At 42.7% G+C, this 144,179-nt stretch overlaps 3 protein-coding genes across 3 annotated transcripts; 2 read left to right on the top strand and 1 right to left on the bottom strand.

The window, feature by feature from the left end:
* The first annotated feature begins 50,689 nt into the window (after positions 1 to 50,689).
* rhoq (ras homolog family member Q) lies at positions 50,690 to 77,560 on the top strand. The gene is made up of 5 exons (XM_068045187.1): positions 50,690 to 51,281; positions 51,551 to 51,609; positions 61,655 to 61,819; positions 74,960 to 75,055; positions 76,273 to 77,560. The coding sequence occupies exons 1-5, from the start codon at positions 51,137 to 51,139 to the stop codon at positions 76,426 to 76,428; spliced, it is 621 nt and encodes a 206-aa protein (XP_067901288.1). The 5' UTR covers positions 50,690 to 51,136; the 3' UTR covers positions 76,429 to 77,560.
* On the bottom strand, positions 76,596 to 124,495 carry pigf (phosphatidylinositol glycan anchor biosynthesis, class F). The gene is made up of 5 exons (XM_068045186.1): positions 124,025 to 124,495; positions 123,836 to 123,927; positions 119,015 to 119,131; positions 96,229 to 96,337; positions 76,596 to 77,012 (listed from the first exon to the last, which is right to left on the bottom strand). Exons 1-5 carry the CDS (start codon positions 124,253 to 124,255, stop codon positions 76,899 to 76,901), a joined length of 663 nt encoding a protein of 220 aa, XP_067901287.1. The 5' UTR covers positions 124,256 to 124,495; the 3' UTR covers positions 76,596 to 76,898.
* A 3,991-nt stretch (positions 124,496 to 128,486) lies between these two features.
* cript (cysteine-rich PDZ-binding protein) lies at positions 128,487 to 139,271 on the top strand. The gene is made up of 5 exons (XM_068045185.1): positions 128,487 to 128,587; positions 129,282 to 129,347; positions 129,452 to 129,506; positions 134,069 to 134,172; positions 138,445 to 139,271. The coding sequence occupies exons 1-5, from the start codon at positions 128,572 to 128,574 to the stop codon at positions 138,507 to 138,509; spliced, it is 306 nt and encodes a 101-aa protein (XP_067901286.1). The 5' UTR covers positions 128,487 to 128,571; the 3' UTR covers positions 138,510 to 139,271.
* Positions 139,272 to 144,179: the final 4,908 nt, after the last annotated feature.

Here is a 144,179-nt window from a genome sequence, read left to right as displayed (position 1 = left end):
ACACACTCACCTTGACTGGGCCTGAATCTAGATTAGAGGGGGAAGCAGTGGGTGAGCAGCACATCATAAGTGAGCAAGAAGAGTACAGTGAGGCAGAGTGAGCTGTGGGTAGTCCCTCAGAGGATGGGGGGACAGACACAGCCATGCTTTGCTGGGCAAAGATGCTGGGCCTTGGGTGTCACGCACAAGGAGAGTTTTTCTGGAGCATCAGAGGCAGATGAGTTTCCAAATGTCAGAGATCCCTGAGTCATTGCGGAGCCATAGGCAGACAATGGAGGAGCCCATGCAGCACATGTGCATCGCCATGACTCAGGGATTTGAGTGCATGAGCTCCTCCACTGAAAGCGTAGTCAACCTCGGAGAACCATATGCGGCACCACTCTGAGTGGATGCAGGAGCAGCGCGCTGATATGCACAAGAAGAGTGAGACTCTGTAGCAAGACCGCTCAGTGTCACTGATGGCATAGAGATGCATGGAGTGGAGGCCATCTGCATCCTACCTGGTGACCACATTGAGCCTGCAAGAGCACCATGAAATGTCTGAGGCAGTCGAGGAGGCTGATAAGGGGCCACCCCTCAGGGGCCACTGATGTCATCCCCCATCGCCATTGCCCCTCCGATTGAGGAACCATCCATACAGCAAGTTCCTGTGACAGAGGCTGCCCCTGCAAGGACGCAGACACAGACACACTCGCAGACACAGACGCAACAACCAGGCACCTCCAAGACGAGGATGGAAGCCACAGGGATTGCAGCCAACTGTAGAGACAACGGAACAGGCTGCCTCCACCTCATCCTCAGCCGCAGTGGGGGGCATTTTGTAGAAGAGGACGTGAATGCATGGCACCAATTTGTTAGTTCCACTTTTTGGGTCACCTGGGTGAAGTTTTCTCTATTTGTATGTTCATTTATTTCTCCTTTAATAATAATATTTGCCTCTGATCTTGAACAGACCTGTGTGTTAGCCATGCTTGATGACAGAAGTGAAATGCAGGTTGGTGGGGGAGGTGAGGTTCCTGGGTCTGGTGCGGCTCTGTGGTCTGTGATGGCGGAGAATGTTGATGGTGCAGATCCCAGTCTCAATGTTTTTGGGTGCCAGTTGGATTCCTCAGATGTGTGTGCTTGCTGGATAATCTCTCTCTATTATGGAAGTTGAGTTACTGAGTCATCTGTCATAGGGACTAAGAAGCGCTCAAGCGAAATGTTGCTGAATCAGCATCGCCCTTGCAGCCAAGCCACCCTGCCAATTGCCCTGATGCCTGGGACTGCCTCAGCGGTCTTCCTCCAATGTCTGCATTTCTTCCTTTGTTCTCCTCTTCCTCATCTTCCTCCTTCCTAGTCTCCTGTGAAGAAGAATGCTGTTCCAGATCCTCATGTTCATCCAGCTCCAGTCCTCTTTGCATAGCCATGTTGTGCATCTTCAAGATGCCAATGATCTGTTCAATGCAGGTTCATGTTACTAGATAGTTCTGACTGTAGCTCCTCTCTCCATCCATGTCTGGGTTTCGAATGAGTATCAAGAGCTACTTCTTCAGGGTATAACCCTTATCCCCCAACAACCACCCACAGAATCTGGATACCGGCCTGAAGAGGTGCGGCACCTGGGACTCTCGCAGGATGAAGGAATCATGACAGCTGCCCAGGAACTGGGTGCAGACCTGCAAGATGCGCTTCCTGTGGTCACAGACCAGCTGGACATTCAATAAGTGGAAGCTTTTTCTGTTCAGGAATCTGAGAGGCTGGTCTGTCAGTGCCTTGATGGCTACGTGGATGCAATCGATGACCCATGGACCTGAGGGAATCCATCAATGGTGTTAAAGCCCAAAGCCCTCTGTGCTTGTGATGGCCCATCTGTTTCAAAATGGATGCAGTTCCCCCGCCCTCTGGAATATGGCATCCTTGACCTGCCTGATGACGTGATGAGCTCCCGACTGCGAGGCGCTAACTTGGTCCGCAGCTGATCCCTGGAATGGTGGTGACCTTGGCGGCTACAGATAGGGGACTGTCATGGGGGAAGCGAGACCTTAGATCATTGTGCACCAGAGCACAAATGCACAAGACCAACCACCTGGACAGGTGCAGTCTCTAACAGCACTGACACTGTCATTTGTAGGTCGCTGACTCTTGGACGATAACGCCTTCTTCCCCCTGCAGCCCCTCACTGTGCTCCTCTGGCCGCCTCCTGACCAGGAAGATGCATTTGCTGAAGTTCTTCCTCGCTACTCTGTCCAATGTCAGACTAGCCTGCTCCCTTGTCACCCCCCTCAGCTGGACTCGTTCTTTAACCAGGGCTTCGCCCACCAACCTCTGCTGCCCAAGTGGTGCCAGCAGCCTCGCATCCCTCTCGGTGGTCCTACCACTCCCTGCTCAAAATGCAATCCTCTCAGTACCAGCAATGGAAACTGTGTGCTACTGGCTGACCAGCTGAGCATTATTCTCTGCTTAAGTCTGTTGATTAGTGCATCCATTATCCCTCATGGCTCCCCGTTGTGTTTATGACAGCTGCACCCTGATGTGTCTCAGACTCTGCGTTTTCCCTGTGCCTCGCAATTGAAAATTTAAAACTGCTCCTCAAAGGCCTCTTAATGAGCTCATCAATGGGCTCAACAACCTGTTAATTGGAGGTGAACGGGTTCCCTGCTCCCCCCTTCCATCCTCCCTGTGAAAATTGCTTCGCGTTCTGGAAGCAGCCGGATCCAGTGCCACCTTCCAGGAATGTGATTTTCAAATCACGCCAGCACCCACTGCTGACCCCATTGGCATTTGAAATTCCAGCCCCAGATGTCTGAAAAATATTATGTGGGTGAAATTCAACTTTGGTGGGGCATAAAATGGGTGATATCGGATAGGTCACCCATTATACACTTAGCCCAATTTTCCTTCCAACTAAAGTCAACGGAAAGGAGGATCAGGGTGGGGTGTATAGTGGGTGACCCATTTATACCACTCATTTTGCACCCTTGCTACAGTTGAATTTCACTTCCATTGAGTTTTAGGGTCAATTGACTGGCTGGCTCACTGTTGGAAGGTTATGGTTTCTCCTAGCGCAGAAAGAATTCTATGTTTCTTTTGAGCTTTTCCAAATTATTTGAACAAAGAAAGAGAATACATTTTTCTGATAATGTTTCAGATTTTATCAACTATTACACTTTTAACTGAGGAAGGCAGCAGAAGTCAGAGACAGCTGGCAAGTCAGAGAGAGAAAGATGCTGGGAATCAGTGGGTCCGGTTTTGTGATTCTGGCAAATATGGCCCAGAAATTTGGTGTATCTACCCCATGTCAAGTGCTGCCCTGATTTTTACTATACAATAGGAGAACTTGACCTATGGCACATTTGGTTTTTAATTGCTGGTTCGCTGGATATTTTATATATCTGATTTATCTCAGAGCAATGCAGAGATGACACAAGTTCTAAGTCAACAACAGGCTTATTTACAGGACTCAAGTCTGTTTATTCCAGAACCTTCTTATATGGTTTCAGTTCCTTAACTCTTAAGCTCCACCCACAGGCTCAAGCAATTAAGAACAGTGAACATTGATCAGTGAACAGACTAACAATCAAACACAAATCATTGAAACCAATGAACGCGACAGGGTGCAAATTCTCTTTCTTCATGAAGGCCAGGAAGTTGTTTTATGGGGCTCTATGTATGTATACATGGCTTCTATGTGCAATTCTTTGCACTCGAGGGAAATTTTGCATTCAGTGAAAGTTGTGTGGTCTGTCCAACCAGTCATAGAGTCATAGACCAGAAGCAGTGGCGGTGGCGAGAGTGGGAACAGGCGAGAGGAGCCAGGATGTAAAGAGCCTAGACCTGAGACCAGAAGTGGCGGCGGTGAGAGCACTCTATTCTGTTCAGTGGACCTGCTTGACCAACGAAAATCAAAGTCTGATGTCACAGGAGAGCTGGTAAGTGATAGGTGGGTATTTCTTCTGTGCCTCTTTTTTGCTTTGGCCAAGTGATTTAAATCAGGAGACGCCATCACAGGTTAGGAAGTTGTTCTAAGGGACACTTAAATAATTAATTTTTTTAATATACTGAAATCCAAATTAATTAATTAAATAGAATATAGATGGCTGGGCAGGCAATGTGTTGCAGCTGTAGTATGTGGGAGCTGGTGGATGTCGGTGCGATCCACGGTGACCTCATCTGCAGCAAGTGTTGGCTGCTCGAGGACCTTCGGCTCAGAGTTGATGAACTGGAGTCTGAGCTGCGACACTGCGACATATCAGGGAGGGGGAGAGTTACCTGGATGCTGTGTTTCAGGAGACAGTCACACCCCTTAGATTAATTACATCCAATTTGGACTGTGGTCAGGGACATGAGGGTGTGACTGTGAGTCAGGCAGGTATGGGGATCCAAAATTTAGCTTTGGAGGAGCCTCAGCCAGTGCCCTTATCCAATAGGTACGAGGTTCTTGCTCCCAGTGTGGACAAGGGCACAGGCTGCAGGGAGGAAGAGCGAACTGACCACAGCACCGTGGTTCAGAGCGCCATTCAAATGGGAAGAGAAAAGAGAAATGTAGTTGTAATAGGGGATAGCATAGTTAGGGGAATAGATACTGTTCTCTGCAGCAAAGATAGGGAGTCCCGAAGTCTGTGTTGCCTACCTGGTGCCAAGGTTATGCACATCTCTTCTGGGCTAGAGAGGAACTTGGTGTGGGAGGGAAAGGATCCAGTTGTCGTGGTCCACGTAAGTGCCAACGACATAGGTAGGGCTAGGAAAGAGGTTCTGCTGAGGGACTATGAGCAGCTCAGGGCTAAATTAAAAAGCAGAACCACAAAGATAATAATCTCTGGATTACTACCTGAGCCACGTGCTAATTGGCAAAGGGTAAATAAGATTAGAGAGGTAAATGCATGGCTCAAAGATTGATGTGGGAGAAATGGGTTTCGATTCATAGGACACTGGCACCAGTACTGGGGAAAGGGAGAGCTATCCATTGGGATGGGCTTCACTTGAACCATGCTGGGATCAGTGTCCTGGCGAATCGTATAACTAGGGTTATAGATAAGGCTTTAAACTAAATAGTGGGGGGTGGGGGGGGGGCAAGGTTCGATTGAAGGGAAGTTTAAAAAGTCGAAAAGTAATGAGAGAGCAGAGGTGCAGGGTAGTGAAGGAACATACATTAATCAGAGTGTGACAGGAAGGGACAGAGAATACAAGCACAAGAGTACAGCAGAAATTAGAACCAGAGTAGGTAAAAATGGTAAGAAGTCAAAGCTTAAGGCTCTTTATCTGAATGCATGTAACATTTGTAACAAGATAGATGAGCTGACGGCACAGATAGAAATAAATGAATATGATTTGATAGCTACCACAGAGACGTGGTTGCAGGATGATCAGGACTGAAAACTTAATGTTCAAGGATATTCGACGTTCCGAAAGAATAGGCAGAAAAGAAAAGGAGATGGGGTAGCTTTGTTATTAAAGGAAGGGGTCAGTGCAGTTGTGAGTAATGATATAGGTGTAATAGATCGTGATGTAGAATCAGTTTGGGTGGAAATAAGGAATAGCAAGAGAAAGAAATCACAGGTGGGAGTGGTCTACAGGCCCCTGAGGAGTTGCCTTTCTGTAGGACAAAATATTAATCAGGAAATAATGGAGGCGTGTAAGAAGGGCACTGCAATTATCATGGGTGATTTTAATCTGCATATAGACTGGACAAATCAAATTGACAAGGGTAGCATGGAAGACGAATTTGTAAAGTGCATCAGGGATTGTTTCTTAGAACAAGACGTTGCAGAACCTACCCTGGAACAGGCTACTTTAGATTTGGTAATGTGTAATGAGGTAGGATTAATAAGAGATCTTGGAGTTAGGGATCCTCTAGGGGGAAGTGATCATAAAATGGTAGAATTTCAAATTCAGTTTGAGGGTGAGCAACTCGGGTCTCAAACCAGTGCCTTCAACTTAAACAAGGGCAATTATAGAGGTATGAAGAAAGAGTTGTCTAAAACGGGCTGGGAAATAGACTACAGGGAATGTCAGTAGAGGAGCAGTGGAAGACCCTTAAGCAGATATTCATAACACTCAGCAAACATTTATTCCGGTCAGAAAGAAGGCCTCGATGAGAACGATGAACCACCCATGGATAACAAAGGAAGTTAAGGAGAGTATCAAACCAAAAACAAAGGCATACAAAGCGGCAAAGGCTAGTGGTAGGCCAGAGTTTAGTTTAGAGATACAGCACTGAAACAGGCCCTTCGGCCCACCGAGTCTGTGCCGACAATCAACCACCCATTCCCAACCCAGAGGATTGGGAATTTTTTAGAAACCAGCAGCGGATGACTAAAAAACTAATAAAGAGGGAGAAAATTGATTATGAGAGTAAATTGGCAACAAATATAAAAACAAACAGTAAGAGCTTCTACAGGTATATAAAAAGGAAGAGAGTAGTTAAAGTAAGTGTGGGACCCTTAGAGGATGAGACTGGGGAATTAATAACAGGGATCAGGGAAATGGCAGATAATTTAAACCAATATTTTGCATTGGTCTTCACGGTGGAGGACAATAATAGATGAGCAAGGTGTAAATGGGAGGGAGGAACTTGTAACAATCTCTATCACAAGAGGAAAAGTGCTGGACAAACTGATGGGTCTAAAGGCAGACAAGTCACCAGGTCCTGATGGCCTGCATCCAAGGGTTTTAAAAGAAGTGGCTGCAGAGATAGTGGAGGCATTGGTCATAATATTCCAAAATTCACTGGATTCCGGTAGGGTATCAGCGGATTGGAAAACTGCTAATGTGATACCCCTATTCAAGAAAGGAGGGAGACAGAAAGCAGGAAACTATAGGCTAGTTAGTTTAACATCTGTCATTGGGAAAATGCAAGAGTCCATGATTAAGGAAGAACTAGCAGGACATTTAGAAAAACAGAAATAATCAAACAGTCAACATGGTTTTATGAAAGGGAAATCATGTTTGACAAATTTGTTAGCGTTCTTTGAGGATATAACAAGCAGAGTGAATAAAGGGGAACCAGTAGATGTAGTGTATTTGGATTTTCAGAAGGCATTCGATAATGTGCCACATAAAAGGTTATTGCATGAAATAAGAGCTCAGGGTATTGGGGGTAATGTGTTGGCATGGATTGAGGATTGGCTAACATACAGAAGGCAGAGAGTCGGAATCAATGGGTCTTTTTCAGGTTGGAAAGCCTTAACTAGTGGGGTGCCACAAGGATCGGTCCTAGGGCCTCAACTATTTACTATCTATATTAATGACTTGGAGGAAGGGACAGAGTAGAGTGTATTCAAATTTGCTGACGATACAAAAATAGGTGTGAAGGCATGTTGTGATGAGGACACAAAGAGTCTGCAAAGGAATATAGATAGGTTAAGTGAGTGGGGGGGGGGGGGGGGGACACCAAACACTTGGCAGATGGAGTTCAATGTGGGACAGTGTGAGGTCATCCACTTTGATAGGAAGAATAAAAATGCATATTATTTATATGGAGAAAGACTACAAAATACTGCAGTACAGAGGGATCTGGGTTTTCTTGTACATGAAACACAAAAAGTTAGCATGCAGGTCCAGCAAGTAATTAGGAAGGCAAATGGAATTTTGGCCTTTATTGCTAGGGGGTTAGAGTTTAAAAATAGGGAAGTCTTGTTACAGCTGTACACCTGGAGTACTGCATACAGTTTTGGTCCCCGTATTTAAGGAAGGATATACTAGCATTGGAGGCGGTTCAGAAAAGGTTCACTGATTCCTAGGATGAAGGGGTTGTCTTATCAAGAATGGCTAAACAGGTTAGGCCTTTATACATTGGACTTTAGAAGAATGAGAGGTGATCTTATTGAAACATATAAGATTTTAAGAGGGCTTGACGGGGTAGATGTTGAGAATATGTTTCCACTGGTGGGGTAATCTCGAACTAGGGGACATAATTACAGAATAAGGTGTCACACATTTAAAACTGCAAACCGAAGGAATTTCTTCTCTCAGAGGGTGGTGAATCTCTGGAATTCTCTACCTCAGAGAATTGTGGAGGCTAAGTCACTAAATGTATTTAAGGAGGAGGTAGATAGATTTTTGAAATCTCGGGGAGTCGAGGGGTATGTGGAGCAGGCCCGAAAGAGAAGATGAGGCCTGGGACAGATCAGCCATGATCTTATTGAATGGCAGGGCAGGCTTGAAGGGCTGAATAACCTACTCCTGCTCCTATTTCTTATGTCTAATAGTTATACAGCACAGAAACAGGCCCTTCAGCCCATCGTGTCTGTGCTGGCCAACAAGCACCTAACCATTCTAATCCCATTTTCCAGCACTTGGCCCGTAACCTTGTATGCTTTGGTATTTCAAGTGCTCATCTAAATACTTCTTAAATGTTGTGAGGGTTCTTGCCTCTACCACTCCTTCAGGCAGTGCGTTCCAGATTCCAACCACCCTCTGGGTGAAAACATTTTTCCACAAATCCCCTCTAAACCTCCTGCCCCTTTCCTTAAATCTATGCCCCCTGGTTATTGATCCCTCCACTAAGGGAAAAAGGTTCTTCCTATCTAACCTATCAATGCCCCTCATAATTTTGTATACCTCAATCAGGTCCCCCTTCAACCTTCTCTGCTCTAAGGAAAACAACCCTAGCCTTTCCAGTCTCTCTTCATAGCTGGAATGCTCCAGCCCAGGCAACATCCTGGTGAATCTCCTCTGCACCCTCTCCAGTGCAATCACATCCTTCCTATAGTGTGGTGCTCAGAACTGTACACAGTACTCCAGCTGTGGCCTAACTAGCATTTTATACAGCTCCATCATAACCTCTCTGGTCTTATATTCTATGCCTCGGCTAATAAAGGCAAGTATCCCATATGCCTTCCTAACCACCTTATCTGCCTGTGCTGCTGCCTTCAGTGATCTATGGACAAGTACACCAAGGTCCCTCTGACCCTCTGTACTTCCTAGGGTCCTACCATCCATTGTATATTCCCTTGTCTTGCTAGTCCTCCCAAAATGCATCACCTTACACTTCTCAGGATTAAATTCCATTTGCCACTGCTCTACCCATCTTAGCAGCCCATCTATATCATCCTGTAATCTAGGCCTTTCCTCCTCACTGTTTATGACACCACCAATTTTCGTGTCATCTGCGAACTTACTGATCATACCTCCCATATTCACATCTAAATCATTAATGTACACTACAAACAGCAAGGGTCTCAGTACCAATCCCTGCGGTGTATCACTGGTCAAAGGCTTCCAACCGCAAAAACAGCCCTCGACCATCACCCTCTGCCTCCCACCACTAAGAAAATTTTGGATCCAATTTGCCAAATTGCCCTGGATCCCATGGGCTCTTACCTTCTTAACCAATCTCCCATATGGGACCTTATCAAAAACTTTACTGAAGTCCATGTAGACTATATCAACTGCTCTACCCTCATCTACACATCTAGTCACTGCCTCTAGTTAGACACGATCTCCCCCTGACAAAGCCATGCTGACTATCCTTGATCAGTCCCTGCCTCTCCAAGTGGAGATTAATCCTGTCCCTCAAAATTTTTTTCAATAGTTTCCCTACCACTGATGTTAGACTTACTGGCGTGTAATTACCTGGTTTATCCCTGCTACCCTTCTTGAATAATGGCACCACATTTGCTGTCCTCCAGTCCTCTGGTCCCTCTTCTGTGACCAGAGAGGATTTGAAAATTTGTGTCAGAGCCCCTGCAATCTCCTCCCTTGCCTTACATAAGAGCCTAGGATATATCTCATCTGGGCCTGAGGATTTATCCACTTTTAAGCCTGCTAAAACAGCTAATACTTCCTCCCTTTCAATGCTAATATGTTCATGTATATCACAATCCCCCTCCCTGATCTCTACACCTACATCGACCTTCTCCATAGTGAACACAGATGAAAAGTAATAATTTCAAATCTCACCTATGTCCTCCAGCTCCACACACAGATTGCCACTTTGGTCCCTAACGGGCCCTACTCTTTCCCTGGTTATCCTCTTGCCCTTAATATACTTATAAAAAGCCTTAGGATTTTCCTTTATCTTACCCGCCAATGTTTTTTCATGCCCCCTCTTAGCTCTCCTAATTACTTTTTTAAGTAACCCTCTACATTTTCTGTACTCCTCTAGTGTCTCCGCTGTTTTCAATGCTCTGAATCTGCCATAAGTCTCCTTTTTTGTCCTTATCCAATCTTCTATATCCCTTGACATCCAGGGTTCCCTGGACTTGTTGGTCCTACCCTTCACCTTAACAGGAACATGTTGTCTCTGAACTCTCACTATTTCCTCTTTGAATGGCTCCCACTGGTCTGATCTAGACTTTCCTACAAGTTGCTGCTCCCAGTCCACTTTGGCCAGATCCTGTTTTATCATATTGAAATCACCCTTCCCCCAATTCAGTACCTTTATTTCCGGTCCCTCTTTGTCCTTTTCCATAATTACCTTAAATCTTACAGAGTTATGGTCACTATCCCCGAAATGTTCCCCCACTGACACTTCTACCACTTGTCTGGCTTCATTCCCTAGGATTAGGTCCAGTACTGCCCCTTCTCTTGTACGGCTTTCTACGTACTGGCTCAAAAAGCTCTCCTGTATGCATTTTAAGAATTCCGCCGCCTTTAAGCCTTTTGCACTAAGACTATCCCAGTTGATATTAGGGAAGTTGAAATCCCCTACTATTATTACCCTGAAGCCTCCTTTCCACAGGATGAGTGATGGCCCTCCTCAGTACAGCATTTGTCACTTCTTTGATACACTTATGCGCTGGTAGACTGCCTGATGTAGAAAGTCTATTCTGGCTTGTTTGGCAAACAGATCAGCCATGATCTTATTGAATGGCAGAGCAGGCTAGAGGGGCCAAATGGTCTACTTCTGCTCCTAATTCGTATGCTCGTATATGTTTGATCCAGGGGCATGGTAGCTCTACACTTTGATAACCTTCACCTACATCAAGAGCCATCCTTAATGTATGGATCAATGGACAGCAGTCAGTACAACTCTGTGGTGGCCTGTTTTGTGAAGTATAAACAGTGAAGACAGGACTTTGATGTGCAGGAACTGTGACTGCAACAGGTGTTGTCAGAACAGCTCAGAGATCATTGCACCTGCGTTGTTAGGCCCCTCACAGATGTATTTTTCGCATGACAATTATGCAGCAAATTTGGAATCTACAATCTATATGCACCCTCACCTCTTTATCCAGTGCCACATGAAAGCCAACAGAAACTGTTCATGTGCAAGATCATGAATGCAAAGTTTCTTTGAAGTAACAGTCATGAATTTTGAAACATTGCTCATATTATTGTTACTGCTCCAAATTAGTCTTGCAATGATTACACGGTGAATTTAGAGACTCATTACAGTGCTTAAGTGGCAATCGTTCTGCAATATAAATGAGATATTAAAGAAAATAATATGGTGGCACTTAACCAGCCGTTGATTGTTCACATCACCCACTGGTGTGAATGAAAACTGAAGGAAACAGTGTTGGCATGGCACCTTGGGTGTAAATGACAACTGAAAAATTATATATGGGATAAGCTGTCAGCAACATTGGATACCTGAAAACAACAATAACTGTCTGATCTGTTTCATGTGTTACGACCGAGACTGTATATTCTAGTTCCACTTCACGGGTCTCAACATATATTTACATTTTTTCCCACTTACCGATACAGTCAATCATAGACTCTATTTTTATCCCAGAATAAAACACCAACCAGGGGCTGGATTCTATAGACATTAGAATCCGTGGCGGGCGGTGGGGGCGGGGGGGCCTGAAGATGGCCCTGGATGAGGCCCGCCACTGAGCTTGACGCTGGCAGGGCCTGACCCAATATTGCTGGCAGTGCGATGGGACGGCAATTTAAATATTTAAATAAATTAAAATACCAGAATTAATTACTCTCCTGTCGCCTCCTAATGTCCCGCCGCCACCTTCACCCATCCGGGGTAACAAGGCGGAACACTTTTGGGGGAGTCGGGGAGGTAAGTTTCTCAGTGCAGGAGGTGGGGGACAGGGTCAAAATAGCGTCATGGGTGTAGGGGATGGTGGGAAGGGTTATAGTTTAACGTTTGTGCAGCTGCGGGGGGTGGGGGGAGGTCAGAAGGTATAAGTAAGTGTTTGTTGGGGGAAAGGGCAAATAATTAAGTTAATTGTGGGAGAGGGGAAAAAGCGATGTATTTATTTCATTTCAATAAATATTTCTTTAAATATTTAAATTTGCTGGTCAGGCTAACAGCCCTTTAAAAATGGCATCAGCTGGGGACAGACAGTCTGCCCCCTCCACATGATCGGGGGTGGCGGCCCACCCTGGCTAGTTAAATGAGCCGCCGCGCTTGGAATCGCAGCGGTTCTTTGGCATGCAGCCCGCCATTGTTTTCACCTGCCGCTGATTTCAGCCTGGTCTTATAGAATTCAGCCGCAGGTTTCCTAAATAAACACCAAAATTATCAGTTTATTATAAAAAAAATCTTAACTAGTAATGCAGTAAAGCATAAACACACAGATTGAACTATTAAAGTTCCCTTTTTACCTTAGCATCTCTCACCCACATACACACATGCATATACATATGCCGGTTAACCGGAAAAATAAGAGATTTTCATTTTAGCGCTCTATTACAAAAAAAACAGACAAAAAAACACTTGGGTTAAACACTTGCTAATTATTGAAGAAGAAACAGAAGATATAGAAAGATGTCCTTTATTTTGTTTTGGCGTCCCAAATACATATAGATGGCCGTCTTTGGGATCTACCTAGCATAGTTATTTTCATGCGACATTGAAGATCAGTTTGGGGAGGCTTCCAGGAAATGCAGCAACAGAGGCTTCAGACACAGGTGTCACAGGAGGAATGCAGCCACAGTTTCAGTGTGCTTCTTACACTTACTTTTCAGCTCCTCAAGAGATGGAAAACTGGCAGGCTTTTTCCAAACTGCAGGAACAGACTGAGTTGGGGTAGTTTGTTCTTCTTGGCAAGTTTTCTCCAACTGTCTTTTCAAACTATTGTCCATATCATAATTCACTGTCCAAAGCAAAACTATAAGCAATGTCACAAGAGACAAACCTCCTGACTGCTATAAATCTTGACCTGTCACTTCTCTGTAAACATCTTCCCCAAGTCAAAAACAACTCCTGTTGGATAATTATTTGAAAACAGGTGCCTTTCAGTAACTGTCTGTTTTCAAAGACAGATCTCTCAGTGACCCTTGTAAAAACCCATCCCTGCAGTCTTTTCAGTTTTCCCAAAATAAACCAATGTCCAGCTCTAAAATACATGACTCTTCAAAAAAATACTTTAAAATATGGAAGCACTCGTAACACATGGAAACACTGAAAGTCTTTCAACAACCAAGTTGATCACCTTGACCTCCAATCTTACGAATGCAAATTTCCATTCAAAATTTTTAATCAAAAAGTAACTATGCAACTAGAACAGAAATACACATTCACATAATAATTAATCAGCTTGTCTTCGGTAAATTTATAAACATAATCAAAGAATATCCATAGACCATTATTCAGCATAAACTGATAAATGAGCATGATTCATTGAGAGACAAATACATGAAATACATTTGGAGGGGCATGAAAGTCAGCGATATATATTTTCTTTAGTTGTCGCACTTATTTTATTATTAGGTACATTTGTTTATTTTCAAGTGCATTTCAAATGTACAATACAGGTCACCTTGCACTATGGCAATACTCCTTTTTGATCGTATGTGAGGATTCTGGCAACTGGGGCACATAACAATCTTTCTGGCAGTGGAAGCTCTTAGCTTCAGTTCCACCAGGTAGTTTGTCCAACATGCATTGTTTAAAAAAAAATTCTCAGGATGTGGGAATCTCTTAGCAAAATAGACGTTACTGCCCATCCCTTGTTGCTTGAATGTTTCAATACAACTGAATGGCATGCTCAGCCACTTCAGGGTTGGTGTGGGACTGGTGTCACATATAGGCCTGACTGATCAAGGATGGCAGATTTCCTTCCCTAAAGGATGTTAGTGAACCAGTTGGGTATTTACGACAATCAAACAGTTTCATGGTCGCCTTTACTGATACTAGCTTTACATTTCCAAATATTTAAAATGGAATTCAAATTGTCAACTGCTATGTCAGGATTATTAGTTCAAAACTCTGGGTTACTAGTCCAAATAACATAACCACTACACTACCTTACCCACTGTAAAGGGAGAGGAACCTCAAACACTAAAAAACAGGCAGTACAACAAATATTATCTGCAGTATTGATTTATCCGGACTGGCTTTGGTAGCATTCACTGGCTGCAGTGATCATGTGCCTTACAAGCTGCTCCCACAATACAATGCAACCCACAAACTTCAACCATCATTTGATTACAAAATATCCGAAGCACGGCAACAAGTGTTGAATTTTATAAGTAGGAGTTAGTTGTCTTCAGCCACCGGATCTGCCCCTACTATTCCAGAGAAGACTCTGAAGTCATCTTATTTCCTGCCTCAACAGGCAGAAAAATTCAAGAAACACAATTAATTTCAACTTGCAGGAACATGTGGGTTTGGGAGTGGGTGAGGGTTAAAAGCCAAAGAAACTGAAAGTGTATTGGGAAGCCGGCTCCAACCCGCTGACTTCCATATTTAACTACAGTGCGTTAGGTTGCATATGAGCAAGCCCCTCAGGAGAGGTGTGTTATCAATTTCAATACATAATCACTCAGTTACAGTGATATTAACATGGCATTTGGGTCCGCAGGTTTCCCGGGCTTCCTGGAACTCACCAGTGAAAGCAAGGCAAGAACACAGTGGCAATTGAGGGGTTGAAGACATGACAGGGAAATATGCCAAAATATACTGAAACCTCACTGCTGCTTTCTTGCCTGATTGTATGAAAGGCTTTGTTAATGCTGCTTGTCCTGAGAGGTTACTTTCACAACTTTAGAGGTTTTCCCGTCTTTGGAGTTCTGATCTATGCATGGGCATCGCTTATGCTGTTTTACTTTGGACTTCAGTTGAAGACCAAGGTGACCAGCAACATCAACAGCAGTATCAGCAGCAAGGGCACTCGCAGGCGGACCAGCAGCCGGAGCAATACCAGCAGGAGTAGCAGTGGGCAGACTACTCACAGACCTGTTACTCTACAGGAAAGGAGATGAGCAAAGAGGTGTAGCTCGCAAGAGGCCATACCTGCAACACAAGGTGTGCAGTGTAGTATAAGGGCCTGAAAGGGTTAATGTTTGAGACAGTGAGAGTAAACCCCTCCCACTGTAGTGACGGCAGTGTAATAGTCACATAGGTATTAGGCTGAGAAGAAGCTAGAAGCAGCGCTGGCTAGACAGGCTTGTGGAGAGTGTAACTAGTTATACCTGTATCGAATAAACAACTCATTCATTAGCCCTACAAAGAACCTGAGACTTCTGTAGACAACACTTGATTTATGCTACAACAACACACCACATACAGGCAGAGGATAAGCTTCCTCGACATGTCGGAACACCAGTGTCTCAAGGGTTCAGGATCTCACATCAGGTGGCAGCAGACTATTTCAACCAGCTGGAACAAGACCTGCTGTCAAGTGGACCTGGTGGCCATGCTTTCCCAGTGGCTGTCAAAGACACCACTGCCTTAAACCTCTTTGCCTCTGGCTCCTTCTGGGCTCTGTGAGAGACATCTGAAGGATCTCACAGTCAGCAGTCCACAAATGAGTGAAGGCCTGTTTGCCAGAGCAGGCAATTATATCGAGTTTACCACCAATGATGTCAGTCAGAGTAAGTGAACATTCAGGTTTGAAGTTCTAGCTAGCTTCCAACAAGTGCAGGGCATCATTGACCCAGGAGTGTTCATCAACTGCAAAGGCTTCCACTCCTTCAATGTGCAGCTGGTGTGCAACCACAAAAAGATGTTTATGCAGGAATGTGAAATTCCAGGGCAGTTGCCATGATGCATTTGTCCTGCAGCAGTCTACCCTCCCTAATCTCTTTGCGCCTCGAAGAAGACTTACTAGCTGGCTGTTCAGAGACAAGGGATACCCTGCTGAAATGTGGCTGAGGACATCTGTGAGGAACCCAAGAATGAGGCCTGGGAATGATATAATGAAAGCCATATGACAGCCAGATGTGTCGTTCAGCCATCAACATGCTGAAGATGCCTCAACAGATCTGAAGAAGCCCTTTTATGCACACTAGCCAGGGTCTCCTGAATGATTGTGGTGTTCTGTGCTCTGCATAATATTGCACAGCAGTGAGGTTAGGGCCAGCCAGAAGAACAGGCGCAGAGCACAGAACCTCTTGAGATGATTCTGACAAGGAGGAGGCAGAACGTGATGCGGCCAAGGTACAAGCAGCAGCCCAGGATGCCCTCATTATTGTGAGGATCAGTTCAGTTCCACCAATCCACCCATTTGACAACAACATGCAAAAGCCACTTTCCCCCACTTCCACCAATACAAAGAAGTCCTGAGAATAACCAAACATCCCTTTCACAGCTCCCCATTGCTTGGTGTCAATTCTTGTCTTACCATTCATCACAAGTGAAAAGATCACTTGCCAGGCAGCAAATGGGCAAAATGGGAAAGTGATGGAAACAAATAATATTTATGTGGCGCAAAAGTTAAAAAGAAACTTAACATTCTAATATTGTGTAACACATCCATGTGCATACCCATGTGCAAGTACAACTCTTTTTTTCTTCCTCATCCTAGCACTTCAACGTGATGCAACCCCTGTACTTCAACAGTGGTAGATACATGCTACTCCGGTCCCTGCTCTGACAGCTGAGATGCTCTTGGCTGCCCATGAGGCCCCTGCTGTACCTGCAGCTCTGCAGACCAGTCTTGGCTGTCAGGCTACGAGCAGCAGGTGGGATACTGACTGGAGCGGCAAGGGGGGCAACAGGTGAGAAGTGCGCTTTGAGCCGATTCACCACTTCCATGTCTCCTTTTACTATCATCCCTCTTTCCTGCACTTTCCAGCTAGAAATGAATTGCAGAGAACTTTGCTGCAGATCAGTGGGGTGATGAACAGCCTAGGCTAGGATATCAGGAATCCTACCAAAAGTGAAATTCATACTTTGCAAGTCATTGGTGAGGACCTGCATGCACTTGTTTGATTGCCAGGTTAGATGCTTCTTGCAGGTGGCCATACTTTCCATGGACGAAGACATCATCGCAATGGCCTGCAACATCATGCCACTCGTGCTGGAGATGGACTCCTCCAGACTCTCTGCAAGCATGCACAGTGTAGCTGGAACTACTGCCAGTACATCGCACATTCTTTGCTGCAGATCCAGAAGTATCCTCCAAGGTTCAGCATCTGTGTTCAGCTGAGCAGAGCTTGGAGGGTCCTGTGCCTTCTGATGCGGACTCTCTGCTGTTGTCCTTGTCTCCCCCCATCTGCTCTTGCTGACGTTTTTTGCATGAGTTTCCAGGCAAAAACTATTTTTCTTACCGGGTCCACTGAAGTGTGAGGATCTGAGCTGGTGCATGGTCTGCATGAGTTCCATGATGGTGTACCCTCAGAGTGAGTGACCTCTTCTGAGGAGTCATTGTCAACCTCCTGCATCATCTCCTGTGGGGTGCTTAAAAACCTTGTGAGAGATTAAAAACATAAATTATAATTGTCAAGTTAAAAATGTTTTAAGTGATCAAGTCAACGTGAGTGAGTGCTGTATGCCATGTGCCTGTCTGATATTTCATTCGATTATCAGATAGCTGGGAGGCCCAAGCACACTGGTACTCTGCTGATCTCCAATGCCTCCTCCGCTGTAGATGTAAATTGTGAGGCTGATGGAAGACCACCCATGGTTCTCTGTCTCTCCCTGGTGTTCTGTACTCTCTCCTACAAGGAGGGGAAAAAAAGACCTGTGAGTGAAACAAAAAAGAAAGACTTGCATTTATATAGTGCTTTTCATGACCACCAGATGACTTAAAGTGCTTTACAGCCAAGGAACTACTTTTGAAGTGTAGTCAGTGTTGTAATGTAGGAAATGCAGCAGCCAATTTTGTGCACAGCAAGCTCCCAATAACAGTAATGTGATAACGACCAGGTAATCTTATTTTTTGATGTTGATTGAGGGATAAATATTGGCCAGGACATTAGGGATATGTCCCCTGCTCTTCTTCAAAGTAATGCCATGGGATCTTTTACATCCACCAGAGCAGGCAGATGGGGCCTTAGTTTAACTTCTTATCCAAAAGACGGCATCTCTGATAGTGCAGCACTCCCTCGGTACTGTACCGGAGTGTTAGCCTTGATTTTTGCATTCTGGTCCTGGAGCGGGCCCTTGTGGCTCAAAGGTGACAGTGCTACCAACTGAGCCACAGATGACACCTGAGAGCAATCACATATGTTGAATGGATGGATGGCTGGAGAGCATTTGTTGAGGATGACAATGAGGGAGAGGCATGATATTGCATTAAGATGAGGGTGAGTCTCAGTAGTGGATGGACAGATGAAAATGTGAGGAAGTGCATAGACAGAGGGATGGGAGCACATGTAAGTTGGTGAGAGGAGTGATGTGCAGGAGTAGGCTTGAGAAGGCAGTTATTGTGATACACACATCAGGAAGTAGTTGAATGTGCAACTATACTCACTTTCCAGCCCTGCCTAGGTCATTAAACCACTTTTGGCATTGAATCCACAAGCATGGCACCACACTCCTGTTGCTGACCACCTCCTCTACCTCCAGCCACAACTTTTTGGTTTCATTGGCAGGCTTCTTCCTCCCTATGGGTCCTTATAGCCCCCTGCATCACATCCAGAAAGGTGTCACTAAAATGAGGCTCAGCCTTTGAATGTGTGCTCTCCATTTTGTCAATTCGTTGCGTTCTATTCCCAACTCCAGAATCCATCAAATTTCATGTTTACAGTGCCCCTTTAAATACTGGAATTGAAATTGACTCATGCGAGTTGTCATCACGCCAGCTCATGCAAATTTGTTGGGAAACCTGGAAACAATGTGGTAATGCAGAGGTCGGGTTAAAAAGCCACTGACAGATATGTTGCACTTACTTCTGGGTTTCCCCCACGGTACTGGGATCCCACCATCCACCATTCCCAGCACATCGGGAACTTAAAATCCAGCCCAATGTTGCCAAAGAGTTAATGGTGCCATTTGCTATGAACATTGTGCACGTTACAGTGTATGAGAGGCAGCACAAAATCTAAAGGTTTTCCCTATGTCAACCAGTTTCATTTTATTCGGGATCAAAGCTATGTGGAGGGACATCTACAGGCAGCTGAGAGCAGTGTTCCCTCTAAGCTTGTGCGGTCGGGTGGTAGTCCAGAACCTACCGCTCAGGGGTCAGACAGATTGTGCACAAGAAACAGTCCCTTTAAGGTACGTGCTTGTGTGGCCACGCAGCAATCTCAAAGGGAGTGTGCAGGGAAACAAATGGGCTGCACACAGTAGAGGTAAATCAGAGGGGACATCGGCTGAGAGCTCAAATTCAGGAGGGTGAGGTCTTTGCAACTAGGATGAATAAACTGACTGACTTTGCAGACTTCCAGATGATGGGATTTTGCTACATACATGCAATAACACAATTTGTGAGGACTTGCTGATTTTGCAGGTAACACAAGTCAGAAGAGGAAGCCTTTGTAGTGCTGGATAGCATCTTTCACTCAGAAAACCTAGACTGGAAATAAATGGTTATCTGCACAGATGACTCATCAGCCAAGTCAGAGACAACAAAGACTACTGCAGTATACATTCAGACTCTGCAAGTTGTGTGGATTCAATGTGTCATATGAGGAAACCTTGGGGAGCAAACACATGGATGAATCTTTGCAGGTTGTTCTTTCACTAATGGAAAAATGATCAATGCCATCAAAACCAAGATCTTCCAGGCACACTGTTTTATAAAACTTGTGAGAATATGGAAGCGGCAGTGATTGGATTGCTCTTTTGGTAGCTTTTGTGGGGCAATATGCTAAGTCTTGTGCTTAATATTTTGTGGCGCAACCTGCACACATTCTTAGTGAATAAGTAGAAGATTGCATCAGCAATGATTCAGTTGTAGTACTTTTGCCTCTGAGTCACAAGGTTCTGGGTTCAATTCCCACTCCAAGGGTTGGATTTTATGCCCCCCCTCACCCCCGAGAAGGGGGGCCCATAGAATTGAGATGGAAGGTGGGGGGCAGAGGGCCCATCACTGCACCATCGCCAAGCGATTTTGTCGGAGGCGGGATAGGCCGATGACGGCCTTCTTGCCCAGAGGCCAGTTGAGGCCCTTAAGTGGGCCACTTAAGGGCCTCTTCCCCCTGCTGCAGCGATTTAACCAGCGGTGGGGGGGGGGGGTGCCTCCACCACGCGGGGAGGGTGCCTTGTAATATGAGGCGTGCTCTCTGCTGTCTTGGGGAGGTGGTGGTCTCTCCTCCATGGGCAATCTGTGGCTCATGGAGGAACCCCGCTAGGAAAACCTCCACCTCCATGGATCCCCCCCCCTCCCCTGGACTTCACGCCCATACCCCCCACCCACCTTGCCAGGGCCTTCCGGACTGGCCCCGGTGACCCTGCCTCACTTACCTGAGATCCAGTGTTCCAGCACTGGGCCTGGGTCCAAAACCTCTGCAGTACTGGCAGTGGCCACCGCTCCCAGTGGTGCTGCTGATACTGCTGAACAGCTGGCTCTCTGATTGGCCGGTAGCTCTTGGAGACAGGATCCCAGTCTTTAAAGGGACAGAAATCCCGGTGCCGGTAGCTTTGCTTCCAGAACAGCGGAGGATTACACTGCGGGGGCTCAAAAAGGCCGAGGGAGGCCGGGGCACAAAATCTAGCCCCAGGACTTGATCACAAAAATCAAGGTTGACACTTCAGGGCAGTACTGAGGGAGTGCTACACTGCCGGAGATGCCATCCTTTGGATGAGATATTAAACTGAGGCCCCGTCTGCCCTCTCAGGTGGATGTAAAAGATCCCATGGCACTATTTTGAGGAACAGCAGGGGAGTTATCCTTGGTGTCCCGGCCAATATCTATCCCTCAATCAACATCACAAAAACAGATTATCTGCTCATTATCACATTATTGTTTGTGGGAGCTTGCTGTATGCAAATTAGGCTAAGGAATGGGTCAATAGAGATGCAGTGGCAAACATTTAAGGGGATGTTTCAGAATACACCGAATAGATACATTTCAACAAGAAAGAAAAATTCCAAGGGGAGGACCCACCATCCGTGGTTATCTAAAACAGTTAAAGATAGTATCAAACTTAAAGAAAAAACAAATAATAACGTAACGATGGGTGGAAAGTCAAACAATTGAACAGAATATTAAAAAAAGCAAAGAATGACTAAAAGATTGATCAGGAAGGAAAAATTAGAGTATGAGAAAAAGCTAGCTAGAAATAAAAAGACAGATAGTCAGGGTTTCTATAGATATTTTAAAAAGAAAGTAACAAAGTGCGTGTTGGTCGTATAGAAAGTGAGTCTGGGAAATTAATAATGGATAATAAGGAGATGGCAGATGAATTGAACAGGCATTTTGCATCAGTCTACACAATACAGGATACAAGTAACATCTCAGAAATAGCTGTTAATCAGGAAATGGAAGGGAGGGAGGAGCTCAAGAAAATTACAATCACCAGGGAAGTAGTTCTGAACAAATTGTTGGAGCTGCAGGCTGACAAGCCCCCAGGTCCTGCTGGACTTCATCCTAGGGTCTTAAAAGAAGTCGTTAGTGAGATAGTTGATGCGTTGGTTTTGATTTTCCAAAATACCCTTTATTCGGGGAAAGTTCCATTAGAGTGGAAAATAGCCAATGTCACTGCTTTATTCAAAAAGGGAGGGAGACAGAAAGCAGGAAACTACAGGCCAATTAGCTTAACATCTGTCTTAGGGAAAATGTTAGAAACTATTATTAAAGATGTTATAGCAGAGCACTTAGAAAAATTCAAGGTAATCAGGCAGAGTCAACATGGCTTTGTGAAAGGGAAATCATGTTTAACCAATTTATTGGAGTTCTTTGAGGAAGTAACATGTGCTATGGATGAAGGGGAACCAGTGGATGTACTGTACTTAGATTTCCAGAAGGCATTTGATAAGGTGCCACATCAAAGGTTATTGCGGAAAATAAAAGATCATGGTGTAGAGGGTAACATATTGGCATAGATAGAAGACTGACTAGCTAACAGGAAACAAAGAGTAGGCATAAATGGGTCATTTTCTGGTTGGCAAGACGTAATGAGTGGTGTGCCACAGGGATCAGTGCTAGGGACTCACCTTTTTACAATTTATATAAATGACTTGGATGAAGGGACCAAAGGTATGATAGCTAAATTTGCTGATGACAGAAAGATAGGTAGGAAAGTAGGTGGTGAAGAGACCATAAGGAGGCTACAAAGGGATATAGATAGGTTAAGTGAGTGGGCAAAGATCTGGCAAATGGAGTATTATGTGTGAAAATGTGAAATTGCCCATTTTGGAAGGAAGAATAAAAAAGAAGCATATTATCTAAATGGTGAGAGATTGCAGAGCTCTGAGGTACAGAAGGATCTGGGTATCCTCGTGCATGAATCACATAAGATTAGTATGCAGGTACAGCACATAATTAGGAAAGCTAATAAAACATTATCATTTATCATAAGGGGAATTGACTACCAAAGTAGGGAGCTTATGCTTCAGTTATACAGGGCATTGCTGAGACCACATCTGGAGTACTGTGTACAGTATTGGTCTCCTTATTTAAGGAATGATATAAATGCATTAGAAGCAGTTCAGAGAAGGTTTACTAGACTTATACCTGGAATGAGCAGGTTGTCTTATGAGGAAAGATTTGACAGGCTAGGCTTGTATCCACTGGAGTTTAGAAGAGTAAGAGGCAACTTGATTGAAATACATAAGATCCTGAGAGGTTTTGATAGGGTGGATGCCAAAAAGATGCTTCCTCTTGTGGGAGAATCTAGAACTCGGGGTCACTGTTTACAAATAAGGGGTCACCCATTTAAGATAGAGATGAGGAGAATTTTTTTCTCTCAGAGGGTTGTGAGTCTTTGGAACTCTCTCAAAAGGCAGTGGAAGCAGAGTCTTTGAATATTTTTAAGGCAGAGGTAGATAGATTCTTGATAAGCAAGGGGGTGAAAGGTTATTGGGGATAGGCAAGAATGTGGAGTAGTCAGTTCAGCCATGAACTTATTGAATGGCGAAGCAGGCTCGAGGGGCCGAGTGGCCTACTCCTGCTCTTAATTCGTACGTTCGTATGTTCATAAATCAGCTGCCATGTTTCCCACATTACCATAATGACTACACTCCAAAAGTACTTCATTGGCTGTTAAGTGCTTTGGGATGTCCGGTAGTTGTGAAAGTGCTATATAAATGCACGTCTTTCTTTCAACAGAACTTTTTCAACTATAGTCTTGGAGCCAATCTCACTAGCAAAAGTATCTATGTGGTGGACATTTTTGACTGCAATATTTTGACACCAATATTATTAATAAAATAGCAGGCTTCAGGAAACAGTTGCTGGCATTCTTCTGTTGATTTTCTACCAACAGACAATATCACTTCATTACCAAACAATTTCCAAAGAACATTGTCCCAGTCACCAGTGAAGACAATTTGCAGTGCATACAGGTACACTGTGAATAAGTCAAAACCTCACTCCCAGTTCTCAATGTTGAGACTGAATTCTCAATACTTTGTCAAAAGTGGATCAAACACATCCTTATTACAGAGCATTCCAGATATTTTCTGATTCTCATTGCAGGCACAATGTATCTGGCGTCAATTATAGAACGATATAGTATAAAAAGGCAAATCAACCTATTGTGCCTGTGCAAACTCTTTAGTGGAGCTACCCAATTAGTCCCACTCCCCTGCTGCTTCCCTATAGCCCTGCAATTTTTTTCCCCTTCAAGTATTTATTCAATTCCTTTTAGAAATTTAATATTGAACTTCTTCCACCACACTTTGAGGCAGTGCATTCCATATCACAACAATTCACTGTGTTAAAAAAAAGTTTCCTCATGTCACCTTTTGCCAATACCTTAAATCTCTGGTTGTCGACCCTTCTGCCACTGGAAAAAGTTTCTCCTTATTTACTCCACCAAAACCATTCATGATTTTGAAAACTTCTATCAAACCTACTGTTAACCTTCTCTGCTCTAAGGAGATAAACCCCAGCTTCTCCAAGTCATCACATAACCCCAGTCCCTCACCGCTGCTGCTATTCTGGTAAATCTTTTTGCACCCTCTCTATGGCTTTGACAGCCTTCCTAAAGTGTGGTGTCCAGAACTGAACACAATACTCCAGTTGAGGCCTGATCAATAATTTGTGAAGGTTTAACATAACTTCCTTGATTCTATTAACAAAACGAAGGTTCCCATTTGTTTTTTAAACAGCTTTCACAACTTGCCTTGCTGCCTTCAAGGATTTATGTGCATACACCTCAGGTATCTCTGTTCCTGCAACCCCTTCAAAACTGTACCATTTATTTTGTATTGCCTCTACTCATTCTTTCTACCCAAATGAATCACTTCTCACTTCTTTGTTTTAAGTTTCATCTGTCATGTGTCTGCTTATTTCACCAGACTGTCTACATCCTCCTGAAGTCTGTTATTCATTGTTTACGACATTTCTGAGTCATGAGCCATCAGCAGACTTTGAAATAATGCCCCATATACCAAGTCCAGGCCATTAATATACATTAGGAAAAGCAGTGGTCCTAATAGTTACCCCTGGGGCACACCACTGCACAATTCCCTCCAGTCTGAAAAACAACTGTTCACTTCTACTTTCTGCTTCGTGCCCCTTAGTCAAATTTGTGTCCACACTGCCGCTGTCCCTTTAATCCTATGAGCTTTAATTTTGCAGACAAGTCTATTATGTGGTACTTTATCAAATGCCTTTTGAAAATCTGTATACGCAACGTCGCCTGCACCACCCAAAAAGGGGGAGCCATCCCAATCATCTCTCACCTGTCTGTAACATGGTGCAGCATGTAATTAGGAAGGTAAGTGGAATGTTGGCTTTTATTGCAAGGGGAATGGATTATAAAAGTAGGGAAGTCTTGCTTCAACTGTACAGGGCATTGATGAGACCACACCTAGAGTACTGCGGACAGTTTTGGTCTCCTTATTTAAGGAGGGATATACTTGCATTGGAGGCAGTTCAGAGAAGTTTCACGAGGATGATTCCTGGGTTGAAGGGGTTTCTTATGAGGAAAGATTAAGCAGGTTGGGCCTATACTCATTGGATTTTAAAAGAATGAGAGATGATCTTATTGAGCCATATAAGATTCTGCGGGGGCTTGACAGGGTAGATGCTGAGAGGATGTTTCCCCCTGCGATGGAATCTAGAACTAGAGGGCATAGTTTCAGAATAAGGGACTGTCCTTAATGGAGTTGGAGGAGGAATTTCTTCTTTCAGAAGGTCGTGAATCTGGAATTTTCTACCCCAGAGAGTGGTGGAGGCTGTCATTGAATATATTCAAGGCTGAGATAGACAGATTCTTGAACTATAAGGGAGTCATGGGTTATGGAGAACCAGCAGGAAAGTGGAGTTGAGGCCAAGATCAGAGCAGCCATGATCTTATTGAATGGTGGAGTGGGCTCCTGCTCCTATTTCTCATGTTCGGTAAGCTAGGATACTTCTCATCCGGGCTGGGTGAGTACTGCTTCTTTGAGTACTGCCAAACTTTTAAGCACCTCCTCTTCATTTTTATCCTACACAATATCACTATTACCTTTTCCTTTACTGCTACATTGGCAGCATCCTCTTCTCTAATGGAGACAGATGCAAAATACTCATTTAGTACCTCAGCCATGCAAACTGCTTCCACAGGAATATCTCTATTTTGTTCCTTAATCGGCCACACCCTTCCTTTGACTACCTTTTTCACTAATAATATGTCTATAAAAAACTTTGGATTCCCTTTTATGCTTGCCATTAATTCATTCTCATGCTCTCTCTTTGCCCTCTGATTTGCATTTTTAGGTCTCCTCAATCTAAAAAAAAGTTTCTCTGTTTGGATAACACATTGAGGTAAATTTTAGTTTGCTGGCTCCTGGGTGTTTGGATCACCTGGACGCAGCAGATAAAGATAAATAGGCTGGGAGGTTGTGCACCAAAAGGGGGCATAGGAAATTTTCCATCTATTTAAATTATTGGCAAGAAAATATGATGGGCTCTTTCACAGTGTCTAATCGACCCTGCCCAATTTTACTTTATTTGCTGTATCTCGATAATCCAATCCATTCAGCTGCAGGAAAACCTTGTATTGTGTTCTGAGACAATCGTGACAAATACTATATAAATAAAAAGTTGTGTATGAATTAAGAAACCACCGTAAGCTGCTTAGGCTCTGAGCTCTGGAATCCACCTCCCCAAACTACATGTCTCTCTTTCTCTCTCTCCTACTTTAAGACATTCCTTAAAATCTACCTTGTTGACTAAGCTCCTGTCCTAATATCTCCTTACTATGAAATTTGTTTGATAACACTCCTGTGAAGTGCCTTGGGGCATATTGTTTGTCAAAGGCACTACATATATGCAAATTGTTATTGTAGGCATGTAATTTAACAATATTTATCAGAAGCCCTTAAATAGATTTTTCTCGTGGACAAAATTTTATGATGGCATTATTGACTGCAATGTTAAGAAAATAAAGAGCCATTGGCCATGAGTATACTATAAGAAAAGGAAATGCTTTTCAAGGCTTCTCTTTTGAGATTAGTTTTTAGGTTCCTTGCCACACAATTTTTTTCACATTTTGTTGGCTCATACTATACTTCACTAGGAAACAATACTAATATTTGGGAAGTGTTCTAAATCCCAACACTGCCATCGTTCAATGGGATGATGACAGAGTCATTCTTTGGTTTTACGCATTAACAGCTACCTAAGGAAGGATATACTTGCCATAGAGGAAGTGCAACAAAGGTTCACCTACTGATTCCAGGGATGGCAGGATTGTCCTATAAGGAGAGATTGAGGAGACTGGGCCTGTATTCTCCAGAGTTTAAAAGAATGAGAGGTGATCTCATTGAAGCATACAAAACTCTTACAGGGCTTGACAGGGTTGATGTAGGAAGGATGTTTCCCCTGACTGGGGGGTCTAGAACAAGGGGATACAGTCTCAGAATAAGAGAACTGAGATGAGGAGGAATTTCTTCCCTCAGAGGGTGATGAATCTGTGGAATTCTTTACCCCAGAGGGCTGTGGAGGCTCAGTCATTGAGTACTCAGGGTGTCGCAGTGGTTAGCACAACAGCCTCACAATTCCAGTGACCTGGGTTCAGTTCTGGGTACTGCCTGTGCAGAGTTTGCAAGTTCTCTGTGTGGGTTTCTACCAGCTGCTCCAGTTTCCTCCCACAGCCAAAGACTTGCAAGTTGATAGGTAAATTGGCCATTGTAAATTGCCCCTAGTGTAGGTAGGTGGTGGGAATATGGGATTAATGTAGAATTAGTATAAATGGATGGCTGTTGGTGTGCCAAAGGGCCTGTTTCAGTGCTGTATCGCTCTATGTTCAAGACAGAGATCGATAGATATCTAGCTAGTAAAGATGTCAAGAGGTATGGGGATAGTAGGGGAAAATGACTTTGAGGTAGAAGATCAGCCATGTTCTAGTTGAATGGCAGAGCAGGCTTGAGGTGCTGAATGGCCTACTCCTGCTGCATTTTCCTATGTTCCAGTGGGATTTAAAGGATTAATCCAGCTGTTTATAACTGAATATGAGCTGGTCACTTACAGTCAACATTGCAGTCAATAATGCCATCATTCATTTTGTCTGTCTGTGTCAACTAAGCAAAGTTGTTATCTCACTTACATGTAGAAGACTAGAATGGTGCCATTTTGCCTTTCTTTAGAACTCACAGAAAGTTATCTTCATTATTTTCTGGATTGCAAAGTTTCTGCTGCTATGAATTATAAACCCTGATTTTGCAATCTCAGCAAATTTGGGCTCATTCCTGTCCAGGGCAAGGAAAAACTTGCTCCAGCAAAGTGGAATGTTATGAAGCTATCCTCCCTCTTCATTTTAATAGATCGCCAGTGCAAGTAAAAAGGGTGCATGGAGTTTGACCAGCAGCATGATTGGTTGCAGCATGGGTAACACAGCAAAGCAACTTTTCTTATAGGGCTGCATTAAAGTGTTTGTGATGTCAAAAGTTGTCATTACTGAAGAAGAACTGTAACAAGCTTCTGTCATAGTGGGCAGAGGTGTGTGCCAGAAACATATGTCCACAAACAGGTCGGTGGGACAACTCCCTTTAAGTGAAGAAAGGAGCTCCTGCTGCTGTAAATATTAAAATTAGAGCACAGGAGGAGCCCATTTAGAGAGTTTCCTTCTGGGACATGTTTGACTGTTAATGTTCTCTGAAGTGGACTGACCATCCAGTTATAAAAGCAATCACTCAATAGTTGACCACTACCAACCTTGCCAACTAGGGATGGGCAATAAATGCCGCATTATCAGTGTTGTCCACAAATATAAAAGGTGCTGTGGAAGCAATTGGAGAAGGTGAATTTGGAGGCTTGCTGGCATCATCCAACAAGTATCTTCCATTTTTTTGTCTGTTATCTTATTCCATTGTTTCCCTTATTTACACTGACAAGCGCAGAGACATACATTGCACAAAAGTAGTATGATGTACAACATGTGCTTATCTCACCTCTCTATGAGGGCAATCCATCTTAAAATTACTGTAAATCATCTTCGTTTTCTATTCCCAAGATGATGCAGTGGCCTCTTGTGGCAGGCAGCATCTAAGCACTTCACAGTGTGTCATGCCACATAATGCTAGTGCAAGTACCAAAATATGATGCTGAAGTCACTGGAAAGTTAGCCTGTGGATATAACGTGTGACTGATCTGGAAATGAAAGTTATCCCTAGTGAGTTTAAGATTAGAGCACCAGGTGAAGTACCCATCACAAACAAGGAGGAGAAAAAGGAGGTAATCAAGAAACAGAAAACTGCTACCGAACGACACAATCCCAGATATTGCACCATGGATTGGTCCATGTTGCGAAGGAATGCCTGAACTGTCCCCTTTGGCAGCAGCTTTCTGCTAATGAACCTTCCTTCAGAGGGAGAGGATCAACGAGAAAAAGGCCTCGAAGACAGATTTTCAGCCTCCACTGAACACCCTGTAAGGGTTTGTCAGAGAATGTATGACAATACACAACCTTTCAGTAGTAATGCAGTGCACCATGCAGCATGTGGCCATTAGTAGAATAGCTCTGGAGAACAAAGGAGCCAAACTCAGAAACAGTTTCGCCCATGACGAAATCTATTAAGACCCGAGAGAATGTGTTGCTACCAGATTTGATAGGCAGAGGGAGCAGCTCAGTCCATGGCAGAAGTCTTCACACTGCTCAGTGATAACCTACAGTTTCCTCTCATGCAGATCATTGGTCATTCTGCAGCGGCACCCAGCATGCCATGTCAGGAGAAAGGACAACTGAGGCAATTTCATTCCAGAATGATGGTACATCTGACTAACTCAAACTGCCCTCTCAAAGGATTTAAAGGAGTGCCAGTTAGCAGACAGGTTCTGGCTGCTACTACCTTCTCAGATGTAGCTCCAGTTGTAGGAAGGCCTTTCTGTTCCCAAATGTCGATCACCACTTCCATCTCTTGATGCTCACCCTGACCAACAGAGCCTGCCACACTTGCTCTTCCCAATTAGAACATTTACATAGAAACATAGAAAATTTACGGCGCAGAAGGAGGCCACTTGGCCCATTGTGTTTGTGTTGGCTGAAACACAGCTATTCAGCCTTATTCCACTTTCCAACTCTTGGTCCATAACCTGTAGGTTATGGCACTTCAAGTACATATCCAAGTATTTTTAAATGTGATGAGGGTTTCTGTCTCTACCACCCTATCAGGCAGTCAGATCCAGACCCTCCCCCCCCCCCCCCCCACCCCACCCCTCTACCCTCTGGATGAAAAAAATTTGCCTTAACTCCTCTCCAATCCTGCTACTAATTACTTTAAATCTTTGTCCCCTTGTTATTGACCTCTCTGCTAATGTAAATAGGTCCTTCTTATCCACTCTATCTAGGCTGCTCATAATTTTATGCAGCCTAATTAAATCTGCCCTCCTCTGTTCCAAAGAAAACAACCCCAGCCTATCCAATCTTTCCTCATTGCTAAAATGCTCCATTCATGGCAACATCCTCATAATTCTCCACTGTACTCTCTCGACTTCGATCATATCCTTCTTGTAATGCAGTGACCAGAACTGTACACAGCAGTTGAGCTGTGGCCTAACTAGTGTTTTATACAATTCTAACATGTAAAGATGTAGCACTAGTTCAGAAAGTAAGAGAAGCACACCATAAAGGGTGACCAACAGGGGAGTATTATGGTAACGATCAGAGGACCTCCATTTGTAAAAATGACATAATGAATTTTGAGCATTTTATTTCTTATTTTTATGGACCATTTTGGTTTGGAAAGACCACATTAGAATGGTAAGCTGCTATAAGATGCCAGATAAAGTACTGTTAATAGAAACGTACAGCATGTACGGCTGTCCATGTCTCCGCTTCAAAGACGTCTGCAAACGTGACATAAAGTCCTGTGACATTGATCACAAGTCGTGGGAGTCAGTTGCCAGCGTTCGCCAGAGCTGGCGGGCAGTCATAAAGGCAGGGCTAAAGTGTGGCGAGTCGAAGAGACTTAGCAGTTGGCAGGAAAAAAGACAGAAGCGCAAGGGGAGAGCCAACTGTGTAACAGCCCCGACAAACAAATTTTTCTGCAGCACCTGTGGAAGAGCCTGTCACTCTAGAATTGGCCTTTATAGCCACTCCAGGCGCTGCTCCACACACCACTGACCACCTCCAGGCGCTTACCCATTGTCTCTCCAGATAAGGAGGCCAAAAAAAAAAGACAGCATGTAGTTTTCTGGGTACATTGCAGGGTTTCATTCATCTGCAATATTTGTGTGGGGACTGGATTGGAAATTAGTGGAATAATTATCAGTTAGTGGATGCTGCATTAATCTTCCTAGATATGCCTCTGATTTTTCTGTTACATGTTTCTCATCCACCTTTTCTGCTGTCGTTGTATCATGACCCTTTCCTTTGTCCAGCTACTGTGTGTTCTTACTCACTCTTCCTTGTATAGTGAAGTTATGCAGGATGCAGCAAACCATGATTATTTGAATACTTTTGCAGGGCTATAGAGGAATATCCCTCCTGAGCAGCCCAAGCAGTGGAAATTCTGCTTTGGTATTGCAACTACAATGCTGTGCTCTACAGTAATTCTGATTGAGCATAATGTAAATATTTGCACGTTAGTGCTGTTTGAAAGTTTCTCAGGGGGGTCATCAGCTAAGGCAGTAGAGGATATCCTTGATCTCTTAGCAGTCATCCATTCAATTTATCTGAGCCTTTAAATAATGTGTTAAATAATGGACTGCTGCAAAATGAGTTCTTCCTTAATAACATGCATTTACATGTTTCTGTGGTTAGACACCACCTGAACAAAGGGTTGCCAACACTGCAGGATTGCCCTGGAGTCTCCGGGAATTGAACATCAATCTCCTTTTTGGGTCTATTCCCTTTCCAATTGGCTGAGAATGCAGTACATCTGGATGATGGACCAATGAAGTGGAAGAACCAACCTGGTGGTAGACATTGTCTTCAGGTCAGCCTGGAACTGATGGAAAAGCTCAGTGATAGTCTGTCTAGTGAAGTGAACCAGTGAAGACAAAATGCCTAGGTAGTAGTGTCAGTGGTCAGAATTGTATGTCCCCCCGCAGCACGGGCTCGTGGTGGGGGGCGGTGGGGGGGAGGTTGTTGTAAAATTGATTGGGAGGCAGGGGGTGCTGTTCCCAATGCCTTCCTGCTCCTGCTGTAAATTTATGAAGGGTGGTGGCAGCGAGAAATGGCCCGCCTGCCCCAGGCCAATCAAGGCCCTTAAGTGGCCAATTGACTGCCACTTAAGGGCCTCCACCCACTGCCGCTGGTATTTTACCAGTGGCTGGCGGGCAGCTGAGGTCCCCCAGGAGGCCACCACATAAAGCCTGGTGGCTTCCTTGTGGGTTGGGGGTGGGGGGGTGCCCTCATGATCGGGCAGCTTATGCCCCACACAGGCCCCTCCACCCATGGCCCAACCACCCCCACTACACAACACTCCCCTCCCAAACGACCCCCTTGCCTTGCCAGGGCATGGCCAATTGTCCCCAGCGAGGCCCCACAAACTTACCTTCACCCTGGGGCTGGCGTCCCTCTTTCTGGTGTGGCTGTGTGCCATTCCAGCAGTGGCCACTGCTCCTGGTGGCGCTGCTGGGACTGACAGCTGCCGGCCCCACTGATTGGCCAGCAGCTCTGGGAGGCGGGATTTCCTGCCTCAGAGGGGTGGAAGTCCTGCCCAAGACTAATTAAAGGCCTGGGGAGCATAAAATCTTGGCGTGGGCTCCCAGGCCTGGATGAGGTGGGCTTGCCCCTGACTTTTTGGCTGGTGGGCGGAGTCTCCTGCCCAACGTACAATTCCGGCCAGGGTGTCTAAATGTGGATCCTGGGATATTGACTGGTATGGACATAATGGACAAAATTTTAATTGCCAAGAGGAATGCGTGTGATGTGTTAAATCCCCTAAAAGCGACATTGAGTCCGAATCCCAACATCATCCCGCCTACTTCCCTGTTTCAACCCTGGTGGGTTTGCAGGCGAACTGGTAAGTAATTGTCATATGCAAATAAGTAATTAACTGCTGTTTTAACCAACCATTCAGGCTTTAACAGCCAGCAGACCTATTTCCTAAGCTGTCAGTAACTTGCCAGGGCCATTCTGGTGAGAGCACAGAGGGGAAAGCTTCTTCAGTGAAACTGACTGGCTGGGAAGCCTTTAGACAGTGAAACTGGAGAGCTCCAGCCATGCACAGGTGAGAGGTTGCTGTTCACAGCACTTCTACTGAGGTGCTTGGCAGGTGATTCCCAACTTCTAGTAAGTCACTTCACCTGTCTTGCACGTCACTCACCTTGATTTGCATTTCCCTGCTGCCAGCCTTCACCATGTCATGGGAGCAGCTTATGCAGCTCTGCCCTGCAGCTCTGATGAGGAACAAGAGGAGCAGCAACACCAACACCAACAGCACCAGCAGCAGCAGGAGCAACACCAGCAGCAGCACCAGCTGCCTTCTCCTTAACCTCCACAGGGCAGAAGGAATGGACACCAAGATTCAGTTCCAAGGAGGTGAGACCCCCAACAAGGATCTACAGGCAGAGGATCAGCTGTCTTGACATGTGTGAGCATAAGTGCCCCAGGAGGCTCAGGCTTTCATGGCAGGTCATTGCTGACATCCACAGCCTCCTGAAACAGGACCTCCTTCCCAGAGGGCCAGGTGGGCACACATTTCCAGTGGCCATTAAAGTGACTGTCACTGGAGGGCCCCCCTCACCACCACTGCTAGTCCCCCGCCCCGGTTCTCTGTCTATCCCTGAAGTTGTGTGCTCTTTTCTCCCGCAAGGAGAGAAAGCAGAGAGTTGTGCATGTGTTAAGTGGCTTGTGTGGATAGGAGGGAAGGACAACATTTTTGGAGGGTGACTGTGAGACATGGGTGTGACATGGCACAAAGATGAGGGTGAGTGTGAGTGTTGGCAAGGGAGGTGTCTGGTGAGCGAGGAACGAGTGGAGCTGCAAGTTGTGTTCTGAGGAGTGCTGTGCAGGAGAATGCTAGGAAAGTCAGAATGTGGGGATTAGCACCAGAAAGTATTACATCACTCACCTTTCCTGTGCTCCTGAGCCCTTGATCCTCAGGGTCCACTGTCTCCAGGTTGGTGGGATCACTTCCTTGGCCTCTTCCATGAACGCCTGCTTGTTTTGAGAAGCTGGCCTCTTCCTACTGTCCTTGGAAAAGGTCATCTTACTGCAGTCCCTCAGATCAGGCAGTAGGACCACCAGAAAAGAGTGAAAGACCCAGGGAGCAGCGTTCCCTGGACTCCTCTACATTCCTGCGGTTGCTGCAGACTCAGAAATCCATGTCCACTTGAGCATTTCTGACCCATGCCAGGGCCCCTTGAATTAGAAACCCTTCCTTTGATAGATTCAGCGAGTCAGCTCTCCCATCTTCTCTGATTGTTCAGGAAGCCTGAAAGCAGGATCCTAATACCCTGGCTCAGTTAAAGAGCTGCGGCAAAACCCACTGCAGATTCCAATGGGTTCCCAACCCACAACAGGTCCTGCCAAGTCCTGTTTAGCCGAAGACTAGCAGTTTAAAATTCTGCCCAGTAATTCAGGTGTCAGTGTATCTGCATTTGGTGTCCTCTAGTGAACTTGTCTTCATCATCTAAATTGTGCAATGCTAGGGAAACCCCACAGGATTCTCATCGTCAGTATTTTATTTTCTGCAATCAAACTGCAGCAGCAACCAACAATATTGTTCTTTGACTTCAAGGGAAAAAAATGTTTTTATGTAAAAATTATGCCCAATACGGTAACAGAACAAAAGCAGAGAAGAAAATACAACTAAACATCAATGCTTGTTGGAGAAAAACCCTATAGCTTCAGTATCAATTTTTGCTGTGGTAACTTAAATTTAACTAACTTCCTTTTGAAAGTGAAAGCAGTTATAATGTTCACCGGGTTACTTTATATGGGTGGCGTGAGCATCAAGTAAAATTTGGCACAAACTGCATAAATAAATGTACATATCACAAGAGGCTGGTAATGGTCACCAGCTCAGCCTGGTCTTGCCTGCCATATCTACTTGCTGTGACATGCGACACCCTGTGCATCTGGTGTGCAGTCAAAGGTGCCAACATTCCAAATTTTGTCTCTCTCCCACTGAAGCTCCATCAGCAGCAGGGGAGTCCTGCAAAGTTCTGATCATAATTCTTCTAATATATTAATAATATGAAAGTGGCAAAGTTCTGTGATCAAAATAGGAAGTGTGGGATAATTCTCCTCCGCGATTCTGCCCAAAATCAGGGAGGATTGTAGCAAGAGAATGATGGTGGGGCACAGGGTCCAAGTACCTGAAGGAGTTCCCTTGGCCCTGCCCCACTTACCACTGCTTCCTGGGGCTGTCTTGGGAAAGGCAACAGTGGGTCTCAGGAGGGAGTGGAAAAGGCCCAGAGGTCCCCCAATGGAGTGAGAGGGCCTGTAGAGAAACTTCTCCCTTCAAGTTGGTCCCTGCACTTTCCTATCTATTGAAGGCCTCAGTCTCGGCCAAGGCTGTCAGTGGGATCCTTGATTCCAGCAACTTTCCTTCACGGTTCCTCACTGCCTATTCTGGTGCTGCAGTGGTAACCCCATTGCTGTACTGTTGGGATTTTCCACCCTTGAACTGGCAGGCTCCCATCAGGATCTCACCAATATACAGGAAGAACCCCAACCCAGATTATGCTAGACAGACCAGAAGTGCCTGAGATTTGATCCCCAGTTTGTGCAGAGTTATTGATCTCAGTTTGGGCTGTGGTAGAGGGTTACATTTAGCCTCAACAGTTCTGTACCTATGGAACTGTAGTCTAGCAAAGAGTCACTTTTTGATGAAAGGAAGAAGGGAGGGGAGAGAACGAGCAGAAAACAGTGTTAAGTGGGGCAGGGCCAAGGGAGCTCCTTCAGGTACTTGTACCCTGTGCCCCACCATCATTCTCTTGCTACAATCCGCCCTGATTTTGGGCAGAATCGTGGAGGAGAATTATCCCACACTTCCTAGTTTTGATCACAGAACTTTGCCACTTTCATATTATTAATTTATTAGAAGAATTATGACCACAACTTTGCAAGACTCCCCTGCTGCTGATGGAGCTTCTGTGGAAGAGAGACAAAACTAAACAAAAAGAAACTAAAACTTACTTTGTAGTAGAATTTCTGCAAGGGTTCCTCCACCTCCACCGGGCGGCACAGTGGCGCAGTGGTTAGCACCGCAGCCTCACAGCTCCAGGGACCCGGGTTCGATTCTGGGTACTGCCTGTGCGGAGTTTGCAAGTTCTCCCTGTGTCTGCGTGGGTTTCCTCCGGGTGCTCCGGTTTCCTCCCACATGCCAAAGACTTGCAGGTTGATAGGTTAATTGGCCATTATAAATTGCCCCTAGTATAGGTAGGTGGTAGGGAAATATATAGGGACAGGTGGGGATGTGATAGGAATATGGGATTAGTGCAGGATTAGTATAAATGGGTGGTTGATGGTCGGCACAGACTCGGTGGGCCGAAGGGCCTGTTTCAGCGCTGTATCTCTAAACTAAACTAAACCTTCCACCATAACATCAGCAAAAGATCAGTGGAAATCCGGCAGAAATAGCATAAATGGCCATTTAGGTCATTTCTCCGAGGTTTCCACTGATTTGCCACTGAAGTTATGACTGGGTTTGGGAGAACCACTGGGGAAATTACTGGCGCTTTATCTTTTGCTATCCCTAAGTGAAGAAGTGATACAGAGGACCTTCCTTGCCATAACTCAGAATAGAAAGACAAAATAGCCATGCATTACTTTTCAGCAAGATGATAATCGATAGTGAGATCTGAAGTGAAGCAAGTGGTAAAAAATGTACATTCCCACCCAGTCACTAAATCAACTTTGTAAAGCAGAAAAACATATTGTAGAGCTATCAATATTACAAGGGTTTCCTGTCTACCAGTGTTCTTGAAGTCTGAATTCTCAGAAGTTTTATTTTATTATTTTTAGTAATCTAACACTTTATATGCTTTAAACTGATGACATCACCTTTAGGTTTACTGTGGGTGTTGCACCTTATGCTCAGATTTCAATATGCCTTCAATTTATAATGTTTATAGAATATTCAGAAATTTGATCAAGTATTATTTTTGGCAAACTTCAGAAATGCTACTGCAGTCGTCAAAGAAGGAAGAATATTGCTGAAAGTGCAACTTGACATAACAGACTACTGCAACCGATTCCAGATTTTTACTTCCACAACCCTACATGGAGGATTACTGCACATGTCAGTTCCTCTTTTTTGGTGATTCACGACATCCTTGAAGCTCTGCTCAATTATTGTATCACACTGAGGTCAATTATCACCATTCTTGAGAAGGAAAGTTAAGATTATTACATTATCTGCTGGCCCTTATTAATGAAGTTTAATTGCATTAGAATTATAGAATCATAGAATGGCTACAGCACAGAAGGAGGCCATTTGGCCCATTTGGCATGCATGCAAGAGCAATTTAGTTAGTTCCACTCCCCTGTCCTTTCCCCATAGCCCTGCAAATTTTTTTTCTTTAGTTGCTTATCTAATTCTTTTTTGAAAGGCATGATTAAATCTGCCTCCACCACACTCTCAGGTAGTCCATTCCAGATCCTAACCACTCACTGTGTAAAAACATTTACCTCACATTGCTGTTGGTTCTTTTGCCAATCATCTTAAATCGGCACTCTCTGGTTCCTGACCCTACCACCAATGGGAAAAGTTTCTCCCGATCTACTCTGTCCAGATCCCTCATGATTTTGAACACCACTATCAAATCTCCTCTCAACTCTCTCATCTCTAAGAAGAATACCCAGCTTCTCCAGTCTATCCATGTAATTGAAGTCCCTCATCCTTGGAACCATTCTCGTAAATCTTTTCTGCACTCTCTCTAAAGCCTTTACATCTTTCCTAAAGTGTGGTTCCTGGAATTGGACACAATACTCCAGTTGAGAGCGAAGCAGTCTTTTATAAAGGTTATTCATAACTTCCTTGCTTTTGCACTCTATGCCTCTATTTATAAAGCCCAGGATATAGTATGCTCTTTAACCACGTTCTCAACTTGCCCTGCCACATTCAATGATTTATGCATATACTCCCAGGTCTCTCTGCTCCTGCATCCTCTTAAGAATTGTACCCTTTTATTGCCTCTTCTCGTTCTTCCTACCAAAATGTTTACTTCACACTTTGCTGCATTTCATCTGCCACGTGTCCGCCCATTCCACCAGCCTGTCTGTGTCCTCTTGAAGTCTATTACTGTCCTACTCACAGCGCACAATACTTCCACAATTCTCAACAGCAGCACCATAGATGAAGACATTGAGAACTGTTCACTGTGTCATAAAAGAATATTTTGATCTTTAACAATTGTTGCTTGCCTTATGCTATGGATAATATATACTGAGGGCAATTCATGGTAATTAACTGTCTATTATCTTCATATTTTGGATGAGAAAGGCCATTTGATTCATGTTGATGTATTTAGAAATCCTTATCACAGCATTTAATTATAAATGATTCCAAGGGCCCTTGTGTATTCTAATGAGGGCACTGACACCTGTTACGGGACCCCTCTGAGAATTTGGCAGCCCTCTAGAAAGAATGGCTGCTGGAAGCTGGTCCCTCTGGGACAACTGCTTCCCAATGACAAAAGTCTTAGGCTCCTTGAGGAATCATCCCAGCCACCCACTGGTCAGCCTCATCTCACTAAGGAGGAGACTAAGAGCTTTTGCAACTAAGGTAGCTGGCACATAGATGTTAAGAAGTAAGTATGGGAAAGTTAAATGAATATTTGGGCATCTTTTAATGAAACTTGTTGTGTAGACACGGCTTGATCACATAGAGTTTTGTGTAAAAATCTATGTATGCTTACAATTTTTGGATTTGGATGAAAGCAGCAGAAATGTAAGAAATAGTCTTAAGACTTTGAAAGGTAGGGACTTTGTGAGGGGGTGGGGGGAAACAAGCAGGTGTTAAACAATATTATTTGGAAAGTCAACTTGTATTTGTTGAGAGTACTGGGCTATAGTTGGGTCTCTTTCCTTGGTTGTCCTGTTCCACATCCTCTCCTTCCTTTGCATCCTTTCCATGCCTTACAGAGTGAGATGATTTCACCATCATCATCTTCATTTTCCAGAGGCAGTGAGCCTTCCTTCTGTTATGCAGATATTATGTAGAACACAGCAAGCTATAATGATACTGGAGACTCTTGGCAGGTTGTATGCCTGGGCTTCATTGAATTTATCTTGCCCTCTAAAACAAGACTCCAGAATATCTACTGATTGCTCAGTGACATTTCTTGTACTGACACGGGCGTCATTTTATCTGTCTGGAGAATTCTTTCTGGCAGCATTAGCCATGATTGTAGATATTGGCCTGATTACTAATCAGCCATCCTGATACATGACTCTGAGTCATGAGGGCTGGTATGGTAGATTGTTATATGAAAAAATGCATTGAAACGGTTTCCTGGGCACTGTGGATTTAGGATAAGTTGATTGGCATTGCGTACTAACTGGACATTAATTGAATGATAACATTTCCTCTTCAGAGAGTTGTCAAATGGGACTTTGAGTGCCATAGTTGCTCCTTGCACCTGTGAGAATCACATACTGTAGAGCTGAACAGCTCTCTCTGTTTCTCTGGTTCCGTTGAGAAGGATAGGAATTGTGCAACCATCTGAATAGACCATCAATTATCTTTTTAATGCAATAGAGAGCTGCTGCCTCTCTGCTGTGGCATATATCATCAGATACTGCCTGGAGGGATCAGATTGCAACAAAATGGATGGCCATAATACTGTTCTCCTTGTGGAAGTGGGCCGCAGGCCTTTAACTTTTAGTTGACAAATCTCCCACTGAGGGGTGAAAGGCAGTCTTCCGAGGCACTGAAAGTCAAAAAAGTTTAAGTAAGACCTTTATCTGGTGAGTGGGTATGTACATGTAGGGAAGAGATATCTTCTGTGATGCTGCACTCTAAAAGCCTTCAATCTATCCCTTCCACCTCTTTCTCTTCATAACGCAAGAACAAAAGAAGGTCTATTGGGAAATTCATGTCCCCGTGCAAAGTGTATTTTCTGCAGATTTGACAGACAGGTCAGTAACAATCCTTACAGACCCCAAAAACCACTAAACAAGTAAAACTGATGTGTAAAACCAGTCTTCAAATGTAGGAATCAAATGAGCTTGACATTGCCATTTCCACCTCAGGAATCCCACTCCTCAGCTCATGTCGATATTTATATAGTGGCAGTAATAATTTGGGGCAGGTTTAGGGCAGAGGCTGGGGAAAATGGATTTGGGGATAAACATGCCACTTGAGGCATTACAGGGAAATGGTGAGTTTTTCAGAGGATAATTCAGGTAATTTTAGTAGTGGATTAAGCTGGGAGTCAGTTTTTAGTCAGTTTTTGCCCCAAATCTGCTCCACAATTGGAGGCAAATCGAAGAATAATCCTGTCCTTTGTGTTCTGATGGGATGAGGTTCAGCTTTGCTATCTCATATATCACTAGATAGAATAGTCAATTCTATAGATAGTTAGATAGAATATTGAGTTAGGATTTTTCAAATCTTTACCGGTATTATTTCATAAATAAGTGCAACCGACATTGTAATCTTTTATGCTGCTCTTACATTGAGAAGTATAAAGGTACTGTGGACTCACACCTGTTGTGCCATATTGGCCTGCACCTGGTTTCTGTTAAAACTTTCACTCTCTGCACCATATTTGCCTTCTAGTCAAAGGTCAACACAACAAGCTTAAAATGAGACCTAGAGCACCAGTTAACAGAGAAAGAATGCGGCAAGGTACATGATGGCCAGTGCAAGATAATACATTGAGTACACCACACCCTGCAGATACTCCACATACTTCATTCTTCATTGGGGAGGTAGCTGTTGGAAAGACTGTGACTGGAAGGGTACAGTACTGAACACATTCTGATCATAATCGCATATTCATTCATTCTGGAAAACAGTCTATGAAGGCACAGAAAGCATAACAGACTCAGAGTTTCTGCATTTCTAAATCCATGCCTGCTGAGCGTTCCTACTGGAGAACAAGCCCCTCTTGCCAGTTAACACAACTTGCTAAGTGCAAGAAGCTGCATCCCTCCAGTGAGGCAAACACAATCCATCCAACAACAAACATGTTGGTGAAACATCTGTGGGACATATTGCCAATTGGAGTGGTTAGTGTATGAACTCTGCCTGGAACTCGAGGTATGAGGCAGTCTAAAGCCCTTTCCTGACATGACTCAGATCAATTCCCAAGAACTGAATGGGACCACAAACAAACAATTCCTTGCCAGTGCTCTGCAAAAGGCTGTAACTCTAATATAAGTAGTGTTATGGTCAGGTGAGGAGGGGTCGAAGGGCTTCCCTCTTTATCCTCTCCTTGTTTGACCACAACAGGTTTAATTCTTTTTTACAGTGAATTATACATGCCAATTCAGTGGGTGTTTAATTATTTATATGCTATGATGATAAAAAAAATCAGACAGGTTTTCTTGAGTTTAACAAAGAAGGAGGTTAGCTTTATCGTACTTAAACCGATCTAAGTAAAATAATAAACTACATGCAAACTTTAACTCTCTCACACACACACACACACACACACAGACTTGAGGTACACACACACACACAAATAGGTTACAGAGTGGGGAAGGGTAGATTGGTTGAGTTAGAGTCCATAGAAACAAGGGGTATACAGTCTGTGGAGTTTGGTGATTCGGCTGGCTTCTAGCTGAATTTGGTGCTCCTGAGGCTTCCTATTTGAAGAGATAGTTGGCTGATCCGGTGAGTCTCTTGGACACAGCGATGCAGATGATTTCCTTTGAGGAGTCTCTGGTTGCAGCCAGAGTATGCAGATGTGGTCAGTCAGAAGGCAGGGTTCGAAGCTTGCAAGCTAAAATGGAGAGAGATAGAGAAAGAAGGGACCCCCCACTTGAGTCTGCCCATGTCAGAGTCCAGATGCTTGTCAGCCTGCTGCAAAGAAACGTCAGCTTAAAAACACACAGACAGTGGGGAGATGGGGAGCTTGTCACATGACAGTCAAACAGTGATTCAAGCATTCAAGCATGTTAGTTAGAAGTGTATTTCTTCTTGCAACTAAAACATCCCATGTTTGGGGATTCCTTTTTCACAATCAGGATCCCATTGTTCAAGTGATAGTGTTGATGCTTCGCTAACGGGAACAAGCAGTTCCCTTAAATTTCCCAGGTCTTGGTTCTTGCTAGAACAGGGCAGACACTTCGTCTCCACCTCACAGACCTTGGAATTTAGGATACAGTGTTACAAATTTGGTGGCCATCTTAATCTGCTAGAAAAGTCACCTTTTATCTGTTCCTTTTTAATTTCTTTAAAAAAATAATTTCAGGACTCCAGCTGGTGGATTGAAAGATTATCATTCAACATAGCCCATTGCTGTGACAGTAGACAGACCACTGAAATCTTTATGAACCAAACCTTAGCCAAACCCAAGGACTTGTGAAACAACCCCAATACCAAAACAATACATATTGTACAAAATATGCACAGCCATACTGTATTTTCCCGTATGGACCATGTGACAAAACTGTACTGTGATTTCATAGGCATATATTTTTTATTAAAAGAGAAAAAACTCTGACTGCTGGTATGATGTTCTGAGTTTAGGAGGAAACCAGATTTCTCAGTGCATGTGGCTTGTTTACCAGTCGCATCTTTAGCATAGTTACCAATGCAAGTCTATGGGCCCCGGGGTCAGACTTTATTTTAACTATATTCATATTATGCTGATTCCAGCTATTAAATTGAAGTCAGCATAATAAGAATGCACACTCCGGCCCCTGTTTTTGATGGGTCTGATAGAAAGCAACAGAGATACATGCATTGATACAGCCTGGACTGATGCCACCAATTTAGTGCCCGATTTATGCTAATAGTGATGTAAACTCAGTGTAAGATTGGTATTTTTTATAACAACATCAACAGTATGAAACAATTTTCACTATCTAAATTAGCGCTGTCTATAAAGCTTGGGCTTTGCACTAAAAATATTCCTGATAATTTCCTTCCCAGTGAATCTCCTGCTCTACTTTAATGGAAATTCACCACAAGCCCCATTTATGCATTTAGACAGTGTTACTGCTGAAGTTATGATGGCAGAGAGGAAGAAACCCTGAGAAATCCCACTCTCATAATAGTGTAGTAGGTTTTGTTACCATGCAGTTAGTTCAACTGGGTTATTTCAGTTGGGGTGGAAGCCCTCACAATTTATTTGTGCTTCAATGCTTGTGAATTATGAATCTTTTGAATTGACAAAATAAACCCAATAATGTACCCTCTATCAATGCAATATCCTCTATGTATTGTAATAGTATATTTGCTAGTCTATGTCGTAAATTAAGAAATTTGGGTAAGTTTGTCAATATTGAATAATTTGCTCTTCTGTGCATATTTTAAATTTCACCACTTTAATTGAGACTAGACAAGAAGCAGTTAACTGGAGTTAGGAGTAAAAACAAAGATCTATGACTTGGAAAGCTCTTGGTGAAATGTTGCAGACTTTATTACATTCACTATGACAACTGTCTTCTGCTTCCCCATCTCCATTATGACAAGGGGAAGGGTGAGAGAATCTTTGTTAAAAAAATGTAAGGTCTGAATTGAATTGTTTTGCTAGTGAAGGAAGAGAGAACTAAATTGAGTGCTAAAGAGGTTGGAGTGCACAAACCAAGCAAAAGAATAAAGCAATTCTGCAGTAATATATGAGTAGAACAGCATATTCACCAATGGATCTGCACACCTTAGGAATAGCAGCCCATCAGGATTTGCCCATTTATGAACGTGATGGAACAGCTGCATTTGTGCCCCTTAAGAGTACAGAATTATAAAACCAGCAAATTACAAAGCAAAATACTACAGATGCTGGAAATCTGAAACAAAAACAGAAAATGCTGGAAATACTCAGCAGGTCAGGCAGCATCTGTGGAGAGAGAAACAGAATTAATGTTTCAGGTCTCGAGGAACAGACTGGAGAGATCTGTCTGACTAGGAAGCCAAAGACTGGAGGATATGAAATCTTTCACGAACCAAAATGAGGAAATCAGACGGGAGCGGCAGTATCTCCTTCTGGGAATTGTTTGTTGTGTATCTTCCTAAAATTGTATCAACTGAATTAATACACTGCAAATATAAAAATAAGAAATAATTTGATTTTTTTCCCATTGATGAACCACAGATATTTCCAGTGTGCATCAAACAACATTTTTTTTATTCGTTTGTTGGGATGTGGCATCACTGGCAAGGTGAGCATTTGTTGCCCATCCCTAATTGCCCTCGAGAAGGTGCTGGTGAGCTGCCTTCTTGAACTGCTGCAGTCCATCTAGCATTCAGATTTATTCTGGTTACTAGTTACATCGTATTTGCAACACAGAAACAGACTATTTGGCCCTAAAGGTTCATGCTGGAATTTATGCTCCACACGAGCCTCCTCCCACCCTTCTTCATCTACCCTCATCAACATATTCCTTTCTCCCTCACATGTTTGTCTAGCTTCCGCTTAAATACATCTACACTATTTGCATCAATTACTCCTTGTGGTAACTAGTTCCACATTTTCTCCCAGTAAAGAATATTCTCCTGAATTCCAGATTGGATTTATTAATGACTGTCTTATATTTATGGCATGGTCCTGTCTTTTTTCATTTGCTCATGGATCAGGCATCTTTTACATTTGGTGGCTGTCGTAAAATAATATTACTTGCAATGTTCTAGTTATTATCTGTATCAGTGTGCTGTTATCTCAACAGAGATTCTGCATACCATTGCACTCCCACAAAAAATGATAGAGTTCCAAAACTCAATAGTTCCTCCAGGTCTTAGGATGGCATGTTATTATCTTGAAAATCATCTTGGAAGTGTTCAAATTTGATTGCAATATAGTGGTGATGAGCAGCTATTCTTAATACATAATGGTTTACCTCATAGCCACGGTTATATCATTTTCTCGGACTCTGACCAATTCCTGATACAGATAATAACTCGAACATTGTAAGTAATATTATTTTACTACAGCCACCAAATGTAAAGGATGCCTGATCCACATTCCAGCCCACACAGAATAAAGGGACAGGATATTTTTTGGGGGGAGGGAATGAAGGAAGAAACAAATGCAAGGAGCATCAGGATGATGGAAGGAGTCACAAAGTAAGTGTAAATGTGAACCAGCACCTATTGCTCAGCACTTTATGAGCAAAACTGAGTCACTTGTAAGCGAGAAAGAGAACAAAGAAAAATGTGGAAAAGACAGAAGGGTTAGGTAAATCTCAAAGGGGGAGATAAGCAAAGTGAGCCTAAGAAGGAAAATAAGTGAAGTAGAGCTTCAAAGAGAGAAAATCAAAAAATAATGAACATATTTACTGTAGTAACTTTATTTCCTTGCATTTTTGTGAATTTTAAGCTCATCAAGGTGAAGGATATTAGTGCTGTGATTGTGATTATTTATTAATTATTTTAATCATATGCTAGCTACTACATCAATTTTCTATTTCCTGTAGTGATCATTCTGTGGCCTCTTGAAGTAAGGTTGCCTGGTTATGTGCTGTAAGACTTTGAGGAGGAGAGTTTCATCCAAATTGACCCAGGCTAGATTTTAACTCAGGTTTGACAGGCAATAGGTTGGAATCAAATTCAATATACCACCCAGTTCATCTCCCTGTTTTCTGGCTATATTTTTTCCAAGCAACAGGAAAATTATGCTCCTCTGGATGAGGGCTTTAATTAAGTAAACATTCTTTTTATAAACTGAGAAAAAAAATTACAACTTTATTCATTTAAAGGCAGAAGGTTGAGAAGCAATTAATCTCTATCTGTTTATCCCAATCTGTATAGCCTTAATCCTACCTAAAAACTTTAAAGTTAATCTTTTAAACCACTTCAGTTCAGTAGCAGTCTCGAGTCCCCCCTAAATATAGAAATAGCACACTCTAGCTGCAGTATGTCCTATCTATAGGATGCAATACAGCAACTCACCAAGCTTATTTTAGCAGTACCTTCCAGCCTTGCAACCTATGCCACCAAAAAGGATAAGACTTCATGTGAACATCATGACCTTAAGTTCACCTCCAAATCACACACCTTCCTGACCTTGCCATATACTCAAGCTCCTTCATTATCATTAGGCCAGAGACCTAGAATTCTCTACCTAACAGGAAACAGAGAGTAGTGGTTAATGGTTGTTTTTTGGATTGGAGGAAGTTTTGTAGTGGAGTTCCCCAGGGATCGGTGTCAGGAGCACTGCTCTTCCTGATCTATGTTAATGACCTAGACCTGAGTGTACAGGGCACAATTTCAAAACTTGCGAAAGATACAAAACTTGAAAGTATTGTGAACTGTCAGGAGGATAGTGTAGAACTTCAGAAGGACACAGACAGATTAGTGGAATGGGCTGACAAGTGTCAAATGAAACTTAATGCAGAGAAGTGTGAAGTGATTCATTATGGTAGAAGGAACGCTGAGAGACAATACAAAATAAAGGGTCCAATTTTAAAGTGGGTGCAGGAGCAGAGGGACCTGGGTGGATATGTGCATAAATCATTGAAGGTGGCAGGACAAGTTGAGAGAATGGTTAATGAAGCATACAATATCCTAGGCTTAATAGGGGCATAGAGTACAAAAGCAAGAATGTTATGTTAAACCTATATAAAACATTGGTTTGGCCTCAACTGGAGTATTGCATCCAGTTCTGGGTGCCAATTTTAGGAAGGATGTGAACGCATTAGAGAGAGTGCAGAAAAGATTTACGAGAATGGTTCCAGGGATGAGGAACTTCAGGTACGTAGATAGATTGGAGAAGTTGGAGCTGTTTTCCTTGAAGGAGAGAAGGTTGAGAGGAGATTTGATAGAGGTGTTCAAAATCATGAGGGATCTGGATGTAGTAGATAGAGAGAAATTGTTTCCATTGGTGGTAGGATCGAGAACCAGAGGGCACAGATTTAAAGTAATTGGCAAAAGAAGCAATGGTGACATAAGGGAAAACTTTTTCATGCAGTGATTGGTTAGAATCAGGATTGCACTGCCAGAGAGTGTGATGGAGGCAGGTTCAATCGAGGCATTCAAGAGGGAATTGGATTATTATCTGAAAAGGAAGAATGTGCAGGGCTATGGGGAGAAGGCGGGGTAGTGACATGAGGTGAATTGCTCCTTCAGGGACCCCACACACGCAGAATAACCTCCTTCTGTGCTGTAACCATTCTATGATTCTATGGCTGGGATTTTATTCTGGCGATGGGGGGCTCGATGTCTGGAAAAAGAGATGCTGAGATCTCCGTGTCGCTGCTTCTCCAGAAGTGCCAATCAGGCACTTAAGTGGACAACAGCAGGCCTTCCACATGACCCCATCGCCAGAAGCCCCACCCTGGACAGCATCTAGCCAATCAGAGGCTGCCAGCTGCAGCGCCAAGGCGGTGGCCTTGGCTGCTGCAGGAGGAGCACCTACTGGAGGGCGAGGAGAATTGCTGGTCCCAGGCCACAGGTAGGTCAGGGCGGGAGGGATCTTGTGGGGTGGGTGTCGTTGGGGGGGTGTAGGGGGGTTGGTAGCAAGGGCATGGGGATGGCTCTTGGTGGGCCCCCCTCTCCCCTTCCTGATACTGGGTCCCTCGTTCAGGTGCCTATTAACGAGGGAAACCCCTCACCACCAACACCCCCCACCCCGGAGCTGGGAAGCAGCCTGCATGGTTTTTGGTGTTGTCCTTCCCATGCGGTGACAGGGCTGCCCTCTGCACAGCTAATTGCAGCTGCTGTGGGAAGAGGCCCTTAATTGGGGTCGATTGTCCAGTTAAGGGCCTCAATTGGTGGCGGGGTGGGAAGGCCGTTCACAGGCCTTTCCACCTGGACTGAATTCTGGCAGAGTTGAGATGATGGCGGTGGCAGGGGGGAGTGGGTGTTCACGCCACCATCCCACCCGATTTTATGCTCTCTCTGCCTCCAACCCTGCCATGGAGGGGGAGCATAAAATTCCCCCCATGATTTTAACATTATTGTGTGGGCACGATCATCACAAGAGCTGTAGTGATTTGAGGATAAGGCCCACTGGCCCCAATGCAGGGATGGGCAATAAATGTAGCTTTGCTGGCACCGTTCACATCCCAAAAACATAACAACTGAAAAAAAAATCACCTTTTATAAATCTCAGTTATTTTATTTTTATGGCCCAATTTAATTTCTTCTTGCCTTGCATTGCCAAACTATTTATGATTCTGCCTCCTCCTTTCTCCTAGCTCCAGCAATTGCTTGTATAACTCAGAGCAACCAACCCCTCATATATGTTGCAAAGATATTTGTGTTTCACTATTAAAACACAATCCTGATTCTAATCCTTACAATTCCAGTGGTGACCTTCTAAGCATTGTGCTACTAATTTCAATTACCCAATTTTCACCTTCTTCTTTCTGACCTCCATTCTCCCTGACTGTATATCTCCCTACACTCTGCAACCACTGATATAAATAGCGAGACTCACTGATAAAATATTGACAGTGGCCACTGATCTGAAGATTTCTGTTGGCAGCCTAAGTACCACCACCCAAACCTCATCATCAGATCCTGGGGTCTTTTATGTCTGTTGCAGTGCTATAGAGTCAAGGACTTCAAATATTTGTGTTCTCTGCATGTTCATGATGCATGTACGGAACACTGTTATTAGATGAGCTGTCAGAAAGCAGACTTTTGCTGGTAAGTTTTGAATCAAGCAAAGACGGATAAAACTTGAGCTTTTCAAAAACAATTTAAGTCTTTGTAGCACTCATTAAAGTTGATTCTCTGGGATGGGGGAAGCTAATGGGGTATGGCAACAGTATGGGTGACAAAGATATGAGCTGTTGGGACCTAGCCTGTGGTATTCTGATTGACTTGTAGTTTATAGATAGTGGAAAAGTACCCAGAGACTGGTTAGAATGTGGAATTTGCAACCGCATGGAGTAGTTGAGGCAAATAACTTAGATGCCTTTAAGGGAAGCTAGATACATTCAAGAGTGAGAAAGGAATAGAAGGATATGCAGATAGGGTTAGATGAAGTAGAGTTGGAGGAGGCTTGTGTAGAGCATAAAAATACCAGTTGGACTGAATAGCCTGTGCTGCAAATTCTATGTAAGTGGGGAAGCAAGCAAGGAAAACATTGGAGATTTCCAGCTTTAATGTGAAAAGAGTGGGAAAGGTAGGGGCAGAGTTCTGTAATGTTGCCGAGGTGAAAATACGCAGTTTTTAGGATAGATCAGATTTGGGAAAAGAAACTGAGTTTGGTAGACAAACAGTGTGCAAGACTCCGAATCTCTGATCTTAACCTGAAGTGGCATCTGGAAAGGCAGATGGGGTTTGAGGCGAAGGTTCATTGTTGCTTGTGTGAATGGAAGACAGTTGTTTTGGCTTTCACTGACATTAAGCTGGAGGATTTGTCATGGACTTGTATCTTTTTTCTCCTCGGATTAAGACAGTATGTGCAAAAACAGTGCACCTTTAAGGGAGAGAAAGTTCTGGAATTTCTAAGGCACAGTGTGCCAGCAGCTGCACTTGTTACCCTAGACGACAGCGAGAGAGGTCACATGGGTTGGTGTTTTGATTTGACTGTGTGTGGAACTGGCAAAAACTGGTCTGAACAAGTTAGTTTTGAGAGACTTTCCAAAAAAGCATGCTACCGAAGAGAAGAAAACTATCTATTTTCTTTCAGCAGAAATTCTTAAAGGAGCTACAGGCTGAGTTAATTCTCTAATGAAAGAAAAGCCTTTTTTTTCCAGAAACCATTTGTATTGCTGAAGGAACTGTTGATACCTACTGCAGCCGAAGAGTTGAATGCCTATTAAGAATCAACTATTGCATTAAATCCACATGAAGACTTCAAGTGGCCTTTGACTATTTCCACATTAGAATACCTCATCCACCAGGATATGTAATCCACAAAGACTTACTTATTTTATTTATTCTTAAAACACAGATAATTTTTAAAAACACCACTTTAAAAAGTCAGTTAAATACTGTTATTTTTGAGTGTATGTGTATGAATGGGGAGTTAGATTAAAAATAGGAAGTTATAAGGTTTATCTTAATAGTGTTTAAGACATAGTTTTAATAAATAGTTAATTTGTTGTTGTCTAACGATACCTGGTTTGGTCTGTTTTTTTCTGGGGATTACCAGAGTGTTTAATTTGGCTGTTTTCCGATTGGGTGTGAAAGCTTAATAATGTGCTGCAACCTGTGGAGTGACGGGACTGAATTGACAGTGCATTGCTCCCGCTGCGGTTGTAACAGATGTTTTATTCCTGAACATAACGCAGTTAAACAAGGCAGCACACATTCAAACTGTTGAATGGAAATTTTACAGTGATGCCAGGAAGTTGTTTATACAAATGGTGACCAACAAAAACTGAAATTATTCAAGGAATATTGGTAGATGTGATTGGTAAATAATGGGCTATCTGCCCAAGAGCTACGAGAGGACGAGAGGCTGACTAGCTTCCTGATCCTTGATGTTGTGAATTAAGCTAGGAGACGCTGAGCACCAAAATCAGACAACGTGCTTCAAACCTGAACGGATGATCACGAAGTGGAGGCCTACTAACAGATAGGAAAATTGGAAGGAGAGTCATTCCCCAGATTGCTTTCACGCCTTTCATGGCTTCCAATTTTGGGGTGACATTAGGATAGCAAAGGAAGAGGTTTCCTACCTGAACGGCGAATAATGCAAACTGTACTACACAAAAAAATCTATACTGGAAAACAGCTTTAAAAAGGTGGTATCTCCCTCTGGGAAAAAAGCATCTAGCATAGCTGTGACGTTATGTTAACGGTAACATGATCAGTTTGCAACAACAGTCGTGATGGTAATGGTAGTACTAAACGCAGTTATATCTCTGACGAGTTCTTTTTTAAAGGAGGTTATCTTGTAAATTGTCTTGTGGCTTTTTAGCAGTGTCCCTGTGACTGTTTTAAATCTCAGCGCTGCTCGGAATAGATGAGGTCACTTTATTGTCACATGACATCTGCAGCAGTGATACAATGACTCTCTGGATTTGTGCTATGGGAAGCACTCGCCCTAGCGCTCTCCCCATTGGGCAAGGGCGGCCAGTCCGCGCTGCTGAGTGGTCGAGCGGGCTGTCAATCATCCGGCATTCCACCCACCTCCTTGCCCAGGCTAAGTTCGGCTGCTTGTACAATGCAGCTGGAGTGTAGCCAGCGGACGGTGGGAGGGAGAAAGAGGACAGAGAGAGAGGAAGCAGGGGCACAAAAAAAGTATTGGAGCATGGAGTTTTAAATATTGGCATTCAGACCGGTTGCTGCATGTGGAGGGAAATCCAGATGTGTCAAACTCTCCTGTTTTAGCACAACTGAGTGCGGGCAGCAAAGCTCTCTGTGTATGTTGTCAGAGCGCTTGTCCTCTTGACACATTTAAGATCAGTTGGAGGGGAAAGTCGCTGCCAGTTTTTATAATTTTTTTTCAAAGGAAGGTTTTTTTTTGTTAACTGGGGGAATGCAGTTGTTTGAGAAGCACAGGACGGGTTGAACATGTGGAAAATGGCACCTTTGGCACGTCCCGATGGAAAGGTGATTCAGAAGCAATGAGCTGCCCGCACCATGGCCAATGGAACGGGTCCGAAGAGTATGTTAAAGTGCGTTGTGATCGGGGACGGAGCGGTGGGGAAAACTTGTTTGCTGATGAGCTACGCGAACGATGCTTTTCCAGAGGAATATGTGCCAACTGTGTTCGACCATTATGCGGGTATTTTTCTTTATATAGAAATATGCACATTCTTTTTAATTTTGGAGAAGTTTTGTTTTCAATTTCATCCCAGCTCATAAAGCTAAACGCGAACTTCTGCGAAAGTTGAAGTTCCACTGTCTGGTTCTAGTCTTTTTCAACCAGACGTCTGCTTTTTTGATGCATGCTGCATCCGCTATTAATTAAAAACATTTGCTACATTATTCTGCCAGTTACTGTAGTATTTCCATATAACTAGTAAAATATCCATTCTTTTCCTATTTGGACAGTCACTGTCACCGTGGGAGGTAAACAGTATCTCCTTGGACTTTATGATACTGCAGGACAGGTGAGTTGAGTTTTTTTTATCTTACAAGAAAAGGGAACATGTTCAAATTTTTCTTGTGCATGCTGTAGGGTGTGTGGATTTTTTTTTAGTGTGGGGCAGTTTAGCAGTATTTAATAACTCTTATGACTGAACGTGACACATGATTGTTTCCTTAGTGTGAATGAAAATGCCTCTTTCTTTGAGCTGAATTCCCAGGGGAGGAGTTTTATATAAGTTGCAATGATATGAACAGTCCGTGGTGTAAACATTGCTGGGAAGATGATGGCCAGTTCACGGCGCAAGCTGTTACTAGTGCCTAAACCTCCGTCTTCCACTCTCCTCCTCCCCTCCCCCAGCAATTTGTGGTGAGGAAGAGTCACGCCGTGAGTTGCGATTCGCTGTTAGCCTCGCAAAACCAGAACTCTGTCAACATCCCCATCAGTCTCAAGAAATTGCTGGATTTGTGCCATAAAATACAAATTAAACTCCCAACAGAAAGTTGTGGCTGGTATTTCACAACGAAAGGATGCTTTACTAGATAGATTTATGAATCTGCAATTCCGCTCAACCTTGGGAGGCCCAGAAATAATACAATTGAAACTCTGGAGCCTCACTCCTGCAGGTAGTAAATTGTTCATTTAGTATTTTTTTAAATTAATGTTTTACTTTTCTTTTGTCTTTTTTCCTCCTAATCCAATATTTTCCTTTTCCCCTCTTTTCCTTTTATTTAATTTGAGTTAAATTCACCCTACTTCCTTCTCCATCCTTTGCTTTGTTTCCTTCTCTATCCTTAAATTTCATTGGTTAAGGAGTTAGACTACCAATCCCATCATTCACTGATGCCCCTTTATTAATTTCCACTTCCAGCAATTTGCAGTGCAAGGATTTTTTGAGCTGAAAGGTGAGGGGAAAACACAACTCACGGGGCATGCCCCATTCCAGCAAAAAGTATAGTTTATGTGGGAAAACCTAAACTGTTTGAAAAATTATGCAAAATTACATACTTGGGTTAAAAGCGAGTCAAGCGGCACTGATAGATTACTGGTGATGTAAACATTCAGTCAAATCACTTGACCATGTGAACATTTATAAAATCAAAAAGTATTTTTTTTTTATTGTGTGATATCTTTCCTGGTATTGTGCTAACTTTGAGCTGAATGACAAGCATGTTTTGGCTGTACTCTTCATTTTGCCCATGCATTTTGTGCACACAGATAACTTCTTTGTACTAAATTTTTAAATCACCCAATAACTAATGTAAAAGTGTGAATTTTGTTTTTTTTAAAAAAGTATTCAAATAATTTAAAGCCACTTTGAATTCAGAAGAGTAAACTTCATTACTACCCTTGCAACAATTGCAGAAATGCAGATATCTGGTCAGCAACCATTGTAATATTCCAATCATATAGATATGAAATCAAATGTCTCAAAGAAGGGTGATGCTAAGTAAGGTTGTTAAACTGATGAAGAAATCAGCTATACCTTTTATTATTTTTGTTAAACTTTTAGTTATAGTCATTTTTAATAGGCACAACGCTAGATAATCCTAATAAACATGTTTTTTCCAATTTAAAAATGCTGCATTTTACTTAGCTGGAAAGGCTAACTACTTATTTTCTGTCATTGAAGGCATTTTCTATTATGCTGAGTTAAGTACTTCCTTGAGTGGCCAGCAGTACCTGATTAATCTTAAAGAACCTTTTTTTAAAAAAAACAGTTAAAAATTAAATTTGAGGGCATAATATTTAAATTTGTGAACTTGAAATGTTGGTTATGCTACACTAGACAATGTTTTGGTCTTTACTTGTAATGTGTGGACTTATGCAGGTAATAGTATCTAAAGTCGGCGTGCCTACTCAGAGGCTAAAGGTTGTGTATAAGAGTCCTGTTTGTTACTTATCCATCAGCATTGTTAATGGAGCAAGATTGGAAGCTTTGTAATTGCTTTGCTTGCATGCTGAAGTTTAAATTGTTTGGCAACAACCTGCTTTTATTATAATATAAAGTATTATATTTTTAAGGGGCAGGAAAGGGAACATCAGAGCAATCTAATAACATTAAAGTCTGATCAGCCAAACCAAATTGTGACTGTGATAACCAAGATGATAGCTAAAAATGGGTTTATTACTAAAAATAAGCATTTTTAATAAAGGTGTCCAGTCTTCCAACTGTGAATAACTTGATTTTAAAGTAACTGAAAATGTCTGTTTTATATAAAAAAAACTATACAGAACCATTGAATAGTTTCATTGATGAAAACATGTCAGTTTCTCAGTAAATTAAATATTTTTGTTTGAAAGCAAACTTATAAAACATTATGCGCCTATGAAAAGGAGCCCAATTTGAAGTGCCTTCCCTAATCAGTACATTTGGTGGAATCTTGCAGTTTTGACGAGGGATGTGGCCACTATTGTGGGAAGGCCATGATCTGGGCAAATTGAATCTTAAACAAGCATAAAAGATGGGGGGCAAACACACAAACACAAATGGTTTTGGGAGTAACTTGTGTTTAAAATTTCATGATTTTTTGCACTGATTTCGCTGATTCTGTCTGAATTACGCTGATGTTAGTCACATAAACAAGTGGAAATTGTACCCATGTTTTTAAAAAAATCCTTTGAGTTAGAGTAGAGAAAATTGGAAGTGCTGCAGCAAGCATTCATTGTAAGAGAATGTTTCCTGCTGAAACTGGATTCTGACCTATTAACATCTGCAGAAAGCATGGTCTCAGCTAGTATGGGTCTGGCTAATAAAGTTGCTCGGGGTGGGTGCGGGTGGAGTCACTGTGCTTGTTTTATTTTTATATATTAGTAACTCTAGGGTATGTACACTGTCTGAACAAATGAAACGCTTAGGAGCTTTCCTGAGTTTCTTTTCTGAAAGAAGATGTATATAAATATTCTACTCTCAATAGTGCTCAATATACCTACTAACTTCAAAAGTAAGATTACTGAATAAGCTCGAAAATTATACTTCTCTTGGGTTTGAGGTCAAAAACACCATCCTGTTCACACTTGTTTTTTTTTTCTGTAAAAACTTTTCAACACTACTTCACTTAAGTTTTTCTTTCCCTAGCAATCAATGAATTGACATTTTGATATTTGTTGGAATGCAACCACATGTTCCCCATCTATTTTTGTGTCAGGCAGATGGTTTTGATTGACTCACCCTGCCGTGATTAAGAGTACGAGCATGAAAGCAACAGATGGTCAATTACTTTACAATTGGTAACCTAACAATTTTAAATCCATATATTCTGCTGTAATATTTTCCTAAAGTTAAAAAAACATTATTAAACTGGTAATTTCTGTATTAAACTGTTTATATATGCTTTAACATTTGTGCATTATGTTTCAGAGCAGCTTTATCCCTATAAATATAAGGTTTTATTTTTCACCACTTTCCCAAGTTAAGCCTCTGAGAGGGGCTTTAAATGTCTTTCTTTGAATTGTACAGCTTGTGCTTAGAAAGCTTTTAATCTTAAGCTTAGCCTTTAAACTAATTAAATGTACCTCTTTTATTTTTCCTGACTTCATATGAAACCTTTCTAGCAACTTCATGCAAATACACACTAATTGCAGTTCTGGATGTTTTGAGTTATGTGATATCTAAATTACATATTTAAATATGCTTTAATACATTCCAGTTGCAGTGGTCTCAATTGCTTGTCAAAACTGTTGGAAGTTATGAGTTGAGAATCACTTTGCTCAGCAGCTTCCGCTGGCGGATATCATAGTGTATAGTGTAAATGAATTGAACAGATGCCCTTTAAGGAAACTTCATACTTGATTTGTCTTTGTCCTCCTCCTCCTGCCTTTCCCCTTCCCGCCTTCAGCACTCGTTAGATGCAAAAACAGAAACTGTCACATCACATATATGGTTGTTCCCTTGACATAAACCCTCCCTCTTCCCAATCATTTCTACAGTCCAAATAATTGATAAGTCTTGTTTGGCTAGGACCAAGCTTGAGTAATTGGTAATTTTGACAATATCAGGTTTTAGTTTTGAGTGGAAGAACTTGAGTATTCATAAAATAAAAGTTGAAAATTATACAAGTGAGTTGCTGTATTTTTATATCTGAAGTCTGATAAAGTGAATGGACTGTGTACAAAGTTTTTTTTAAAAAGCATTTTATTGTATTCACAATTAAACTAACACTGAGTAGCTGTAGCTAGTTAATTAGGTAGCTAGCTTAAACTGGTTTCTGAGCTCCAGCAGAGCTGACACAGCATTGTTTACAAGAGGATAAATTGAGCGGATTCTCAGTGCTGCTTGTCTGCATTGAGTGCTGCTGGGGGGCATAGTGTTAAGGGAGTTTGGTAATTGAGGGAGTTCGGTAAGGAGGGGACCAATAAATTAAGAAAATAAATTTGAGTGCACTGAGTGTAAAGTGGGGAGTTTGGTGCGTGAGGGAGGGGCTCCTTTCTTTCTTCTACCTTTTTTCAGCCTCCAGTAGCTGACTCTCTCTTCGGTACAGGGGAAGAAGTTGATTGGTGAGTAACTGGTAAGTTATTTTACTTATTGTAATGAAAGTGTTTAAAGTTACGTTATGGCAGGTCAGATCAGCCAAGTGGAATTTCCATCCTGCGGTTTGTTGGAAGTCATGGACGCACCACGTGTGCTAGACGAGCACATCTGCAGGATGTGTCACCAGCAGCAGAAGCTTGAGCTCTGGGTTTCGGAACTCGAGCAGCGGCTGGAGTCACTGTTGTGCATCCGCGAGGCAGAGGACAATGTGGATAGCACGTTTAGGGAGATGGTCACACCACAGGTTAGGAGCACTCAGGCAGAGAGGGAATGGGTGACTGCCAGGCAGTCTAAGAGAACCAGGCAGGCAGTGCAGGAGTCCCCTGATTTGATCTTGCTTGCTAATCGGTTTTCCATTTTGGATACTGTTGAGAACGATGATTCCTCAGGGGAGTGCAGCCAGAGCAAAGTCTGTGGCACCACAGGTGACTCAGCTGCACAGGAGGGGAGAAAGAAGAGTGGAAGAGCAATAGTGATAAGGCATTCAATAGTCAGGGGATCAGACAGGCGTTTCTGCGGCGGTAAATGTGACTCCAGGATGGTGTGTTGCCTTCCTGGTGCCAGGGTCAAGGATATGATGGAGCAGCTGCAGGACATCTTTCTGGGGAAGGGTGAGCAGCCAGAGGTCATGGTCCATATTGGTACCAGTGACAGAGGTAGGAAGAGGGATGAGGTCCTGAAAGCAGATTTTAGGGAGTTAGGGAGGAAATTAAAAAGCAGGACCTCCAAAGCAGTAATCTCAGGATTATTCCCAGTGCCATGTGCAAGTGAGCATAGGAATAGGAGGATTGATCGATTAAACACGTGGCTGGAAAATTGGTGCAGGAGGGAGGGCAACAGATTTCTGAGGCATTGGGACCAGTTCTTGGGCAGGTGGGACCTGTACAAGATGGATGGGCTATACCTTAACAGGACCGGGACTAACATCCTCGCAGGGAGATTTGCTAGTGCTGTTGGGGAGGGTTTAAACTAGCTTGTCAAGGGGATGGGAACCTGAGGGGTAGCTCAAATTGGACGGAAATAAAGCTGGTAACAGGAGGTAGAAAAATAGCAAGTGACATTAGAAGGCAGGCGATACAAAGGCAAGCATCAACTAGACTTAGAATGCAGAATGTCAAAGAAGACAAGGTTAAGGGCACTCTACCTGAATGCAAGCAGCTTTCGCAACAAGATAGATGATTTAAAGACCCAAATAGAGGTAAATTGGTATGATCTAATTGCCATAAAGGAAACGTGGCTACAGGGTGACCAATACTGGGAACTGAACATTCAAGGATATTCGACATTTAGGAAGGACAGGCAAAAGGGAAAAGTAGGTGTTGTTGCGCTGATAATAAGGGATGAGATCAATATATTCGTAAAGGAGAATCTCAGTTTGGAAGAACAAAATGTGGAATCTGTTTGGTTGGAGTTAAGAAACACAGTGGTGCAGTGGTTAGCACCGCAGCCTCACAGCTCCAGCGACCTGGGTTCAATTCTGGGTACTGCCTGTGCGGAGTTTGCAAGTTCTCCCTGTGTCTGCGTGGGTTTCCGCCGGGTGCTCCGCTTTCCTCTCACAGCCAAAGACTTGCAGGTTAATAGGTAAATTGGCCATTGTAAATTGCCCCTAGTGTAGGTAGGTGGTAGGAGAATGGTGCGGATGTGGTAGAGAATATGGGGTTAATGTAGGATTAGTATAAATGGGTGGCTGTTGGTTGGCACAGACCTGGTGGGCCAAAGGGCCTGTTTCAGTGCTGTATCTCTAAATAAATAACAAAAATAAATAAATAAACAGCAAGCGGCAACAAACATTGGTTGGAGTTGTTTATTGGCCACCAAACAGTAGTGGTAGTGTGGGGCATGGATTTAATCAAGACATTAGAAAAGCATGTAGCATGGGTTATACAGTAATCATGGGTAATTTCAATCTGCATATAGACTGGGTAAACCTAATGAGCACTGTGGAGGACGAGTTTGTGGACTGTTAGGGATGGTTTTCTAAAGCAGTATGTTGCGGAACTGACTAGAGAACAGGCTATTTTAGATCTAGTATTATGTAATGAGAAATAGCTAATAACCTTGTAAAATAACCTTTAGGGAAGAGTGACCATAATATGATAGAATTTTACATTATGTTTGAAAGTGAGGTAGTTCAATCTGAAGCCAGCGTGTTAAATTTGGACAAAGGAAATTATGAAGGTATGAGGGGCAAATTGGCTGAGGTGGATTGGGAAAATACGTTAAAAGGTATGACAGTACATAGGCAATGGATAGTCTTTAAAGAATTCTTACATAGTTTATAGCTACTATACATTCCTTCAAGGCACAAAACCCCCAAAAGAAAAGGCAGTCAACCGTGGCTAACAAAGGAAGTTAATGATTCTATATGATTAAAAGAAAAGGCCTATAAAGTTGCCAGAAATAGCAGTAAACATGAGGATTGGGAGGATTTTAGAATACAGCAAAGGAGGACGAAGAAACTGAGAGAATAGAATATGAATGTAAGCTAGCAGAAAATATAAAAACAGACTGTAAAAGCTTCTACAGGTACGTAAAAAGAAAATGTTTGACTAAGACAAATGTGGGTCAATTACAGGCAGTGTCAGGAGAATTTATAATCGGGAATAGAGAAATGGCAGAGAAGCTTTGTGTCTGTCTTCACTGAGGAAGATGCAAGAAATCTCCCAGAATTAGAGATCCAAGGGATTAGGAGGAATGAGGAATTGAAGGAAATTACTATTGGTACGAAGGTTGTATTGGAGAAATTAATGGGGCTAAAGGTTGATAAGTCCCCAGGACCCAATATTCTACATTCTAGTGTGTTGAAGGAGATAGCTGTGGAGATAGTGGGTGCATTGATGATCTATTCTATTGATTCTGGAACGGTTCCTGCAGATTGGAAAGTTGCAAATGTCACCACACTAGTTAAGAAGGGAGGGGGAGAGAAAACAGGGAACTACAGGCCTGTTAGCCTTACATCAGTCGTTGGCAAAATGCTAGAATCTATTCTAAAGGATGTGATAAATGGACACTTGGATAACAATGATCTGATTGGGCATAGTCAACATGGATTTATGAATGACGAACGTGCTGGAGTTTTCTGAGGATGTTACTAACGGAATTGATAAAGGGGAGTCAGTGGACGTGGTATACTTGGATTTTCAGAAGGCTTTTGATAAAATCCCCCACAGGAGGTTGGTTAAAACACATGGGACAGGAGGTAATGTGCTGACATGGATTAAGGATTGGTTAATAGGCAGCAAGCAGACAGTTGGAATAAATGGCTCATTCTCGCATTGGCAGGCTGTGGCTAGTGGGGTCCCACAAGGATCAGTACTTGGGCCCCAGCTGTTCACAATATATATCAATGATTTGGATGTGGGGACCAAATGTAGTATTTCCAAGTTCGCTGATGACACAAAACTAGATGGGAATGTGTGTTGTGAGGAAGATGCAAAGTGGCTTCAAGGGGATTTGGACAGGCTAAGTGAATGGGCAAGAACATGGTAGATGGAATATAATGTTGAAAAATGTGAGGTTATCCACTTTGGTAGGAGGAACAGATATGCAGTGTATCTGGGTGTCCTTGTCAATAAGTCACTGAAAGCTAACATGCAGGTGCAGGAAGCAATTAAGAAGGCTAATGGTATGTTAGCCTTTATCGCAAGAGGATTTGAGTATAGGTGTAGTGAAGTCTTGCTTCAATTGTATAGAACCTTGGTTAAACCACACCTGGAGTACTGTGTGCAGTTTTGGTCCCCTTAGGAAGGATATTATTGCCACAGAGCAAGTGCAACGAAGATTCACCAGACTTGTTCCCGGGACTGTCCTATGAAGAGAGATTGGGGAAACTGGGCTTGTTTTCTCGCGAGTTTTGAAGAATGAGAGGTGATCTCATTGAAACCTACAAAATACTTAAAGTGGTAGACAGGGTAGATGCAGCTAAGATGTTTTCCCTGGTTGGGGAGTCTAGAACCAGGGGACAAAATTTCAAAATAAGGGGGAAGCCACTTGGGACAAAGATGAGGAGAAATTTCTTTGCTCAGAGGGTTGTGAATCTTTGGAATTCTCTACCCCAGAGGGCTGTGGAAGCTCAGTCATTGAGTATGTTTAAAACCGCAATTGACAGATTTCTAAATATCAATGACATAAGGGGAAATGAGGATAGTGTGGGGAAAAAGACGTTGAAGTGGAAGATCAGCCATGATCATATTGAATGGTGGGGCTGGCTGAATGGCCTACTCCTGTTCCTATGTTCCTAAAAGTATTTAAGGTGTATTTATTGTATATGTTTTTAATATCACTTATTTTATATCCAAAAAGTTTTGTTTGGGCTGGGTAAGAATAAACATTTAAGGATATATTTTAGGGCTGTAGAATAGCATTACAATGGCCTTTAGTTTTGTCTAGCCGAATTCATAAACTAATTGCATAATATTTTTGTCATCAGTGATCGATATTATGCAGCATAAGAGCAGTTTTATCCAGTAACCAACTTGTGAAAAGTGGTTAAGTGAATTTAAATTATAGCAGCCCTAATCCCATACAAAAAAGGCATGATAATGTTAAAAATGTTCCTTTTAGGTTTTGCTCTCATCCCATACAAGTCACCAACTTTTTTGAGGGTATGGTTGGGTGCAGTGTTGTACAATTCCAGATAGTTCAACTCTTGGCTCCAGACTGTTAAACCAGAGAAAGATAGTTTGCTGGCTGGCCCAAATGGTACAGATTGTGCCTCTTATATTGTCTTTTGTTTCTATTCTTGTTTTTAAAAAAAATTCTATTTGAAGTTGTGTATCTCATTTCAGCTGAGCAGGTTGGATTCTAAGAATATTGTCACTGCATAAAATGATTTTAATAAGTGTCTTGACTTTGGATTTTCCTTCCGGTGGTGGGTAACTCAACCCAAGGACCCAGCTACAATCTGGAATACAGGAGTGGATTATTGTTTGGGTCTCTGTCAAACCACAGTGCCGCAACTTTGGTGGCATGAAATTGCTCACTGGGCAGTACTACTAAAACTTTTAGTCAATATATGTAGTTGGTACCTGCTCAGGTGACTGACAAACAGCTATATAGTATATACAATAAGGTCAAACAATTAGCTTTTCTAATCAGACGTGAGTCTGTACTACAGTAATTTACATTATTTCATGTATTTGTTTCATATTGGTATATATCTGTGTCTGTTTCTGCATTTCTAATTATGAAAAAGGATCTGGTTGAAAGGATGTGACTAGAAGAATGGATGCACTGTTTGTAACTTTTTTCTACTTATTCTGCAAAATGTTCCACATCCCTTAATTTGAGACAAAAATATTTAACTTTAATGAAAGTGGAAAGTGTTGAAGCACATAGCAGGTCAGTATCATAAAGGGAAAGAAAGGGTATTGAGTATTGACCCTTCTGAGGAAGGAGCAGTACCTGAAATATTAACCTACCTTTTTCTTTTAAAAATATAGATAGGGATGCTCTGTATTTTCAGCGCTTCCTGTTTTTATTTCCCATTTCCAGCATTCACAGTTTTTTTTTAACATTTACAATTACTTGGCTTTCTTAGGAAGATTATGACCGTCTGAGACCTTTGTCTTATCCTATGACTGATGTCTTCCTGATCTGCTTCTCGGTCGTGAATCCAGCCTCATTTCAGAACGTAAGGGAAGAGTGGGTGCCTGAACTTAAAGAATATGCACCAAATGTTCCATTCCTATTAGTCGGAACACAGGTACATCAATTTTGCAACTTAAATAACTTGCCCTGCCAAAATTTGTCCAATGTGTCTACAGTTTAAAAATAGTTAGTAATAGTAAACTTTAAACTCAGATCACTGGTTATTTCTTATTTTTACAACTTCGAGCTTGGGTTCCATTCCCTTAGTTTTAGTCAAATGTTGTAAAGCTTTTTCTTAACTGCTCTCACTTCCCAAGCAGATGTTTCTGGTTTGCTGACTGAGATAACTTGAAATCACTTGGCACAAGAGGAATATGGTTTGTTAGATGTAGTGGGAGGGAAGTTACTTTAGTCTGTGTTTCCCACGTTACTTACCTTGCTGAGTTGCCCTGTTACAAGTATGCATTAGTTAAACATGAAGCAGCGTTTGTTACTGTTGGCCTACTGCCTGGGCTGTTGAACTTTGTCAGATCAAAGAGATTTGGAGGGAGGGAATGGAAAAGTAGAAACGGGTAAAGCTCAGCTTGTACTCTTGCAGTGGAACTTTCGAGCATTATTACTGAATGTAAAAGAAAAAAAGTCTAAACTTGACTTGGTTTTCATATCATCTTCATTTTCTTATAACAAGAACTTGGTGCAGAATTTAGTGCTGTAAAATATTGTTAATTCACTTAATAAATGCTCCAGAGTATCTTTAAATCATGTGAATCAGACACTTAGTGCTGATTAATGCAGCAAGTCTGTAAACTAATGGTTGGACAATAAATCTTCAAGAGTGCTACAACCTTAGCTGTAGAAATTTTTTTTTTCCGCTGGAGTTAACTCATTAGATTTTATTCTTGGGTGACTTTAGCATATCTGTTATATGGGCAAAAGGGAAGAAAATATGACATGACAATGGAGGCAAATTTTTGGTGAAACTATTGTAATTTTTAGTTTTCAGCTAATGGTATGCTGATGACGGAAAAAGGTTTAAAATTATTGTATTGAACTGGTCACTTGACAAAAGATTAGTTTATTTTGGAAATGCTCCAAGCCTAGTTGAATGAAAACATATGGCAGTAATGCTGTATATGTTAGAGTCTGAGTAATGCACATAATTTACTGTGTTTTGATTTTATATTTCCATTATTGTCGATTAATGGTGATCTATATTATAATGTTTCATTAGACATCAGGATATTAGATAGCAAGTATTTGATTGTTCAGGAGACCAAGCACAATAACATAGTCTATGGAGGGAGCCTTTGATTTAGTGATAGCATTCCTGCCTCTGAGTCAAAAGTTGAAAGGTTTAGCCCTGCTCCAGACAGCCCTGACAAGTCGAGACTAGGATATGATCTGTAAATACTGGGATGCTATCCAGCGAGGTACCTGCGTCTGCACAGTGGCCACTGGTTCAATGGTAGTATTCCCACCTTTTGAGTCTGAGAAGTTGAGGTCAGGCCTGAGTCCAGATGGCCCCGGTAAGTAGAGATAGCTCTGAAAACAGGGTGAGACTCGAATTAGGACCTGCCCCAGGGAAAATCCTTATTTGTATTCATTCATGGGATGCGGGTGTCACTGGCTAGGCCAGCATTTATTGCCCATGCCTAATTGCCCTTGAGAAGGTGGTGATCAGCTGCCTTGAACTGCTGTAGTCTTTGGGGTGTAGGTACACCCACAATTCTGTTAGGAAGGGAGTTCCAGGATTTTGACCCTGCGACAGTGAAGGAACAGTGATATAGTTCCAAGTCAGGATGGCATGTGGCTTGGAGGGGAACTTGTAGGTGGTGGTGTTCCCATGCATCTGCTTCCCTTGTCCTTCTAAGGTGGTAGAAGTCGCAGGTTTGGAAGATTCTGTCGAAGGAGCCTTGGTGAGTTGCTGCAGTGCATCTTGTAGATGGTACACACTGCTGCCACTGTGCATCGGTGGTGAAGGGAGTGAATGTTGAAGATGGTGGATGGGGTGTTGAGCTTCTTGAGTGTTGTTGGAGCTGCACCCATCCAGGCAAGTGGAGAGTATTCCATCACACTTCTGACTTGCCTTGTAGATGGTGGACAGGTTTGGGGAGTCAGGTGGTAAGTTACTCACTGCAGAATTCCCAGCCTCTGACCTGCTCTTGTAGCCACAGTATTTATGTGGCTGGTCCAGTTCAGTTTCTGGTCAATGGTAACCCCCAGGATGTTAGTGGGGAATTCAGCGATGGAATGCCATTGAACATCAAGGGGAGATGATTAGATTCTCTCTTGTTTGAGATTAACATTGCCTGGCACTCGTGTGGCACGAATGTTCACTTGCCACTTATCAGCCCAAGCCTGAATGTTGTCCAGGTCTTGCTGAAGGAACTGAATGAAGATGGTTGGGCCGAGGACACTGCCCTTTGGAACTCCTGCAATGATATCCTGGGACTGAGATGATTGACCTGCAACAACCACAACAATCTTCCTTTGTGCTTGGTATAACTCCAACCAATAGAGAGTTTTCCCTCCGTTTCCCATTGACTCCAGTTTTGCTAGGGCTCCTTGATACCATACTCTGTCAAATACTGCCTTGATGTCAAGGGCAGTCACTCTCACCTCACCTCTGGAGTTCAGCTCTTTTGTCCATGTTTGGACAAAGGCTGTAATGAGGTCAGAAGCTGATTGGACCTGGCGGAACCCAAACTGAGCATCAGTGAACAGGTTATTACTGAGCAAGTACCGCTTGATAGGACTGTCGATGACCCTTTCCATTACTTTGCTGATGATCGGGAGCAGACTAATAGGGTGGTAATTTGCCTGATTGGATTTGTCCTGCTTTTTGTGTACAGGGCATACCTGAGCAATTTTCCACATTGCTGAGTAGATGCCAGTATTGTAACTGTACTGGAACAGCTTGGCCAGGTGCGCGGCAAGTTCTGGAGCACAGGTCTTCAGTACTATTGCCGGACTGTTGTCAGGACCCATAGCCTTTGCAGTATCCAGTGCCTTTAACCGTTTCTTGATCACGTGGAGTGAATTGGATTGGCTGAAGACTGGCATCGGTGATGCTGGGGACCTCAGGAGGAGGCCGAGATGGATCATCAACTAGGCACTTGAGGCTGAAGATGGATGCAAATGCTCCAGCCTCATCTTTTGCACTGATATGCTGGGCTCCCCTATCGTTGAGGATGGGGCTATTTGTAGAGCCTCCTCCTCCTGTTGGTTGTTTAATTGTCCACCACCATTCACGACTGGATGTAGCAGGTCTGCGGAGCTTAGATCTGCTCAGTTGGTTATGGGATCGCTTAGCCCTGTCTGTCGCATACTGCTTCCACTGTTTGGCATGCCATTAGTCCTGTGTTGTAGCTCCACCAGGCTGACCCCTCATTTTGAGGTATGCCTGGTGCTGCTCCTGGCATGCCCTTCTGCATTCTTCTTTGAACCAGGGTTGGTTCCCCCAGCTTGATGGTAATGGTAGAGTGGGGGATATGCTGGGCCACGAGGTTACAGATTGTGGCTGAATATAATTCTGCTGCTGCCGATGGCCCACAGCGCCTCATGGATGCCCAGTTTTGCATTGCTAGATCTGTTCGAAATCTATCCCATTTAGCACAGTGGTAGTGCCACACAAGATGGTGATATCCTCAATGTGAGGACAGGACCTCGTCTCCACACGGACTGCAGTGGTCACTCCTACCAATACTGTCATGGACAGATACCTCTGCGACAGGTAGATTGATGAGGACGAGTAGGTTTTTTTCTCTCGTTGGTTCCCTCACCACCTGCTGCAGACACAGTCTAGTGGTTATGTCCTTTAGGACTTGGTGAGTAGTGGTGCTACCGATCCATTCCTGGTGATCGACATTGAAGCCCCCCACCCAGTGTACATTCTGTGCCTTTGCTACCATTAGTACTTCTTCTAATTTGTGTTCAACATGGAGAAGCACTGACTCATCAGCCAGGGGTGTGTGTTTAGTAGGTAGTAATCAGCAGGATGTTTCCTTGCCCATGTTTGACCTGATGCCATGAGATTTCGTGGGGGCCGGGGTCAATGTTAAGGACTCCCAAGGCAACTCCCTCCTGTATACCACTGTGCCACCACCTCTGTTGGGTCTGCCTTGCTGGTGGAACAGGACATACCCAAGGATGGTGATGGTGGTGTCAGGGACATTGTCTGTAAGGTATGATTATGTCAGGCTGTTGCTTGACTAGTCTGTGGGACAGCTCTCCCAATATTGGCACAAGCCCCCAGATGTTAGTGAGGAGGACTTTACAGGGTTGATGGGGCTGGGTTTGCTGCTGTCGTTTCCAGTGCCTAGTTCGATGTTGGATAGTCCGTCAGGTTTCATTCCTTTTTGTACACTTTGGAGCGGTGTAATAGAATTGAGTGACTTGCTAGGCCATTTCAGAGGGCGTGTAAGAGTCAATCACATTGCTGTGGGTCTGGAGTCACATGTAGGCCAGACCAGGTAAGAACAGCAGATTTCCTTCCCTAAACCAGATGGGTTTTTACAACAATCGACAATGGTTTCATGGTCACCATTAGACTAGCTTTTTTTAAATTCCCGATTTATTAATTGAATTCATATTTCACATTCTGCCGTGGTGGGATTCAAACCCATGTCACCGGAGCATTAACCTAGGTATATGGATTACTAGTCCATTGACATTACCACTATGCCACCATCTCCCCAGGAGCAAACAGAATATAGCTTATTTGGTGGAAAATTGGCTTAGTGTATTCTGTTCAGTTTGAAGGAACCATTAAATTGTCTTCAATATTTTGATTGAAACTATCCATGGTTTGTACACTAAAGCTCTATGGTCAGTCTTCTTCTTCTTCTTTTGGCCTCCTTGTCCCGAGAGACAATGGGTAAGTGCCTGGAGGTGGTCAGTGGTTTGTGCAGCAGCGCCTGGAGTGGCTATAAAGGCCAATTCTAGAGTGACCGACTCTTCCACAGGTGCTGCAGATAAAATTGGTTGTCGGGGCTGTTACACAGTTGGCTCTCTCCTTGCGCTTCTGTCTTTTTTCCTGCCAACTGCTAAGTCTCTTCGACTCGCCACGCTTTAGCCCCGCCTTTATGGCTGCCCGCCAGCACTGGCGATCGCTGGCAACTGACTCCCACGACTTGTGATCAATGTCACAGGACTTCATGTCGCGTTTGCAGACTTCTTTAAAGCAGAGCCATGGACGGCCGGTGGGTCTGGTACCAGTGACGAGCTTGCTGTACAATGTGTCCTTGGGGATCCTGCCATCTTCCATGTGGCTCACATGGCCAAGCCATCTCAAGCACCGCTGACTTAGTAGGGTGTATATGCTGAGGATGTTGGCCCCCTTGAGGACTTCTGTGTTGGAGATACGGTCCTGCCACCTGATGCCAAGGATTCTCCAGAGGCAGCGAAGATGGAATGAATTGAGACGTCGCTCTTGGCTGACGTATGTTATCCAGGCCTCGCTGCCGTAGAGGACACAAGCTTGATACACTTGGACTTTTGTGTTCTGTGTCAGTGCGCCATTTTCCCACACTCTCTTGGCCAGTCTGGACATAGCAGTGGAAGCCTTTCCCGTGCGCTTGTTTAATTCTGCATCTAGAGACAGGTTACTGGTGATAGTTGAGCCTTGGTAGGTGAACTCTTGAACCACTTCCAGAGCGTGGTCGCCAATATTGATAGATGGGGCATTTCTGACGTCCTGTCCCCTGATGTTCGTTTTCTTGAGGCTGATGGTTAGGCCAAATTCATTGCAGGCAGCCGCAAACCTGTCGATGAGTCTCTGCAGACACTCTTCAGTGTGAGATGTTAATGCAGCATCGTCAGCAAAGAGGAGTTCCCTGATGAGGACTTTCCGTTCTTTGGTCTTCACCTTTAGGCGGGCAAGGTTGAACAACCTGCCACCTGATCTTGTGTGGAGGAAAATTCCTTCTACTGAGAACTTGAATGCATGTGAGAGCAGCAGGGAGAAGATCCCAAACAGTGTAGGTGCGAGAACACAGCCCTGTTTCATGCCACTCAGGTTTGGAAAGGGGTCTGATGAGGTGCTGCTATACTGAATTGTGCCTTTCATATTGTCCTGGAATGAGGTGATGATACTTAGTAGCTCTGGTGGGCATCCAATCTTTTCTAGTAGTCTGAAGAGACCACTTCTGCTGACGAGGTCAAAGGCTTTGGTGAGATCAATAAAAGCAACGTAGAGGGGCATCTGAAACAAAAACAAGAAATGCTGGATTCACTCAGCAGGTCTGGCAGCATCTGTGGAAAGAGAAGCAGAGTTAACGTTTCGGGTCAGTGGCCCTTCTTCGTAGAGGGGCATCTGTTGTTCATGGCATTTCTGCTGTAGTTCAGTAGTTACCCATCAAAGGGTGTGTTGGTGCTTTAAAAAGCTGTGATGGAATGGAAAGATACCACGTGCATTATGTGGAGTACATGTAACCCTAAATCACTGATGCACATCTCCTGTTAGCTACCTAGAGTGATAATTGCAGAGGGCTGAGAAGCGGTACCTACATGTTCTTTTAGTTACAGAGTGTCTGGAAGGGCTAAATATAAAGGTCAAACATTCAAGCTTGAGAGCTACTGGGTACTTTGGATATACATCTTTAAACTGCCAAACATACTTCCCTCATGACATGGATAACTCATTTTTATTGTAATCTAACCCTTGGCCAGATCCAAATCCTATTTTGTTCTATGAAACATTTGGAGAAATGAAGTGTGCATCAATTACATTTTTATTTATTGTCACACTACATTTCCTTTGTCACAGTGGAGCAGATCCCAGAACAATGGCGTAAAACAAATTGAGTAAAATAACTCCCATGTCCATCAAATGTAACATTAGTGCATCGCATTGGAAACTGAAAGTCCTGTTAATTTTGTGTAAAATGTTCCATAAGAGACCACTTCTGGATTCTAGATCCTGAAAACTGCATTGCTGTAATTAAAAAAAAAAAAATTACTCATTGAGGATGTTGGCATCACTGGCAAGGCCAGAATTTATTGCCCATTCCAAATTGGCCTCGAGAATGTGATGGTGAGCCACCTTCTTGAACTGCTGTAGTTTGTGTGGTGAAGGTACTCCCACAATGCTGTTAAGGAGTTCTAGGATTTTGACCCAGCAATGATGAAGGAACAGATGATAAATTTCTAAGTCAGGAAGGTGTGTGACTTGGAAGGGAACTTGCAGGTGGTGGTGTTCCCATGCATTTCCTGCCCTTGCTCTTCTACATAGTAAAGGTTCCAGGTTTGGGCAGTGCTGTTGGAAAAGCTTAGTGAGTTGCTGCAGTGCATCTGGTAGATGGTACATACTGCAGCCATCTTGCACCAATGGTGGAGGGTGTGAATGTTTAGGGAGGTGGATGGGGCGCTGAGCAGGCGGGCTGTTTTGTCCTGGATGGAGCTGCTTGTGTATTGCTGGAGCTGCATTCATCCAAGCTAGCAGAAAGTATTTCATCACACTCCTGACTTGTGCCTTGTAGTTGGTGGAAAGGCTTTGGGGAGTCAGGTGGTGAGCCACTTTCTGCAGAATATCCATCCTCTGACCTGCTCTTGAAGCCATATTTTTTATGTGGCTGGTCCAGTTAAGTTTCTGATCAATGGTGACATCCCGCCTCCCCCTGCAGGATGTTGATGGTGGGGGAAACTCAGTGATGGTAATTTCATTGACTGTTAAGGGAAAATGGTTAGATGCTCTTGTTGGAAATGGTCATTGCCTGGCACTTCATGTAGCACAAATGTTATTTATCAACCCAAGCCTGGATGTTGTCCAGTTCTTGTGCGCAGGCATGGACTGCTTCATTATCTGAGAAATGGTGGAATCTGAGGTTTGTTAAAGGGCCTGTAAACTTTTTGACTGAGACCTTATTTTGCCCATTTTAAGACATAAAATGGGTATAGCAAGGGTCAATTTAAGGCACCTATGTCCTGCGTCCCAAGAAGGCCTGAAGGATGCATTGAGCCATTTTTCAGAAATCGGGGGGTGGTATCCTAAAACGTGTTAGGCACCTGACCTATTCAAGTGAGAGTCTTAACACCAATTTTAAGACCTTAATAGATAATTGAACAGAGCAGGTGAAGGACCTGCTCTGGCTCGCAACCACCACCAAAAAGGTAAATTTGGTTTTTGCTATCTGATGTGAATCCAGGAGGAGCAGGAGTACCCCACAGTGCTCTTGAGGGCTATTATTGGCCTGCAATTTCCAACTCCCACCACACTTTCCCTTCGCCTGCCCAAGCTCTGGGACTTCAGGACGCTGTGCCAGCGAGACGTTCATCTTCATAAAATGGGTGGGCTACCCTGTCAAAGACGCGGTCGACACCAATATTGTTTACTCTGTTAATTGTGTATCAATGGTTTGATTATATGCAGGTGGAAGGTGTTAATTGGGCTCTTCGTTGAGCACTTATGAGCAGACACTCACTGAGACTGCTGAAGGATTTGAGTGAGGAGCAATATGTCTGTAATCCTTTTAATCTACACAATAAATGTGAAACTGAGTAAATATAGGCACCAGCATTACCCTTCCATAAAAAGCTTTCTGGAGTTTAACAAATAGTTCACCTAAATAAGGAATTTCCACACTCTGGGGTGTTAAGTTTTTGACTTCTGCTTAATCGCTATTTTTTGATGATGCTTGTATTCAAAAGGAATAAATTGAAATTGTTTATAAATACTTGTTTTCATTGTTAAATATTGGGATGGGAAGAAAGTATTTAGCTTATGAATTGAGCTACTGAAATAAAAGATCATTCTGGATCAGTGAAAATGTATTACCACAAGGCGTGGACCTGTTGTGCCGAATGACCTGTTTGTGCTCTAAATAATTTGTTTTGGAATGTGAGATTGTTGATGAGCTTTGATTCTATTTCAATTTCTATCTTTAGAAACCTTTTCTATAATTTAAGATCAACTAAAATAAACAATCTTTGCTTGGTTTTTAAGTGGCAAAGTTGGAGTGCATTTTTGTTTAGAAATTACATTTCTACCTGCAGTACCACTTAAAATGAAATAGTGATAATTATTTGCAGAAATGTGAAGAGCTTTGTGTTGCATCAATTTCACAGAATATCAGATTCAGTCACAAGTTTAGAAACACAGATGTCTATTTATCACAGTGACAGAAATCTTTTTTCAGTTATAAATGGTGCTAGTGAATATATTCATGTCACAATATTGTCTCTAATTTGCCCAAATCAAAAGTAAACATTAGCACATTTTAGTAATCAAGGCCTGTGGGAGTTTCATTGATAAATTGTTGTGCTTGGGTAATTTCTGTGATAAGTTACTAATGACAATTAAACATGAATATCACATGTGAAAAGGGGCATAAGATATATCATTTGTCCTTACGAGTTTTATCATTCTAACTCTCCTACCTCCACTTTGCAACTCTGATTCATTTACTTTTGAGATGTATCCCTTGCTTTGGGAATGAGGTATGAGTTGAATACTTGAATTATAATCTTTCAACAAAAGTGTTTTGATGTTTAAACTGATTGAGTACAATATTGTTGCCTATCCAATTGGATCTCCATTATAAATATCATCTAATGCAAGTTGTGCACAAACATTTGAGAGATTTGAGGAAATTTTGACCTAGAGGGCATTTGACAATCAAAGGCAAGGCATTTTGCCTACACACCCACAGGAATCCACTCTTCAAAGAGCATTCAGCCTTGCTGTGTTCCCATGCACAAAATGATGCTTGTTTCTAGTTTTCGTAATATCCAAAACAATAAGATACATGTTCCTTAAGGGTAAACCGGCAAAAAATTCCAAAGGGTGCTTATAAGATGAAGCAGAAAGCAAGTTTAGGAGAAAAATTTTAAATGTTAAGTAATCCCTTATATATAGTTAAAACACTTTTTCTACCTATTCGACTGAGTTGTAATTTTGTCAGTTCTAGAAAAAAGTTACTTTAGGTTTCCAAACCTGCATAGTGCTGGTCAGCTGTTGTCTGCTGGCAGGCAAATGAGTTTTGTGGGTTGATGAGGTCCAACACCAATTGGCACTCTTTTTTTAAAAATCTGTGCACCATGATCTTACTGAAAACAGTACTGGTTCACTTAATTTTGATGTGCAAAGACAGTGATGTTTACATGATTAGATGGTGAGTTAAAGGAAATGTGTGGATATACACATATCTTAAAATCCAAAAAACTCTGGTAACAGTTCATACTAAATTAGATTACCCTGCTGTTGCAAATTTTACAGCAGAGTACTTTCATCAGGATGAAAATATCAACTCCTCATTCTTGTCATGTGGATTGAACCCTAAAAAATATCTGAGCACCAGTAATATGACCAGAACAATAATGTGACAAAACTTATAAGTATGGTGACAGGAGAGCAAGATAGTGAACTTTAATCATGGTAATGGAAGAAAATTACCTAGCTGGTGTAGCCTGACCTTGGAAGCTGTCAATCCACAAATATCAACAAAGCAGAAAATAAAATCCTTGGCCGGGATTTAATCATAGGCGGCCGGGAGCCGGCCACTGACTGAAAAGTCGGTGGCGAACCGGCTTCTGCCTTGCCTGGGGATCTGACCAGATTTCGCAAGTCCCCAGGCTTCAATTGTTCTGAGGCAGGACTTCCCACAGGGTGCCTGATCATGAGGGCCCCTCCCTGGAACGTTCAAGAGCCGCCTGCTTTTGTCAGGCGGTTTCTCTCGGGTCTAGGATGCCCGATTGCCATGTGTAAAATCTGCATGGGGGTGGGCGAAGGCCCTTAAGTGGCCACTTGAGGACCTTGACTGGCCTGGGGAGGACGGGCATAAAGTGGATGCGGAGGCGGGAGTGGGTCGGGAAGGGCTCCCAGAGCCTCCCGCTCCATTTTACATCACCCCCCTCCCCCACCCTGTTTGGGGTGGCGTAAAATTCAGCCCCTTGTATTTAAAAGACTGGAAGATATTTAAGGATGTAATAAACTGTCAACAGGTTTTTTGGGATTGGATGATAATTGAAAATTGTACGTGCACATGCATAAAAAGACTAATTTACTGTTGCTAGTACACTTTCAAAATTCAAATGAGTCCTAATTTTTCTTTAATGATGCAAATTTGTTACATGCTTCAGTAGAGCTTGTTTTTACTATGATTTGCTTTGTTGATTAAAGTACTCTGACTGGAGTCACTGAACATCCCTTCTGAAACTCAACTGGGAAATTATCATATTGTGAACTGGAGGCTATCTAATAGCCCATGGCACAGATTATCTGGGCATTGCTGCATTACTTTTTTAAATGTTCTCATTTGGTTTGCAAAGAAACAAGATGATTTGTTAAGTCCATATCAAATAATGTGAACTTTTCATATCAGTAATTTTTATTTTAAAAAAGAACTCTTTTTTTTTCCTGCAAATAGACATTCTGGAACCATGTATGCTTTGCTTATATCTGTAAACTGACCTCCTCTCCATAAATTTAGAGAAGTTCTTAAAATTTTAACCCGGTTTCATAAATGCCTTCCTTTCATCAGATACTGGGCTGTGTTTGGAAGTAGACGTTCTGGGTACTGTTCATGTGTCTCGTTTCCAAAAATAAAATGAGGACTTTAGTTCTAAAGTTCCTAAGTATTTTTATTCACTTGATTTTTTTCTGATTTGTGTTGAATGACTCACTTGAGCATCTTAATTTTCTCTCAATCTCTATATTAAAATGTAGAGTAATGGATAGTTGGAAGTGATTACATGATATTTGCACGCTTGGCTTAGAAAGTCTCTGAAATTTGAGATTAGATTACAACCTTGAAATTATTTGTTAGCATCTTTAGAATGTATAGTACTTCATGTTTTTATCTTCAGTCTGATGTGGGTATTTTCTTTTGAAGTTTTTGTATTGGGAACCAGATGTCTACATAGCCCCAGTCCTTGACCATCTTCACATGAGAATAAACGATTGTGACATTATTACTGCAGCTTGAGAGAGAAATACAAAGCAATTTTTGTCCAGTTATATTTTGTGACTTTTAATTTTGCTATGTTTTTAATGCTGATTGTGTTGTGTCAAATACCACATTAATAGATTACATGTGGCAGTTCATTTGTTTCCCCTTTGGCATAACTGAGAGGATCTTCATCAGTTCTAAGTGCAAGTCTGTTTGATTGCAAGTCAAATGATTGAGAGTACAGCATGTACATTTAAAAGTGGGAACCAGATTTCATACTCTGGTTTCTGGAGTCACATCAGAATCGCCCTAAGGATCAGATTTTTTTTTTAAGACCATTTTGTATCCTAAATAGGAAAACACTGGTGTCCTTTTGGAAAGCTTTCCTGTTACATAGTCTCTCTCAATTTTGCACTTATTGTTTCACTTTTTCAAAACAATTTTGAACTTAAATCTGTGCCATTTCTTTGCAGTAAGCCATTCTTTCTCAAACTCTTGTGCAGCCCCAGTCTGCAGAATCCCTGCAATGTGACCATCTTCCATGTGTCCACACAAAACCAACATGATGCAATGGCCTTATCAGAAGTTTTCTCTTGTCCTGTTAATGTAGTTAGAGCTTAATTAAATTATGATTGACAGATGTCACTGACTCAATTTTCAGTGAAAAAATACTTGGGTAATTCAATGTAACACTGCAACTGATGGTTGAAAATGGAGTAGACTTTTTTAAAAAAGTGTCCATAATACAACACCAACTCAAGCAGAACTGCTATGATCAAGAATTCTTTTCATAGAAACAGGTCTGAATACACTGTACAAAAATTCATTTTGGGACATCAATATACTGTGCAACCATAATGCATTATAGCATATCTAAACAAATACATTCTACTGTTGCATTAGTGACGTAGCACTCTGAGCAAGGAACTGAATATTTTGCCTTGACAGAACAAAATAATGTCCATTGCCCTGTATACCAATAATTGCAATACTGCAAAATAAAAATTCATTTTGTAATTTTCTTTCTTCAATTCTTGTCACAGTAGTGGGATGGGAGAAAACAAAAGAATTCAGGAAGATGGGTACTCCAAGCTCCAGTAATTTACACCTTGATCAGCCAAATGCCAGTGAGAAATTAGTGCAAAATTATCCTGTACTTGTAAAGATCTGGCTACTCAAACTGATTTTGATACAATTCAGCCAGTGTTGGATTCACACTCAAGTACCATGAATGAAGGATAGCATTAGAAGCAATTGCACCATACCCAGGGAGGTTCAGAATATTGTTTTTAGCAGAAGCTTAGTTGTTTGAAATATCTGCAAAAAAACCCTGAATTTCTCATTCACATTCTATATGGATTGTTTTTCAGATTGACCTTCGTGATGACCCAAGAACTTTAACTAGACTAAATACTTTGAAGGAAAAACCTGTGACTACAGAGCAAGGGGAGAAGTTGGCAAAGGGGGTACAGTGTTTCACTTTAGTATCTGGTATTAAACTGCACGTTACTTTCTAGACAGGAAAAGCTTATTATTGGAGCAGATCTAAACTTCACTTTTGCAAGATTAAAACTTTTACATGATGTAGAGCCCTGGCTTTTCCCTCCACATAGAGCAGTTTTATTTCTGAAATGTTAAATGAGCCTTTACCATAATTGTGTCTCCAGTTCTTTGTAAGGAATATCAGAAAACATCTGGATTTTAAATGATTTTTTTTAAAAAACCCTCCCATTTTCACATGAAGGTTCAAAAGCTTGGTGGATGGCTTAGGGGCAGAGAAAAGAGCTTTTCTCATTACTCAGTCGATCAATACAGTGTACTGTATATTACCAAGTCTGCACCATGAACCTAAAACTTGTACTTATTAATGCAAACAGGTCATTTAACTCAATGAAATCAGCAGTTAGACTGCAGATCACTGAGTCTTAGGTGCCTGAGTAACTGAAGGTAGTAAAATTGCAGTAAAACCAAATCAATTCAGTTTCTAGGGATATTCAAAGTTTGGCCTTGGATACAGAATGATGAAAGAATCATTGTTCATTTGAATCTTCATTGTGTATTTGTTTGACCTGATAGCTATAAACAGTTATCTTAAATAAGTGGGAAACTGTTGACACTTTTGCTTTTTCTCATTCTCTCCCACTTCCCTAGGTTCAGTTTGCTTTCCTTGGGCTTTGGTGCCAACATAGGCTCTGACTTAGCTGGAGATGGGTATGGCATCTGGCTGAGTTAGCCTTTTCCTGATGGCTTATTGTCTGGTACAATTCACCCCGAGCAACGAGAGGCATGTGGTGTTAGCCAAGATCAGCTGTACAGCCATTGGGATATTTGCTACAAAAGCAAAAGAACTGGTTTAAGGATAGTTTTTGTTTGGCCACTTGATGGCCAAACCTTATACCCCATAGTTTGAGAACTACTACTCTAAATTCACAAAGAATAGCCACTTGGAAAAATTACTGGAGAATAAGTCAGTACCTTCAGGAAGAAAACCAGAATGGGGAAGGTACAGTGGTTTTAGTTAAAGCATATACACAAAACATAAGGTTTTACATTCAGGGAATTAAAAAAAAAATTCTAATGTTTAACAAATGAAAGAACTAGACTTTATATCTTTGCACAACTTTTCTGGCAATTGCAACAGAATTTGCAAAATGTAACTCAATTCCTTGTGTCCATCTGACAGATTGGAGCATATTGCTATGTGGAGTGTTCAGCATTAACACAAAAAGGACTGAAGACTGTCTTTGATGAAGCCATAATAGCTATTCTAACTCCAAAGAAAAATGTTTTGAAAAAAAGACTTGGATCAAGATGTATAAACTGCTGTATGATCACATGAGTGAGGATACAGAAAAAACTGATCCAGCCCACTGTGAAGAACCCTCCAGCAACTATAAAATAGTGCTTGTATTACATATAATGAGTGTGCATTGTAGCTGAAGATGAAAGTAATCTAAATTCATCAACCGCACAAGTTTTGTACTGTCTGGAAAAAAAAATAGCAAATTGATGTCATATGGAGGAATTTATTCCCCTGGAAGGTACAATGTTCAGATTCTCAGGGGTTGTTTCACTTGCAAAAGCTACAATTTTTTTCCTTTTTTTTTAAATTAGGAAGCAAATCATCTGAGGCATGCCATAAAAACAAAAAAATCTGTTCTGGAACATAAGTGTTCAAGAAGAATAAACATTTTTATTCTACAAAATATAGCCTTGGAGAGATACCAAATACCCACATGCGGTTCTGTACAGTTCAGAATGGAGTTGGTTTAACCAAACATATTGCAGCATTCTCAGCAACTGTTGACATCATCTGCATTTGTATGTAAGGTGTTTCTTGTGCCAATATATCCATAGTGGTGCGATAACTAGACTGATGGTGAATCCAAGTGTTGCTCCAAGTGTACAGGAAATTGGCCACACCTGTGAAAAGTAACAAATACATAATGGTGGGTAAACCCTTAAGCACAGATTTTAAAGCAACAAAAATTAGTTTTTTTTTTTTGCCTAACCTGGCTAATTAAAAGCTTATAAAATTAAATCTGTACAGCATAGTATCCGATTTGTTCCATAATCACTACTTTTGTGCAAATGAGTTAAACAAATTTTTGTAGTTTCACTTTCACCATTACAACTATTTGTACACATTTCTTAAAAATCATGGCAATTTTCTGTAGGTTTCACATACTTTGGCAAGTATTATTTAAAGAATGTTAACACTAACTTATACCACACCTGTATTGATCAAGATCTTTCTTGAATTTAAAATGAATATAAAATGAATATATAGGAAACATCCTCTTGTATAGAAATGTGAAACACAGCTAAATTCCTAAGAGTTGCAAGCTACATCTAAAATAAAATTTGACTTTCTTCCCCACTGCCTCCGCTTTGTGTCCACAAGCTGGATACTGAGGATTCAACTTTGTAATGTTGTTTGATACCAAAATAAATTTTATTATTTCAGTGTATAGTGGTGTATAGTCATTTACCCTGTTCATACCAATGATGGAATGCTCATGGTATTTTGCTGCTGTTATCTATCAAAAGTAAAATAGCGGAATTGGACAACATTAGCAGATGGTGTCAAACATTAGCAAGTCTGTATTAAAGCAGCAAGCTAAAGTTTGCACACTGTTCCAACTGATTAAGTTTAAGAGCAATGTAAAAAATTAAATAATTGAAGATGACATTGCTTGGTTTCAGGGCTGCTACAGGTGCTTATTTTGCACTGATGTTTAGTCCAAGTTGCTGAAATTTTGGCAGTATTTCAGTAGATACACTAGTGCTACCAGATTCATGCTCCAATTTCACCATTTACCATTTTACAGCAGTTAAAAAGGGATTTAAGTATTTCAGTAATATCTACAATGTATATACTGTAAGTGACCAGTGCAGGAAATAAGACTGTTCCACATCCCTATCCAACTGCATGAGAAAAGTCCAATAAACAAACACTTAGAGAACTGCATTTTTAACCAGTTTGAAACAAAGGTATGGCTTGTCACATGTTGAAGTGATCCTGTTAAATTAGAAAAGGGGAGAGGAGGAAGCAAACTTACAGCTTAAATTCCAATTGAATTCCAAAGACCATTCATGTAAGTATGCACATAAATGCTCTAAATCAATATTAGGTTAATGAAAAGACCATTAGGACCAAACTGGCTGTTAAAAATTTAGTTCAGTTTCATCAATTCCCATCCAATCTTAAACTTCAATTGAGTAGCTCTTCATTCCTCTTCCCCATCACACCCCCCTCAAAAATGGAGGTTTACACTTCACTGGCAAAGACTCCCTTCAATGTTATATTGACCAGCCATATACCTCATTAAAATTTTAATGCAAATGTTCTTGGGATGTAGGCAAGTAATGAGGGCATATTTATTGCCCCACCATAGTTGCCCAAGGTGGGGTATCGGGTGCCCGATCAGGAGGGTCCCCCCCACGCCCATGCCCAGCCCCCCAGAAGGCTGCAGTCATGTGGTAAAAGTGCTCCCATAATAGTATTGGGTAGAAAATTCCAGGACTTTGGCCCACTGTGTGGCTTGGGGGCTCTTATTTCCAAGACATTGCTGTGCGTAGGGTGATGGCTGAGGTTTCCCTTGTTTAGGATGGTCATTATCTAGCATTTAACATGACATTCAAGCCTGGCTGTTATGCAATTCCTGCGATAACCAGCTCTGGACTGGCTTATCAGAGGAGAAAGGAGGCACAGTCCATTTGCTAATCATATTCAAAAAATTGGGCCGAAGCTTTAGACTACCTACAGCTGCAGTGAATCCTGTGGTTCCTAGCTGGCTCAAAAAAAATTGTCAATCCCCTGAAAAATCCCCTATTGCAGTAATACTAAGAGCAGAAGTTTTACTGCAAATGATACACTAAAAAAGGAACTGTAAATTCCAAAATGAAAAGTTTTAGGAAACATTCCTGCTCATTCTTTCATTCCTCACCCTTTAAAGAGTTACTAATTCAATTTTCAAACTTCATATAAAATCACAATTAAGAGTCTTAATTGGTTTTCTTTTCCTCTGCTTCCTCTTTTGTCCTTTAACCTAGGCCCTACACAAAATTTAGGCAGTGGTTGAAAAGACAGTTTGAAGGACTGAATCAGAAGGTTAATCAGATTGATGTGGTTGTGTCATTAAGTTATTTGGCCAAACTAATTGCTTCCCCCAAGCCCCAGCTAACATGCAATGATCCAAAACAATGGAGATAAGTGAGCTGCTGTGTTGAAAGGGTTAAATTTGCATACTGCTTTGGCCCTAATTATGAACAGGATGATTTAAGATTTTAAGATCCCCTGCTGTGATGTTTCTGCTCAATTTCTATATTCTGATTTGTTTGCCTAGTGGTTAAAGGCACTCATGTAGGCCTAAGTCAGAGGTGCTATAAATTGATGTCTCAGGCTCAGGTTCAGAAGGAGGAAAAGAGAATGTTCCCATTAGATCTTAGATCAGTGGCAACTAGATTCAAACCATCCAGTGCTTTTTCCAGCATTTTTCTCCTTCCCCCTACAGGTGTTGACCTTTGTTGGGTTATGGGTTAACGAAAAGCAGACTTCCAGTACTTTACCCAAATTACCATTCTTATGAATTGACCTGAAGCTATTCAAGCATGCATTGTACCATAGCCTCGCCTTGTCTAATCTTGTCACTTGCTGTCCATACTTTCGAGCAGGGTGACAAGATAATGGTCACAGTTCAGCAGCAGTGAAATTTATTACTGGAAATGCACCCCCCCCCCCACCCCACCCCACGTGAATACAACTGGAACACAATGACTGGCAATCTCTCACCCTCATCAATCAAAAAGATTTTTTCCACATAATCACAGTCACAAAGTTAGCATGAAAGGGAAATGGAGGTAGAAAATTTGGATTCAATTTGACCAGAATGATGGTGTTTCTCACTGTAGTGTACAGAACACAAGTGAATTTACAGTGTAATTATTGTACCCTATGTCATGAGGTGTATGGGCACCCACTTCAACTTGCAGAGTAGAGTAATGTGAGAATTTTATTCAGATATTTCCTTGGAACATAAACTATCTGGCAACACAAGGTTGGATCTTTTCTCACTAAGTAGAAATCAGATAGATAGATATATACACACACACACACACAATGCTGCCTTAGTCTTGTGGCCTGTTATGTTTTTATGTCTCAGGTCCCTAAATATGCTCAGTAGGAGACAGGACAGAAAGACAGTTATTTTACACCAAATCAAGACCACCTATATTCATCTCAAAAATAATGAAAGTTGCAAGTATTTACCACAGCAATTTTGAAATGCAGAGTTTAACTGAAAATAAGGTAATTTATGTATTAAAGTCTGAAGTGTGAAAAGTGCCATGTACTCTGTTTAACTGAAATAACTGCCAAGCTAAAATCAGCATCTGCTTCACTCAAACAACCTTGCAAGTATAAAACGATCCTTGACTGTATTTACTGCATTTATAACCTAATGGATGTCTAAATACACTCCCAATCTCCCCAAGTTTACCTGAAATTCAGGTGTTAGCACCTTGACTCACTCTGAGGCATTGTTTAGATATTCCATGAGCTCCTTATGAATGGTGCAAATGAGGTCAGACTGGCATGAGATTGATACTGGATGAAATTTAACACTAGAACTGCGATCAAGACACAATATAAGCCAGTTTCTTGGTGGGAAGTTTACCCTTTTAGTTTAAAAAAGGATTTTTATCAATGGTATTGATCTGATTTAAAAAAAAATCAATCTAATACATTGCTAATGCAAGACAACACAAGGAGCAAATGAATAAAGTGGTTTTAACATCGATCAGCTTGTGGAAACTTTTCACCCATATCCAGTGTCTCATGGGCAATTTCTTCTGTAGCGTATTTAAAGACTGCTTCCTAATTGTCAAAAATCTACATTAAAGATGGATAGCTGCTCAGTTCCTCTCTGGTGTAATGTGCATATTTAAGCAATACTTAATACTCAAGTTGGTCAGATTTAAACTTCCTGCTGCTTCGTTAGCGACTTTCAGCCCCAGAAGTCAGACTTCTGCATTTTTGCAAAATATGAAAAAAAAACTTACTAATGCATAAATTACAATCTTAGCCTTTTTCTTTCCATTCATCCACTGCACCCCCCACCATTAATGCCACTATATGGGTTTCCACACCTCTGTTTGAAACTGTCCATCTGCTACATCATTCAATTTCAGACAGATGCACAGCGTTTCTCAGTTCCTCTCATTTTTCATAGCAGCTTTGAAAATATGCCAGAGTCCCATTTTAGGGAGGGGGAAGAAAAACACAAAGCGTTCACTAAAAAACATTAAAATAAAATTGCATATGTCTACAGTGGAGTTATTTAATCCAAAAATTCAGCAACAAGTAGAATGGTACAAAACATCTTAAGTCAGGCGCTGCATATAGAGAAAATGGAAGCGCTGTTGTAACATCCTTTTAGTTTGTTTGCAAGACAAGATGGAAAAAGTGTGTTTTGGTTTGGCAAACAAGTGCAGTACTGTATTACAGTCAAGGAGCATGATCTGTCACATGGTTCAATTATGGTTTATAAACTGCCTGTAGCTTCCTTATAAGAATGATGTAATTCAATGAGAGAATAGCAAAGTTTACCAAGCCTAGGAAGAAGAAAATAGCTGATCAAGCACTGGCAGAGAACATGCTGCTGTAAAAGACGGGACTTGGTTGACTGATCCTTTGAGTTCGCATGGGGAGCAAGTTTAAAGTGGAGTTCTGATTTCACAGCTCCCTATTATAGAAGGTTACTCAGGTTCACTACGTAATAATGCTGGGGCTCATTTACTAGAAGAATTGTGGTAGATCAGTATTGATGGTTGAAATAGAACAATTTACCAGTAAGCTACAGTATTCCAACCACACGTTGTCCAAAAGGTTTAACATTATCAAGAAACTTCTGTAATTTAATATCCTTGTAGTGTCAGCCTTGGCTTCGTGGTAACACAATCAACACATCAGAAAGTTACAGTTAGGAAGTTGTGGGTTCAAGCTCCACTCCAGAGACTTGAAGATATATTCAAGGTTGTCACGGAGTAAGTGCTGCATTATAACAGTAGAGACATTAAAGCAAAGCCTCTTCTTGACCTCTCAGGTAGATCTAAAAGATTCTATGGTTCTATTTGAAGAGGGGCAGGGGAGCTTTTTCAGTGTCCTGGCCAACATTTACCCCTTAACCAATATCATTAAAAAAAAAAATTATCTGGTCATTGCTTTGTGTGGGAGCCAGCTGCTGAGTTGGCCTTCATTACAACAGTGGCTACATTTCAAAATGATTTTATTAGCTGTGAAGCCCTTTAGGCATGACAGGCGCTACATAAATGCAAGTTCTTTCCTTTAATAATGTAAATCTGAAGATGTTTCATTTAGGGTCTGATGTAAGAGATCTTGTGACAAGGGCTGCATCCCAAGAAGATCCAATTAACAGAACCATTCAACCATACTTCAGCTAAAAGCCAAAATGTACAAGATCAGACAAAGAATCTGGTTCCACAAATGAAAATCTATTTTGGTCTACAGCTTTCACAGTCAACTTTTGCAGTAGCCAGAAGCAATGGGGAGTTATCAACAGTAAGTGGCCAAACAGCAAAAGCGAACATATACAGAAAGTGATCTAAAAAGGACACGGTAGCACTATCAAATCCTCATCTGTATTACTAAGATTCTAAACAGCTACTTTAAAATAAAAAAACATATTAAAACAGTCAGTCAGTGAAATCAATATGGTCGGGAAAGCCAGAAGAGGTTCGCAATAAAAACTGGCACAGAATTTATTCCACTCAAGAGGAAGAACTGAATTCAGAGCAATCAAGACAGTTACGGTTTTCCTGAAACAGAATGAAAAGATCATGTGACATGGTGGTTCTGCTAGCAGCCTGAAGTAGCAGTTTTGGGACAAGATTATTTTTGAAATAACTCATCCACAGTGCCAGAAGATTGAACATGATGCAAGACGCAGTTTAAACACCCTGCTGACCAGGCAAGTACTTCTTCACCTCTAAAATTACAAAACAGGTCCCTTTCCCCATTGCTAGATAGACACTCAGGGCTGGATTTTCCTGGCCCCACGGAGGCTGGGTTAGAGGTGGCCAGGAAAATAGTGGGGAGACGTGGTGGGACAGCTCCCCGACACATTCCTGCTACTGGGGAACTTTCCCAGGGCTGGGTGGGGAACTGAATCTGCTGCCCGCTCCACAGAAGTGGACAGCCAATTAAAATGATTAAGGCCCCAATTCGGGGTGATGCTGTGGCCTTGTCGGCATTTCGCTGCCGGTGGAGTGTCTCCATGCTGCCAGCTCAAAGGAGGCAGCCTCCCAATGGCAGGCTGGGGGGCAATCGGAGCCAGAAGCTCCTGCCTGTGATTTCTGCCGGCAGTATAGAGAGCTCGCCCGCCGTCCTCAATAGGACGGCGAACGCAGAGGCTGCCTCCTGGAAGATTGCGCCGGCCAGCATGCTGCTGGCAGGTGCAGGCTCAGGTCCCCCAATAGGTTCAGACGTCAAGGTCCTAAAGCTTGCAGTAAAATCCAGCCCTCAGCCTCTGCTTCCAACAATCACATGCATCACCTGCACCAGTCTGCTACCCAGTTCGACCAGACAGAAGGGTGTATTTGCCCCACAGATGATTTATCACTGCTGTCAGTAAGGATCATGCTGGTGGGTAACCTGCAGTCCCCAGCAGCCCCCTGCCTCAACACCAATAACTTAAGAAATGTTGTCTCCACCTACTTGCTGAGCAACTTAAACAAAAGTGCTCAAAATCCTGCTTGCAGACTCAGTGTCGAGGCAAACAGCTGATCTGACAGTCAGTGACGAGCAGGCACTAAGTTGTAACACTCAACTGCTTCCTAATACTGGCTCAGCCTCCACAGAAAGTCCTGCTAACAACCAGCACTCAAATGTTAGAAAGTCCAGCTGCCAAATCCAGCTTTAAAGCAAGCAACTGATCTGCCAGTTGCAGAAGGCGCAGAGAACTTGGAGAGGATCAGTGACGGCAGTGGGGTTACGTATGGCAGGCACCCCCACTTCTTCCACTGTGGAAAGATTAGAGGAGTTGCAGAGCCCATTCTTAGGTCAACTTTCCTTCTTAAGTCAAGCGCTGAAATTTTAAGCACCTCAACTACATCCTCTCTTCTGAAGCTCAGTTTTGTAATTTTCCCCAACACAGGACAGAATCGTCAGCATGATTCAATGCTGTTTGACCACTTAATATAAAGCTGTCGCTTGCTGCTCTCCTTATATCATCTTCACCGTGTAAGCTGGGCACACGGGCTTGCCATCATAGAGCAGTCAGGATCTCCACCACCCCCCCTACAGCAATCAGTAGGCAACAGAGTAACAATACTCCCCAGAGGCAAAAAAGATGCAAGACCTTCAAAAAAGAATGACACTACAGAGAAGAGACCTACTAAATGGTTAGTAACAATTCACATCACTGAATGGGGAGATCCAGAGGACGGAACTTTACACCCCACCAAAAAAGTGGGCTGGTGGCTGAGGGGGGGCGGGGGTGTAAAATGGAGTGGGAGGTTGGGGGGTTCCTTTCCGACCCACTCCCAATTTATGCGGCGGTGATAAACAGCCCAATGGCTCGCCTGCCCCAGGCCAATCAAGGCCCTTAAGTGGCCAATTATTTGCCACTTAAGGGCCTCTGCTCACTGCCATGGATATTTTACATTTGGCTGGCAAGAGTGGAGGCCTCAGAAAACCTGCCTGATAAAGCTAGGCAGCCTTCTGGGGGGCTGGGCATGGGCGTGGGGGGGACCCTCCTGATCGGGCACCCGATACCCCACGGAAGGCCACCCCCAATGTACAACACTTCCCCCCCACCCCGCTAGAGTCTGACAGATTGTCCCCGGTGAGGCCCTAAAAATTTACCATTTTTCCAGGGCCATCGTCATTTTCCTCCTGCAGCTGTGTGTAGTTCCAGCAGTGGCCACTACTCCCAGTGGCACTGCTGGGACAAAGAGCTGTCAGCCTGCTGATTGGCCAGCAGCTCCAATCGGCAGGATTTCCTGCCTCAATGAGGTGGAAGTCCTGCCCAACACCAATTAAGCGTTTGTAAAATTGTAAAATTCAGTCCAGATCCCCAGGCCCGGCAGAGGCGGGCTTGCCACTCACTTCTCAGCCGGTGGACGGGTTCCCCCCACCTACTGTAAAATTCCAGCCAGAATCTTTAATCCTGATGTACAGATACTGTACACAAGTGCTCCAAGTCACATGGCTGTGCCAAATCCACACTTAATCCACCTAGATATGAGAAGCCTGGACAGACCAGACCCGACGCAGATAACAGTCTTAAAATAACTCTGAAGCCTACTCATGATGTTTCAAAAGTTCTGAGAATTTTACAATCACAGTTCAAAACATGCAAACACCTGTAGAGAGTACTACATAAATAGGTTGAGATCCATGTCCATGAGAACAAAACATTCATAAACCTAAATACTAAAACAACCAATCTGCAAAACACCAAATGGATGACTCTTGACGTGGCAACACATCAGAGACTTTGGAATTCCCAAAAGCCTTGAAATAGCAGATCAATTATCCGGCGCACCCTCAGGTATCTCCTAAAACTTGATTCTAAGATGGTTTAAGGACTGAATGAACGCTAGTCCTTAGATAGGAACGAGGGTAGTCCATTCGTCGCCTCACAGCTGTTCCGATATTCAATTGGATCATGGCTAATATGCATCTTAATTCCATCTACTTTCCTTGGTTCATTAATCCTTAATACCACAAGTTAATAAAAATTTGTTCCTCAGCTTTGAAATTTTCAATTGACCTAGAACAACATTTTTAGGGGTGGGCGGGGTCAGTTGGGGAGGAGGCGCAGAAAACAAAAAGTTCCAGATTTTCACTACTTTTTCTGGAAGAATTGCTTCCTGCCATCACCCTTGGCCAGCCTGGCTCTAATTTTATGGGTTATGCCTTGTTTGTCTGGACTCCGTCACCAGAGGAAATAGCTTCTCTCTATCTACCCTATCAATTTCCTTAATCATTTGAAACACCCTAATTAGATTGCCCCTCAATCTTTATATTCAAGGGAATACAAGCAAAGTCTGTACTAAATGTTCTCATAATTTAACCCTTTTAGCCAACATATAATTCTGGTGAATCTGTTTTGCAGCCACTCCAAGGCCAATGTATCCTTCCTGTGGTGCTGTGCCCAGAACGGAGTACTCAAAATGAGGATTAACCAGAGCTTTACACAACGTTAATTTAAAAGGCTATTTTTTGTATTCGTTCACTAGCTTTTAGTGAATTCTGTATGAGGAGAGATTGGACCATCTGATACTCGCTTCATTAAAACAGAAGTTTAAGAAGTGATTTGATGTTGTTGTTTAAAATTATGAAGGGTTGATTTGAAGTAAAAATGAGTATGCTACTTAGTGGTGGTTGGACTGGTCGTTTAAGATGGTGGATGGGGATGTGGAGGTGATGCAGGGGCTTTGGGGAGTCAGGTAGTGAGCCACTCGCCACACAATACCCAGCCTTTGATCTGCTCTAGGCAGTCATGGCATATTATGTGGCTTTACCAGTTCACGTCCTGGTCAGTGGTGATGCCAAAGTTTTTGATGGTGATGGATTTGGTGTCAGTAATGCACTTGAATGTCAAAGGGAGATGGTTAGGCTCTTTATTGCTGGAGATGGTCACTGCCTAGAACTTGTGAATGTTTTTGCCATATCAGCCCAAGCCTGGATGTTGTTCAGGTCTTGGTGCATGTGGACATGTAATGTTTTCATCTTCCTCTGTAGATGAACCAGAGGCAAGGGGGAAGGGAGAAAGAGTCCACTGTCAGGTTAGAGCATGTTTGTGATTTTTTTTTGCTCTGTATGGGAAGCAGCAGTGCTGGGCGAGATAGATTGTGATCCGAAGCAGCTGTTCTACTCAGAACTTGGTTACGGCAGGGGACTCCCAGGTAGACAGTGGAAACACTTTAGAAATGTCCTCAAAGCATCCCTGAAGAGATCAAAACATCCCCACCGGCTCATGGAAGTCATCGTACACCTCAAGAGACTTTGTCGGAAACATGTGGTGAAGTTTGAGGCGCGGACGGAGCGCACAAACCTCCAAACGACTCATCTACCTGACCCTTCGAGCACCACCGCCAGTCATGTGGCAGAGTCTGCAGATCATGCATTAGACTTACTGGCCATCTCAGAACACATTGAGCTGGAGTGGAAGCAAGTCACCCCGATACTGAGGGACTGCCGAAGGAGGAGAAAATTGTATTCACTCTTCATAGATGGAGAATGTGGTGACATTTGGATCCTATTGAGATTTTTATGCTCAGTGGGGTGGGCTAGGAGATTGTGTTTCCTTTTCAGTGATGGAGGTTCTGCTCAGTGGGTGGGGAGATTGCATTTGGGTTTTTAGTTGTATTCTATAATATCTGATCAGCAGAGGAAGAGATGAATGCAAGAGCAGGTTGAGTTATATTTACGATGCAAAATACTTTTGCTTTAAATGAGCAGCAGTTTGAAGTCTTTAATGTTTTTCTCCATAATTCTGTTCAGTGAGAGGACTGGTGCTGGGGGTGGGGTTGCTTGATCACTTGTTACTGATTTGTTCTTAGAGGCATTTCTGCACAAGAGTGCGTTACAGCGGTTTCTGTCCAGGTACCTCTACTAGTACAATACATTACGACATTTCTTGTGGTTTTAAACTGTTAACTCCTGGATAACCTCGAAGTTCGTTTGCCATCTGCTGAGCTTTTTGTGCTCACATTTTACCACTTCTGCTTCTCAGTGAGGTTGTTTAATTTTAAGAGACTCATAGAATTCCTCCTCTTGATTCCTATCCAATGATTCTGGCCATAAAGTGTAAGCATGGCCTTCAAAGACAGGATTGGACTCAGTTGTGATAAGCCCATGATCAACTAGCCTTTTTGCAGCCAACATGAAGACTAGTTACTTGAATAAGGCATCAGATGATTGGTGTTTGCCAATACTTGTGTACCCAGTCACTGGCTTTAGGAAGGGGATAAAATTGGAGACAAGAATCCTGTAAAGCAGTAAAAGGTGAAAGACTAAATTTAATGTAATGTAGGAAATGTGGCAGCCAATTTACGCACAGCAAGCTCCCACAAACAGCAATGTGATATTGACCAGATAATCTCAATACTAGAGATAATACCATGGCATAAAATCTGCAATACAGCCTTTTTGGTGAACCATTCCAACCAAAATATTGAACATTCGCACCACATTAAATGTTAGGCAATGGCCAGCTCCTGCAAGAGAGTGCCTAATCACCTGCCCTCAAAATTCAATGGCATTACCATTGCTGAATCACACCCCGGAGGTTGCCACTGACCAGACGCTCAACTGGACCAGTCATAGAAATGCCGTGGCTACTATAGCAGGTCTCAGGGTGGATATTCTGTGGGGAGTGGATCACCTCCTGATTTTGTTTGCCTGGAGGTAGTTATAGCTCATCAAAATTGGATGTTGGTCAAGCCTTCTGAGAGCACAGAGGTAGTGGAAGAGTGAAGAGGGGTATTGCAGGGTGTAATTGGCATACCCATGGATGTGGACTTCATGTCTGCAGATAGCTTCACTAAGCAGCAGCATTTAGATAAGAAAGAGGATGGGGCCAAAGACAGACCCTCAAGAGGCTCCAGAAGTGATGTAGGAATGAGAATCATTTCTAGAGATGTCTTGGCTATGACTGGAATCAAGCATGTCTTCAAGTGGTTAAATATAAATACATTGAAGTACTGAAATACTTGTGAATTAATCCTAACAAACAAACTCATATACATAAAAGGAACATTTGCATTTGCCTCACCATTTTCTATTAAATGTGATAGAAAAAGCCAACAGCCTATCATTTGGATGAGTCAGACACATCCTGTCTGACCAATTAAATTTTCAATGATTTACTGCTCAAGACTAGCTTTTTGACAGTTAATGTAAGAGGACTGCTATAATGAAGTCAATAAATGACAATGGAAGTGGGAATAATAGTCACCTTTGGACTCAACTGTACTAAATAAAATGCCAATAGAATTTCTATGAAGTAGAATTAATGCCACAAATCTCTCAGAAACATCTTTACATTCCACGTTCAGCAAGGAGAGCAAGGCAGTTCTGCTTGCCCATTGCAGGCAGTCAATGGTTGGCAGACAGGAAGCATATTTTTGCTGAATGGGATTGGTATTGCCCCTTTCTCATCACTATAATACTAGGCGGAGCTCCATCTAGCAGCCTGATAAAGAACTGCTGAAACTGACCCAAGTTTTTTTTCAGAAATGCACGAAGGCTGCAAGAGAAAGAGCATGAGCAGGTGAAAGAAGGAGAAAGAGACAGTCACACAAGGGGTCTAGTGGTCAGATCGTAGCAGCAAGCTGCCAAGAAAACAGAAGCACAGAAAGTGGTCATGTTGTGAGATGCATATAACATTACATGGGATAATATGCAGCAGTTGTTGCTGAGCCAGTATCAGAGATAAAGTGCTAATACTAAGATGGCACAGAGTCTTGCGCACATGGAGCAAATGGGGAAGAGTTGTGCATGCACAAACTTCAGAAGATTCAGAAAGGAAGCAGTCCAGTTGAAAGACTGGAGCTCCAGAAAATGAAGCATTAAGCAAAAAGAGGCCCAAGATGGGAAGCTTGTGCCAGAGAAAGTAGCTGGAAGTATTTGAAGATGCAATGGACGGGTTTTATGATTTGTTTTTACAAACAAATCATTCAATTTTTCATGCATTATTTTAGAAAATTAATTTTAGGGGAATAGAGCAAGATGGATGTGAAACCAAGTTTGGTTACTGAAGGGATTCAGTTTTTGCTGGTTGGGGGTGTGTGTGGGGGGGTGGGGGGGGGGGGTGGCGGAGGGGGAAGGAATGTGATTGAAAATGTTTTGTAAAACAGTAATAGACTGGGTATCACAGGATGTCCACCTGCATTTATTTAGCAAGCTGCCTGCTGCAAGCAAGGCTCTGCTGGTGGGGTGAGAACTAGGCACAGAGAGTGTTTAACTTTATAAATTCTGATAACATTTTATTTAAAAGAGGTATATAGGGAGATATCTATCTTGGCAGCCTTAGAGAATATCCAGATTAATTGAAAGTGACATTTAACCAAATGAAATAAACCTATACTGAACCAAATTAGAAATCTTGCATGCAACACTTCGGACAAATATATCACCTACTGAATTCCTCATTTCAGTTGTGTTGATATGATGAAGTGCCCTATAATATGTCAATGAGGAGGGAAAGATAGTCAACCAAAGGCTTGTTTCGTATGCTCCCTCCAGGACATGAGCACATATTCAGTCAAATATCTGAGTACAGTATTTAGGGAACGTTGCACTGTCAGATGCTGTCCTTCAGATGAGGCATTAAACTATGGCGTCTCAGTTGACACTATTGGCTAACATTTGTCCCTTAACCCATATCAATAAAACAGATTGTCTGGTAATTATCTCACTGTTGCTTGCGGGACCTTGCTTTGATGAAAATTCACTGCTGCATTTCCCTACATTAAGATGACTGCACTTTAAAAGTAATTAATTGGCTGTGAAGTACTTTGGAACATCCTGAGGTTAAGAAAGGCACTTCTGATGAAGGGTCACTGACCTGAAACGTTAACTCTGCTTCTCTCTCACTCCTCAGATGCTGCCTGACCTGCTGAGTATTTCCAGCACTTTGTTTTTATTTCAGATTGCCAGCATCTGCAATATTTTGCTTTTATTATAAATGCATGTTTGTTTGTTCCTGATGACCAGTTCACAGCAGGTTGTGCTTAGGCCAAGAGGGACAAATTAGGGAAAAAGAAATTAGAGGGAACTCAATATAAAAAAATTGGAAAGGTTTCAGAAATACAAAGATGGAAATCTATAAGGGAATCTAAAAGGCTACTCATTTAAAAAAACTGGCACAATGGGAAAAACAAAATGAAACTTAAAAAGGAAAAATGTTCAATTTTAAAGTCTATGAATGACAAAGTAAAACCACAAGCGACAGTTCCAACTCATATGTACATTGTGAATAACGGTATTAATGATGATATGGCAGTGCTGTGCAAGTTTAAAAAAATAAAAGTCTCTGGCACACTCATTTTCCAAAGGAAAAGTGGCCAAAAGTTCTCATCTGCGAAGAATTCTATGATGGTAGAACTGGTTTTGGAGTTCAATCAAGTTACTTAAAACTGTCGAGATAGATATATCTATACACACTAAGCAAAATTACTCAATCAAAAAAAGACTCAGCATGCTGATTTTTGGAAGCAACAAATAAAATGCATTCTAAGATTTTCTTCTCGTGTTCGTCAAGGTGATCAAAGCTACAAATCTTCACTTTTCCAATTTCTCTTCTGCATAGTTCCACAATATGCCAGCTCAACCACAGAGCAGTTCCCTTCAGAGAACCAGTATGAATGTTCCATTTCCTACACTAGCCATCCTCACGACCTCTGACATTTCATTCAGCTTATTGCTGTGTATCCAAAACTGGGTGAATACAGGAACAAAATCACACTTGGGCCCCTTAGATCCAGAAGAAAGGAAAGACTTGCATCCCATCAGTCTGGGTTCAAACCTAGAGTCCTTAGGTGAATGGAGCGTTCTAAACAACTGCATCAAAGTTATTAAAATAAAAAAGACTTGCATTTATATAGCACCTTTCACAACCTCATTATGTCCCAAAGTGCTTTACAGCCAATTAAGTACTTTTTTTTTTTTGAAGTGCACTGCTGTAATGTAGGAAACACAGCAGTCAATTTGCACACAGCAGGTTCCCACAAACGGCAACATGATCATGGCCAGATAATCCATTTTTGTGATGTTAAGGCATAAACGTTGGCCAGGACACAGGGGACAACTCCCCTGCTCTTCTTTGAAATAGTGCCACGGGCTCTCTGACATCCAGCTTAGAACGCCGACAGGGCCGCAGTTTAACATCTCATCCGAAAGATGGTACCTCTGACAGTGCAGCACTTTCTCAGTACTGCACTGGAGTGTCAGGCTACATTTTGAGCTCAAGTCTCTGGAGTAGGACTTGAACTCGTAACATTCTAACTCGTAGGCAATCATGCTACCAATTGTGCCACAGTTGACAACTCTTTTGGATATTGAGGCTAAAACTCTACACCTATGAGCAGAAGAAAAATCTCCACTGTTCCTAACTAATGGAAATCACTTGGTAGCTGCTAAAACAATGATTTGACTCAGTATTTGCCTGGAGCCAAAAAGCTCAGGATCACTGCTACAAGAAGTTGCTTTCCTTTGTCAACTCTTCAATGAAGTGCTACTTGGTATATTGGCATCTCTTTTCTGTGAGGCGAAGGAGGGAGAGGAGAAAAAAGTATTGACAATAAGAACCCAATCACTGACTGAAGTCTTAACTCAACTGTGTCAGCACCATTAATGGACACTCTGGCAAAGTCTGTACCCATATCTGTTGCATGGTCTGGAACTGACTATATTTAAGTGGAACACTGGTGGGAGGAAAAGAACTAAAGTAGAGAACATAGTTTAAAAAAATCTAGCACCTGGGCTTGAACTCAGCTGGACTGAAGTTTTTTTTTCTCTATCGGATTTATACTCCTTCAGCAAAATGAGCTTGGGCATGTTAAGAATATGAGGTTAAAATACATTCTGGAGCAGTAAAAGGAGCTTTACTCAGTATTGAATTCATGCTGTACTTGAACAGTAGTGAAGACCAACACTGGAAGCAAGTGATTCTAATAGTGACATGCCCCACTTTAAGCAAAATACTCACTTTTTGACAAGACTAATGCAATATCAGATAAGAGCTTAATCTATCCCAAATTCCTAACCAACTTTCCTGCAACTCCATGTTTGAACCCCTCCAATCAGATTTCCACCCCACCACAGACTGAAATGGCTCTTATCTAAGTCACAAATAACATCCTATGCGACTCTGACTATAGTAAACTATCCCTCCTCATCCTTCTCGACCTGTCTGTAGCTTTTGACTTGGTTGACCATCACCATCCTCCTCCAACACCTGTCCAATGTTCAGCTGAATGGGACAATCACCATCGTAACATTGCCTAACTCTGCCTCGGCCTCAGCTGATGTGCTGCTGAAATACTCATTTGTGCCTTTTTTTATCTATAAACTTGACTATTCCAATCACTCCTGGCCAGCTTCTCACTTTCTACCCTTCGTAAACATGAGGTCATGCAAAACTCTGACACCCACGTCTTAACTCACACCAAATCCCAGTCACCCATCACCCGGGCTCTGATCTACAATGGGGCGTTGCATAACCGGGAACCAATTTTAAAGTTCTCATCCTGGTTTTCAAATCCCTCCATGGCCTCACCTCCTTTCATCTCTATAATCTCCTCCAGTCGCACAACCCTTGGAGATATCTGTACTTCTCTAATTCTTGCCATGCCTGGAGCTGCCAAGACCCTAAGCTCTGGAATTCCCACCATTAACGTCACTTTTTCCTCCTTTAAGATGGTCCTTAAAACTTACCTCTTGGACCAAGCTTTTAGTCATCTGTTCTAATATCTCCTTACATGGTTCGGTGTCAAATGCTGCAAAGTGCCTTGAGAGGTTTCATTACGTTAAAAATGCTACATAAATACAAGCTGTTGTTGTTATATCCAGAGACTCTCCTCCAATGGCATCTCTTTTCACTCCTGCACCATTACCTCTGGAGTCCCCCAAGCATCTATCCTTGGTCCCCTCCTATTTCTTAGCTACATGTTGCCCCTCATCGACATCATCCGAAAACACAAGGCCGGATTCCAATTTACGCTGATGACACCCAGCTCTATTGCACCATCTCTCTCAACCCATCCATTGCCTCCGATTAGTCATGCTGCTCGTCTGACCATCCAGTACTGAATAAGCAGAAATTTCCTTCAATTAAATATTGGGAAGACGAAAGCCATTGTCTATGGTCCCTGCATTCCATTCCCTAGCGGTCAGCTCCATTCTTCTCCCTAGCACCATGTGAGGTTGAACCAGACAGTTCACAACCTTGGTGTATTTGACTCAGAACTGATCTACCCATCCCATATTCATTCCATTGCCAAGGCTGCCTACTTCTACCTCCATAACACTGTCCATCCCTGCCCCAGTTCATCTGCTGAAACCCGCATCCATGCTGTTGACACCTCCAGACTCAACTATTCCAGTGTTCTCCTGCCAAACCTCCCAACTCACACACTCCATAGAACTCACCCAAAACTCAGCTGCCCATACCCTAACTCACTGCAAGTCCTGTGCATTGGCTCCCTATCTGGCAATGCCTCAATCTAAAAATTCTCTCTTATTTTTAAACTCCATGGCCTCATCCCTCCCCAACTCTGTAATTACACTGGACCAAATAAAGAACAAGATGCAAAGTTCTGACAGATGGGTTTTCAAATTGGGGGTCCCTGACTCAAAGAATTCCATGGAGTCAGCACACTTCTGTATTTGTTGAACCATATCCTTGACTGGCTGACAGTCTGTTATTGAACTGCGGCACAGTGGCGCAGTGGTTAGCACTGCAGCCTCACAGCTCCAGCGACCCGGGTTCAATTCTGGGTACTGCCTGTGCGGAGTTTGCAAGTTCTCCCTGTGACCGTGTGGGTTTTTGCCGGGTGCTCCACTTTCCTCCCACCACCAAAGACTTGCAGGTGATAGGTAAATTGGCCATTGTAAATTGCCCCTAGTGTAGGTAGGTGGTAGGGAATATGGGATTAATGTAGGGTTAGTATAAATGGGTGGCTCTTGGTCGGCTCAGACTCAGTGGGCCGAAGGGCCTGTTTCAGTGCTGTATCTCTAAATAAAAAATAAATAAACTGGACCAAACTTTGATAATTTAATTCTGATTGGTTCCGTGGACCATCTATAACAGCAACTTATATTTAGATAGCATATTGTAAATGTCCCAAGGTGCTTCACAGCAGCAATATTGAACAAATTTTGATACTGAGCCACGGAAAGAGATATTAGAACAGGTGATCAAAACCTTGCTCAAAGAAGTAGGTTTGAAGTAGTGTCGTAAAGGAGAAGAGTGAGGTAGAGAGGTGGAGATGTTTAAGGAGGGAATTCCAGAGCTAATGCCCAAGGCTGTTGAAAACAAATGTACCAATGGTGGAGCCTTTTTCTCCTTCATTCATGGGATGTGAACTTCGCTGGTAAGGTCAGCATTTACTGCCCATCCCTAATTGCCATTGAGAAGGCAGTGAACCATGTGATGTAAGTACATCCACAGTGCTGTTAGGGAGGGAGTTCCAGGATTTTGACTCAGCAACAGTGAAGGATTGGTGATGTAGTTCCAAGTCAGGATGATGTGTGACTTGGAGGGGCTCTTGCAGGTGATGGTGTTCCCATCTGCCTGATGCCCTTGTTCTTCTAGGTGGTAGAGCTCACAGGTTTGGAAGGTGCTGCCGAAGGAGCCTTGGAGAGTTGCTGCACTGCATCTTGTACATCGTATATACTTAGCCATGTGTTAAACATGTTGGAACATTCAGCTTTGTGGATGAACACTTGTACTTTCAGATACGATTCTCAAAAGGCCCCTACACCATAATGCAACACTTTGGCTCCCAGCAAGTTTTTTTTGTTCTTTCATGGGATGTGGGCAGCACTGGCAAGCCCAGCATTTGTTGCCCATCCCTAATTGCCCTTGACAAAGGCAATGGCTTGGTAGGCCATTTCAGTGGGCAGTTAAGAGTCAACCACATCACTGTGGGTCTGGAGTCACATGTAGGCCAGACCAAGTAATGACAGCAGATTTCCTTCCATATAGGGCATTAGTGAACCAGATGGGTTTTTACAACAAATTGATGATAGTAATGGTGCCATGAAACTGAGAGTAGCTTACAATTTCAGATTTTTATTAATTGAATTCAAATTCCACAAGCTGCCATGGTGGGATTTGAATCAGAGCCCCCAGGGCATTAGCCTGGGCCGCTGGATTACTAATAGTGACATTACCACTATGCCACCATCTTTACTTTAGAATTTGTAATACATCTACAATTAATGGCTTTTTTTCTTTCATTTCAGATACCGATGCGTTCTTTTCAAGCAAACGTGTTCCCCTTCGCATAATGACACTTTGATAAAAAGTGCAATACATCACATGAAACAGCAGACCTTTCAGGGACAACATACTTTTCCAGATGCATGTGAACCACTGCATACCTGCCAAGGCCTGTCCCAGTCCAGCGGAATAGGAATTGCTCCAAGCCAAGCTCCAAACAAACTGCAAATTGTGGTGATCTGAAGACTGGTTTCCCAGATAGAGGTAGCCCTGTAAAATGAAAAGGATATATTAATTACAAGGCCACTTCCTACTGTAATGACCTTGAAAGGCTGGACTGAAGAAAGATGGAGTTGAGTATGCAAGGCAAAATGAGTTTGGGGAGGAAGACAGAGAGGGAAAACTGAAAAGCGACAAGTGAAAGAGTGCAAGCACAGGGAAGGGTAATGTGTTGTTGTTCCACCCCATCTGAGAAAGTTTTGTGCTTGCTCCCTCTCTAAGGAAAACTCTAAAAAGACAACCATTGGCCTTTGTCCAATCAGTTGCTTCCCTAGCTATCTTTAGTTCTTGCCCTTGGGGAAGAATTGTTCCTGAGCAATTGTACTGCAATGTGAGCAGGTATGTATTATGAAATTATGTAGAATACAGTCATAACATGACTGTTCTTTGCTGGACAAACTGACATTCCTTGGAATGACCCCACATCTGGAATGTCAAATCTATTACAGACTTCTGCATGCCTAGAACACCATGCTCAAGCATTGTTAATAATATGTACTGTTGAGATGTGGCAAGACTGCATTTATTGGCCAGCACTGGTTCCCCTGGTGGTGGACCTTCTTTCGACAGAGTGACTTGCTAAGTGTCTTCAGAGTCAACAGAATTAGAGTCCATCACGTATGTAGGACAGAAATCACATGTACCATGGGTTGGGATGGTCAGTTCCCTTTACTGAATTCAATTTCACAACTTGCCACAAGGAATATGAACTCATAACTACTGGGTTGTTAGCCTAGTAACAAAACCACAACAATGCTACACCCTTAGATTACTGCAGCTGGAGTTTGAAAGAGCTTGAAGACCCATTATCCAGTGCTGTATGTGGGTCTTCACATGTGGCTCCTTTGCTCACTGACCTACACTGGCATCTGGTCATGCTTCAATTTTAACACTCTCATACTTGATTTTAAATCCCTCCATGGTCTTGCCCTCCCACCCCCCACTCATTACTGTAACTTCCTTCAGCTCTACAATCCTGCAAGATCTCTGCTCTCTGCCAATTCTGGTCGCTTGCACATCCCCTATTTTAATCGCTCCAACATTAGAGACTAGTCAGCTGAAAGCATGACCTCCAAATGCTGGAACGCCCTCTCTAAACCTCTCCACCCTCCTCTAAGACATTCTTTAAAACCTACATCTTCAACTAAGCTTTTATTCATTTGTCCCAATATTTCCCTATGTGGCTCAGTGTCAAACTTTGCTTAGTAATGCTCCTGTGAAGCGCTTTGGGATATTTTACTATGTTAAAGGAACTATATGAATGCAGGTTGTTGTCCTCTAATGTTGACCCAATATCATAAACCAACAAAGAAAGGTAGTCTGCGATCTCTGTGAAATAGCTAGAGACTGGGTTAAATCATTCCTTTTGACAGTTATTTCAACATGGACAAGAAAATTAATTTGACTTATTGGATTTTCCCAAAAGATTGTGATGTCTGGCATTTTAACAACTATAGCTGTAGTTTTAAATGTCTACTAACAAATTGATTTTTGCAAAGATACTGTGAAACCATAATAGTCACGGTTTCCTTCCCAAGTTATCAAATACAACTAGCAAAGAGGGACAGGCCATATTTAACTATCTTGGGACTAAACATATTTTTAAAAAAATGTAAAAGCAGGCCATCTCTCAAAAAGCTACAATTTAGAATCATAGAATGATTAGAGCACAGAAGGAGGCCATTTGGTCCATCGGGTCTGTGCGGCTCTCTGCAACAGCAATTCACTTAAGTCCCACTCCCCTGCCTTTCCCTGTAGCCCTGCAACTTTTTTTTCCTCAGATAATTATCCAATTCTCTTTTGAAAACCTCCATTGAATCTGCCTCCACTACCCTTTCAGGCAGTGCATTCCAGATCCTAACCACTCGTTGCATAAAAAAGTGTTTCCTCATGTCACCGTTGCTTCTATTGCCAATCGCCTTAAATGAGTGAGTGTCCTCTGGTTCTCAATCCTTCCGCCAACGGGAACAGTTTCTCCCTATCTACTTTGTCCAGATCCCTCATGATTTTGAATGCCTGTATCAAATCTCAATCTTCTGTGCTATAACCATTCTACGATTAAATTCTATGAGTTACAGGGGATGAAATTAGTCTACGGCCGCAATATGAAATGGGCTTGTAGCAAATCTGCAGCTGATACTTCACTGCCCCAGTTTATAATTTCCATTGACTTGGAATTTTTTTTTTTTAAATTGCAAGCCAAGTAAAAGTGACAGTGAGATTAGGAAATGGTTCTCCAAAGAGTCTAAACTCTCATTCTGTGAACTTCAGTGGAAAGAAGATCGGGTACGGTGGAAAATCAGCTGCTGATTCGTTATAAACTCATTTCATGCAGCTGTCGTAAATTAATTTCACCCCCATAAACTTATATGTCATTTAAAATAGATCTTAAAGTGCCAGAGCCAAATTTAGCAAATTCAAATTTCACTTCAGTATAGCTCTCACCAAAATTCACATTTCAAATGTTAGAAGGTTACACAAGTTTCCTGTACCAAAGATTTATATTTTAACAACAGATGGTACTGACCTCCCCTTTGCACTACTAGTTTCTGCCAGTCAGGAAGTTGGAGGTTTTCTCTGTACATATGCACGCCATTATTAACAATGAGCAGCTGTCCTACAGTGCGGCTGCAGTGTAAATGGGGCAGCTCAATTGCACATCTTGGCTCTACTCCCAAGTAAAGCTTCAGTTACTTTGGCGTACTAGACAGTTGTTGCCTTGAGCTAAGGAAGCAAGAAAAAACTGGGATGGAGGATCACACATGCAGTCAGAATTCCAATTCCTTTATACGCCAGCCAAGCACTTTGTTTGCTCGGTAGATTCTGAAATGCAAGGAAAGTTTTAACTTACTTGATTCGTGTAGGAATTTATTCAATAAAACAAAGTGCAAGAGGTGCAACTAAAGAGAGATTTAAAGGCCAGCTTTACCATTCAAAAAGTGGCTGACTGCTGATCCTAGAGGTGAGGTGATTTTCAGAAAAAAAAAGTTCAAACACATCAAATCCCTTTCCAATCACTCCTATTCTATAGAGCCCATGAGCTTGCCAAACAAACACTTAAGTGCCTAGTAATTGTAATCTAAGGAGCAAGTGTTTCCAATATATTTCCACTAAGCTTCAACAATCCATTATTGTTGAAAGACAAATTAAAAAGTATATCCTTTTGCATACTAGAGTGAATTTTAAACAAGTGTTTAATAGCACTTGCCTTGAATTATTAAATTGTCTGAAACCACTTTATGTGGAATCTACAGAAGCCCCAATCCAAGCATTATAGTTGGAGAAACTATATATTCAACTATGTACAAACTCGAGTGGTTGAAATGCTGCAAGAAACTATGGAACAATGGCTCTGTATATCATCGTCTCTATGCATCGATGTTCTCACTAATCAAAGTAAATTAACTACTTTATATAACAAGTTCCCACAGAATTTTAAAGCTTCTTCTGAAAAGCCTATTATAAAAATGCACTAAATAAATAAAATAAATAAAACCCACCATTAGACAATTTCTCCTATATACCCCCACACCCCCAGTGGTATGTGTGCCAGAGTTTGGGAACCCCTCTCTAAAACATGCTCAGTTGCCTCCTGAATCTTTTGTTCAGTAAATTTCCTGGTTATTCCATAATGTATTACTCGTTCTACAAAATAATTCCACCTGAATTTCCTGTTTATACAACCACTTTTTTTTTGAACCACTTGTCAGTTCCAGTGATATGTATCACTAAATTTATCAAAGCTTTTCATAATTTTGTAAGTTTCCAAAAGGTCACATGAATTCTCTTCTCCAAACAAAATAGATTGTCTATTTTTTAACAAAAATGCTTGAAATCTGGTTTAACCTTTGCTCCCCAATATTGCATCTTAAGGGCAATACAATGGTGACTAGAACTATGGAGTCCAAACAGGTGCTACCCAGCACTTTTCAAGGTATCACTGTCAGGCAAACTCCCCACCTGCCAAGACTGAGGCACTCATTATTTCACCACATGAACATTAAAACTTAAAATTGCAAGCTCTGACTGGAAGGACATTTGCATTGTACTAGCAGTGTTGGAACAATGGGAACCCAGTCGTTGCTTCCCGGCGGCACGGTGGCGCAGTGGTTAGCACCGCAGCCTCACAGCTCCAGCGAACTGGGTTCAATTCTGGGTACTGCCTGTGTGGAGTTTGCAAGTTCTCCCTGTGTCTGCGTGGGTTTCCTCCGGGTGTTCCGGTTTCCTCCCACATGCCAAAGACTTGCAGGGTGATAGGTTAATTGGCCATTATAAATTACCCCTAGTATAGGTAGGTGGTAGGGAAATATGGAATTAGTGTAGGATTAGTATAAATGGGTGGTTGATGATCGGCACAGACTCGGTGGGCCGAAGGGCCTGTTTCAGTGCTGTATCTCTAAACTAAATACACAGAAGTTGTCAGACCAGTTTTAGTCACACGACTAACTGGCTGTTGCAGAGAATTTGAACTTCCAACAAAGGATTTTGAACCGAGACAAAGCTGTGTGGTCACGGAGTGAAGATCTCTCCTGGAACTGAAGCAAGAATGACCTCCTCTCCTGTCTGCCCTCATCTCGCTCTCACCAGCTTCGGAAACCACTGAAGACACGTAAACTCAAAGACAGAAAAAGTCTCCTACGTGAACAAGGTTTAAAAGGAACACTGGACCCAACGAAACGCAAGACCATATCATCAATCAAGGACTACAGCGAGCTCGAAGCACAGTAACAAGAGATTGCCTCAAACTGTTCTACTTATCTTTTCTTCTGCTCTTTTCTGATCCTATTTGCATGTGTGTATCGCATGTGCAGGCTAGCGTGGGTGCGTCATATATCCGTAGGCATTAACCCTATTTGAGTTTAAGGTTTCATAAATTTCATCTTTCTTCTTTAAACCAAAGAAAGCCTGTTTGTGCTCATTTCTTTGCCTTATAATTGGAAAGTTGTGAATAAGGATTCACAAAGGGGGAGCTCAAAACTCAGTGTGTTTAAAATTAAACCCTGTTACAATAAGACCAGGTGAAGATAGTAACAAACCCCTAGACACCTTTCTCACCTGGTCATAACTTCCATCCCCATCTATTCCTATGCAAATACAATATCTTATTTGACTGCTTCCCTGTAGCTATACATTTGATTGCTTTCAACCATTTCACACAATAAACCCTTAGATCCCTTTTCTAATCAGTATGGAACAGGCACACTCCAAAATCAATTTCTTGCTCCCACACCAATTACTTTAAATTTGTATACATTCAGCTACTATTCCTTCCCAAAGTTTAATAAATGATTCAAACAGTCTTGAATCCAATTCAATTATTCCTCTCCACTTCCATAACAAAAACTTGGAAATCTTGCTTTTGTACCCTTATCCAAATCATGGAATCATACTGCACAGAAGGAAGCCATTTGGCTCATTATGCCTATGCCAGCTCTTTGAAACAGCAATTTAGTTAGCCCCACTTCCCTGCTCTTTCCCCATAGCCCTGTAAATTTTCCCTTTAAGTATATATGGAATTTCCTTTTGAAAGCTATTATTGAATCTGTTTCCACTACCCTTTCAGGCAGTGCATTCCAGATCATAATATACTGCATTAAAAATTCTCTTCATCTCCCCTCTGACTCTTTTGCCAATGATCTTTAAACAATTATCTTAAACATAATTTATATGATGTGCCATGCACACTTTGCATAGTAGCGGAGTCCAATTCGTGGGCTAGCGGTGGAGGGAATCGCAAAAAAATGTCTGTCATGGAGAGAGTGACCGCATCCATGGTGTTTAAAGCATGGCTCTCAAATTAGTCCATAACCACGGACCACGGCCATGCAGACTGCTGATGCCAACTTGGCATTCTTTTTAAGGCAGAAGGCATGTACCTTATCCTTGCCCTTGCAACAGGTCACTGATCTTCACCAAGCTGGTCTGTAGCAGAATGGTAGGAGTGATGTGGCACCAGCCCAGTAAAGGGATCATAGGAAAAAAACATGGAAGTCAGAACTTCACTCAAAGCTCTCCAATTCATATCTGTTGCACTCCCACCCCCAAAATGCTGCCTCATCTCCCAATGGCCAAGTCTACTCCTGCACAGGTGTAGGTGGCACAGTCTTTGATGAACATAAGAAATAGGAGCAGAAGTAGGCTATTCAGCCCCTCAAGCCTACTCCACCATTCAATAAGATCATGGCTGATCTGCCCCAGACCTCAACTCCTCTTTCGTGCCATAAGATACCCAGTTGCAGAACCCAGAGGGCCTTGGTCAAAAGCATCAAGGCAGCCAGGACAGGGATTTGAGCAGACAGCCTCTACCTCTGCTGGAACCACACTGGATGCAGTAGGAATCATAGAAAGTTTAAGGCACAGAAAGAGGTCTCTTGGCCCATCGTGTCTGTGCCTGCTGAAAAACGATCCACCTATTCTAATCCCACCTTCCAGCATTTGGTCCGTAGCCCTGCAGCTTACAGCACTTGAGGTGCATGTTCAGACTCCTTTTGAATGAGTTGAGGGTCTGTGCCTCAACTACCCTTTCAGGCAGTGAGTTCCAGACCATCACCACACTCTGGGTGAAAAAGCTTTTCCTCATCTCCCCTCTAATTTTTCTACCAATCACTCTAAATCTATGCTCCCTTGTCACTGACCTCCCTGCTAAGGTGAACAGGCCCTTCACCTCCACTCTACCCAGGCCTCTCAAAACTTTTGACATTTCAATAAAATCTCCCCTCAGCCTTCTCTGTTCCAAGGAGAACAACCCCAGCCTATCCAATCTTTCCTCATCGCTGCATTTTTCCAGTCCTGGCAACATCCGTGAGTCTCCTCCGTACCCTCTCCAGTGCAATTACATCCTTTCTGTAATGAAGTGACCAGAACTGCACACAGTAATCAAGTTGTGGCCTAACCAATGAGTTATACAGTTCCAGCATAACCTGCTCTTGTATTATTAGCCGAGTTATAGAAAGGAAAGGATTCCATATGCCTTCTTAACCACCTTATCAACCAGTCCTGCTACCTTCAGGGATCTGTGGGCATTCACTCCAAGGTCCCTTACTTCCTCTACACTTCTCAGTATTTTCCTGTTAATTGCGTATTTCTTTGCCTTGTTTGACCTCCCCAAATGCATCACCTCACACTTCTCCAGGTTGAATTCCATTAGCCAATTTTCTGCCCATCTGACCAGACCATCAATATCTTCCTGCATCCTACAGCTATCCTCCTCGCTATCTGCCCCACGCCCAATCTTTGTGTCGTCCGCAAACTTCTTGATCACGCCCCCTACATTTACGTACAAATCATTAATATACACCACAAAAAGCAGGGGGCCCAGTACTGAGCCCTGCAGAGCACCGCTGGAAACAGCCCTCCAGTCGCTAAAACAGCCGTCAACAATTACTCTTTGTTTTCTGCCAGAGACAATTTTGTATCCACCTTGCTGCATTTCCCTGAATCCCATGGGATTTTTTTTTTTAAAAACCAATCTGCCATGTGGGATCTTGTCAAAAGCCTTGCTAAAATCCATGTAGACCACATCAACTGCACTACCCTCATCTATCTTCCTTGTTACTTCTTCAAAAAATTCGAGCAAGTTGGTCAAACAAGATCTTCCTTTAACAAATCCATGCTCACGATCCTTGATTAACCTGTGCCTTTCCAAGTGAAAATTTATCCTGTCTCTCAGAATAAATTCCAATAATTTGCCCACTACTGAGGTTAGATTGCCTGTAATTATTCAGCCTATTCTTCGCTCCATTTTTAAAACAAACAGAGGTACAGCATTAGCAATTCTACAATCCTCTGGCACTATACCTGTATCTAGTGAGGTCTGGAAAATGATGGTCAGACCTTCTGCTATTTCCTCTCTTGCTTCTTTTAACAGCCTAAGATACATTTCATCCAGCCCTGGTGATTTATCAACTTTCAAGGATGCTAATCCCATTAATACTTCCTCTGTCCCTATGTTTATCACATCCAATACTTCACACTCTTTCTCCTTAACTACAATATGTGTATCGTCCCCCTCTTTTGTGAAGAGGGACGCAAAGTATTCATTAAGAACCATACCAATATCTACCGCTCCTACGCATAGGTTACCTTTTTGGTCTTTTATGGGCCCTACTCGCTCCTTAGTTATCCTCTTACTCTTAAATGTATTGATAAAACATCTTTGGGTTCACCTTGATTTTGCTTGCCAATATTCTTTCATGCCCTCTCTTTGCTTTTCTAATTTCCTTTTTGATTTCACCCCTCCACTTTCTATGCTCCTCTCAGCTTTCTGTAGTATTGAGTTCTCAGTGTGGGACATGAGCATTCCTTTTCTGCCTTATCTTACCCTGGAGGCTCCTTGACATCCATGGGGCTCTAGATTTGGCTGTCCCACCCTTTTTCTTTGTGGGAAAGTGTTTACTCTGAACCCCTTGAATCTCCACTTTGAATGCTTTCCACTGTACTGACTCTGATTTACCTTCAAGTAGCTGTTTCCAGTCCACTTTCACTAAATCACTCCTTGGTTTAGTAAAATTGGCCTTGACCCAATTGAGAACTCTAACTCCTGTTCCATCTCTGTCCTTTTTCATAATTATGTGAAAACTGACTGAATTATGATCACTACCACCAAAATGCTCTCCTACTGTCACTCCTTCCATCTGCCCATCTTCATTATCTAAAATGAAGTCTAAAACTGCGCCCTCTCTTGTTGGACTTGCTACATACTGCGCAAAACATTCTCCTGAATGCATCTCAAGAATTCTGCTCCCTCAATTCCTTTCACACTAAAACTATTCCAGTTAATATTGTTGTAATTAAAATCCCCTTTTACTGCCCTATTGCTCTTGCACTTCTCAGAGATTTGCCTACATGTCTGCTCTTCTCTCTCCCTCTGACTGTTTAGAAGCATAAGTTAAAGAAATTGTAATCACCAAGGTTGTGCACAGGGCGTTTTGACAAAATATTATATATTTTTTAAAAAAGGCCACAAAATTTTATTGGCCCAGATTGAACAGCAAGTGGAGAAGTGATCACGCTCGCTGCTAACCTTGAGGGATGTCAGTCACAAAAGATTTAGCGAATTCTACGGCATGAATTTCACCTTTCCTGAAGTTAATTTCATTCTGGCGCCAGCTATAGGGGATCTCCAGCATTCAGCAAAAGTGATGTCATCAAGCAGGCTAAGCAGCCAATCACAATGAAGAATTGTCACAGACACAACAAACCAGGTAGTAACATTCATGTCTTATAATTTTACAGAAAACGAAATAAAGATTGGGGCATACAAATGGGATTAAAGGTAGAAACTGAAATACCAATCTTTAAAAATTAAAAATCTTTTGAATTATCATGGAATGGAGAAATTTGACATTCCACAAATATAAAATTAGTTTTTCAGGGCCACAGAAGTTGTTCAGCAGTAATTATGACTTAGCACACTGTTAAAAGCCCATCAACATCTCCATAAACTAGGAGTCACTTTTTCCAAGGGTTTTACAGCAAGAATAATATTGTAAAAAAAAAAAATGGAAGTTCACATCAATTCAGTGATTTCTAATGGATTTCGATCTACGAAGATTTCAACAGTGCACCCTGTGGAGGACTGGGGAAAAATCACTGACATCAACTTCTAGATATGTGTTTACCTGCACTTGTACGGACCTGAAGTTGCTGTCAGTTTCACAGAGTAATGACGGCGAACACCAACAGTTTTACCAGTTTAGTACAAAAGCGTGGGGTGGGTGGAAGTGAGCCACAGGATTTAATTTCTTATGTTTTGCTATGTGAGCCAGCACTAGGTGAACTATTGCAATATTAGGGTACCACTGGCATCTCGGGCAGCAATCTGAACAGCTAGTCTGGCAATGGGTGCCCCACTTTCATTCTGCATTTTCTCCTCATCTGAAAATGAGGACCGAGTCCCTTTGTTTTCATCCACCTGCAACACCTCTGCTGCATAATGTCGTGCATGATGCAGCACACCATCATTCTGGACACCCTGGCTGGTGAGTATCGAAACACGCTCCCACACATATCTAGGCACCGGAAGCGCATCTTCAACATTCCAATAGCTTGTTCCATGACACACGTGGTGGCTCCTGTTTGAGTTCTCCTGTGCTTCAATGGTGGGGTTCCTCACAGGCATTCTGAGCCAAGTTTGAAGAGGGTATCCCTCATCTAACTGCCAGCACTCAATTCTGCCACCTGGAAAGAAAATGTCTGGAATGTATCACGACAGATCCCAGGGAATCTGGCTGACACCTGCATGTACCTCATATTGATGGACAAATATCACTGCACCTGTGGGAATCCAGCCAGAGAGACAAATCCAAGTGCCCGCCCATTCTGGCTACCGTCATCACAAGGGAAGTTTATCTAACCCCCTGCCTGAAACAATCCGTCCATCACCTGCCTTATGTGTTTATGTGCAGCCAGCTGTGAGACCCTCAAGCTATCTCCGGTACTGCACTGGAAGGACCCAGAGGCAAAAAAAAAATTGAGGGCAGTGGCGACATTCACAGCTACTGGTAATGCATATCTGCCAGGTCTAGCAGGGAGCAGATCTTCTAGGAGGCTGAAGATGTCTGTCATCACTTGATGTGATAAACTCAGCCTGCGGAAACACTGCTCTTCCGAGATGTCAAGGAAGCAGAGCTTCTGTCTATAAACTCTGTGATGTGGGTAATGCCTCCTGTGACCTTGGCCCCAGTCCTGTGCACGTGCTGATCCCATCACATCATCACTGATGTGAATGCTGATGATCTGCCTCTTCTGATGTGCTATCAAATGCAGCCAATGTGCCTCCCATCCTGATCTTGTTCGTTTGAAAGCCTCCAAAAAGTTTAGAAAAAGCTGTATCAACACAAGAACTCCCGGGTTTAATTGCATATAAATCTAGAATCGCAATTTAAACTAACTATTCTAGCTGTTCGATAACATAGGAGGTACAGTTGGCATCTTACTTATTTTTCAGTATGCAATTTACTGGGATCGGGGTTGATTGGATTAGCATAGCTCGCGCGTACCAAACATAGCTACAGATAAAGATGTAGGTCTTAGTGTTCAAGAGACTTACTCTGCTTATGAAAATGGTCTTCAAGCAGTTTACACAAAAAAGAATTAGAAAGTGGCTGATGTGTAAACAAATAAATGGAACAGGGATCTCAAGAATAACACCATTTAAACTGGCTAGCCTATAATTTCTTTTTTTGGCCACTTTCCCCATAACTGGGGAAGTAATTGTTTAACAACTATTATTTCCTTTCCCAAATTTCAGTCCTCACTAAATGGACTTACACTCTCTGATCCAGAGTCGCGATGAAGCGCACCTTACTAGAATGTCCCAAAGTGCTTTGCATCCTACCTCGGTGATACTGTCACATTAATTACCAAACATTTTCTTTTAAAACTTGGAATGATTTCTGCAAATTGTCACTTTTCCCTCAATTCTCAAATCCGCTTTTTAAAAAAGAAACTGAGCTTCCTCTTCCCCAAGGTATTTTGAACACTTTCTTGTAGAGCTTTTTACGTTTCTACTGAATCAGCTGACCACAGTCCTCTTAAACTTTTACTGAGAAAAAGTGGTGACTGTAGGCTGCAAAAGTTGTTTCCGAGTATTTGAAACCTTCTACTGCTGATTTCACATTTTTTGGGGATTCCAGTAAATTTCCTCTTTAAGCTCTAGTCTTATTGGTACTGCCCTTCCCATAAAACCTCAACAGCACTTCAGATCTGATCTGACCATTGTATTATAAATCCTCCCCAATATATTTTAAAATAATTCAGCTTGCTTCACATTATTCCATCCAGCTAATGGTTTACCTTGACTATTCGAACACTGGGAACATGCAGCCTTCCTTAATCTTAATATGCCAGCAAATAATTAGCTGATTGAAGTCCCTCCTCCTCATGATGATCATTTTTTTTTAATATAGCCATTCCCGTCTGCAGAATCATTTTCCCGATCACCTTCTCCTCTTAAGTAGATAGCTCAGAGTAACACCATAATATTGACAAATTTTGGGCCAGATAAATAAATCAACAATTAATGCTGCCTTTATAAGGAAACTGGCCAACAAGCTACACCCGCAAACCTCCTATGGCGACTGATTTCCCATTTCAGGGTCGGCAACCTGAGGCTCCAGAGCCGCATGTGGCTCTTTCACATCTCATTTGTGGCTACCAACCTTTTCCATCATTGAGTCATAGAGTTATACAGCACAGAAACAGGCCCTTCGGCCCGTGCCGGCCATCAAGCACCTATTTATTGTAATCCCATTTTTCAGCACTTGGCCCATAGCCTTGTATGCTATGGCATTTCAAGTGTTCATCTAAATACTTCTTAAATGTTGTGAAGATTCCTGCCTCTACCACCCCTTCAGGCAGTGTGTTCCAGATTCCAACCACCCACTGGGTGAAAATTTTTTCCCTCAAATCCCCTCTAAACCTCCTGCCCCTTACCTTAAATCTATGCCCCCTGGTTATTGACACCCACTACGGGAAAAAGTTTCTTCCTATATACCCTATCTATGCCCCTCATAATTTTGTTTACCTCAATCAGGTCCCCGCTCAGCCTTCTCTGCTCCAAGGAAAACAACCCTAGCCTTTTCAGTCTCTCTTCATAGCTGAAATGCTCCAGCCCAGGCAATACCCTGGTGAATCTCTTCTGCACCCTCTCCAGTGCAATCACATCCTTCCTTTAGTGTGGCAACCAGAACTATACACAGTACTCCAGCCGTGGCCTAACCAGCATTTTATACAGCTCTATCATAACCTCCCTGCTCTTACATTCTATGCCTTGGTTAATAAAGGCAAGTATCCCATATGCTTTCCTAACCATCTTATCTACCTGTGCTGCTGCCTTCAGGTGATCTATGGACAAGTTCACCAAGGTCCCTCTGACCCTCTGTACTTCCTAGGGTCGGTCCTACCATCCATTGTATATTCCCTTGCCTTGTTAGTCCCCCCCAAAATGCATCACTTCACATTTCTCAGGATTAAGTTCCATTTGCCACTGCTCTGCCCATCTTACCAGCCCATCTATATCGTCCTGTAATCTAAGGCATTCCTCCTCACTATTTACGACACCACCAATTTTCATGTCATCCGCAAACTTATCATATCTCCTATATTCACGGTTAAATCATTAATGTACACTACAAACAGCAAGGGTCTCAGCACCGATCCTTGTGGTACACCACTGGTCATAGGCATCCAATCGCAAAAACAACCCTTGACCGTCATCCTCTGCCTCCTGCCACTAAGCCAATTTTGGATCCAATTTGCCAAATTGCCCTGGATCCCATGGGCTTTTACCTTCATAACCAATCTCCCATGCAGGACCTTATCAAAAGCCTTACTGAAGTCCATGTAGACTACATCAACTGCTTTACTCTCATCTAGTCACTTCCTCGAAAAATTCAATCAAGTTTGTTAGACACGATCTCCCCCTAACAAAGCCACGCTGACTATCCTTGATTAATCCCTGCCTCTCCAAGTGAAGATTAATCCTGTCCCTTAGAATTTTTTCCAATAGTTTCCCTACCACTGATGTTCGACACACTGGCCTGTAATTACCTGGTTTATCCCTACTACCCTTCTTGAATAATGGTACCACATTCACTGTCCTCCAGTCCTCTGGCACCTCTCCTGTGGCCAGAGAGGATTTGAAAATTTGTGCCAGAGCCCCTGCTATCTCCTCCCTTGCCTCACATAACAGCCTGGGATAAATCTAATCTAGGCCAGGGGATTTATCCACTTTTAAGCCCGCTAAAACCACTAATACCTCCTCCCTTTTAATGCTAATATGTTCAAGTATATCACAATCCCCCTCCCTGATCTCTACACCTACATCGCCCTTCTCCATAGTGAACACAGATGAAAAGTAATCATTTAAAACCTCACCTATGTCCTCCGGCTCCACACACAGATTGCCACTTTGGTCCCTAATGGGCCCAACTCTTTCCCTGGTTATCCTCTTGCCCTTAATATACTTATAAAATGCCTTGGGATTTTCCTTTATCTTACCCACCATTATTTTTTCATGCACCCTCTTAGCTCTTCTAATTACTTTTTTTTTAAGTACCCCCCTACACGTTCTATACTCCTCTAGGGCCTCTGCTGTTTTCAGTGCTCTGAATCTGCCATACGCCTCCTTTTTTTCCCCCTTATCCAATCATCTATATCCCTTGACATCCAGGGTTCCCTCGACTTGTTGGTTCTACCCTTCACCTTTATTGGAACATGTTGGCGCTGAACTCTCGCTATTTCCTTTCTGAATGACTCCCAATGGTCTGATGTAGACTTTCCTACAAGTTGCTGCTCCCAGTCCACTTTGGCCAGAGCCTGCTCATCATACTGAAATTGGCCTTCCCCCCCCAATTCATAGAACATAGAACAGTACAGCACAGTACAGGCCCTTCGTGCCGAACCTTTAACCTACTCTAAGATCAAACTAACTACCTACCCTTCATTCTACTATCATCCATGTACCTATCCAAGAGTTGCTTAAATGCCCCTAATGTATCTGCTTCTACTACCACCGCTGGCAGCGCATTCCACGCACCCACCACTCTCTGTGTAAAGAACCTACCTGTGACATCTCCCCGAAACCTTCCTCCAATCATCTGAAAATTATGCCCCCTGGTGATAGCCCTTTCCACCCTGGGAAAAAGTCTCTGACTATCCACTCTATCTGTGCCTCTCATATCTTGTACCCCTCTATCAAGTCACCTCTCATCCTTCTTCGCTCCAATGAGAAAAGCCCTAGCTCCCTCAATCTTTCTTCGTAGGACATGCCCTCCAGTCCAGGCAGCATCCTGGTAAATCTCCTCTGCACCCTCTCTAAAGCTTCCACATCCTTCCTATAATGAGGCGACCAGAACTGAACACAATATTCCAAGTGTGGTCGAATCAGGGCCTTATAGAGCTGCAGCATAACCTCGCGGCTCTTAAACTCAATCCCCCTGTTAATGAAAGCCAACACACCATACGCCTTCTTAACAACCCTATCAACTTGGGTGGCAACTTTGAGCGATCTATGGACATGGACCCCAAGATCCCTTTGTTCCTCCACACTACCAAGAATCCTGTTTTTAAGCCTGTATTCCACATTCAAATTCGACATTCCAAAATGAATCACTTCACACTTTTCCAGGTTGAACTCCATCTGCCACTTCTCAGCCCAGCTCTGCATCCCGTCAATGTCCCGTTGCAACCCACAACAGCCTTCCACACTATCCACAACTCCAGCAACCTTCGTGTCATCGGCAAACTTGCTAACCCAGCCTTCCACTTCCTCATCCAAGTCATTTATAAAAATCACAAAGAGCAGAGGTCCCAGAACAGATCCTTGTGGAACAACACTGGTCACCGAGCTCCATGCTGAATACTTTCCATCTACTACCACCCTCTGACTTCTATGGGCCAGCCAATTTTGTATCCAGACAGCCAACTTTCCCTGTATCCCATGCCTCCTTACTTTCTGAATGAGCCTACCATGGGGAACCTTATCAAACGCCTTGCTAAAATCCATATACACCACATCCACTGCTCTTCCTTCATCAATGTGTTTTGTCACATCTTCAAAGAATTCAATAAGGCTTGTGAGGCATGACCTGCCCCTCACAAAGCCATGCTGACTGTCTCTAATCAAACCATGCTTTTCCAAATAATCATAAATCCTGTCTCTCAGAATCCTCTCCAATAATTTGCCCACTACCAACGTAAGACTGACTGGTCTATAATTCCCAGGGTTATCCCTATTCCCTTTCTTGAACAAGGGAACAACATTTGCCACCCTCCAATCATCCGGTACTACTCCAGTGGACAGTGAAGACGCAAAGATCATCGCCAAAGGCGCAGCAATCTCTTCCCTCGCTTCTCGTAATATCCTTGGGTATATCCCGTCTGGCCCCGGGGACTTATCTGTCCTCATATCATTCAAAATTTCCAGCACATCCTCCCTTTTAACCTCAACCTGTTCGAGCATATCAGCCTGTTCCACGCTGTCCTCACAAACGACCAGGTCCCTCTCACTAGTGAATACTGAAGCAAAGTATTCATTTAGGACCTCCCCTACCTCCTCCGACTCCAGGCACAAGTTCCCTCCACTATCCCTGATCGGCCCGACCCTCACTCTGGCCATCCTCTTGTTCCTCACATAAGTGTAGAACGCCCTGGGATTTTCTTTAATCCTACCCGCCAAGACTTTTTCATGTCCCCTTCTAGCTCTCCTAAGTCCATTCTTCAGTTCCTTCCTGGCTACCTTGAACCCTCTAGAGCCCTGTCTGATCCTTGCTTCCTCAACCTTAAGTAAGCTTCCTTCTTCCTCTTGACTAGCTGTTCCACATCTCTTGTCATCCAAGGTTCCTTCACCCTACCATCCCTTCCCTGCCTCATCGGTACAAACCTATCCAGCAGTCGCAGCAAGTGCTCCCTAAACAACCTCCACATTTCCGTCGTGCATTTCCCTGAGAACATCTGTTCCCAATTTATGCTCCCCAGTTCCTGCCTAATAGCATTGTAATTCCCCCTCCCCCAATTAAATATTTTCCCATCCCGTCTGCTCCTGTCCCTCTCCATGACTATAGTAAAGGTCAGGGAGTTGTGAACACTATCACCGAAATGCTCTCCCACCGAGAGATCTGCCACCTGGCCTGGTTCATTGCCAAGCACCAAGTCCAACATAGTCTCCCCTCTAGTCGGCCTATCTACATATTGAGTCAGGAAACCTTTTTGGACACACCTGACAAAAACTGCTCCATCCAAACTATTTGCACTAAGGAGGTTCCAATCAATATTAGGGAAGTTGAAGTCACCCATGACAACAACCCTGTTACTTCTGCACCTTTCCAAAATCTGCCTCCCAATCTGTTCCTCCATGTTTCTGTTGCTATTGGGGGGTCTATAGAAAAGTCCCAACAAAGGACTGCTCCTTTCCTGTTTCTGACTTCCACCCATAATGACTCAGTAGACAAACCCTCCTCGACGACCTCCCTTTCTGCAGCTGTGATACTATCCCTGATTAACAATGCCACTCCCCCACCTCTTTTACCTCCCTCCCTATTCCTTTTGAAACATCTAAACCCCGGAACATCCATTCCTACCCGTGATATCCACGTCTCCGTAATGGCCACAACATCGTAGCTCCAAGTACTGATCCATGCTCTAAGTTCATCACCCTTATTCCTGACACTTCTTGCATTAAAATAGACACACTTCAACCCATCATACTGGCTGCAACTTTGCCCTGTCAACTGTCTAACCTTCCTCACAGACTCTCTGCACTCGGTATCTGCCTGTTCAACAGCTACCCCATCCACTGATCCGTGGCTCCGGTTCCCATCCCCCTGCCAATCTTTGTCCTTTTCAATAACTACCTTAAATCTTACAGTTATGGTCACTATCCCCGAAATGGTCCCCCACTGACACTTCTACCACTTTACAGCTTCATTCCCTAGGATTAGGTCCCATACCGCCCCTTCTCTTGTAGGACTCTCTACGTACTGGCTCAGAAAGCTCTCCTGGATGCATTTTAAGAATTCCGTCCCCTTTAAGCCTTTTGCACTAAAACTATCCCAGTTAATATTGAGGAATTTAAAATTCCCTACTATTATTACCCTATTATTTTCACACCTCTCCGAGATTTTCCTACATATCTGCTCCTCTATCTCTCCCTGACTGTTTGGAGGCCTGTAGTACACTCCCAGCCAAGTGATTGCCCCCTTTTTGTTTTTAAGTTCTACCCAAATGGCTCATTTGAGAAACCTTCTAAGATATCATCCCTCCTTACTGCAGTAATTGACTCCTTGATCAATAGTGCAATGCCACCTCCTCTTTTACTCCACCCCCCACCCCTCAAGATTCTATAGCCCAGAATACTGAGCTGCCAGTCCTGCCCTTCCCTCAACCATGTCTGTGATAGCAATATCATATTCCCAAGTGTTAATCAATACCCACAATTCATCTGCCTTATTAGTAAGACTTCTTGCGTTAAAATAGATGCAATCCAGCCTTGCATTATCCGCTTGTGCCTTAACAGGTCTATATTTGCTCTGCTTTCCAGACTCACTTAGTTTCGCTTCTATATTTGGTCACGCATCACCCCTTACTGTACCTCCACTCTGTATCCCATCCCCCTGCCAAATTAGTTTAAACCCCCACCACTCCCCCCCGAACAACACTAGCAAACCTCCCAGCAAGGATCTTGGTCCTGTTCTGGTTCAGGTGCAACCTGTCCAACTTGTACAGGTCCCACCTTCGCCAGAAACAGACCCAGCGATGCAGGAAACTAAAGCCCTCCCTCCTGCACCATCTCTTCAGCCACGCATTCATCTGCTCTATTCTCTAATTCCTATACTCACTAGCACTTGGCACCGGGAGTAATCCAGAGGATACAACATTTGAGGTCCTGCTTTTCAATCTGCTACCTAGCTCCCTAAATTCTTGTTGCAGGAGCTCATCCCTCTTTCTACCTATGTCATTAGTACCAATGTGAACCACAACCTCTGACTGTTCACCCTCCCCCTTCAGAATGTCCTGCAGCCACTCTGTGACATCCTTGACCAGAGCACCAAGGAGGCAACATACCATCCTGGAGTCATGTTTGCAGCCACAGAAACGCCTATCTGTACCCCTTACGATAGAAGCCCCTATCACTATAGCTCTCCCACTCTTTTTTTCCTCCCTTCCTGTGTGGCTGAGCCACCCGCGGTGCCATAGACTTGGCTCTTGCTGCATTGCCCTGAGAAGCTATCTCCCCCAACAGTAATCAAAGCTGAAAATCTGTTTGAGAGGGAGATAGACCTAGGGGACTCCTGCACTACCCGCCTAGTTCTTCTACGCTGCCTGGTGGTCACCCATTCCCTTTCTGCCTGAGCAGTCTTTACCTGCAACGTGACCGCCTCCCTGTACGTGCTATCCACAATGATCTCAGCCTCACGGATGCTCCACAGTGTCCCCAGCCTCCACTCCAGATCCGAAATGTGGATTTCGAGTAGCTGCAGCTGGAGATGCTTCCTGCACAAGTGTTTGCCCTGGACACTGGAAGTGTCCCTGACTTCTCACATTGCTCCACGCTGCCGAGCTGCTCTGCCATGATTTACCCATAATTTACTCCCTTACTCAAAAATTTGAGATTATTTACAGTAGGGATCTTGATTCCCTAAAAACCACTACTTACTATATAAAAAATTATTTTGCATTATGAAGAAAGCCTAAAACAATTAAGTCAAGAAAATGGCAAATCAAAGACCCAGACGGCAACACAATTTTCCTTATTGAGTTATTCATTTGCTTAATCAAAAAATTTAGTTTCTACACTGAGGGCTTCAATTTTTTGGGAGTATTTTCAAAAATATATAATAATTATGGTCCTAAAAAGGTAAATTAAAAGTTCGGACCTCTCCTCCCTCCTGGTTGTTGAGTTTATCTCATGATTCAATTTATAGATGTTAAAGAATTTAGCATTCACAATTATTTATTTCTAGAATTTATTAAATTATATAATAAGAATAAATACTGCATATGGGGGATTGGTCTCACTTGTCTCAATTTTGCTTTGCTACCAAGCCAAACAGGATTCATGTACGTCTGATATGGGATACGTCAACAAAAAAAAAAATCCAATTCTGGCCAGCAACTGTTAGTAAAGCTCAAAATATTTGCCAAAAATATACCCACCTAGAAGTGAGAGAAAACATGCCATACGATTCTCCAGGAAAAAGTTGATAAAGCTGAAGGCAAAATTAAGATTTGGGAGCATCAGGATTCAACTTTCAAAACAAAAATAATGGTTTTTGCTTATTCCTGGGATGTAGAAATTGGATTTTTTCCCAACCTATGTACAAGATTGAAATTACATAAAAGTCAGTGGTAACTGTGAAGTCATTCTTATAAGCTTCAGAGAGAGAAGTTAAAGCCAATGACATTTTACAGCAAAGGAGTGCATAAAGTCCCTTAGACTCTTGATAAACATTTTTCCTCTTAAGATACACTTATGCCTTTATTCCATTCTGCATTTTTTTCATGTTGCTGTTGCCAACAGTTTTTATTTCAGATAATTTTTTTTTCCAAAACAAGCTCTTCAGGTAAAAGCGTTTGCCAACTCCTGTCCTATTCCATTCACACACGTCTTCCACCCTTCTAAGCTGAACTGATTCTTCCTCAAACACCTTCAGTGTTATCCAGCACCAAAAACCTGTACAATACTTCTATTCTCATTCCTTGACTAACTCATCCTCGACTTACAATCTCTCCATTAACAAATCCTGTCCAACTCCAACGCTGCTACATCCAACATTCACATAATAGAACTTCCTCTTCCATCTCACCTGTTGAGGCTAACTTAAAGCTTGGAGTACAGCCTCACTATTGAAGCCATAAAACATGCCAACCTACCCCACCCACTCCCAAATCTAATCTTTCCTTCATACACCTTGTTGAATTATGGAAAGACAGGAACGAAGAACCTTATAATTGTTCCAACATTATCGATCTAAAAGGAGGCAAGCGCACAATTGAAGATTATGCTGGACCTGCCAATTCTCTCCTCAGTCTACTGCAACATTGAACTCCCTGTCACACAGCTGTGGAGTCTCTCATCAGAAGGACATCACGAGACATGGCCAGCTTCTTCATAATGGTGAAATCTAGTTCTTTCAGCAATTATTTGCATCTTACGCTGCATGCTGTGTTCAGGTACCTCCAAATCAGCACTTCCTCCAGAGTCAACAACACTTCTCAAATTTCTGTCAGAGTCAACCCTTCCGAACTGACTCATCTTTTAATCCCCGAGATACCGCCCAAAAAATCTCCCTTGTACACTGTATTTATCCTTGTGTGACCAAATCCACAGAAAGTCTAAAAAGGAGCCTGGACACAAGATTTAGGTAACCAAATAATAGAAAAATGGAAGGGAACAAACACTCAAAACCCCTATTTTCTACAGAATATGTATATAATATGTCAATTATAACTCATACACTAATTGTAGCATACAGATAGAGCTGACAGGACAGAAACAGGCCATTTAGCCCAACTGATCTATGCTCCACACTAGCCTTCTCTACCTCACTTCATCTAATCCTATTACATTATTCTTCCATTCCTTTCTCCCTCGTGTGCATATCTAGCTTCCCCTTTATTCACCTATGCTATTTGCCTCAACTACTCCTTGTCGCAGCAAGTTCCATATTCTTAGCACTCTCTGGGTAAAAAGGTTTCTCCTGAATTCTTACAGGATTTAATTACTAACTTATATTTATGATCTCTAGTTTTGGACTCACCCACAAGTAGAAACATTTTCTCTATGTTTACCCTATCAAACCCTCTCATAATCTTAAAGAACTCCATTAAGTCACCTCTCAGTCGTCTCTTTTTAGAGAAAACAGCCCTGAGCCTGCTCATCCTCTCCTGATAAGTATATCCTCTCAGTTCTGGTATAATTCTTGTGAATCGTTTTTGCACCTTTTCTAGTGCCTCTATATCCATTCCATAATATGGTGACCAGAACTGTACCCAGTACTCCAAGTGTGGTTAATTATGGTTTGATAACTATAAGTAATTCAAACTAGCCTAAGAAAATTGAATACTACTTGATATAATATTCGGAGGAACTAAGGAAATTTAGCCCATGGTCGGTGACATTAAAATCCATTTGAATTTTGTTCGTATGGCTTCTGATGCCATCAGTACCCAGAGATGCTGTTACAAATATGTATCTCACAATCAACCAGTATTCTGTATTTGGGACAGAAAAAGATATTTCTGTATTTTGGCTTGGGCAATTAACATTAAAGAGCCCGGAAAGTGAAGATTTTAAACAGTAACATTTTTCAAATGTGCCTAAGGACAACTCTATGGTTAAACAGTACTCAGGTTACCTTCGCTACAGCCAGTCTCCTGAGGAGCATAGTGTATTTCACTGAAAATAGATTTAAATGGCTGAGCTAACTGCACATTCAGTACATAAATGAAACATACCCTTCTGTTATAAGCTGTACATTTCTGTGGTTATATTGATTTGATATGCTGAATTCATTTAGAGAGTTAAAGCAACACCATTGTATAAAAAACGTTATTTGCTGGATACTCGAACAATCACAGTCACATAGACCAGCAAGTTTTCGGATACCACGTGTAAACTAATGTTTAGCTGACCTCTGCCAGGAGAGCAGTAGGGGCACAAAACTGGCCACACCTCCCTCTGGTTTAAAGGAAAGGGTGGGGGTGAGGTGGAGTGAAAGCCACTCAAGGCCCCATCTCAAGGGCACTATCTACAACCACTGCTGTGAGCGGACACTGGAAACGGTCATCAGTTGAGGGCAAGATTTAGATCAGCTGCAATAGCCCCCGTGGTCAAATAGTCTGTTAGCACTCACTATCAAGGTCATACATATATAATACATGCCTTCAATTGGTGAGGGAAAATTACATAGAAGTCGTAATTGTAATACTAGGCCGAATAACAAAACTGTTCTCAGACATCAGCTTACAAAAACTTAGAAAAGATGCAACTGCAACATTGATTTTACATTAATCAGACTAGATTGCATAGGAATATAAAACAATGAATAACAGACTATTGGATACATTGGATACCAGCAAAATTCAAATTTTCATGGTTTGGTTTGGTTTTCCCACAATAGAACAAGATTGAACCAACACTAAGTCTACACTCTCTTCACAGCTTACCCATTTTTAGTGAAGACACGTATCCATGCCTGTACATTGGGTCCCAGCATACACAGACAACGAAGTGTTGTAAAGGTAGATAATAAAACTGCGAACAAGAAGGTCTCCCTAAAGGACCTGTAAAATACAAACCTAGTTTACAATTGGTAGCTTCATAAAATAGTTAAGTGTTTACTATACATTATTCACAGCATACACAAAATAGGGGCTAGCAGACCAGAGTTTTGAGATTCATAGTTGGATGTTCCTCCAGCTGAATCCACTCACTGAAACAGGGAAGAATCATTGTGGCTATCATGCAGTAAAGTGCAGTGTCTCAAGCATGCTACATTATCAGATATTTTGTGCACAAGGCCACATAGCGAGTGGGAACTTGCTTATGGAGGCAGCCCTTTCCATTGATACACAAGAAAAAAACCTGGAGATCCCAAACTGCAATGAGTTTCCCCTGAACCTGCAGCTAGTCAGTTTGGTTATCAATGAATATACTAATTAGGAACAGGAGTAGGCCACTCAGCCCCACGAGCCTGCTCCACCATTCAAAAAGATCATGGCTGACCTGATTGTAACCTCGACTCTACATTCCTGCCTACCCCGATAACCTTTCACCCCCTTATCAAGAATCTATCTACTTCTGCCTTAAAAACATTTAAAGACTCTGCTTCCACTGCCTTTTGAGGAACAGAATTCCAAAGACTCACGACACTCAGCGAAAAAAATTCTCATCTCTGTCTTAAATGGGCAAATCCTTATTTTTAATAGTGACCCCTAGTTCTAGATTCTCCCATTAGAGAAAACATCCTTTCCACATCCACCCTGTCAAGACCCCTCAGGATCTTATGTTTCAATCAATGGGAACTTGACAAAGTTAAATTAAAAAGATTAGATTACCCATGCCAAAGCAAAAAGAAACTAAGCTTAATTTAAAACAATATTTAGTTTTTTACTCCCCTTCACATAGTACATTTCTCCATACCAAAGCAGGCCACAGTCGAAATAGCCAATTACTGAGGTACAAAAAGGCAGGCTGGGGCATCTCAATCTGATTTGATTCGCTGGAATGCATCAGCTGGTTCCAGTCGATGCCTTCCCTCCCTCTCAGGTGAAGTCAGTAACTCAGAGAATTTTCCTGATTGATAAATATGGAAATTTCCCACCAAGATACTGAGAGTACAAACTTCATAATATAGGAGGAATAAAGGACATTGCCAATGAAACTTGTTGCATCCTGATGAACATTTTAAGGGCATCACTGAATATAGGAATTGTCTCAAGGGACTGGAAAGTGAAGGTAGTGCCAATTTATATCTCAAAAAGGGACAGAAGACTAACCCAAAAAACTATACACCTGTGAACTAGTTATTGGTCATGGATAAAATAGCAGGCACCTTGACTGGCATCAGAAGAAATACAGTATGATGGAAGAATTCACTCAGCAACTCTACTAGAGTTCTTCAGGGTTATAATAGAGCTAGTTTCCAAGGTGAACTCTGTTGATTTAATATAACATTTCAGCAAAGCCTTTGGCACAGTACTACACTATTTTACATGAGAAATGCACAAAATAGGACAGAAGTAAATAACTATTTTATTGGAGTCAGACTTTGCAAAGGGTAGTTATTAAAGGATTATTAACATAGAAGGACTAGAGTGGGCCTTTATGGCTGTGGGCCAGTGTAGTCTTTAGTGTACAATATTCATTTTGTGGAACAGGAGGTTACAAAGGCCTGCAAGTCTGCTGATGGAAAACGAAACAGAATCATAGGATCTATAAAGGGATAGAGCACAATGATAAAAATTAGCATTTGCACGTACACCGAGAATATCGTGTGAGAATATTGTCCAGTACGAGAGGAAGGGTTGAGGTATAAGGAGAAAATAAAAAGGGAGCAGTCTAAATGAAGGCAAGTAAGTTTTTGTAAAATAGGATGCTTTGAGAAGTGATTATCAGCACTGAACATGGGAAAAAGGCAGTCTATAGATAACCTTATTAATGTATTTCAAGATATTAAAGGGAATAGATAAACTGAAGCACAGAGTGATATTCAATATTAACATGTACTGGAACAGGGGGACATAGATTCAAGATTAGATCAGAGGAGTTAAATCTAATTTCTTTACACAGCAGGTGACTATTTGGAATAACCTACTTTGAGCAGTGGAAGGGAAAGATGTTCTAATTTTCAAGGTGATTGATACATTTTTGGTGCACAAGTCTACTAAAAGGCATGATAGGTAAAATGACATCCAAGACCTTGGGACCAGATGGATTTAATGGTCCAACCATCCCTGTACAGTCCTATTTCCTAAATACATTGAAACATGGCAAGGTTAAATAATCATGCATCTTGAATAACCATCTCCTCTTGCTGTTTCTTGATTGTCTTGGGGAACCAGAGAGAAATGACCCAAATATGCCTAAAACTGGCTGCAGATTTGGTTCTGGGTGCTTTTTGCCTCCCTTCAGAGTTTCATTACTCAAAACAATGGAGGGAGCATTGCTGAGTTTCGGTCTTTTCCCACCCTTTTTTGTATGTTCTGTGTCAATGTGCTCCTGACATTATTTGCAATAATTAAATTAAATTCTGCGGACAGGGGAGGAGGGAAAAGCAAATCAGAAAATAAAATTCCAGGAGCCATGACACAACTTGAAAAATCAGGTGAACCAGGTAGAGTCATAGAGTTATACAGCACAGAAACAGGCCCTTCAGCCCACCGTGTCCGTGCCAGTCATCAAGCCTATCTATTCTAATTCCATTTTCCAGCACTTGGCCCGTAGCCTTGTATGCTATGGCGTTTCAAGTGCTCATCCAAATACTTCTTAAATGTTGTGAGGGTTCCTGCCTCTATTACCCTCAGTGAAAAGATTTTTCCTCAATTCCCTCTAAACCTCCTGCCCATAACCTTAAATCTATGCCCCCTGGTTATTGACACCTCTGCTAAGAGAAACAGTTTCTTCCTATATACCCTATCTATGCTCCTCATAATTTTGTATACCTCAATCAGGTCCCCGCTCAGCCTTCTCTGCTCTAAGGAAAACAACCCTAGCCATCCAGTCTCTCTTCATAGCTGAAATGCTCCAGCCCAGGCAACATCCTGGTGAACCTCCTCTGCACCCTCTCCAGTGCAATCATATCCTTCCTAAAGTGTGGCAACCAGAAATGTACACAGTACTCCAGCTGTGGACCAACAATGTTTTGTACAGCTCCATCATAACCTCCCTGCTCTTATATTCTATGCCTTGGCTACTAAAGGCAAATATCCCAAATGCTTTCCTAACCACCTTATCTACCTGTGCTGCTGCCTTCAGTGATCTATGGACAAGTACACCAAGATCCCTCTGTACTTCCTATGGTCCTACCATCCATTGTATATTCCCTTGACTTGTTAGTCCTCCCAAAATGCATCACCTCACACTTCTCAGGATTAAATTCCATTTGCCACTGTTCTGCCCATCTATATCGTCCTGTAATCGAAGGCTATCCTCCTCACTGTTTACGACACCATCAATTTTCATGTCATCTGTGAACTTGAGGGTAAAATATTGGGAAACTAAAAGCAATTTGTATTGTAGACTTTGTCTCAAACAGAAATTTAAAAGCAAACACATTCCAGAGCAGTTTAGATTTAATACAATATTGTACATCAAGCTTTTCCTGCATCTACAATGCTTAAGTGCATAACTAAGAGATAGATTTTCTTCATTTTACATCGAATTCACAGCACAGAAACAGCCCATTTGGCCCACTGGTCTGTGCCAGTGTTTTACGCTCCACATGAACCAGCTCCTGCCCTATTTCATCTAACCCTATCAGCCTATCCTTCTATTCCTTTCTCTCTCATGTACTTATCTAGCTTTCCCTTAAAAGCATCCAAGGTATTCGCCTCAACTACTCCTCGTGGTAGCAAGTTCCTCACTAAACACTCTGTGTAAAGGAGTTTCTCCCGAATTCTTTATGGTATTTATTAGTGACTATCTTATATGCATGACCTTGAGTTTTAGACTCCTTCACAAGTGAAAACACCTTCACTACACCCACCCCATCAAACCCCTTCCTCATTTAAGGACCTCTATTAGGTTACCCCTGAAGCCAGCGAAAAGAGCCCCAGCTTAAAATCAGTCTTTCCTGACAGGTATAACCTTTCAGTTCTGGTATTATCCTTGCAAATCTACTCCCACGCCTTGATATCATTTAAGAAAACCAGAACTGTACACAATATTCTAAGCATAGTCTAACCAAGCTTCTTAATAGAACCAAAACAAGAAATGCTGGAATCACTCAGCAGGTCTGGCAGCATCTGTGGAAAGAGAAGCAGAGTTAACGTTTCGGGTCAGTGACCCTTCTTCGGAACCGTTCCGAAGAAGGGTCACTGACCCGAAACGTTAACTCTGCTTCTCTTTCCACAGATGCTGCCAGACCTGCTGAGTGATTCCAGCATTTCTTGTTTTGGTTTCAGATTTCCAGCATCCGCAGTATTTTGCTTTTATTTTTTTTCTTAATAGAACCTCTGCTTTTAAATTCTATTCCTCTAGAAATGAGCCCCCACAGTGTTTAATTTCGATTTTTAAATGCCCTTGCTAACCTGCACTGCTATTTTTAATGATACTGACTCTGGTGACTTTTCGTTGTCCCGGATGCCAGCTTAAAACAGGGGTTACACCCCTGCAAATTGGGGTCCTACACCAGCTTCCCCTTTCACCATGAAAAAAGGGTGGGGTGAAAGACATCAGTTACCTGCATTTTTTGTCCACAATTACAAGTTATAAGTACCCTCCCAGAATGAGAACCCTGATAGAATTCCAGTTCATTGTATACTTACGTTAGTAGCGGCGCTCCATATAAAACTATAATTCCATGAAACATTAAGCAGGAAGTGAGGAATAACAAACAGGACCTGAAGATCTTAGTGACCTGAAATTAAGACATAGAGCCAATACAGATTATTTTACTTTTTCAAAACAAAATGCACAGCCCTCAAAATGTGTGAAACATACATCACGATCTTTACCTTGGTACTGGAGGAATTCTTTTTGCTAGAGGTAGTGTTCGTTTCCAACAATGAATACAAAACAATGGTAACAGCAGCAACAGTGGCAGAGCAAACACATAGCCACAGCAAGTGGCTTCCAATTACAGAAAAGTCATCCAAAAATAAAGGGGGAACCAAGGTAGCAAACACGACAGATAGGATGAGAATAATATGCGCAGAGAACATGCCTCTTAACTCAACATCCTTCATATTTGTCCCTTAGTGATTTGTTACCAACTCGACTGTGCAAAATGTTACAGCATTAAAAATGATAGCCAACGACCAACTAAAAAATAACTCCTTCTGAAGCTAGCTTTTTAGCCAAATGTTATTTTATAGTATCGGTCCATCTAGGTTCTTCCTGCCTCTTTCCTAGATTACAGATCAGCCTCTCTCATCCTTCCCACTTCCACCATCAAGACAACCTGCCTCAGTGCAGCGGAAGCGCTAGGCTAGGCACTCGGTGATTGACAACACCATCCAGCCAATCAGAATCAAGGCATCCGCCGCCTGCTGCCTGACTGTTGGCCGATTTTGGACCAATCGTTCGGAGAGAGGGCGGGACCTCTGACGTAGGACATTTGGAGTGTAACTTTTCGTTCCAGGCGCGCTTTCAGCCCTTTGTGCCTGGGGGCAATTTGAGCACTGTGTCAGGACTGCCAGCATTGTAGATGGCGAGGGTAAACAAGTTAAATTCCCCTAATCCAAACAGAAAGTGCTGGAAATATTCAGCAGGTCAGGTTGCATTTGTGGAGAGAGCAACAAAAATTTACTTTTCAGGGCGATTACCTTTTCAAGGTCACACTGACCTGAGACGTTAACTTCTGTTTCACTCGCCACAGATGCAGCCAGACCTGCTTAGTTTTTCCAGCATTTCTGTTGTTATTTCTGATATTCAGCATTCGCAGTAATTTGTTTTTGTAGAAGTTAAATTACTGTATTAGGGTCACTTCAAATTGAAAAATGGCAAAGAAGTTTAAATATAAATTAGTACAGGAGCAAAAAAAAACACTTTACCTGTAAACGGCACCTACTTGTTTTTTTAATTTCCAAAATATACTTTATGCATAAAAATCTGTAAAAATTACATTGCCAAACAGTTTCAAACAGCATCGAGTCAAAAAATACAAACAGTGCAAAGGTGATCAGTTTCCTTCTATACATTCATGAGTTGCCTCACAACTCTTCCATTTCATTGTCATGCCATATACATTTTTACATTTACAGCACACAAAATTTCTCCGATACAGTTCGAGGGGTTTCCCATGGATCCAGCCCCTCTGTTCAGCTTGATGGGGGGACCTTACACTGTGGTCTTTCCCCATTGAGCCTTTGCTGCTGCTGCCCCAAGCTTTAGTGCGCCCCTCAGCACGCAGTCCTGGACCTTGGAATGTGCCAGTCTGCAACATTCGGTCGTGGACAACTCTTTGCGCGGGAAGAGCAGCAAGTTTCGGGCAGACCAAAGGGCGTCTTTCACCGAATTGATAGTCCTCCAGCAGCAGTTGATGTTTGTCTCGGTGTGCGTCCCTGGGAACAACCCATAGAGCACAGACTCCTGTGTTACAGAGCTGCTTGGGATGAACCTCGACAAAAACCACTGCATCTCTTTCTACACCTGCTTTGCAAAGACACATTCCAGGAGGAGGTGGGCAACCGTCTCTTCCCCACCACAGCCACCGCGGGGGCATTGCGCGGAGGGGGGCGAGACTTCAGGTGTGCATGAAGGATCTGACGAGGAGGGCCCTTCTCACCACCAGCCAAGCTACGTCTTGGTGCTTGTTTGAAAGTTCTGGTGATGAGGCATTCCGCCAAATGACTTTGACGGTCTGCTCGGGGAACCATCCGACAGGATCCACCGTCTCCTTTTCCCGTAGGGCCTTGAGGACATTCCGTGCAGACCACTGCCTGATGGACCGGTGGTCAAAGGTGTTTTCCCGCAGAAACTGCTCCACGAAGGATAGGTGGTACGGCACGGCTCAACTGCATGGAGCGTTCCGCGGCAATGTGACCAGGCCCATCCTTCGCAACACCGGGGACAGATAGAACCTCAGCACGTAGTGACACTTGGAGTTTGCGCACTGGAGGTCTACACACAGCTTGATGCAACCGCACACGAAGGTGGTCATCAGGATCAGGGCCACATTGGGTACATTTTTCCCGCCCTTGTCCAGAGATTTGAACATCATGTCCCTCCGGACCCGGTCCATTTTAGATCCCCAGATGAAGTGGAAAATGGCTCGGGTGACTGCCACAGCGCAGGAGTGGGGTACGGGCCAGACCTGCGCCACGTACAGCAACAACGTGAGCGCCTCACACCTGATGACCAGGTTCTTACCCACAATGGAGAGAGATCGCTGCCCCCACATGCTCAACTTTTGTCGTACCTTGGCTACTCGCTCCTCCCAGGTTTTGGTGCACGCCCCGGCCCTTCCGAACCATATCCCCAGCACCTTCAGGTAATCTGACCTGACGGTGAAGGGGACAAAGGATTGGTCAGTCCAGTTCCCAAAGAACATGGCCTCGCTCTTGCCGTGGTTAACTTTGGCTCCCGAGGCCAGTTCGAACTGGTCGCAGATGCTCATCAGTCTGCACACGGACAGCGGATCCGAGCAGAAGACGGCGACGTCCTCCATGTACAGGGAGGTTTTAACCTGAGTGCCTCCGCTGCCTGGGATTGTCACCCCTCTTATGCTCGCATCCTTCCTAATAGACTCAGCAAAGGGTTCAATACAGCAAACAAACAAGACCGGGGACAGAGGACAGCCCTGTCTGACTCCAGATTTGATCGGGAAACTTTCCGATTCCCACCCATTGATTGAGACTGCGCTACTGATGTTTGTGTAGAGCAGTTGGATCCAATTGCAGATTCCCTCCCCAAACCCCATTTTGGAAAGCACGTCCATCATGTAGGTGTGCGATATCCTGTCAAAAGCCTTCTCCTGGTCCAGGCTGATGAGGCAGGTGTCCACCCTCCTGTCCCGTACATAGGCAATCGTATCCCTGAGTAGTGCGAGACTATCAGAGATCTTCCTGCCGGGTACAGTACAGGTCTGATCAGGGTGGATCACCAACTCCAGAGCAGACTTGACGACTGGCTATGACTTTGGACAGAATCTTGTAGTCAACATTAAGCAGTGAGATGGGCCGCCAATTTCTGATTTCTGCCCTCTCCCCCTTCCACTTGTAAATGAGGGTGATGATGCCTTTCCTCATGGATTCTGACATGCTGCCAGCCAGGAGCATACTCTCGTATACTTCCAGCAGGTCCGGGCCAACCCAGTCCCACAGGGCCGAGTACAATTCAACCGGTAAGCCGTCGCTTCTGGGAGTTTTACTCGTCTCGAAGGACTCGACGGCCTTTGTCAGCTCGTCCAGAGTTAGCGGTTTGTCCAGTCTCTCCCTCCTGCTGTCATCTAAGACCTCTGTGATAGATGACAGGAAGGACTGGGAGGCTCTGCTGTCTGTGGGCTTCGCGTCATACAGCCCAGCATAAAAGGATTTGCTGATCCTTAGTATGTCGGACTGCGAAGACGTTACCGAGCCATCTTCTTCCTTCAGGCTGCTGATAACAGAGCTCTATCTGTGTACCATTAGTTTTGGAAATCAGTAAAGGAGGTGTAGCCCATTGGAAGTAATGTAAATTGGCAATTCTCTTGTGCATGACCTTAAGCCTTATCATAGTCAGAGTGGCCATATACCAATGGGGGAATCCCCATCCCAGGAGCCAACCCACAAATACGCCCATTCCTGGAAGAATTGGGTGGTTTGCGCCCCTGGTGCCTTCACTTCCAAACTGTGGCAATTTCTCAATGCAGTGACAAAAATGTTGAATAACACCTTTAACACATTCACGTCAAAAAACGTTTTCCTTACTTAAAAAAAAGGCTACAACTAGTCATGATTACAAAAAAAATCCAGATGTACACCAGAAAGATCCCTTCAAAAACTTAAAACGTTTTTAACAATTGGATTTCAGCAGAATATTTCTTGTATCTAACTTCTTTGAAGACCAACTAAACCAGTAACTGTGGGTCTAAAATCATTAACTTGACTTAAAACCTTTGGATCTTTTTTAGACGCAAACTAAATTGGGACAAAAATAGACCGTCAAACATCATTTGTCCTTCCAACCAACCGGTTCCAGCAACCTCCAGATGTTTCTGACTGAAGGACAACTTCCAATCCCCTCCCTGGAAGAACCAGTTTATGTGAAACACCGACAAGCTGACACGTCGGTTGAAAAGCTGATAGTTTGCATGTATGCTCCTAGCAGTGGCATTTGACAGTCCTGTAAAGAATATCTGTAAGGCTAATAATTTTGAATGTTTTATATAAATTATCAGCAAACCGTATATATATATATTATAACAAGCTGCCTAAACTAACAATATTAGTGCTAGGTCTCGCGCTAGGACCCAGATGGCAACTTCCGTTTGCGATTGTGCTTTTGAACCAATGAGGAGGCAGTTTCCGGAACGGAAATGACAGTTTGTTGCCGGATGTGAGCGATCGGAGAGGTGTCCAGGATGGTGTGTGAGAAATGTGAGTGCGGCCCTGCCCTGCCTGGGCCCAGGAGGCCCCGGTCTGCTGTTTCCGTCTGACCGAGCTGCTGGCCTGTCATTTTCAGGACAGGGGCCGGTGGCTCCGGCTCTCTGCTTGTGATGCTGGCCATTGGCCACTCCCTACTGGGTTATAGAAATTTAATGGCAGCTGTCTCTGGCGCATCTCTCCCTGTTGCCTACCAGGCCAAGGTTTCCCTTCTGGCCCAGCCCTGAGCTCTCATCTTTCTCTAGTTTCTCTACTGTTTTGCGCCACATGCTCTTTCTGAGCTCATCTTGTCCATGAGACCCACTTCCTGCTCCCTCAACCCTATTGCCACTGGACTGCTGGCCATCCATCTTCCCTTTCCTGGTCCCCGTGTTTGCTGATGTTAATGCATCCCCCTCCTTAGGTACTTCCTTTCAAATCTTCTGTTCTTCATCCCCATCATGGAAGCCCCACCCTTGATCCCTCTGTACTTCCAACTGCTGCCCCATCGCCAACCTCCCTTTCCTTGCAAAATGTGACCTCTCTTACCTTTTTATTTATAAAGAAAGAATTTGTATTTAAAAGCACCTTTCATGTCCTTTAGACATCTGAGTCTGTCAGTCAATGAATATAAATAAAATTCTCAATGTTTTCCCTTTATTGATGGTTCTATTTAATTTATTGTTTATGTTTTGTTATATTTGTGTAGGTGAAAAGAAGCTGGGAAGAGTTATTACTCCAGACACTTGGAAAGATGGATCAAGGAACACAATGGGTACTAACCAAATTCAATTGCTGCATGGCTGCATATGGATTGAAATGCTTTTATACTCACTGGGGACATGCCTTTTTAATTTAAGCTGTAATGTATTTATACAGAAAGTGGTGGTCGCAAGATCAATGAAAACAAGGCATTGACTTCTAAAAAAGCAAGGTTGGTATAAAGCATTGTTTTCAAAGATAAGCTTGTTTCGGAAAGTTGTAAATACACATAAGTTTCTTCAGGTACTTAAAACACTCCAGTACCCTGCTCAAGTGGTCATTCTTAATGTATGAGTTTAGCCATTCTGACTGCTGTTATGGATAGCAACACAGTCACTTAATCCTCATTGCGTAGAAATATTTCTTTCAGTGGGAATTGCTGACTAAAGATCAGGAGTTTGAGTCCTGGCTGAATTGTGGATGAACAGCAGTGATCCAGCTGCTGATTTGACTTAGATTAGGTAACGTCCTGGACTGAGAATTGAACCTGGGATCTTTGTTCCATATGCTTGGTACTATGTTTAAATGGGATTCATTTGTTTTTATGCTTTTTAGAATTATGTTTTTGAGAAACATTTACACAATATCATAATTGTATAAATCACAGGGATATGCCTTGCCACACTGCTAGAAGAGTTAAAAATTTGAATCTAATGTTGATTTTTGATATTTATATAGTTTGTATGTTTGTCAGTGAATCATTTCTCTAAGAAAAGGAGACTTGAGGATTTTTTTTATTCATTTGTGGGATGTGGGTGCTGCTGGCTAGGACACCATTTATTGCCCACCCCTAATTGCCCTTAAGGTAGTGATGAGCTGCCTTCTTGAACCGCTGCAGTCCTTGGGGTGTCAGTGCACCCACAGTGCTGTTAGGAAGGGAGCTAAAAGATCTTGACCCCGTGACAGTGAAGAAACGGTGATATAGTTCCAAGTCAGGATGGTGTGTGGCTTGGAGGGGAACTTTCAGGTGGTGGTATTCCCATGCAACTACTACCCTTGTCCTTCTAGGTGGTAGAGGTCGCAGGTTTGGAAGGTGCTGTCAAAGGAGCCTTGATGAGTTGCTGCAGTGCATCTTGTAGATGGTACACACTGCTGCCACTGTGCATCGGTGGTGGAGGGAGTGAATGTTGAGTGTGGTGGATGGGATGCCAATCAAGCAGGCTGCTTTGTCCTGGATGGTGTCGAGCTTCTTGAGTGCTGTTGGAGCTGCACCCATCTAGGCAAGTGGAGAGTATTCCATCACACCCCTGACTTGTGCCTTGTAGATGGTGGACAGGCATTGGGGAACAGGATGTGAGTTACTCGCCGCAGAATTCCCAGTCTCTGACCTGCTCTTGTAGCCACAGCATTTATGCGACTGGTCCAGATCAGTTTCTAGTCAATGGTAACCCCCAGCATGTTGGTAGTAGGGAATTCAGCGATGGTAATGCCATTGAATGTCAAGGGGAGATGATTAGATTCTCGCTTGTTGAAGAAGGTCATTGCCTGGCACTTGTGTGACGCGAATGTTACTTGCCACTTATAAGCCCAAACCTGGTTGTTGTCTAGGTCTTGCTGCATATGGGCATGAGCTGCTTCAGTATCTGAGGAGTTGCGAACTGTGCTAAACATTGTGCAATCATCAGTGCGCATCCCCACTCTGACCTTATGAGGGAGGGAAGGTCATTGAAGCAGCTGAAGATGGTTGGGCCTAGGACATGACTCTGAGGAACTCCTGCAGTGATATCCTGGGACTGAGATGATTGACCTCCAGCAAACACAACCATCTTCCATTGTGCTAGGTGTGACTCCAGTCAACGGAGAGTTTTCCCTGATTCCCATTGACTCCAGTTTTGCTCGGGCTCCTTGATGCAATACTCAGTTAAATGCTGCCTTGATGTCAAGGGCAGTCACTCTCGCCTCACCTCTGGAGTTCAGCTCTTTTGTCCATGTTTGGACCAAGGCTGTACTGAGGTCAGGAGCTGAGTTGCCCTGGCGAAACCCAAATTGAGCATCAGTGAGCAGGTTATTGCCGAGCAAGTGATGCTTGCTAGCACTGTTGACAGCTCTTTCCGTCACTTTGCTGATGATCGGGAGTAGACTGGTTGGGTGATAATTGGCCAGGTTGGATTTGTCCTGCTTTATGTGTACAGGACATACCTGGGCAATTTTCCACATTGCTGTGTAGGTGCCAGTGTTGTAGCTATACTGGAACAGCTTAGTTAGGGGCACAGCTAGTTCTGGAGCACAGGTCTTCAGTACTATTGCCGGAATGTTATTTGGGCCCATAGCCTTTGCAGAATCCAATGCCTTTAGCCGTTTTTTTGATATAACGTGGAGTGAATTGGATTGGCTGAAGACTGGCATCTCTGATGCTGGGAACCTCAGGAGGAGGCCGAGATGGATCATCCACTTGGCACTTCTGGCTGAAGATGGATGCAAATGCTTCAGCCTTGTCTTTTGTACTGGTGTGCTGGGCCCCTGCCCATCGTTGTGGATGGGAATATTTGTGGAGCTTCCTCCTCCTGGTCGTTGTTTAATTGTCCACCACCATTGACGACTGACTGTGGCAGGTCTGCTGAGCTAAGATCTGATCTGTTGGTTGTGGGATCGCTTAGCCCTGTCAATCGCCTGCTGCTTTCGCTGTTTGGCATGAAAGTAGTCCTGTGTTGTAGCTTCACCAGGTTGACACCTCATTTTTAGGTATGCCTGGTGCTGCTCATGGCATGCCCTCCTGCAGTATTCATTGAACCAGGGTTGGTTCCGCTGGCTTGATGGTAATGGTAGAGCGGGGGATATGCCGGGTCATGAGATTACAGATTGTGGCTGAATACACTTCTGCTGCTGATGGCCCACAGTGCCTCATGGATGCCCAGTTTTGAATTGCTAGATCTGTTCGAAATCTATCCCATTTCGCACAGTGGTAGTGCCACACAACGCATTGGTGAGTACTCTCAACGTGAAAACAGGACTTGGTCTCCAAGCACTGTGTGGTGGTCACTCCTACCAATACTGTCATGGACAGATACATCTGCGACAGGTAGATTGGTGAGGACAAGGTCAGGTAGGTTTTTGCCTCTGGTTCCTCATCATCTGCCGCAGACCCAGTCTAGCAGCTCTGTCCTTTTAGGACTTGGCCAGCTTGGTCAGTAGTTGTGCTACTGAGCCACTCTTGGTGTCGCACATTGAAGTCCCCCACCCAGAGGACATTTCATGCCCAATTGGTGATCAACATGGAGAAGCACTGATTCATCAGCTGAGGGGGTCGGTAGGTGGTAATCAGCAGGAGGTTTCCTTGCCCATGTTTGATCTGATGCCATGAGACTTCATGGGGTCCAGTGTCGATGTTTTGGACTCCCAGGGCAACTCCCTCCTGACTGTATCCCACTGTGCTGCCAGCTCTGGTGGGTCTGTCCTGCCTGTGGGACAGGTCATACCCAGAGATGGTGATGGTGGTGTCTGGGACATTGTCTGCAAGGTATGATTCCGTGAGTATGACTATGTCAGGCTTTTGCTTGACTAGTCTGTGATACAGCTCTCCCAATTTTGGCACAAGATCTGAGTAAGGAGGACTTTGCAGGATAAACTGGGCTAGGTTTGCCGTTGTCATTTCTGGTGCCTCGGTTGATGCCGGATGGTCCGTTGTGTTTCGTTCCTCTTCTTGTACTTTGTAGTGGTTTGATACAACTGAGTGGCTTGCTAGGCCATTTCAGAGGGCAATTAAGAGTAAACCGCGTTGCTGTGGGTCTGGAGTCACATGTAGGCCAGACCAGGTAAAGACGGCAGATTTTCTTCCCCTAAAGGACATGAGTGAAGCAGATGGGTTTTTACAGCAATCGACAATGGTTTCATGGTCGCCATTAGACTAGCTTTTTAATTCTAGATTTATTAATGGAGTTCAAATTTCACCATCTGCTGTGGTGAGATTCAAACCCATGTCCCCAGAGCATTAGCCTGGGGCTATGGGTTACTAGTCTAGTGACATTACCACTATGCCACTGCCTCCTTGGAAGTGACTCTAATTTGTAATTATTTCCTAAAGATAATGGGAAAAATGTAATTAATTTCATGGGCCAGTTCTTTTAAGTATCATTCAAGTGCATCTGAGCCTAATGCCTTGTCTTCTCTTAACTTACTAACCTATCAGTGACTGACTCACTTGATGTTTCTATTTCCTTCAGTACTTTCTCCATTGCCTCTGGGAACTTAACCTCTGTCAAGGCACAAAAGAAAGGTTGATTTACTGTGTTTGCTTTGCATTAATATGCAACCTTTGCGGTCTCTCACAGGCCCCATCCACTATTTGCTTTTTATTACCCCCTTGCTGTGAATAAAGAAATGTTTGGCATTTCTTTTTAATGTTTAATGTTCCCTGTTTTCCTAATCGCCTTTGATTTTAGCTCTTCTGACTAATTTAACTTTCTTTACCTGTTCCTAGATTTGTTTTGCTCCACTATAATTTTATATATTAGGAACAAACTCATTTATGTACTTATTTTCATATTACTTCCATTACTGCCAAGATCAGTCCTTTCCCTCAGTTACTCATCTCCCCTAGTGGTAGGTGTCTAATCTGTACTCTAAAGTATTTCTGAACTTCTAGGCCACTTTCCTTCCTGCCTTTTTCCATCTACAAGTACTGTCCTATTCAGTTTCCTGAGCTTACTCCTTGGTCCCTTAAGATCTGCCTTTCTAAAGTCTCACATTCAGAAAAGTTAAAAGACAATGTAACTAAGAATTATTTTTTCCCCTTAGGTTTGATCCTTATGGAAAGAGCAGATTTTCAGTATGTCGTATCTGTAAAAGTGCGGTTCACCAGGCTGGTTCCAATTATTGTCAAGGATGTGCATACAAAAAAGGTATGTATTGGCCATTTTGTTTTAATCATTTTGAGGTAACAACATATTTAGCTACGGGGAAAACTCAAATTTAAATTGGTATTTATCATTAATAAGTGACAGCATTTCAAACATTTTCAACATAATGTCGCTGTAAATGGTATTTGCAAGAATGTTAAAATAGTTTGTGTTAAATCAGATTTTTTTGCTTCCAAACATATGAGCAAGTTGCTTCTTAGTTTGCTGTTTTAAATAAAACATTTGTATCACTTGCTGTCTTGTAGTAATATCTTGCAACTATTTATTTTTTTGTTCATTCCTACTAAAAAGGAAAAGTTAAAAAATCCTTCACCTGTGTTAGTAATTCAACTGACTGGTTTAGATGACAGTTAAAAATCAAAAGAAATGCAAATGTTGCAGGTTTGAAACACTATTGGAAAATGCTGAAAACCCATAGTAGGTCAGTCAGCATCCTTGGCAAGAACAGATGGGCCAATGCTTTCGGCCAGGCCCCCCTTCAGAATTGAGTTATTGTCTTGTTACCCTTCATCCATCCATAATTCCAGATTTCTGTGGAGAGGTGTTGTGCGGCACTTCTACCTATTAATTTTATTAAAACAAAAATATCTGTGCAGAAAAGAGACAAGTTGATGTGTCAGTTATGAATCCTTGATCAGAACTGTGCAAATCACAGAATGGTCACAGCAAAAAAGGCCATTCAGCATGTTGTGTCCGTGCTGGCTCTCTGCAAGGGCACCTCACCTAGTCACACTCCCTGCCTTTTCCCTGTAACCCTACAATTTCTTTCTTTCCAGATAACAGTCCAATTCCTTTTTGAAAGCCTCAATTAAATCCGCCTCCATCACAATCAGGCAGTGCATTCCAGATCCTAACCATGCACTGCATAAAAAAAATTCTTCATGTCTCCATTGCTGCTTTTGTCAGTCACCTTAAATCGTTGCTCTCTCGTTCTCGATCCTTCTGCCAACAGGCACAGTTTCTCTCTATCTACTATGTCTAGACCCTTCGTGATTTTGAACATCTATATCAAATCTCCTGTCAATTTTCTCTTCTCCAAGGAGAACAACTCCAGCTTCTCCAATCTATCCATGTAACTGAAGTTCCTCAACCATGGAACCATTTGCGTAAATCTTTTCTGCACCCTCTCTAATGCCTTCATATCTTTCCTAAAGTGTGGTGCCCAGAAATGGACACAATACTCCAGTTGAGGCCGAACCAAGGTTTTGTACAGGTTTATCATAACTTTGTTGTTTTTGTGCTCTATGCCCCTATTTATAAAGCCCAGGATCCCATATGCTTTATTAACCAATTTCTCAACCCACCTTGCCACCTTCAATGATTTGTGCACATATACTCCCAGGTCCCTCTGCTTCCACTTTGGAATTGTATCTTTTATTTTATATTGCCTCTCCTTGTTCTTCCTACCAAAATGAATCACTTCACAAGATGAGCAGCATTTCAAAAGGAACTTGGGAAGGGAGGTGAAAAAACTAATTTGAAATAGAATGCCTTGTAAAATGCTTAACTGAAGAACAGGAGATGCAGAAATTAGATTAGCATGAGACAATAGGAGGTGTAATGAGGGATGGGTATGTTTAATACTTTTTTCTTGCTTTCCTTTCTACCTGCCTATCCTCTATCTCTTTAGCGATTCACATACTGTCTCATACAATTCTTTTGTCTCTCTTTTTAAAAATTTCTTTCATTATGTCTATTGTCTCTAGCTAATATCACTTATGTTGCTTAACCATCTCCTTTACAGATCATTCTGCCACTAAGTTAGGTGGCCTCAGTTAGTGTAGACAGGAGCAGAAGGTTGCAAGGTGTCATTGACATATTAAGTGAGCAAAACTGTGGCAGATAGAGTTCAATATAGGGAAGTATGAGGTCATTCACTTTGGACCTAAGAAAGATAGATCGAGTATTTTCTAAAATGGTAAGAAGCTAGGAACTGTGGAGGAGCAGAGTTATACCTAACGCAAAGGAAGATGGTTGTGGTTGTTAGAAACCAAACCTCTCAGTCCCAGACCATTGCAGCAGGAGCTCCTCAGGGTAGTGTCCTAGGCCCAACTATCATCAGCTGCTTCATCAATGGCCTTCCCTCCATCATAAGGTCAGCAGTGGGAATATTCACTGATTGCACAGTGTTCAGTTCCATTAATTACTCCTCAGATACTGAAGCAGTACATGCCCGCATTCAGCAAGATCTGAACAACATTCAGGCTTGGGCTGATAAGTGGCAAGTAACATTCACGCCACACAACTGCAAGGCAATAACCATTCCCAAAGAGAGAGAATCTTACCATCTCCCCTTGATGTTCAACAGCATTACAATTGCTGAATTCCCCACTATCAACATCCTGAGATCGGCCTTGATTGGAAACATAACTGGTCCAGCCATATAAAAACTGTGGTGGCAAGAGCAGATCAGAGTTTGGGTATTCTGTGGTGAGTGCCTCACCACCTGACAATGTTTCCATCACAATTTAGTTGTTGTGCACAGCATGTTTTTTCAGTGTGCAATCCCTTAAAAAAAATTTTGCGTCGCTGTGCACGCACATTATGTATCACAAAGCAAGGCCTGCGCGGTACCTTTCAGGTTGCCGCACGATCATGCACCTATGTCCACAGCTTGGTGGGAACATTGCAGCTGACTTTCCTAAGCCTTTACACTAATCGTGATGGAATACTAAAATAAAAGCAAAATACTGCAGCTGCTGGAAATCTGAAACAAAAAGTGCTGGAAATACTCAGCAGCTCTGGCAGCAACTGTGGAGCGAGAGAAGCAAAGTTAACATTTCAGGTCTTTGACCTTTCATCAGAACAGTTGTGTGTGATGGAATATTCTTCAGTTGGCTGGATGAGTGCAGCTCCAGCAGCACTCAAGCAGCTGAACGTCATCGAGGACAGAGCAGCTTGCTTGATCGGCACCCCATCCACCACCTTAAACATTCACTCCCTTCACCACTGGTGCACCATGTCTGCAGTGTGTACCATCTACAAGATGCACTGCAAAAACTCTCCAAGGCTTCTTTTGACAGCACCTCCCAAACCCGTGACCTCTACACCCTGGAAGTACAAGGGCCACAGATGCATGAGAACACCAAGTTCCCTTCCAAGTTACACTCCCTCTTGACTTGGAAATATATGGCCATTCCTTCATCACTGAGTCAAATCCTGGAATTCCCTATCTACCAGCACTATGGGTGTATCTACACCAGAAGGAGTGCAAGAAGGCAGTTCATTACCACCTTCTCAAGGGCAGTTGGGGATGGACAATAAATGCTGGCCTTGCCAGCGATGCCCACATCCTATGAACAACAGAAAAATTTAGAGGTCCATGTACAGAATCACTTAAATACTATTGGACAGTTACTAAAAAAAGTGATAAAGCTAATTGAATGTTAGTCTTTATCCCAAAGGGGCTGGAATTCACAAGTGTGAAAATTAAGCCATGGTTGTATAAAGCTGTGGTTAGGCCTCAACTGGAGTATTGCATTCAGTTCTGGGCACTACACTTCAGGAAGAATGTATTGGCCTTGGAGGAGATGCGGCGCAAATTCACCAGAATTATACTGTGGCTAAATGGGTAAAATTGAGATGGGTTGCATAGACTAGGCTTATACTCCCTTGGGAAAAAGATTTAGGGGGTGATCTAATTGAGCTGTTTAAGATATGATTTGATTATAAGATTTGATAGGGTAGAAAGAGCAAAACAATTTCCTCTCATGGGGGAATCCAGAACAATGGGACATCGGCTGTTCGGGGGTAATGTCAGGAAACATTTCTTCACTCTAAAACAAAAAAACTGCTGAGAGTAGGTCAATTGAAACATTCAAAATGGAGATAGCTATATTTTTGTTGGATAAGGGTTATGGAGCAAATTGGGTAAATAGAGTCGAGGTACAGATCAGCCATGATCTAACTGAGTGATGGAATTGGCTTGAGGGACTAGTTGGCCCGATTCTGTTCCTCTGTTTCCATTCTATTTCTTATGCGTGTTGTTGTTTCTATCCTCTATCCCCTGTGCTGTTCATTTCAAATATTGTTTATTTGTATAATCTTTCAATACTGATGAAGGATCAACCAAAAATGCCACCTTGCCTTTTCTCTCCACAAATACTGCCTGATTTAATGAGTGTCCATCATCATCTGCTTGTTTTTGTTTTATATTTCCAACATCTGCAGTATTTTATTTTTTGATCAATCTTTGTATCTTGGTCAACTGAATTATCAAATGTTTGAACATTAAACAGTTTTTTTTTGTTTCAGGCATCTGTGCAATGTGTGGCAAAAAAATCTTGGATACTAAAAACTACAAGCAGACATCCGTATAACTTCATTTCAAAGATATGCTTTTGGGTATATTGGCTAACATTGAAACCTCTGACCAATGTGTGCCATGAACACATTAAAAATTAATTCTCATGGACCAGAATAAGATAAAGTACATGCATATTTCTAAAGCAGAAAACAGTCAAGTGAACAAAACTTGTGAACTAAATTTATTTACTTAGCATTTATTAGTATGTACATTTTAATTTTAAAATGTTTTTTAAAGTGCAATGTTGTTACTACATAAGACTTGATAGCTGACAACATGTCCAAGTGACATTGTGGAGATACAATCGCCTGAGCAGGCAAGAAGGGATAGCAGCAAAGTCTAGAGTGTATGATGGCACGAGTTCTTTCTGTTGCCTACGTGTAGTAAATTAAGATGTTCCTATGGCAGCAAACACTCTGAAACTGAAGATGCTACAGAAAATAACTGGAGATTTATACAGATACAAATGGTGGACAGCTTTTATTGTAAAACGAAATATGGTGTATAATAGCATTGACAAACTGAACTGCGGGAATTTCTTAGTAGAATTGTCTCTTGCTGGTTTGCTATCTTGGCTTCACTCTGTTCTAGATGGGGAAGTGAGAATATTCATCAAAGGTTCTGTAATTCTTTTTTTCATTACTGAATTTAATATTTTGATTAAATTATAGAATTCCTGTGTAAGTTTGTAATCTGTTTTTTCTTAAAATGTTATGCAAGAGACTTTTGGCTATAAACTGTTAAGGTAAAAAAAAAATAACTTGGATTTATTGAACTATACTGATGCATTGTTTAGCTGGAGCAGCATTTTCATTTCCATTCACATTTAATAATGTTACATGTCTACTCAAAATCACTGCACTGCTGCATTTTCTAAAATGTTTCCACACGTGTCACTAACTGAACATGCATCGTGCAGCTAGCGAAAGCGGACAGGAATTGTGTGAAGCACTGGTAGGATTTCAGTGCAACAACAGCTTAAAATGTAACATGCGTCTTATGTTTATGAGTGTACTGTTCAGTCATGCACGCTTAGCATTTAGAGGGCAGTAAGGCTGCCTGACTGCTTTGATGAAACAAGCAACACGAGTAATGGGTTTTGAGAGTGTATTTGGATCAAATACTTTCTAAGAATTTTTTGGGGAGCGTATACCTTGGCATCTTTCCTCAAGTCTGCCATTTTCCACAGCTAAAGTCTGGTTTGCTTTGTGTTGCTGAGAATAATCACCTGTTAGCCATCTCGAGCCAGGAGTTTTAAATTACTTTTTTGGGAAGGGTACTCTTGAATGCCAACCAGGGAAACTATTTCGCTTCAGTGCAAACAGCGATGCCTCCAGGGCACCATCCATAAATAGGGCTTTCAGGAACCCTCATGTAAGTAAAGCTGCAATCTTGTTTCATTTTGTAATCTATTTTAATGCATTCTTTCACAGTGCCTACCCTGTGGAACTCATTACCTCAGTCTTCCTTCAGCAAAAGTTAAAATACATCAAATATTGCATGTTAAATCATGGACACTGTTAAATAAATTTTCTGAAATGACTAGCCTGTTGATAACAATGGACACATGAAATGGAAAATGTTGAAATCATTACCATGTCCTGCAGCATATAATGGGACTGGAGAAAATTGTCAGAATCTTCAATCTCACTTAAGTAGGTCAATAATTACAGTAATATTTGATCAGAAATTGGGGATTTTTTGCAATTTTACTAGGTGAATTGCTGTAAGTTTGGCCTCTAATCCTTATGTCTGTTCATCCAATGATTTGTGTTTTTAGATTGTAAGGCTAAGTAGCAAAACAGAAATAGTTGTCTGTTTGCTATTTTAATTTTCAAGATTAAGCGACTAATATTTTAATAAGTATCTCTAAGGCACATATTTCTTTAAGATTGCTGTTGCAATATTTTGTTTAGGAAGCATTAAAAACCTATTACTGCTCCCTTTCCTGAAGTTGCAAGTATGTTTCCATAGAACTGTCTTTTGTACCTCATCCAATTGTTTAGTGTTCATGAGTTAGCTTGTAGAGTCATAGTCATTTACAGCACAGAAGAAAGCCATCTGGCCCATCGAGTCTATGCTGGCTCTCCACGGAGCTATACAGTCATTCCCACTCTCCAGCTCAACCCCCGTAGCTCTGCGAGTCTATTTCTCTCAGGTGGCCATCCAACTTCTTCTTGAAGTCATTGATCTTCTCCACTTCCAGCACCCTTGTGGGCAGCAAGTTCCAGGTCCTGACCACCCGCTGCATCAAAAAAGTTCTTCCTCCTATTTTGCCCAAAACTTTCAATGTGTCCCCTGGTCCTTGTACCATTTCTTAATGGGAACAGTTTTTCCTTGTCTAACTTTTCCTGTGTATTGGCAGGCTGTAAAGAGCCAGATCCAGTCCTTCACCAATATTTACATGTAATGTACTTCTTACAATGGAAAATTATTGGTTAGTGATTGTATGGAAGGATCCTGGCACATTGTTCCTCCCTTTCCTATATAGGGTACACAGCCACATTTTACATACCCAAAGGAGTATGGTAGCATAGTGGTTATGTTACTGGACTAGTAAATCATGGTAGAGTGGTCTGGAGATAAGAGTTCAAATCCACCACAGCAGCTAGGTAATTTAAATTCAGTGAATTTAATAAATTGGAATTAAAAGCTTTTATCAGTAATGGTGACTATGAACTCCAGACCCACAGCAAAGTGGTTGACTCTTAACTGCTCTCTAAAATAGCCTAGTAAGCCACTCAGGGAGTTAGGGATGAGCAAAAAGTGCAGTCCACACCCTGTGAATGAATTTTTAAAAAAATCACTGCTCTGGCTGCAATCATCTATTTCAATTAAATAGGCACCGGGAAAACTCCTTAATTTTCCTCGAGCTGCCTAAAAGTACTATGTAAAATAATGTTCAAAATTACCACAAGATGGCAGTCTATCAATTTGAACAACGACTCCTCTTTTAGCTGTATTCATCTTAGCACAAAGTCCATGTTGCATCCAGTTTGTGCTTTATTCCTGCATGATATTGTAGAATCAGTTCTTTCAGGATGCAGGGTAGCAGGTATTCACTGCAGACACTAGTGTAGATGTTCTGTTGTAGGAGAATTGGGACGTATCTTAAGGATGGTGAGATTTCTGACCACCACAAAAATACCCCTCTAATTCTCAACAATTTCTTTTTCCCCAGTCATTTGCATAACATTAGCGATCTCCATGGGGGTGTCTAACTAGAGTGGGGTGGAGATTGCTTGCGGGAGACCTAGGAGGCTTGTTGTAACATTGGATTGTTGGCAGTCTCTGGTGCTGGAAGTTTTAAACGTTTTTTGTGGGGAGTTTGACACATAAGCCTATGCAATTGATTGCTCAGTACAGGACCATTTAGATATTAAATGATCCCTGTAACACCCATAGCAAACATGGCAGAAAATACATCAGCTGGTGTGTTTCTGTCATTTGGATCTGATTTCAATATGACCACCCATATCTGGGTGGATGAAATGAAAGTTGCCACCAGAAAATCAGATGGGTGTAAGATGGGGTAGGGATGTTGCAGAGCTGAGGCAGCCTCAGCCCAGTTGATCCTGCAAAGTCCGCCTCACTGCCATCTGTAGGTTAGTTGGGAGAATAGTTTTGCGGACTAGTCAAGCAAAAGTCTGACTTAATCATGAGTCATTTGTGGCATAGAAGGAGGCCAGGTGCATATATGTGGTGCTCCATCTGCAAGATTGTTGAAGACTCCATTCGGCTTGGAATCTGGACGTGGGGTCCATTTGACTGTTAGCCCTGCCGGATCGTCCAGCCGCATCAATGATGCAGTTAACGTCATCGTCTAGAATGACCGACCTGGGCACCGCCAGCAGCAGTGGGAGCTGCTAGAGGACGGTCAGCCGCTCGTTGCATTGGACCGGGGCGTACACGATGATTAAATTCAGTGAAGCGTTTTTGTACATTATGTCTGCTACAAGGAGGTGATCGCCCACCATGCCTTAACTTTGGAGATGGTGAAGTTGCCTCTGCACAACAGAATACCCAGGCCAGAGGTACAGGAATCATTTCCCCCTGACCAGATCGACGGTCCATGGGACCACCATCGCCTGTAGGTGCTGAGGTGTGGTATTCTGCACTCCTGCAGAAACAGCAGGTCAGCTTTGACCTTGGCAAGGTACCCCCAACTTTGATGCACATCGTGCAGTGGACTTAATGCTGCGCAAGCTAATGAAGGCAGTCTTTAGACCCATTCAAACTGTGTGTTGCTTACCAGCCCTTGGGTATGTTCCTGCATAGCATAGTGTTCACAAGCTTTTGCACAGCTGTTGGGCTGAGAAAACCACCCGAGTCACTCACTGGAGGGTTGTTCCATGACATCGTGAGGAGGGGTGGGGTGGGGGTGTGTAAGCAGGGAAGTTTGGACTGTGCTTCCTCGGCTGGTGCTGTCTTTCCCCTTTGTTCCTCCTTGAGGGTGTTGCTGTTCCGGGCTTCCCGGAGCTGGAGTGCACTGGGCGTCTTGCTGCACTCTGCACTTTGGGGTTAAGGTACGCTGCGCCCTTTGCTGCTTCAAGTGTTTTGGAGCTTCTCCTCCAGCTCCTTTTGTGTTCTGCTGCTTCTTTTGCTGGCGTTGTCTTTCCTGTCCTTCCTCATCTGATGAGGAGTAGCCACTGTAGTCAGTTTCAGACATGAGCCTTCTCTTGCCACTGGTTTGGCTGGTGGTCTGTTCCCCCTTTCTGTGTGGTTTTCCTCTTAACCACTTGCTACTCACGCAGTTGTCTCTCTGCTGGCTCCTCTTCCATTGATTCTGTCTGCTGAGGAGGATGCTCAGGGCACAGGGTTGGTCATAGTTATAGAGAGATACAGCACTGAAACAGGCCCTTCGGCCCACCGAGTCTGTGCCGACCAACAACCACCCATTTATATTAATCCTACATTAATCCCACATTCCTTACCACATCCCCACCATTCTGCTACCACCTACCTACACTAGGGGCAATTTACAATGGCCAATTTACCTATCAACCGGCCAGTCTTTGGCTGTGGGAGGAAACCGGAGCACCCGGTGGAAACCCACGCAGTCACAGGAAGAACTTGCAAACTCTGCACAGGCAGTACCCAGAACCGAACCCGGGTCGCTGGAGCTGTGAGGCTGTGGTGCTAAGCACTGCGCCACTGTGCCGCTCCTTAGAGTGCTCGACTCTGAATTAGGAGAACAAGTCCTAATCCGTATCTGTGAGAGGGTGCATTGGCATACTTGAACGAGAATCAATCCTGGACAAATAATAATTCCCCACTTTTTTTCACTCAACGTTAGTATTAAGTCAGGTACAGCATGAGCAAGATGCAGAGTAACTTCCTTCTGAAATGGTCCAAAGGACTCCCTGTATAGCAATAGGCTAGATACAGGGTAAAGCTCCCCCTCCCTGCCCCAACATGTCTTAACCTGAATTGTAGACTACAATGGCCATGTTATGGTCACTTTCCAGAACAAGTAAGTATAATAAAATTAGAGCTAAGCCATTCAAGGAGTGAGATCAGGAAGCACTTTTTCATACAAAGGGCCATGGAAATCTGACACCCTCTTCCCCCAAAAAGGCTGCTGAGCCTAGGACAATTGAATTTTTTAAGACTGAGACTGACAGATTTTTATTAGCTAAAGGCATTCAGCGATGTGGAGCTAAGGCAGATGGACAGTGTTGAT

This window comes from Heterodontus francisci, chromosome 13 (genome assembly GCF_036365525.1).
Source record: "Heterodontus francisci isolate sHetFra1 chromosome 13, sHetFra1.hap1, whole genome shotgun sequence".
Lineage (NCBI taxonomy): Eukaryota > Metazoa > Chordata > Chondrichthyes > Heterodontiformes > Heterodontidae > Heterodontus > Heterodontus francisci.
This window is presented reverse-complemented; position numbering and strand designations above follow the sequence as displayed.

What these genes read in the sequence shown, in the direction of transcription:
- pigf (XM_068045186.1), bottom strand. Translation starts at nt 124,255, where the DNA reads ATGAAGGATGTTGAGTTAAGAGGCATGTTCTCTGCGCATATTATTCTC. An exon ending in TATGGAGCGCCGCTACTAAC is followed by an intron (nt 119,132 to 123,835) that starts GTAAGTATACAA and finishes TGTATTTTACAG; the next exon opens with GTCCTTTAGGGAGACCTTCT. An exon ending in ACTGGGACAGGCCTTGGCAG is followed by an intron (nt 77,013 to 96,228) that starts GTATGCAGTGGT and finishes TACTTTTCACAG; the next exon opens with GTGTGGCCAATTTCCTGTAC.
- cript (XM_068045185.1), top strand. An exon ending in TTGACTTCTAAAAAAGCAAG is followed by an intron (nt 129,507 to 134,068) that starts GTTGGTATAAAG and finishes TTTTCCCCTTAG; the next exon opens with GTTTGATCCTTATGGAAAGA. An exon ending in AGGATGTGCATACAAAAAAG is followed by an intron (nt 134,173 to 138,444) that starts GTATGTATTGGC and finishes TTTTTGTTTCAG; the next exon opens with GCATCTGTGCAATGTGTGGC.
- rhoq (XM_068045187.1), top strand. Translation starts at nt 51,137, where the DNA reads ATGGCCAATGGAACGGGTCCGAAGAGTATGTTAAAGTGCGTTGTGATC. An exon ending in TTTATGATACTGCAGGACAG is followed by an intron (nt 51,610 to 61,654) that starts GTGAGTTGAGTT and finishes TGGCTTTCTTAG; the next exon opens with GAAGATTATGACCGTCTGAG. An exon ending in TCCTATTAGTCGGAACACAG is followed by an intron (nt 61,820 to 74,959) that starts GTACATCAATTT and finishes ATTGTTTTTCAG; the next exon opens with ATTGACCTTCGTGATGACCC.